The 144,179-nt window shown below is 35.2% G+C and overlaps 1 long non-coding RNA gene across 2 annotated transcripts; it reads right to left on the bottom strand.

Annotated features, from left to right (window-relative positions):
* Positions 1 to 44,266: 44,266 nt before the first annotated feature.
* LOC125933834 (uncharacterized) lies at positions 44,267 to 90,003 on the bottom strand. 2 transcript variants are annotated; one of them, XR_007461111.1, is made up of 4 exons: positions 89,629 to 90,003; positions 86,529 to 86,725; positions 80,372 to 80,538; positions 44,267 to 45,903 (listed from the first exon to the last, which is right to left on the bottom strand). It is a non-coding gene; the product is annotated as an uncharacterized LOC125933834 (long non-coding RNA). The 2 variants fall into 2 exon arrangements; XR_007461110.1 differs by having other exon boundaries at positions 89,657 to 90,003.
* Positions 90,004 to 144,179: the final 54,176 nt, after the last annotated feature.

Below are 144,179 nucleotides of genomic sequence, written 5' to 3'. Positions count from 1 at the left end.
TGACAGAAAGCTTATATAGTTATTTCAGGCTGATACTTGGTCCCTTTTGGGTAAGACAAGTCAATTTCTTTTTCAATAGGCTAGCATCTAACTTCCCTTGGCCTTCCAAACTATTGGTCTGGTGAGAACTAGCGAGGGTGTCCATATTCTCTCTGGAAAACTATTAAGATATAACCCATTCCGTGTTAGGTCTTGTTTCACCAGGGGAGAGAGATTCTATGAATTTTATAATATAGTACATCATACCCATTCCATTTTAAACTGAATAGGAAAAACAACTCATTGCTTCTCGATCCCAGTTCAAGAGACTTTCCGTAAGATGGCCCCAGATACATACAAAGTGGTACTCTAGTAAGCCTTGTCCACTGTATTCTTCCTTGTTGGAAGGTAAGACGGTAATATGGAGGTAATATGGAGACATTGCTAGTAATTGATGCCCTCTTTTAACTTCAGATGGTGCATGCTACATACAGACAATAGCCTCAGGTATACTGCCCCTGAGAGTTTCAGCCTGAATAGCTAGCTACCTTCTACTTTCTGATTACAAAACTTAAAATTTTGGCCACTTCATTGGGGATACATATCTTCTTTATGGAATAATTCTGGTGTTTCTAGCTATCTATCTTCTTGGCCCAGTTTCATGTCTTTACTTCTTTCTACCACTTTAAGGCTCCTTCTTCTCCAGCCCAGAAGTTGATCAAGTCTGAAATGAGGAATTTGAGTTTTTCCATTATTTACTATTAATTGCACAAAATCTACATTTGGCTTCCTTCAGGGTTTAGCTACTTTCATTTTTAAAATACTCATGGTATCAATTCAAAAATCACAGCTTTCAAAAAAATGTGACCCTGCTATATCTGTAGACTATTTTATGTTATCTTTTGAGATATTGCATGCTTTTAATTCAATGAGAGAATAAGCTCAAGAAATGGTTTTGATAGTGAAGGTACAATGAGGTCATTTGGGTAGAAACAAAAATAGCAGTTAGTATTTTCAATATATATTAAGCATATGTAAGATTTCACATCTGCTTTTCCTCGCTTGACATTATAAGATGAAAAATCCCTCATATTATTATCATGTCTCTTTAAATACATTTGTAAGATATTTTTGAAATAATAACTGAATCAGGCACCCCTTTTGCACCACTTCATATTCTTTCTGCCTCAACTGCACTTGTTTCCCAAATGTAAGGGTTCTAATAAACTTTATAAAAGCACAAACTCACAGTGCCTCACATGATGCTCTCACCCTGTGCCTGCCATTCTCAGGCTTCTCTATTTATGATAATGACAGACTCTCCTTGGCACTCATGATAGGAGTGGACATAGTACAATATCGAAGCTGGATTGCCCACCAATGCAGTGGCAATGAGGACTTAATTGCTGGTGGTCAGTGAGGTTGTGATAAGCTTTGACATGCAGTGACATCATAATTACTGTGCTTTTGCCTGAGGTTAATTACGATGGCTTGCAGGTGACAGAGGAAGCATCATGAAAGGTAACCGTGGTGATTAAATGATATGGAGACAGTGGCATTTATAAATTGTGCTCTATGCTTATGACTGCATTAGAATATGATGGTCAGGAAAGCCAACTACTAAGGTAAGATATTCTGTGAAAAAGGGCAATTTGGAAGGAGACACTTCCAAATTGCCTCATTTCTTGCAGGCACAGGCCAAACTGCTTAAAACTGAACCCATTATTTACAAAGCTACAAAGAGCCTCAAAAGAAACTTAATATATAGCCTTGAAAAACCTCCAATGTCTAAGTCAGGGCTCTAATGGAGGGGGAAAAAAGTAGATCCAGGAGATTTCGATCCTTCATATAGGACTATTTGACTGGCTGAGCCCAAAACTCATGTGCTCTTCAAATGATCTGAACCTCTCAAGCCAGGAAGAACACTTCACCTTGAGTGACCTCTCTTCTCCCAAAGGCATGACCTCACTGGAGATTTTTGTTCTGCTCAGATTCTACATTTCTACCCCTAGTGTTTCTGGTTTCATGACAAGGGTAAGGTCTTTGCAGAATCAGAGCTCTGAGAGAAAGAGCCCACATGTTGAAGGAATTTCAGGACCTAACCAAAATTATCATCAGTAACCCTGTAAATATATTTGGGATTGGATCACGAAGCCGTTGCACCACGAGACAAAGAATTTAAGGCCTGACAGAAGTTTTATGAATGTGGGAGCATGTAAACAGGATTCAGAATCTAGAGGTCTGGCATGGAGACCTAAATTGGTCTTAATGTATTTTTGAATGGCTCTCTGAAACCTTGGAGGGGCAATGAACCATGGTGAATTAGGAGAGAGATCCAGATATTTTTGGCAAATTATAAGGTGTACAGGAAGTCTAAAAAATATAAGAATATTAGAATTGAGGGTGCTTGGCTGGCTCAGTTGGTAGAGCATGCAACTCTTGATCTCGGGGTCATGAGTTCAAGCTCCACGTTGGGCATAGAGCTTATGTTAAAAAATAAAGCATATCAGAATTGATTTTTCATGAAAGATCCCATTTGAATAGGCACCATATGAATATGTTCTCTTGTGAGGATTCAGAATATATCCCTGGAGAAATCCAGTATCGAGTATACTAATGGAGGGAATGGAGGAGCTGGCATTTTTGAGAAGCACAGTGGTAACTGACCTTGGTAACCTGGAGTTACCTATAGTAGAGGGTAGAAAGCAAAAACAAAAACACCTTAGCATCCCTATCACTTAACTATCAGAGACAAAGGATCCATGATTGCTATAATAGGCATTAAAGCCACAATGACAATCAGTGTCTACATCCACACAGATCTGCAGCAGTGGCTAATAGATCATGGTATTACTGGGGTCAAGACAGATGAAAGACCAAATAGTTGGTGCTCAACTTGTCTAATAAAATACAACTGATAGCTGGTGAGTAGAAGTTGATGTCAGTTTCTATAATGGACAATTGAAGCCCCTCACTAGTTCATTGTCACAGAGTCCTTGAGGCAAAAAGCAGTAAATTCAGAAAGTGACGTGAGGCTTAGGGTAAGATCAGAGTAAGGTTTCGCTGGGTAAAGGAAAATGTCTGGATTATTTAATAACAGGAACAGATTCTGAGCTGACACTGAGAAATAATATAGGTTATGATTAATGCTTCTTGTATGGCTACTAAATAATAATGTGTTAGCAGAAATCTTCTTTAACAACAAAAACACTATTGAATTTAGTTATTTAGTCAACGGTGACAATTTGATTGGTACTATCAATATATGTCACGTCCTTTCAAATGAACAAAATACCAAGAAGCACTGGTATAAAGATTACAGAGTTTTGTCCAATATGGGATCTACTGAAAACGTTTTAGGCTCAAATACAGATAATTTTTTGAATTGAACATACTCAGCACTTTAAATTCATCTAGCTGGAACTTTAAGTATGATTTTATTTATGTTGAAATGAAATACTTGCTTCATTTCAGTACAGAGATTAATGTGTTTTCAGTTCAATTATTTTTCTATGTAGAAAGGATTTATACATATTATTTACCTACATAACACTGTTTAATATGTGATAGACTACCACCTAAATGCAATGCATATATGGTATTATACATACAGTGTTATAAATACAGATTAGACATTCTCATCACATTACCCATCTTTTAAAAGTCTCAGTATAACAAGATTTTCTCTAGAGCTACATCGAAAATTTCATGCAGATAGACTATGATAAGTGAGACAGCTACATTTCAAAAGAGATTCATAATGAAGTTATTAGAAAGATGGACAAGAGGATTTTAGGCACAAAAAGTCAACAACATATTTTATCTAGTATATAATATGTTTGTTAGATAGATGCTAGATATGAGCAGTGGAAGAAATGTTCTGAGGAAACTTCATCCCTTGACCTGAAAAATTACAGAGTCCCATGTCCTGGAAGGGGGAAGGGTAGAGTAGGCACTAAATTAGACATAAGCTGGAGGCAAGGATGGTGATAAATGGGTATTACCTTAGAATCCTGAGAGCACAACATCCTTGTGGCTTCCAAGACATGAGGGCTGACAGACCAAGAGCACAGTGGCAGAGTACACCGTCTCCTCTTTCACCTCTTGCCCCAGGGTAACCCCTAGACTCATTGTAATGGATTTGCATGGGGGTTATTACCCACCCTCCATGGAGGAAGGTGGCTATGATGGTTCTGGTATAAACTTTGTAGAGCCAAAAACTCTCCCTCCCCACCTGTAGGAGGAGTGCCCCCAAATGATTGGAAGTAGCCTCCATTAGAGACCACTCTGTCTGTGACACAAGACCCTGCTCATATAAAAGGAAAGAACCCTCTGGGGCTGTCTGCTCTCCCACCTTGTGGGAAAAAAAATTTTTTTAAATATTTTTATTTATTTTTGAGCGCGAGAGAGAGACAGAGCATGAGCAGGGGAGGGGCATAGAGAGAGGGAGACACAGAATCTGAAGCAGGCTCCAAGCTCTGAGTGGTCAGCACAGAGCCTGACATGGGGCTCAAACTTGTGGAACATGAGATCATGACCTGAACTGAAGTCACACTTAGCTCACTGAGCCACGCAGGTGGCCCTGTACTGTCTTTAATAAAACTCTTTTAACTTTGGGAAGCAATCTCTAACTCCTTACTGCGTGAGTGCCAAGAGCAAAGGCACACCCTTGTTTACGTAATAATTTTATTTTTCCTTTGAAAATATCTCCTTCAGTAGCAATATTTTTACTTATTAAAAACAAACAAGTTTTAAATAGGTGTTTATGCAGCTTTAACTTAAGATTGTATAATTAATCATGTTGTTGAGAATATCAGAAATTTAAAAATAATAGTTTCTAGAAGTTACAAGTATCAATATATTCTTTAGCTCAGATGGAAGACATAAAGGCGTTTTTCCTCTTTGCTTAATTTAACTTATTTCTTAAAACACTTATTTTCCATTGAACAAGATATTTTACTTTGTTTATTATTTTAAAAACTCAAGTTCATCACTGCAAGCAGTAATAACATTTTGAGAAAGGAATTAACAATTTAACACTTTTAGCTCCTCTTACTACAAAGTAGTTTTTCCATAGAGATGTACATGCAACTTTGCCAACATAGTACATTCCTCAATTCCATAGGCTTTCCCTTGAATCTACTAGTTTCCTAAAATGGAACATGGGCAATGCTTTCGAAGACAAATTGTTCTTTTCCCAAATGGCCCCAAGATGAATTTTGTGAATTAATCATTCAGTAAACAAATATTTACTCACCATCTTCTAAGTATTAGAAAAGCAACTTAGAGTGTAACAGACCAAACTGCTGATTTCAAGAAGTTCATATGTCTTTTAAATAATCTATTAAGACACAGTACTGGGGCTCCTGGGTGGATCAGTCTGTGGAGCGTATGACTTCGGGCTCAGATCATGATCTCACGGTTCAGTTCGTGAGTTTGAGCCCCATCTTGGACTCTGTGCTGACAGCTCAGAGCCTGGAGCCTGCTTTGGATTCTGTGTCTCCCTGCTCTCTCTGACCCTTCCCTGCTTGCACTCTCTCTCTCTCTCTCTCAAAAATAAATAAACACTAAAAAAATTTTTAAAGACATAGTGCTAAGTACAGATATATGCTAATAAAAGATAAAATGTAATGTGAAAGAGGGTGACTTGAGTAGCTGCTCTAAAAAGAACAATTACAAATGTCCTGAAAGGTGAGACCACTCCATGTGTTTAAGCACAGAAAAGCCAGGGTGGAGTACAGTGAATGAGAGGCCGGGAGAGAGGTGAGAGAGATACTCTTCACCAATAACACTTTGGGTTTTATTTTAAGTATGATGAAGATCGGCTGGAGAGTTTTAAATTGAAGGGTGGCATGATAAATTCAATCTACAGAAAGAGCAGAGGGACTAGAAGAGGGGAAATAAGAGTCATTAGCTCTCTTTGCATTTCATTAAGCCTTAAATGCTAGTTAGTTATCCAACTGTCTTAGTCTGTTCAGGCTGCTACACCAAAATAACAACAGGGTAGCTTATCAATAGCATAAATTTATGTCCCACAGTTTTGGAAGTTGAAAGTCTAAGCTCAGAGCACCAGTATTGCCTGGTGAGGGGTCCCTTCCAGGTTACAGACTTTTCCTTGTGTTCTCACGTAGTAGAAGGGGCAAGGGACTTTCCTTGGGCCTTTTTAATAAGGATACTAATCCCATTTCCTTAAGATCTAATCACCTCCCAAAGGCTCCAGCTCCTGATATCCTCACTGTGGGCATCAGTTGTTGTTTTGTTTTTTAAATTCATTTATTTATTTTGAGAGAGAGAGAGCAGGGAGGGGTGTAGGGAGGGAGACAGAGAATCCCAAGCAGGCTCCACATTGTTAGCACAGAGCCTGACTGCTGGGCTTGATCTCATGAACCGTGAGATCATGACCTGAGCTGAAACCAAGAGTCGGACTTTTAACCCACCAAGCCACTGTGGCGCCCCTTGGACATTAGGTTTTAACATATAAATTTTGGGAGGACACAAACATTCAGACCATTGCATACTAGAAATGTTCAAATGGTAGGACTAACCTATGGAGAATAATATAACTGATTAGTAAAAATGGAGCAAAAGGTCATGATTAATTAGGAGTAGTGGTAAGTGCTCCTGAACCAATTGCATTTTGCTCAGAAAATATTATCAGTGAAGCTTTGACCTGAAAGTCCCATAAGACTCTCTGAACACTTTACTTAGTTCTAACTGTGGAGAACAAAGAGCCTCAAGGCATTTCATATTTGTGCTTTGCTTGTGAATGAAAATTATACTCACCTCTAAGTGTATTGAATGCCCAACAGAACTTCCCCAAAGATGTGGAACATAATGTAAGTGGTGAAGCCAGATAATAAGGTTGTGAACCAGATTCTTTACAAACCAAGGCTCCAAGAAATTGAATAACTCTCTTTGGTCCTAGGGAAATGCTGATACATTATGAGAGGAGTCTGAAGGATATTTAATGTACTTACTCTTGTTATAGAAATCCTTGACAAATTTTGAAAGCCAGTATTTTTTGAAAATTGTATAGACGAATAAAAGATTGGTAAAAATATTATACAGATTTATATTTGAAATGAAAAATCAGAAGCCATAGTTGCATATTTCTAAAATATGGATAATGACAGCAGTATTTTAAATCAAGTAACAGAAAACAACAAATATACCCTGGTCCCCCCACCCCATCAAATATTTATAGAAATTAATCATAGAAATGTAGATTTGATATGTTTTGATCATCCCTAGAATTTATCATGTAATTAAATTGATTTCAACATATTTAATTCATGCAATATCATATATATGAAGGAAATTTAAAAAAAGATATGCTTTCTTAATTGATGGCATTAAGCTGAAGGATATTTTGAACTCTAAAATGGTAAGCAGTTCCAAATCAGAGCACTCTATAGTAAAAATGTGCTGTTGATGCCCATTTGTATGCCTGTTTTGTTGGCTTCATAAGGTGTTTCTCTTGAATTTACAATTGCCAACTTACTTATTTATAACTTTTCCATGCCTTTTAAAGCAATGTGCTACCCCACGAGGTTTGCTGTTTTTAAGCGCAGGTAGATTAAATGTTAAATTAGTCCATCACTAACTATAAAAGAGAATCATACTCACAGTACACGATGTCTTAAGGTCAAAAGCCAGGCACTATGAGACATTTTCAGAAAGATGAGAAACTTTTTCTGTTTATGTTAAAGCTCTTGGGTATCATTTCATGTATTCTACAGGTTTCAATAAAGATGGTGTGTGAGTTACCTGTATGGGTTACCTGTGTGAGTTACTGAAGTAAACATTTTTTTTTTTTTTATGATTTGATACAAAGATCTTTCTTACGGTTTATCTGTAGTTCTATGTTTACCATTCTTATGCCATTGTGAGTCTATATATCCTTTATTTCATCGCTCCCTTGGTGCTGCAGCTTATTTTTCAAGTTAAATAAAAACACTAGCAAAGAAACAAAGAAAGTGCTGTAATCTTCTGACCCTCATGCTGACAGTTCCATATATTTTGAAGTAAATAAAGATATGGAATCAGGATTATGAAACAAGCATGCACTTCAGAGAGATGTTTCATAAATTTATTGCTTGACTGTGTAGCACAACTGTCATAGTTTTTGATGGACAAGGACATATATCTGGAAAATGAAACAAAGATAGTGGCTCACTGTAATTCAAAGATAATAACTACCAGAAGACACAATTGTTCAGCAAATGTGAGATTATTGGTTTCCTAGGGATTTATTAATTTGATGTATTTTAATCCGTGCCTGCTGTAAAAGAAGAATATTGTCACTCAGATGATGGGGTCTCACTCATTTTGTAAATCGTTCTGATCATCTTTTTCATTTATATCTAGAATTCATCTGCAGTCGGAAAAGGCCTCTGCCACACAGCAGTCAGTCACCTACAATGAATGTAAGAGCCCACGTCCAGGCTTCAAATGTCACCACATTGCCATCTTACTGTGAATGACTGAAATTTACTTCCCGTTGTTAGTGGTGCTGAAAATTGCCATGGGTTTCTACAGTGTATAATGTATTGTCTAAACCGAAAACATTTCCCAGATTGAATTGACCTTTTAGAAAACAGCACTTTCATCCTCAAAATGCAGGACTGTTGCAATATTTTATTTAAAAAGGTTATTTAGTTATAAAACTTGGAGAAAGGGTAAGGAATTAGAACTGAGTCTATCTCTCCATATAATGTATTGCTGTGAAAAACCACAAAACAAAGACCACTGATTGCTGACCCACCCAAATGCTACTGAGAATAGTGCACTGGGAAAACCACATATTTCCTGTACCAACAGAAAAAAGCAATATAAGGAGTGAATGCCTTTTTTATTCTGTACTTTTAATTAGTTCATCATTTTGTTATCAAAGGGGGAGTGGAACACTGTCAAGCCTGTTGGACTACTCTAAACAGAACACAAGTCTTAGAAAACTTATCCACAAAGCAGGGTACTTCCTCATGGTCCTAACGTGAGAGAGAGGGAGAGACAGAGAGACAGAGAGGCAGAGAGAGACAGAGAGAGAGAGAGAGAGAAGGCATAATAAAAAACACATAGGAAGAACTATTAAGAATGTGTCAAAAACAATTATTTCACTAGATGGACAAATAAGTAAAGAAGTTTGGCTAACCCAAGTAATTTAAATGAATCCAATTGTATGTGGTTTCCAAAAGAATTTTTAAAACATTTTAAATGCACTGAATATTTTAATATTGTTTAACTTGTTTTAACAAGTTAAACTGTTATTAAATGCCTTTGAATATTCAGAGGATACTTGAGAACTTCTTAGTACTTTAGTACATTTTAATAAACTTTTGATATTTTATAAACATTTTATAAACATAATGTACTTAGTACATTTTTATAAACATAACTGATATTGATCATCATAGTGCTAAAATTCCATTGTATTTCATTAGAGTTTCGATTTCAATCTTTTCAAAAGAATGAAAACACTCCCCTGCCTCATTCTTTGGATTGCATTTTGTTTGATCCTGTGCCCTACAGTGTCATGAATGCATTTGCATGACTATTAGGACTCTGGCTGTTATCCCTTTAGAGGCAAGAGTACACAATACCAATGCAAAATTGGTTATAATGCATATTGTTGATGTTTTTTGGAGGTCATATTACAATATCTTTTTTTTTAAGTTTACTTGTTTATTTTTGGGGGAGGGGGAGGGGCAAAGAGAAGGAGAAAATCCCAACCAGGCCCTGCACTGTCATCATGGAGCCTGATCCGGGCCTCAAACTCAGAACCGTGAGATCATGACCTGAACCAAAATCAAGAGTGGGAGGCTTAACCGACTGAGCCACCCAGGGGGGCCCCTGGAAGTCATATTACAATATCTATCTAAATTCAATTGGATATATCATTTGAGATAGGCCTTCCACTTATCGAGATTTATTCTACGGAAGTATTCACATGCAAAAAAGATTTGTGTACTAATAAGTTTATTGTAGCACCATATGATTTTAATGGTACCTTCGTGCTATTTAATACTATGGAGCCATTACAAAATAATCAGGTAGATTTATGGATGTTTACATAAAATACTTCTAAGATATAGCCTAAAAATATGTATTAAGATCTATTTTACATCCATTCCATGGAATACCACTCAGCAATAAGGAGGAATGAACTATTGATGTACACCACAACGTGGAGGAATCTTAAAATAAGTAGCTGAGTGAAAGAAGCCAGGCACAAAAAGAGCGTATACAGCATGATTCATTTGTAGAAATGTACAGAAATGTTAATCATTAACATTTATAATGAAAGAAAGTAGAGCAGCAGTTCTGTAGGGTAGTGGGTTGAGGGATTGTAAAGGTTACAAGAAAACTTTTGAGGCTGCTAGAGATGTTCATTTTCCTGATTGTGGTGTGCATATAGGTTAAGACTGATCAAATCGTACTCTCTAAATGTGTGTGATCTATTGTATTTCAATTAAACCTCAGTAAGACTGAAAGCACAATCACATTAAGAAACCTAACACTTTAGGATGTTTAGCTGTAGATGCTTTCCCAGCTCCATTCCAGGAGAGGAGTCTTTGTCACTAAGGAAGCATATACGAAGGAATCTATTGGGTTTGGAAAATCGTATCATGAACCTTATGCATCCTTTAGTTAACTAGAAACTATAAATGATGGTTCAAAGCTTGATCTTGCCTGATAAAGTGCATATAGTCAGATCTTGGTGGTAGGAGAGTTACTTATTTAGATCTATGGCTTACTCAGCCGCACAAGATAGGTTATCCTACATTGCTGTAGGAGAGCATGAACATGAATGGGATCTTACTTGGGAAAGCAAGCCCTTAGCTGGAATAGATGGTGTCAATAGTCCTTTTATCAAATGGGGCGGATGTGGTTAGATTATAAAATAGCTTCATAAGTCCCATCAAAGAAATATTTGAATTTGATTATTGTTTGATGAGGCCCCTGAGTTCCCTAGATGTATTTACTAACTATAGGTCCTGTCTTTCTAATACTATCAAACTATTCTGTGGCTTTCAAACTTTTTTTTTAAAGCAATAGACCCTTTAATCAAGTGAAATCTCATTCAAAAGATTCACCTCAACCACTGCCTCTGCAATAGATAAATGCAGAATCTTATGACCATATGTTTATTTTTAAGGTTATATTTTTAATCCTTATAATGAATAATACAACTAGAGAATAATGGCCACATAGGGCCACACAGGGTTCACGGACTATTGTTGCTGATATGTCAGTCATTTCTATATCTTGTTTGAATTGCAGTTTTGAGAAAGCTGATTCATAGAGATAAGTGGTATTTTTTTTATCAGCACTCATTGAAAACTGAATATATTTTTCAGTTAAACTGGTCTAGATGCTTGAGAAAATAGTAACACATGCTTGCTTCTAAGTAATTAAATCATTAATACCGAACAACTGATTTCATTATTTACCAGAAAAGTCAGACAAAAAGCACCAAAAATTTACAATCATTGTTAAAATTATCCAATATGAGTGACACAATTCAATGGGCTGTAATTTTATGTGTTATTGCACAACTTTTACTCCATGGTAAGCACACGTAAAGCAGACACAGCTGAGCCTTGCTTAACATTTAACAGTGGTGCATGCATGTTGTAACTGTATTTTTACTTATATAATATTATGAGTTTATTCAAAAAAACCTATTGAAATTGAGAAAGAAAAAAAAGTTGGATCAGAACAGAGTGACAAACTCAATAACCAGCGAAGCAACAAGAAGTTCAAATACACTAATCCAGATGGTAGAAAAGCTGTGGTAGACAGAATTCTAAAATAACCTCCAATAATCCATGCCCTTGTATAATCTACTTTCCTGAGTATAGATAGAAACTTTCAATTACTTTTAACCAATAGAATATAGCAAAGATAATGGATTATCAGTGTCACACTTATGATACATCAAATTGAAAAGGTTACAGGATATGAGTGGATATCTTTGTGGATATGGGTAATGTCTGACTAATTGACTTTAAGGCAATCAAAAAATTATCCTTGGTGGGCCTGACCCAATCAGGTGAAGAGATCAGAATGCAGACTCTCCTGACAGTTTTGAAGAAAAAAAGCCATCATAAGATATCCATCAGCAAGGACTAAGTTCTGCTAACAGCACATGAGCTTGGAAGATGATCTTGAGTGTCACATGAAACCCTAGCCCCATCAGCACCTTGAATTCTAACAAGACCAGAGGGCCATTTGAGCCTTGCTCAGACTCCTGATCTACAGATGTTGTGTGATGATACGATAGGTTTAAACTACGAAACATGTAGTAATTTGTTATCCATCCAGCAATAGAAAAAATATGTATGTAGACACTGAAATATAGATATTCATATAGATATCAAATATGGGCTTATGCCAAAAAAAATTTCCTTTTTGCAAAAAGAATAATAGTACATGTTTATGTATATATCCATATAAATCTAATATAATGGTCCTCCAACATATTGCTAGAAGAATAAAAATTCTTATAAATTTATAGGATGAGAGATTACATTATTAGATTACTAAAATGACCAGAATAACCTCCTTTGGAGGATGATTGACAAAGCCAGTTGTGTGATATTTAATTTGCATTATAATCAGTGCTTTTTTACAGAGTTTCAATGAAACTTATAGATCATTCTGTGTATGTATTCTCATAAATTCTCTTTTTCCCATTCTCACCCTCCCTGAAACATATACACACACATATGCATGCACACACACATACACGTGCACACACACACACATTAATTAAATCTTCAGAGGAAAGTGTGAGATAGATGATGATGATGATGATGATGATGATTCGCTCCAATTTTTTTTTTTTCAGTCACAGAGTTGAATCACTGACATTTAGGCAACTGCCTGAGATCACAGAACATGGAATAGCTGGTATTTAAAGCCAATCAAATACCATATGATCTCACTATATGTGGAATTCAAGAAACAAAACAAACCAGCAAAGGGGAAAAAGAAAAAGAGAGAGAGAGAGAGAGAGAGAGAGAGAGAGAGAGGCAAACCAAGAAGCTGACTCTAAACTAGAGAGAAGGGGGTGGGGGGGGGGAGGGGGGGGGGCCCGGGGGGGGGGGGGGGGGGGGGGGATAGGTGACGGGGATTAGGGAGTGCACTTGCTGAGGGAGCACCAAATGTCTTATGGAAGTGTTGAATCACTATATTGTACAGGTGAAACTAACATCACACTGTTAACTAACTGGAGTTTAAATAAACAGTAAAATAATAATAATAATAATAATAATAATAATAATAAAGCCAAACATTCTGCCTTCAAAGTAAAATAAATCTTTATGATTCATACTATTTTTACCTTCTGAATAAACATTTAAAATGTTGAAGAATTTGAAAGTTAATTGTGTTCTAACACATTTAATAAAGTGGATGATGGTGAGTACAATTGTTTTAGTCTAAACTTACATTGTAAACTCTAAAGAGTCTGATTTTCTTGACTCCCTTTTAAATTCATACTAACTACAAATGATAATTGATATTCTGGCCCAGTGTTGTCTCTCTAGGTTTACACTTGGCAAACACAGAATTGAAGACTTGACTGCAAGAAAAAAGAGCAGAGAATAGATCCCTTGTTGGCCTAACACTTGATCTATACTTAATTTTATACTTAAATTTGCTATGCCTCTCAAAAAAAACATACTGCCCAAAGCACCCCTCATCGTAAAAGCTTTTCAATAGAATTTAGTGGTCCCTAAAAGTCAGCAAATGAAAGCATTAAGACCAACCATGCTTCTCCAATAACATGCTCTTCTTTTAGCCTTTTCCCTATATTGAGGTTGTTTGAAACTGAACCACATAAAACACCAAATGTCATCGTGGTGGATACAGAAAGAGAGAGAGAGAAATTAAAATGATCTATTATAAGATCATTTAAAAGCTCTTGTATGGCAAGGGACAGAATACCACTGTCCCTTGACATACAAGATGTGAGAGAGAGGAGTAAGAGAGTTACATTTCCAATTATCTCATTCTATTCTATTCCAGTACTCAAATCCTAACCCTGTCCTTATTTCTGGATACAAGTGAAGGAATTTCTGCATACAATTTTCACAGAGGACATGATAGGTTTTTGAAAAGATTCCATGATATGATAGGTTTGGAAGTCTTTTTTCCTAAATAATTATTTCCTAAATAAATGAAATCACATGGTGGGAAATAATCATATCCAAAACACTTTAGAAATCAAAAGGCACATCAGAGAACACGATTAATTAACTCTTTCAAGCCACTGGCTACCCTGTCACTGTTGAAGTGTTCCAAACAGCATAATCATCTACTCATGTTTCCTTTAGGGACTTGAAAATCAGAGAAGCATTAGTAAATTGAAAGGAAAACAAATTGATAATGATGAAGTACAGCACAAAAAAAAATGATGAAATGTTAAAAACTAGAGGGCAGTTTCTGTTTTATTCCATACACACAAAAAGGAATTTAAAGTGAAAATTCTAAGTGTTTGGAATCACACTTGACATCCCGTTTACTTCACAAGATGTTATTGTATGTTATATTGTTCAAGACTGCTTATATGCAAAAATCTTTTAAGTACATCTTTGTTAGGCACACTGTTTTGGGTGTTGATGCTTTTATGAGTGTAGGTGTTATCTCTCAACAATTTTAAAGCTTTCTAAGGGCAGGGAAAATGGTCTCTGTATCTGTGGTTATCCCAGTACCCTGCACAGGGCTTTGCATACAGAGAAGCTTAATCATTAAGTATGTACCTGTTATTGGCTGGCTTACGTTTATCTTCTATATCCACTTGATCTTCCATAGGCACAACATCTGATAACTGGCCTAGCACCTTTATGTTTCAGGAAATTTCAATGCTTAGTATACAGTTCCATCAACTCATAAAAAAGCATTCACATTAAACCAGAACGAGGTATGAACACTTGAATCCTTCCAGTCTGCACTCTCGTGCTTCTGGAGAAATGCTTCTAATCTAAGCTTCTCCAGCAGAGCCCAGGACTCATGTCCAACACCAGCAATATACCCTCTTCCAGACTGTCATGCTCTGCAGTTACCATTAATTTATTTCAAGGCCACACAATCGTTACTGCTGCAGACAACAAGGTGCCCATCTTACCGGATAAAAAAAACCTTCTAACTTAGTGTAAAGAGTGTGTTTATATTACTGACAAAAAATAATTTCCATTAATGCATCATTTTAACTTGTTTTAATATTTTTATTTCAAAATTACAGAAATTATTTAAAAAGGAATACACACTATCGAATAATTGCAAAGTTAGAAAAATTTTCATAAAGACCACTACCTTTTTCTACTTTATTTCAGTCTCCTTTTAAATTAGGAGTACGCTAAATCTTAAAGAGAGAAGTGCAGGATGAATATCATTCTGCCTTTCTAGAATCAGATGTAAATCTCTAAACCATAATATTAAGAAGAAAGCTATTTTATAAAAAGTTTCAGTGGGGCATACCAAAGTAACATTTAGTTTTCTAAAATTACAAGGATAAATGGGACAAATTTGCATTTCATACAAGAGACACGAAAAAGCAGGGCATTCTGTTGTCTTTTATTCTTCCCACTTTACCCTGAGATATGCTGGCACTTTATTTATGTATTTATTTAATATTTTTTAAAGCTGAAAGACAGCAGTATGAATAAATTTTAAAAAATACAGCAGCCAATGAATTTTATTATAAGGAAGAATTATTTCTGTTTTCTAGAGCTTTTTAAAAAGGTTAGTTAATATTTACAAAGCAAGAGTTTAATGAATTATAGATAACAGGAGAACAGCAATTTAAGTGAAAAAGACCACCAGTTTAGGAGGAACAAGTTCAAGATGAAGCCTCATTCTAGATCAGATAAATAAGCCCAAAGGTTAAGTATTCAAAAAGATTGTTGCCTTCATTCCCTTAGAAAATATTTTAATACTCCTATTATTTTCTAAGTCCCAGCCAATCTCTTTTCTAGTATAACATGAATAAAATTTTTCCTTGCTAATTTTACTTCCATTAAATTAAATGCATTCTATCCTTCCTTTCTGCTTCAAAGAATCATTGACACCTCTATTAGATGATAAAAGAACTAAGTTGTGCTACTCAAATTTTCACCAACTCTTATTTCTCTCTTATTGGAATTGTAAAAACTCAAATGTTTCTAAAGGAGAAAAAAATACAGTACTTATAATATTTTGGCAGATCAACATTACTAGGATCTATTATTATAATTTTACCACTTGGACCATACCTTGTATCATCCTCACTGCTCTATACAGCTCTGAATAAATGTTCTTATCTCATCTGTGCTCTTCTACCTGTGACCTAGATGGAACTCTCAAATCCCTTATTCTTTCCTAAATTTACATCTGCCTCCTATCCCAATTTTTGACTCTCTCTAGGATGTGGGAAACCTGACAGTGAATCATTTAGTGTACCTTCAGGGGAATCTCAGACAAGTCTTAAGGAGTCAGGTGGAGATGTACTGCAATAGAGGAGCAAATAATAATATTTAATAATGTACGACTGGGATAGTAAGATAATATTTGAACATAAAGTGACTGGGGGGGCAGTCTATCTAAACCATGAATTAACATTTTCCATATCCTCTTCCTGTGTTTATTTTCAGGTTGGCAGAAGCTTCATTATGGAATTGTAGGGTTTTTTTTCTTATTGTTTGATGTAATGTTTTATGAAAACATTACTTTGTAATCAGACTCACAGCTGCATACTATTAATTTATGTAACAAGTAAACATAAGACTATCAAAGCCAAAAATAAATTTATGTATCATATTTAATTGATTTCTTCTGAAACTTACCTATAGCCCTTTAAATTAATAATCCAGATATTAGACCTTCATATCATATTCTAAGACTGAATCAAATGAAGATTTCATTTCACCTCTTTCTCTTACTTCAACATACTCTCTACAAGCCTGTTTCCCAACCTGTGGAATAAGCAAGATAAGATGACAGTTCCCTCTGGAGTGTATCAACACACGCCAGAGCAATAAAAACTCTGATAGCAAAGATTAAGGTTTCTGACCCCAATTGTGGCATCTTAGCTTTTTAGAGAGCCACTGGAGAATGGCTTTGAACCTGCCCTCACTATCTCGCTCTCTCTCCTCGGTGCACACGGCGTTCCACAAACATTTTGAAACTACAAAATCTCTCTTTCAGAATGGAGCTCTAGGGATGATTTAAATCTTTTGACCCACTGGCAAATTTCTCCATCCTGGAGGATTAATTGACCGTTCAATCGATAAAGTTTTGAAGACTTGAGGGAAAGTAACAGATGTCCATATGGAGCACATAGAGAGCATATTAAAGGGAAAAATGTAGGTTCTTATTTAAAAGAGGTTACAATTGAATCATGGAAATAAATGATACATACAATCAGAATAGATATGATCATATTAAGAATTAACCGACTGTTAACATATTCATCAATTTCCTGTTGAATTTAAGATACTACGTTAGGTACAAAGGTGGATTAGGCAGAGAGCCTTCTTCCATGGATCTTTGCATTAGAAATAGGATATGGATAATCATGTACAGCATAGAATATAGTCAATGCTAAGTGGCATAAAAAAGGTATGAGAGGCACATAGCCAGCTCAGTCAGTAGAGCATGCAACTCTTGATCTCAGGGTCATGAGTTCAATGCCCATGTAGGGTACTTAGTTAAAAAAAAAAGTAAGAATTGGTATCATGGAAGATCACAAGAAAAAACAATTATTTTCACAAAGAAAAATCAAGCAAGGCTTCCTAGAGAGAGTAGAATTTGAACAAGATTTGAAGAACTGAAAGAACTTAACTATGGGATATGGATAAAGAAAAGTCCACTCACAAAGAGAAAACCCCAAAACGTGGTAGGAATAAAAAGGGCTTGAATGGCAAGAGTTTTATCTTAATTCTGCAGAACAGGATTTCCAAAACCGTTGTGTAGAAGAACAATCAATGTCCGTTGACATGAAAATGGATATTCCCTCACAAATAAATAGAGGATTCTCTAGAAGAATTACATTGTGAAAGATCAAATACTCTGTAGATCAAGAGATCAACAGGGCTAGGGAACATGGAGCAAAAAGTATTATGATGACCACTACGACCACTGCCACCACCACCATGGTTGTCCCTCCTAAGCAGAAGCTGAATCCAGTGGGCTGTGAGGGTGAGACACTGCTGGGTTACAAGTAAGAAAGAAGCCTGAGTGATGCTGTATCTTGGAAAGGTAACCAGCAGCATTTCATATAAAAACCAGAGTAGATTGGGTGATTTTTTTTTTCTAAAATAGAGGCTGCATCGTGTCATTTTTCTGATTACTACTTTGCAGTGGCTTCTCAACTCAGAGTAGACCAAAATCCTTATTCTGACCTTTAAGGGTCTAGGTCTAATCTATACTATCTACTGATCTTTGTCACCTGTTCTCTTTTTCACTGTCTCTCTTTCTCTCAAAAATTCTGCTCCACCCACACTACTCTTTTAACACAGAGAGCACACTTATACTCTGCCCTGCTATTCCTGTTCCAAGCAACACCATCTCTCAGATTTATGCATGTCTCACTCCCTCATTTCCCTCAAGTGTCTGCTCTAATTCCCTTTAACTTTATTATAAATAACCACTCCATGGTAACTTTCATTCAACTTTCAATCCTCCTACCCTGCTCAATTTGTATTTACCACTTTTACCACCCTAGACTATATACTATACATCCATGTACTCTACATTTGTTTATGTATTTGCTGTGTTTCCTCCACTAGACTGGCTGTCCCAAGAAAAAAGAGACAGAGCAGCTTATGCATTCCCAGTACCTAGACTAGTGCCAGGCATGTAGTAGTTACTCAATAAATAGGTATAGAAAGAAGCAAATGGAGAGAAAACTAGAGGTGTGGAGACTGGTTAGAAAGTGTTTTGTAATAGTGAATGTGAAAGACAGTAAGGGCTAAAACTTGGGAACAGAGTAGACAGGAGAAATTAACACTTAACTCCAGTTATTTCAGGCATGGATCATAGTGGAAAGGGATGGGCTGTGAAGGCAGGTGGTTTTTGGTTCACATCCTAGACTCCCAACTTAGTAGTTGTGTGGCCATATGCAAAATGCTTCATCTCTCTGCACCTCAATGTTCTCCCCAATGGAAAAGGGAAAATGCCCCCTTTTCAAATTGCTATAAGTTATACAGATATTGAATGTTTAAAGTATGGCCTTGGTGATAGCAGTGAGATCTTCCAGTGCCAAATATTTCAACTTATTTTAAAAATAGGATTAGACGGTTTATCTGTATGGAGTCTCCACATGGAGATTTTTTTAATACTATTTTTAAATTAAAAAAAAATTTTAAGTTTATTTAATTTTGAGAGAGAGACAGAGAGAGAGAAAGAGAAAGAGAGAGAAAGAGAGAGAGGAGGGCAGAGAGAGAGGGAAAGAGAGAATCCCAAGCAGGCTCCACACTATCAGCACAGAGCCTGATGTGGGGCTTGAACTCACAAACCGTGAGACCATGACCTGAGTGGAAATCAAGAATTGGATGCTTAACCGACTGAGCCACCCAGATGCCCCTCCACAGGGAGATTTTAAGTTGTGCAAAATAATGCATACCCTTTATAACTTTTCTACTGTACAATATTCTTAGTATGGCCCTGTTGCCATTTTTCACAGGATACTGAAAATAATGTAATAATAAAAACTCCCATTTCTTGGGGCGCTTGGGTGGCTCAGTTAGTTAAGCATCCAACTTCAGCTCAGATCATGATCTCACAGTTCTTGAGTTTAAGCCCCACATCAGGCTCTCTGCTGTCAGCAAAGAGCCCACTTTGGATCCTCTGTCCCCCTCTCTCTCTGCCCCTCCCCTGTTTGTATTCTCTCTCTCTCTCCAAAATAAACATTAAAAAAACTCCTCTTATTTCTTGAATATGCATGATCTGATTTTAATACTGACCAAACATTATGAAGTATATTTATATCTAATATGTTTACTATATTAAAAAGCAGGCTCAGAGTGACAAAGTAATTTGTCCATGGTCACACAGCATATAAACGAAAGAAGTGAAATTCCAATTAAAAACTTTTTGGAAAACAAATTCATCTCATGCTGTTCATGCTATTTTTATATACCTACTATGCCACTTTATAGTTCCCAAATTGATAGCATTTCCCCCGAGTGAGGTCTATCTCTGTCTTATAATAAGTTCTCAAAACTACAGCTTTCCCTTTGCTTACCACATTTTATACCACATACCTAAAATGGTTATTCATGTTGCCTCTTTCTTTGCAGACTTCTAATGACTGCCTACTACACTTTGATCCAAAAATAAATGTTAGATTATGACCTTTGAGTGTTTACTCCAAATTGTCATTTCTCCTTCTTATTTACCATCTAAGTTTATGACCCTTGACGCACAGCTCTCCAAACGTTTCTGCAGCTCAGAATCAGTGGCTCTCAAAATGCAGAAGGGCTTAAGTAAAGAAGCATAAATTAACATAACTGGAAGATTTTTTAACTCAAATTTCCAACCTATTTCTTCACAGACATTCCCAGGCCTCGGGCTTCAAGCATGAGTATTTTGGAAACCTCTCCAGCGACTTGGATATACTCCTCACTGCACACCTCATGGCTAGAAGGGACCATCTGGGAGAGGAAGGTTTTTTAGTTTTCTCCTCGGTATCATCTGTGCCTAGCATGATACCCATGTGGTGGTAGCATGAAAGCAAATGATGTCCTCTTCCGCTTGGCAAGAGAGAAACAGAAGAGAGAGAAAGGAAACAAAGCTCTCACCTGTAAGACAGGAAGACTCATTAATGGATGAATTAGAACTAGACTTGAGTCTAAAAGAAAATTTTATGTGCATATACAACTTCAGAAGGGGGGATAGTTTTCTAGGAAATAGCACGCGCAAAATACATACAGATTGAGATAACTATTCCATAAAGAATAGGGAAGAAATTCGTGTGATGGAAAAGTTAACAACACATGTACATTTTATTAATTTAAATAGGCATGTTGGTACCAAGTATAGCTTTTCTGCCATTCCTTTTTCTAGTTCAGATGTAGCATCATGAGATTTGAAGCTGGATGATTCTACATTCTAAATGTTTACAAGCTAAAACACTTTAAAGAAATTCACACTTTTCATGCTACAGTGTATTGATTTCTATCTCAATGAAAGGTAAAACTAACTATTTACTAACTACCTTCTTGCACAAAGCTGATCTTTCTTGTCTTTAGATGATTCTGTATGTTTTGTCTGTCTGAATTGGCTCCCACTCACCTGGTCTCTTACTACAGAATTCAGCAAAGGCTTTACCTCCTCAGTAATTTGCCCCTGATCACTGTACCTTGGGTTAAAAGTCTCTTATACTCTAATAGCATCACATTATTTACCCCCATTACACTAAATTATATATTGTATTGCAATTATATATTGTAAAGCAATTGCCAGTTCACTTATGTGCCTCAGCCATTAAGCAATACTCTACTTGAGCTTAAGACATTGGTTTTATTAAATTTGAATCACTCATTTTACTACTCAATGCATAGTACTTTCAATTGCAGGCACCAATTTTGAGGAGAGCTCAGTATCCGTAGTTTAAAAATCAAACCTAAAATCTTGTTGCCATGGGTTAAAGATAATGGGAATCTTGCTGAAGGAAAATTGTGGGAAATTAGTCCCACTCTGTTAAATAGAGATGTGAGAGAGACATCTCTCTGATGTAGCCATCTGCTTTGATAAAGGAGTTGAGAACATTCTTGAATATATTTTTTAGAGATATAAGAAATAGAATATACAAACAAAATTTTAACGTTCATTCTCAATTTCTATTTAGATATATTTTAATGTTAGCTTTTTTTTCAAGGAGCTAAATGTTTTTTTTTCTTTTCTTATCATAAAACATACATATTCATCTAAATTTATTCAATGTTTATTAAGAAGATATTATGCAGATCGATTGTGAGAGCGCTCATCTTCAGATGAACAATTCTTCCATGTTACAAGAGGATCCAGAAACTCATGAAACAAATTTATACAAATTATTTGAGATAAAATTTGTCTCAAAAAGAAAATACATTTTTTTCACTTAGTTTAAGAAACAAAACAAGATCAATGAGCCACACGGATACATCATCCTGAGTGTCTCTGAAGGGTGATATGCAAGTTACACACAATGCATTGCTGTCTTTAGGCTTAGTGTTTATTTCTTGACATTTTTCTTTCTGAACAGTTTTAGTTCCCTATTTAATAATACTATTGGAGCCTGTTACAGCATATGGATGTTGAATTAAGTTTGTCTTATTATGGCATCTAATTTGATACAGAGACTTTAAATAAACTTTTATTTATTTTATCAGAGAAAAAGAGGTATAATACAGAGCCTCCTCAGCCACCAAGCCCACCTCCAAGGAAATACTGCGGATTAGTACTCACTTGGTTAAAGTCAATTACAGGGGCAGCAGTTTATATGCAGGAAAGTGCCAAGCTCTAATAAAGGCACTTCCTAGGTATGATAATTATAAAATTAGATGAAAACATTTATTAGGTTCACAGCAAATCCTTTATGAAACAGAAGATACTGGTGCTGAAACACAGCCAGATTTGGTAACAGCATGCAAACAACCTTCAGAGTCAAAAATCATTCAAAAATGTCTAATCCCATAACTGTATCAAAGCTGGCAGGTGCTCACTACACAGAACATTAATTTGGGAGATTTAGAGGGGATTTTAAAGATAACCTTCTGTGCCAAATATGTTAAGAGCAATGTGTCTCAGGATAAAAATACTGAATATTTCATAATCTGTAAGAAGGATGAAGATACAAAATGTGAGCGAGAGGATATTTTCAACCCCTGAGTAAATTATACAGTGTTCATTAGGTTTCTCTGTTTATACTGGTGGCGGGGATCTGTGCAAGAGCATGCAAATAAAATCACAATTGTTTCGGTTTGTATATAATAAAATCACAATAATCAGAAGGGTGGATCACAACCTGAAGGTGTTTTGTGTACGACAGTAAAAGCACAGTCCTAAGAAGTAGTAAGGAACATCTTTGATAAGGACTTTGAAGGGCAATGTTGGTAAAATCCTCTGTTCTTGCATCCTGAGTTTCTCGGCAGTGCATTAAGCTGAGTCCTGTCCTAGCAAGCTTCCCAGTGCTGTGCAAGCCAATTTAAGGATCTTATGTGAAGCCTCCAACACTTACCTGTGTCTTCCAGTGAGTTCTGAATCACTACCTTAATCAACTAAAATTCAGCAAGGGACGAGGTTTATAGAAGAGCGAGAATATATACTGAACCAGAATAAATGACCAAAATACATTTGATCTCACAAAGAAATGTCAAAAGTGACATTAATCTGATTTAAAGTTATAAGGCTTTGTGGATCAAAGGGGTAATGATTTTCTAAAATTATATTATCCTTTAATATGTATTCTTGGTTACATGAGCTTGAAACACCAGATTAAAAATGTCACACAGGAAGCCTGCTCAAGAAGGAAGACCTAGGGACAATATAACATTGATTAGTGTTCCATGAAAAAGGAGCTAATAGTTTAGAAAATATGTCATGTTGCTTTTTTTAAATGTGGACAAAATACTGTCTCATCAGAAGGACATTAGAAAGAACATGATTACATAAATCAAAGACATTGATAGAAAAGGTGTATATGTAACTTTAGTGCTTATTAATCTTCTAATGTTCCCAAAGTAGACCAAGGTGAGTGAGTGCGTCCAAAAAAAGTAATCTTTTTATTTAATCAGGCTAATTTGGACTCACTTCTGTGATGTACAATCAATCATATATAAGGTCTTATTTCTATGTCAGCTTTACTTTCTTCCTTTTAAGCCTACGAAGTTTGATCAATTTCTTCAGCCACGTCTTTGTTAATATTTTCAATTCCATTTTCAATTTCCATTTTTGAACCCACCTAACAAACCAAAGCTGAAGCAATCCAACAGACTGATTTCTTTGTTCCTATACCTGGGCAGTTGAATTCAACTGGAGAAAATCACAAAATCCTCAGAAAATTGCCTCTATAAATTAATGTTCTCTGAGCTCAATAGGACCATTTACCCTGCTCACCAATTCTGTGTTCTGATAAGGTTTTTCTCCATTTTCCATAATATCTAATCAAACCATTTCTTACCTCCTCAAACCTAATACCTTCCCACTCATTCTCAGCAGAAAATCTTGTCTCCCACTTCGTAGAAATATGAAAACACTCAGATAAGAACTCCTTCAAATTCCTGACACCCCATCTGCAAAAGTGATGATGAATTATAACTTCTTTCTCTCGTGATGATAGTAAATGTCTCATTTGACTGAAGCTAACTCCTCCACTTGTTCTCTGGATCTCATAAATGCTACCTCAAGAATTTCATTGGTTATTAGACATTATCCTATTTGTCCCCATAAGTTCTCTCTTTATCTACTTGTGTTTTTTGAGAAATCCTCATGTCTTTTCTATTTGTTCTTATACTTCAAGCCTTCTCTAGTTTTATTTCCCTCTCTATTCCCTGGCATTGCCAAGATTCTTGAAAAAGACATCCAAATCCCTATATCTGCTCCCTCTTTTTCCATTATTGTTCAGATCATGGCAATATCTATCTCATGTCTTAGTCTTCCACTGAACAAGCTTTCAGAAAGATGATTACTGAATTTTTGTTGCAATGAATTCTGAATTTTCATTTGTTATCCAGGGAGTGTTTAATATTGTAAACCATAACCTCCTCATTGAAACCCCAAATATCCTTAGCTTTCTGAATGTGAAGCTCTTCTGGTTCTTCTCCTATCCCCTTCCTTGATTGCTCCTTCTCAGCCTCCCTACAGATTTGTCTTGGATGAACTCCTCTATTCACATGCCATGCTAACCTGTGTGCTGATGGCTACCTTGACAGAGTCTCTGCACCTGTTACTCATTCAGACCACCTGACTCACTGAACACACTTGTAGCATGGAGTTCTGTATGCTCCCCTATGAAAAGACAAAAGTGGAATGTCTAGATTCATTTCCAATCAGGGATCTTCATTTCATTATCTCCCACAAAATAAATTTGTATGCAAGCCTGAAGCCTAAGATTCCTCTGGCAGTATGATTAGAGAGATATTTTGTAGTATTTATCTTGTCTTTGTAAGGTTTGAGTGATAAGCAAAAACTTAAATACTGAAGGCAAAAGTTTAAAATACAAGAAAATACAGGAGAATGACTTCATGATCTCCTGTCAGGGAAGATAATTGAAAGATCTGTTTTAAACTAGGAACATACATTTAAACACTTGTAACTGGAAAAGGTAAGTATCTAGAATTTATAAACTTGTTGAATATATAAGCAAAATAGACCTATCAGGCAAAACATAAAAACATCTTTGAGAGAAAAGACAAGGTAAGATTCAATTGAAGTTTTGAAAGATGGGAGAGGTTTTGGAACAGGCAGAATAATCACTCAAAAACACCCATTCATAATCCCTGAAACCTATGAAAATATTACCTCACATGGCAAAGGGCCTTTGCGGATGTGATTAAGTAAAAGATCCGGAAATCAGACATTATTCCGGATTATTCATGTGTACTCAATGTAATCAGAACCCTTAAGAGTGGAAGAGGAAAGCAAAAGAGAGAATCAGAGGAAAGTATGAATCTGGAAAAAAGGCACAGAGGCACACAGGTACACAGGTGCGTTGGCCTAAAAATAGAGCATAGGGAAATGAGCAAAGCAATGCATGTGACCTTTAAGGTCTGGAAAAGGCAAAGGGACAGATTCTCCCCTTGAGCCTCCAGAAGGAACATGATCCTGACAACACCTTGATTTTAGTCCAGTTAAGACCCAGTTTGGGTTTCTAATATTCAGAGCTTAAAGATAATAAAATCGAATGGTTTTAAGCCAGTAAGTTTGTGGTCATTTATTATAGCAGCAAAAGAAACATCCATCTCTTTAGATCTAAATTACCTTGGGGAACTTCTGGAAAGACAAAGAGAAAAAATTACAACAAATGCTGCTGCCATCACCGTCATCACCACCATCACCACCACCACCACCACTTAATTTTGCGGTTAGCTGTGCAGACATTTTGCAAAAATTGGCCACATAAATTTTGTATTTAAATTCAGAAAATAAATTCACAGGGCCAGACACATTGTTCCTTGTTGACAAATAAGGAAACTCTGATAAGTTAAGAGAATTGTCAATTGTTAGAAGCCACACTGCTGGTTAACTTGTATGTGGCTAAAATTATTTAATAATAAAAATGAATTTTCATTGTGAGATCACTAGAGATATGATGATGTGCTTAATCCATAATTCATTTATAATAGATACATACATTATTATGCATATGTTATGTGCTATAATTAACATTGGTTTGAATATAATTATATATGTAAACATATAATTTTATTGAAGGGCTCCTATATGTTGAGCCAACATTTACATAAAAAATTAATCACAGGTAAAAATTCCTCAAAAAGATGGGTCCTAAGTAAAATTCGCAATTAACTCTATAGGACTAGTCTTCAAACTAGAACCACTGCAGTAAGAGGAAAAGAGGAATTTGCAAATAGTTTTTATTCAACTTATTTTATTTTATTTTATTTTATTTTATTTTATTTTTAATGTTTATTTATTTTTGAGACAGAGAGAGACAGAGCATGAATGGGGGAGGGGCAGAGAGAGAGGGAGACACAGAATCGGAAGCAGGCTCCAGGCTCTGAGCCATCAGCCCAGAGCCTGACGCGGGGCTCAAACTCACGAACCGTGAGATCATGACCTGAGCTGAAGTCGGACGCTCAACCGACTGAGCCACCCAGGCGCCCCTATTTTTTTAATTTTATTTATTTATTTTTTAAAGACAGCAAGAAAGCATGTAAGTGTGAGCAGGGGAGGGGCAGAGCAAAAGGGAGGGAGAATCCCAAGCAGGCTGCAGGCTCCATGCTCATCACGGAACCCAATGTGGGGCTTGATCCCACAAACCATAACATCATGACCTGAGTCGAAATCAAGACTCAGAGGCTTACCTGACTGAGCCACACAGGTGCCCCTTACTCAACCTATTTTAGACATGTATTGAATTATACATGAATATCAGTTTAGTAATTTGAACTGGAACACTATGGAGCAGGGAGTGTAATCCAGGTATCTGAAATACATGTCTCATTTTTGCATCAGACTCAATCACTATTTTTATTTTGTTCCCCATACAAGTGAAATTTTACTGAAGTAACAGAAGGAGTAAGAATAAGATTGAGTGAGAGCGGGGCAGGAAGGAGGAAGGGAGGGAAGGAGGAAGGGAGGGAAGGAGAAAGAGAGAGACAGAGAAAGAGAGAGACAGAGAGAGCCCATATGTGCACTTGTGTGAGCCTAAGAGGGTCAGTTTGGATTGAGGGAAGAAAAACATGGCAACTTCAAGGAGAAAAAAGTTAAGCTATTGGCAATTATTTCTCTATTGCAACATTTATTTTTTAGGTTTATAAATATGTCAAATCAAGCAACTGAGGAAAATGGTTTACAAATGCGTAACTCTAAAAAAAAAATTAAGATCAAAAGGAGATCAAAGACAGCATTAAAAAGATTAGGTTTAAAATGGTGGATGGAGATCAGCTCTCCATTTCACTGTTATTTAGAATCAATTGAAGTCCAATTTCAACCGAACACAGAAACATGAATTGAGTTTAATGGGATGTATGGAAAAAAAAATTTGCCTCAAATACTCTAACAAAAAGATTCCAAGAAAGCAGAAATGCCTATAATGGTGTTAGTGCTGTATGCTTCAAAACTGGAATTGTATGGTAAAAGAGAAAGTATATAAAGAAACAAAAGTCAGGTTGGTACTCAGAGCTTTGGTGCAAGATCTTCTGTATCATCAAGCCCTAACTTTCAGCCCACCAGTTGTCAGTTTAAAAAGCACACAATCAAATCATGTCTCTACAGATAACACCCGTCAGAAACAAAAATGATAAATTCACCTGAAAGGTACAGGTGAAGTTTAATAATAAATATGGAAAATGCATGTTTTCTTGTATTTGCTTTTAAAGAAGCTGGCAAATAGTTATAAACTTTTACAAAAATAGACTTGATCTAAATTCAACACATCTTCAGCTTTCTAAAAGTTCACATGCTCTGTGTTTATTCACCTATTCTAAACTTGTTTTTTTTTCTTGCATATGCTTGACTGAGTGCTTATGAATTTTTAAGCAGTCAGGATCAAATAAACATTGAAAAGTAAATAAAGGCATTTCTAATACCATCAAGGTGTTATGGTGGATTTGCATGCCAACAAAAGTCCATGAAGAAAATGTATTCTCATCAAATAAGACCCTTTCACAATCCTACTCTCCTCTAGAAGCTTACATTTCATAATTAAAGGCTAGAACTTTCCTCTTGTTGATTTTATAGTATGTGTAATAGAAGTCAGTCCACCTATTCATGTTCCTGGATATTAATAGACTAAACACTTCTAAGTATAGCACATGACATTTGGACGTTACTGTTTTGGCACAGCGACAATTTTGCCTTGCAATTATTCTGTTCAGACCTTGAAAAATTAAGAATTTTATACTTTTTTTTAATTGCCTTGTCATATACATAATAGACATCTTCACTCCATTCCTGAGTCTCCCCTAACTACAAGTTAATATGTCTCTAACTCAGAACTACTGGGACCAAGGATGCAATGAGAATCTTTGATTACATATGGTGTGGAGAGATGCTGGCAAAGAGTTTGAGAAGAAGCAGGGTGTAAGAAGTAGGGCAAGGCTTGGAGATACTGTGAAGTTTAGGGATGTGCAGTTTCTATCTGATGTAATTCATAAGAACAGTTCCTTTACATTTTTTTTTTTTACCAACCATTTTGTTACAGCTGCATCAAAACAGCTGCTTCTGTTAGAGACCATCAAAAAACAGATGGTACCCTCAAAAGGTAATTAAGGAGAGTTTAAGGAAGGAGCTTTCACATGTATGCAGGCAGGGTTAAGGGAAAGACTTGGCCTGCTGGAACATTCCAGAAGGAGCAGCCATGCAAATCTGTGACCACCACAGCTCTGAACTCAGAGAGTGCAGCTATAGCTGAGTTCTGAATCCATCTGGTTAAAAGGTAAGGGAACTCATTTGGATCTATAGATAGAAGGACACTTCCAGGAGCAAAGAGAGTAGTGGAGAGCAATGGAGAGTGGATCTGGAATGGAAAATAAGAATACCTAAGCATAGTTCTTACTTTTGCCCCTCAGGATACACATTCCTTTGTCTTATATTAGTTACATTATATCTGGTTGGTGTCAGTGTAATCACAATCCTACCCAAAACCTAAACTGAAATACTGGCTGACATCGGTATACTCTTTTACATGATAGAAACAGGGGGGAAACAGGCAGAATGAGGGTATATACAAATAATCAGTGGAAAACACTGATTATCTTTTTAGCAAAAATAAATTAATAAATAAAAGGTTGGTGCTCTCATTCTTGTTTTTTGTGTTTTGTGTTTCTTTTTTATTTATTATTGACAGAGAGAGAGAGACAGAGCATGAGTGGGGGAGGGGCAGAGAAAGAGGGTGACACAGAATCCGAAAGAGGCTCCAGGCTCTGAGCTGTCAGAACAGAGCCAGACACGGGGCTCGAACCCACGGACAGCGAGATTGTGACCCAAGCAGAAGTTGGATGCTCAACCGGCTGAGCCACCCAGGCGCCCCTGTTTTCAATGTGCGAAATCAGATAGTACCAGGATCACGATGGGCTGTTTGGATGCCATCATCACATAGTTGCCCATGGTCTGGCGTTCATGCTCTGTCAAGGCCCCATAGTAAGCACAGAGCTGCTTTTCAAGCATGGAATATCATCTCCTGAGAAGGACGTGGCCCTATTCCAACGACTGAGACATCTGCACTGTGATTACCATATTGAGACTTGTCAGAGGTTCTGTAATATCCATATATTCCAGAAACTTCCAGTACATAAAACTCAAGTGACAGGCCAGTTTGCCTGTAGCTTGGATTTGCTAAAGAAAGACCTTATACAGATACTTTCTGGACCCTTTCAAAAACAATGTTAAGTGTGTTCTCTTAGTAACTGCAACAGCTTCTATATTCAAGGAAATATATTATTTTCACCAGATAAAGGTATCAGATTGTTTTAAGATGTTTTTGAACAATGTGTTTTTTTTTCTTTACGTCCACCTCTCTTCCTCTCTACCCTCTCAGTTGTTTGTTTATTATTTTCCCAACTCTTTCCTGCAAGAAAGGACCCAGCTCATTTCCATCCAAACGTGGGCAAACCGAGGTCGCCAATACAGTTTGAGAAATAAGAGAAATCTGCTCATTCATGCAAGATAATTATTTCTTTTGCTTTCTTCTCTCAACTATAACTTCAATGAGGCTGAAAGCTGTGCTTCTTCAGGAAGTGACTCTATTTTAGAATTTCATTTTACATCGTGAAGTTCTACACCACAGAATCTTGATAAAGTACTTTGAGAAACTCTTTGTGGAGGAGCAATTTTAGCAGAGGTAAATTCACATTAAGTTTTCTGCAACAATTAGAGCAATATGATTGGCAGGCCTAGGATGATACGATGTCTATTTTATGCACTGCGGCTTGGATAAAAATGGTCGGGTATGCAATAAGGAGAAGTAGGGGTTATGCTGTGGAAATTTACTTCACCAATTTGAATATTTATCTTATTGTAGGCGTCCTAGGAGATTTCAAGTTTAACTCAACATATGGTCTGTAAATTTTAAATTAAATTTATTTTATAAATTTGACACAATAGGAGTTAAGCTCAAATGAAGGATATAAGCATATGGTGGATTTTCCACTAATTGAGAGCCTTACACCATGAGAAGTAAGTAGAAGAGGGGTTTGGTAGCTTTAGTTTCATTTTTGTGACTATATATAACTGAACAGATTACTTTTATTCTTTGTCGGTTGTTATTCTAAGGCATAGGTGAAAAAAACATTTTTTTTTTACTAAAGCACATTTAAGGAAATACTGGTCCATTAAAACAATTTCAATTTTTATATATGCATTTATTTTCATACATAATTATATGCATATATGCACTCGAGTATTCATAAATACACATATTTCTGCTCACCCAACAGTTATTCCTCTTTTTCTACTGCTTTATTGAGGCATAATTGATAAACAAAATTTTAAGATATTTAAAGTGTACGACATGATGATATGTACACATTGTGAGCTATTCTCTTTTAACGAAACAGTACATTTCCAAATGGTAGGAATCTCTAAACTCAGGACATCATTGGAGGGAGGCATTTTTCAACCTTCCACACACCTTCTACTATCCCTGCAATCCTCTCTACCCTAGCTCTTGCTCCCATCACACCTTAAAATCACCCTGAATAAATGCACCGAGGATCTGAATCCCCTAAATGCACAAATGTTTTTAGTCCTAAATCCTTCCCAGCATCTGAATCAGTTGCCAACTCTTTGCAAGAATTTTCTTCTTCAACGATTTTCCTTAGCTTCATTGACACTATTCTCTCATGATTCACTGGTTCCACTTTCCCTTTACCCAGTCTTTTTTTTTTTTAATTTTTTTTTTTTAACGTTTATTTTTGAGACAGGGAAAGACAGAGCATGAACGGGGGAGGGGCAGAGAGAGAGGGAGACACAGAACCGGAAGCAGGCTCCAGACTCTGAGCCATCAGCCCAGAGCCCGACGCGGGGCTCGAACTCACGGTCCATGATATCGTGACCTGAGCTGAAGTCGGACACTCAACTGACTGAGCCACCCAGGTGCCCCCCCCCACCCAGTCTTTTTACTTACTCATATTTAAACAAAGAACACATTTCTCAGACCTGATTCTCACTCATTGACACAATGAATGCGTATTTCTCCTGTCCTGCCACTTTCTACCTAATTGTTCTGAGAAATGTAGACATAAGCATTAAGCTGAATGGTTTATTTGTTGTAAATTAAACATTGAGTAGAATGGTTTAGGGCCATGAGCTTTCCAAATGGCACAAAAATCTTTATTTCTGCTTGGTGAAGTGACAAAGACAGGAAATGTTAAATATCCTGCTGTCCTCTGTCCTAGCCTCTTCACTTTTGGCTACGTCCAGGCTCCTTCCTGATTTTGTTAATACAAGTAAGGCCACTGCATCAAGAAGGAGCTCCAGACAAAAATCTACCAGGTTCCTGAATGTCATCGCCACCACACAGAATGTAAACCTCCAAAAGAACTGTTTCTGAAGTTGCCCATAAATCTCTTCTTTTCTCCCCTAATTTCCTATGATTTCTCACTGGGACCTGTGAGAGGAGAGTGAGTTCCTCTCTCAGTGTTTTTTTTGTTGTTGTTGTTTTGTTTTTTTGGTTTCAATATAGTATCATTTTCATTTCTAGTCTAAAGGTGTTGGGTGTGAGACAAACTTTTCTTCTGTTTCTATGGCTGAAATGGGATTTTTCTTCTTTACTGGGAAAAATACTTTTGGTATTTTAACATATATCTTGGAATAAGAAAGCTGGATACCTCTGTTCAAGCAGACACTATTTTGGAAATAATACCACACACTAGGATTTTTTTATTTTTTGATATGTGACTTTTGCCTTTTTTTTCAATCTGCATGCAGAAGGAAATTAAGGGTATCTCTACGATCAAGTGTATGACTTTTTATCATCAGTTCTTAAATGTGATTTACAGGTTCTCTCTTCTACATGAGTATAGTCTAGGATGAAACATCTCCCCTCAAATATTTCAGAAAATGTTTTGAGATCCACAGGGGAAGTAGGCTCTATGATTCCTACATGAAAAAAAATTGTAATATTCATTTGGGAATCAATAAAATATGCATTTTGTAAACAAAGAGAAACAGAAAATATACATTTTAAAATATATATTTTAAAAATAATGAGTTACCAGAAAAAAGATAAAATGTAATACACACACACACACACATATATATATATATATATATATATATATATATGTACATTTGAAAAGAGAGTCGCAGTATTTTTATAGAGATATTTTTTATGTTAGAGTAAGTGAAATAAAATTATTTTTACGGGGGTACTGATTTCCCTCATTACTGCCTGATATGGAAGTTATAGAAAAATATTATTTGATAAGCTGAATCATCTATTCCTATTTCTGCAGATACATTGTAGTTCTCAAGTTTATTATACAGAAGTAAAAAAATGGCTCTCAGAGAAAGAGAAATAGCACCTTTTTGCAACCGAAAAAAAAAATCACTTTGTGTTGGAAACTGGTATTTCCATTCTAGGAAACTTAATCCAACTGGCTGTATGTGTGAAATAATGAGCCCAAGAGTCAACAGACATCTTTTTTTTTTTTTCTTCCCAATAGCAAAGGTCACAAGCCTTTGGTTGTACACACTGGAACTGTTCAAACTTGAGGGTACATGAGCCTCATTTAAGAAGTCTGTCTGTGTGACAGCTACTGTGTCTCCATTAGTCAGAGTATAGCTCATTTCAAGGGTGAGGGTAGCACATTCAAATGCTGAATTTAAACAAGAATCTTAAGAAATATAATTTTATGGGCAATTGCAAAATGACACTTGGCCATTTCAAGTAACGTCCCAGTATAGTTCGACCTCAAGGGTGTATAGTCACTTTAGACATGTTAAATATATTTTCCCCTCAAATTCTGGGGAAACTAATTAAATTATGCATTTATATAGCCATGGAAATATTGTGATAGTTATTTTTGTGTGTGGGTGTGACTGGGTCACAGGTGCACAGATTAAAAGATTATTTCTGACTGTGTCCGTGAGGGTGTTTCTGGATGAGATTAACATTCAAACAGGTGAACTCAGTAGTTTCCCTAGTGTGGGTGGGCATGATTCCTTCCTCCCTGCCTGGGACATTAATCTTCTGCTCCTGGACTTGGATTAATAGCCTTGGTTGCCATAGTCCTCAGGCCTTTGTTCGAGAATTACACTATTGGCTTTCTTGGACCTCCAGTTTTCAGACAGCAGATTATAGGAATTCTCAGCCTCCACAAAAGTAATACGATAGTCTTGGGGCCATTGCTGAGAATACTGCCACCATCAAGGAGTTGAAAGATGCATGTGTGGTGATTCCCACCATCTCCTCATTCAACTCTCCTAACTGGCTTGTGTAGAAGACAGATGGATTTTGGAGACTGGCATTGGATTATTGTAAACTAAACCAGGTGGAGACTCAAATTGCAGCTTCTATACAGATGTGGTTTAATTGCTTAAGCAAATTACCACATCCCCTGGTACATACTATGCAGTTATTGATCTGAAAAGTGCCTTTTTCTCCACGCTGTCTATAAGGTCTGCCAGAAGCAGTTTGTTTTTAGCTGGCAAGGCCAGCAATATACCTTCACTGTCTTACCTTGGGGTTAGATCAAATCACTAGCCCTTTGTCATACTTTAGTTGGCAAGGATTCTCATCACCTTGCTCTTCCACAGGATGTCACCCTGGTCCATTACCTTGCTGACTGGGCTTAGTGAGAGAGAAGTAGTAACTATGCTAGACTTAGTAGTGATATATTTGCATATCAAAGGGTGAGAAGTAAATCCAACAAAAGTTCAGAGAACTTTCACCTCAGGAGCCCTGTGGTATGGGTCATATTGACATATATCTTCTAAAATGAAGGATAAGTTGTTGGACCTGGTCCCTCCTACAACCAAAAAGGATCTCTACATTTTGGAGGCAACATATTCCTCATTTGGGTGTGTTACCCTGGCCCATTTACTAAGGACCTGAACATCTGCTAGTTTTGAAGGGGGCCCACAAAGAGAAGGCACTGCAACAAAACAAGATTTTCTGTAGCTTAGCCCATAAGATCCAACACACTCATGGTGCTTTAAAAGAGCCTAAATGTCCATCAACTTTTGAATGGATAAAGAAATTGTGGTTTATGTACACAATGGAGTACTACATGGCAATGAGAAAGAACGAACTATTGCCCTTTGTAGCAACGTGGATGGAACTGTAGAGTGTGATGCTAAGTGAAATAAGCCATACAGAGAAAGACAGATACCATAGGGTTTCACTCTTATGTGGATCCTGAGAAACTTAACAGAAACCCATGGGGGGGGGGAAGGAAAAAAAAAAAAAAAGAGGTTAGAGTGGGAGAGAGCCAAAGCATAAGAGACTCTTAAAAACTGAGAACAAACTGAGGGTTGATGGGGGGTGGGAGGAAGAGGAGGGTGGGTGATGGGTATTGAGGAGGGCACCTTTTGGGATGAGCACTGGGTGTTGTATGGAAACCAATTTGACAGTAAATTTCATATATTGAAAAAAAAAAAGAGTCAGTTGCAGATAGTCATGTTTTTGAAACTTTTGGCAAACTGTTTTAAGTGCACTGCAGCATAGGACTTTAGGATTTTGAAACAAAGCCCTGTCATCCTCAGCAAAAAACTATTCTCCCTTTGAGGAACAGCCTTTGCCTTCTACTGGCCTTAGTAGAGACTGAATGCTTAAGCATGGGCCACCACATTACCATGAGAAGTCCCTTCACCACACAGTATGTGCTGCCACAGAGCTCATGGAATTCGTTGGTCTATGTTCCACTCCCCCATCCTGAAGCAGCAACATTGCTTTCCCTATGAATTTATATTCTGCTGGCCCCAAATCCTTAGTCCCAGAGGGAGGAATTCTTCTACTAGGAGACACAATGATTCTGTTCAACTAAAAGTTAAGACTGCCACACAGCCAGTTTGAGTTTCTCACGCCTCTGAATCAACAGGCAAAGAAGGAAGTTGCAGTGCTCACTGGGGTGACTGATTCTGACTACCAAGGAAAATTGTACTACTACTCCCCAGCGGAGGTAGGGAAGAGAATATTTGGAATACAAGAGATTCCTTAGGGCATCTCTTAGTATTACCACGCCCTGCAATTAAGCTCATTGGAAAGTTATAGCAACTCAATCCAAGGCAATACTTCTAAATGGCTCAGATTCTTCAGGAATGAAAGTTTGGGTCACCATACCGGGTGAAGAACCAAGACTTGCTGAGGTGCTTGTTGAAGTCAAAGGGAATACAAAGTGTGTAGTGGAAGAAGGTAGTTGTCAACACCAGCTCTGAGCACGTGACCACTAAAGATTAGTGTTTTCCTTCTCTCTTAGTTTTTTATTATGTGACATGGGATACATGAGATGTACTGACTTTTTAAAAAAATTTTTTAATGTTTTTTATTTATTTTTGAGACAGAGAGAGAGAGCATGAGCAGGGGAGGGGCAGAGAGAGAGGGAGACACAGAATCTGATGCAGGCTCCAGGCTCTGAGCTGTCAGCACAGAGCCTGACACGGGGCTGGAACTCATGACTGTGAGATCGTGACCTGAGCTGAAGTCGGACGCCCAACCGACTGAGCCACCCAGGTACCCCTTAACTTTCTATCATTGCAATTAATTGCTGTTAATTTTACATTGCATTATTTAACTTAAGGAATATCAAATTCAGTAAACATCACTCAAGGATTTACCTCCTCTTCTAGGGAAGGGGTTATTTCACTGTTGGTTAACACTGGATAGTTGGAATGTGGTAGGCAGAATTATAACCTTGTTATTTTATTTATTTGGAAAAAAGTATGGTTTAAGGGGATTCATATGAGTTCCAGGTTGACAAGGGGTGGACTTATGAGAGTTAATTTTATTTGTCTATGTGACTAGGCCACAGTGTGTCCAAATTAAACATTATTTCTGGATGTGTCTGTGAGGGTATTTCTATTATGATTGGTGATGATTTATGATTATGATTGGTAGACTCAGTAAATTATCCTCCCCCAAATAGTGGGCATCATCTAATCCAATGATGGCCTGAAGAGGACAAAAAGTGGATGAAGGATTTACCCCCTCCTTGCCCTCCTGCCTGATTGAACTGGGACATCAGCCTTCTCCTATCCTTGGACTAGACTATTAGATTTGTTTCTCTGAAGAACCCGGATTCATAAAATATGCAAGAACATTATACTTTTAAGGCTAGCCTAATAATATAAATAGGTAAAAAAATTAAATAGTACTATGGTGCATTTCATGGGAAATTAATAAGATCTCCTGCTTACGGTCATGTACCTGCCCAGCCCCTGACTCCATTATCACTATTGACTTGCCTGTTATTTCAAATTTAACAATTTCAGATCTATTTCTTTGAATCCATTGGTACACCTCTAGCATGATTATTAAAATACAAATGTAGCAATCTGTGATACTTCTCTTAGTAATTATTACCCTGGGAGTAATTACAAAGGGCAGCAACCTCAGAGCAACTTAGAGTTATGGGAGCAGAGGAGTTTGATAGAAATGCTGAGTGTGTGGAGTGCAAACTTTGTCTCTATCAACATTTTCCTGGAGACCTGACTCTAATTGTTAAAAATCTGCAAAAGCCATGTCACAAAATGATGAAAAGTGTTCATTCTAGGACCAAATTACCAAATTACCAAGGTTTGAATCTGGGCTAAAACCGTTTCTACTTGTGTGAATTTGGATTTGTTACTTAAATTCTTTCTCACCGTTTCCTCATTTGTAAAATGTGGATGATACTTTACAGGGTTATTTTAAATATTGACTATATTAATAAGCAAAAAAAAAATATAACAGTACACAGCCATTTTAATGAAGAAGTGTTAGCAAGTTTCAAAAAGTAGTGAATATGGTGGATGTTTAGTAATATGTACATGGCTTTAGCTACATATGGCTTAGACCGAAATTTGCCAAGAACATAAAACCTTTATATGTATATTTATTTATTTGTAGTAGTACTTTCTGCAAATGCATTCCTAGTAATAATTTTTCTGGCTAGTTTTACCTATGTTTATAAATTTGAAACTTCTATATACATAAAAAAAATCTATGAATACTTACCAAATTATGTTTAAGTGTGCCATTTTAAGATCTCACTATGATTTGAACTCCACAGACTTGTATAAATGTGGGCATATGTTCCCGTCCCTTTATGACATATTAAACATTTTTAATTTAAATTTAACAGTTTTCAATTAATTTAGCTCTTATATTTTCATGAAGCTTTCATCTACTTAGAGATAAAACATGTACTCTACATATGTTTAATTATTTCAAATTCCAAGAAATGCATAAATTTTATGGCACCATAAAATGTACTTTTAATAGTTTTTATTATTTAATTATACTGCTCTGTATAACTGAGAAGAAATAAAGCCAACAAGAATAAAAAATTTTCTATCACTTCTCAACCATGTAGGTTTTAATTTTTACTCTTCATCCAAGTGCCATATCATAATTTTATTTTTAAAAAAATTCAATAATACACTTACAATTGTTATCTACAATTACTCCAAGGCATTTCTGAAATTGGTGGTGGTTACATGTAGAGTATATTATTAATAATTTTTGATAAAGTTGCCATATTCTATGTTGGTTAATGAGGTTTACGGCTACTTTTTGTGTTTATAACAAATCTTTTTCTTCTATGAAATACCATAAGTAATTGTAATGGATAATTTATCATGTACATTTATTTCATATTACTTTGCTTAGATTACTATGTTTATACTGTGTTTTATACTTTGACTACTTTTACTATATCTATTTTACCATATTGTATTTATATATGCATTCCATATTTACCCCAGTTTTTTCTTGTATTTCATGACTGAATTGTCATATAAATTATCCTCAGATTTAAAGATTTTTCTTTCTGTAATCAGTATTTCTATATCTAATATGTAAGCCTATGTTTTTCAAGATCCTAAGCTAAGGTTAGGTGAGGAAGTGGAGCCATGTTGGGGTGCAGACAAATGGCTTGGGGCCAGTTAACCACTTAACTGTCACAACCAAGAAGCTGTGAGGAAGACTAGTTAGGCACTAATTTTCCTATTAGGGATATGAGTAAACAGACACAAAACAATTTAATAATTTATAAATTTCATTCATGGCCTGCTTGGATAATCCAGGATAAGCACCTCTTTTTAATAGCCTTAACTTAATCACATCTTTGCCATGTACAATAATATTCACAAGTCCTAGGTATGAATCTAAAAAATCTCTTTTTGTGGGCCATCAATCAGCCCACTACATGGAATGACCCCATCAATCAGAAGAGATATTACATAGGGGAAGAAAATCTAGCAATATGTTGTCTGTAAACAATTCACTGAACCAAAAAGGATACAAAATTCTGAAACTAAATCGTTATAGACACAACAGGTAAATATAAGCCCCCAAATAACTCAATATAGAAATTTTAATATCAAATGATACATTATTTAAATTAAAAGTATCACAAGTAGTAATACTTTAAATACATGTAAATAGAAAATGGATTCAGAAATTACAACTTTATGGGGCGCCTGGGTGGCTCAGTTGGTTGAGCGACCGACTTCAGCTCAGGTCATGATCTCATGACTCGGTTCGTGAGTTTGAGCCCTGCATCGGGCTCTGTGCTGACAGCTCAGAGCCTGGAGCCTGCTTCAGATTCTGTTTCCCTCTCCGTCTCTGCCTCTCCTGCACTCTTGCTCTCTCTCTGTCTCTCACAAATGAATAAATGTTAAAACAAATTTAAAAAAAAGAAGTTACAACAACTTTAAATTGTTAATATATAGCCCCCAATTTTATAAATACACAACTAAAAAGTTGGAGAGGGAAAAAGAACAAACCATTATAGTTTTAAATTCACCTCTCACAAAGAAATATGCCAATCACATAATAAAAAGAAAATCTATATACAAATATAATAATGTTATTAATATGCTTGAAACCAAAAAAAAAAAAAAAGGAACAGAGAAACTTTTTTAACTTGAACTAGTGTGTAAATTAAAAATTAATAACAAACGTGATTTTTTTCTTTTCCTTTTGTGGGAAGAGCATTTAACATAAGATCTACTTCTTTTACAAATTTTTAAGTATGTGTAATATAGTATTATTAACTGTAGGCCCTATTTTGTACAGATCTCCAGAATTTATTTATCTTGTAAAACTGAAACATTGTATCTTTTGATCTACATTTCATTTTCCCCTCTGTCCAGCCCTTACTAACTACCATCATACTCTCTGCTTCTATGTGTTTGTCTACATGATTTAAAAAAAAATTTGTTTATGTTTATTTATTTTTGAGAGCGAGAGAGACAGAGCATGAGGTGGGGAGGGACAGAGAGACAGGGAGACACAGAATCTGAAGCAGGCTCCAGGCTCTGAGCTGTCAGCACAGAGCAGGATGTAGGACTCAAACTCACGGACTGTGAGACCATGACCTGAGCCGAGGTCAGATGTTTAACTGACTAAGCCACCCAGGAGCCCCTTTTCTAACATGATTCTTAATGGAAACCTGCTAGAAATATTTCCCATGACATCTGAAACAAGGTAAGAATTCTTACTATTGCCATTACTAATAAACATAGGATTAAAACTTATAGTCAGCAAAATTATCTTTTTAATAAGATATAATAGTTATAAGGATTGGTATAAAAAGTCAAAGTGCTGTTATTTGCAGATGATATGATTATCTACATGGAAAATTCAACTAGATCAAGAGACATTTATAGAACTATGAGAAAATTTAGCAAATAGTCTATATGCAAGACTAACTTACAAAGCCATCTGTGTTTTTCTATACCATCAACAGTCAATTAAGAATATAACAGAAAATGAGATATTATTCATGAGAAGAAAAGACAATACAGATGGATAACATTTCTTACCAAATACTAAGGCAAAACGACAATGCCATGCTTTAAGCAAAATGGTGAAACTGACTGGCATAGGAGCTTACAAGTGAGAGAGAGGCAGAGGGAGATATTTTACACAGATGCATAGAAGAGAAAGTGATATAAACATGGATTGAAGAGAGATGTGGCCATGAGCCAAGGAAAGCTATAAGAGGAAGGAATGGATGATCCCCTAAAGCCACCAGAAGGAGTGTGGCCCTACTGACACCTTGATGTCTTTCATGTTACTTTGAGAAATAATTTGTGAAGTGAGCCCCAGCACCTTTGAAGAGCTTTTTGCTATCTCTTTTCTGTAGGCCAGAAATTACAGTGGGATCTGACTTCCAGTGAACAGTGATCCTTATATGAAATGGGGATAACTGACACCAGGGTGGCAGGGGACCAGGGGCAGAACTCAATCACCAGAGACAAGGTGGGTCTGGTTACCAGAATGGACAGTGAAGTCAAAGCAGTAACCAGAATAATTGAGAGATAAGGAGTCTATAAAATTCTTGCTTAACAAAATGTAATGGAAAAGGTCTAAACTGAGTAACCTGAATCACTGAAATAGAGAACGATGTTCCCTCAAACAATACCCAGATGTGAACCAGTTTATAGACCCAGAACTACTTAAATGAAGAGAAGGCCAGCTTCCTTTGAGAAAGAATCCAGCTACCCTGCTCAAAATGGATACCCTTCATCTTTCTCCCAGCCTTCTCGTAGGTTTACTACAAACTGGGGAAAAGGATATCCAGATTTTTCTGAGAATTACTGGACATGGGTTCTGAAGTGATACTAATTCCAGGAGATCCATGTCATTGTGGTTGATTATTCAGAGTAAAGTTTATGGAGATCAAGTGATGAATGGAGTTTTAACTCAGTTTCCTCTTACGCTGGGTCCACTGGATCCTCAAGCCCATCCTATGGTTATTTCTCAAGTTCCAGAATGTATAATTGGAATGAACTTACTTAACAACTGCCAGAATCCACACATTGGCCCCTTTACCTGCAAAGTGAGGACTGCTGTGGTAGCGCCATGTGGGAACCACTAGAACTGCTTTTTTGGGGGGATAAATAGTAAACCAAAGCTATATCACATTTATGGAAGTGTTTCAGAAGTTAATGCCACCATTGAGGACTTGAAAGATGAAGAGGTACTGATACCCACCATATCCCTATTCCAATTACTTTATTTGTCCTGTGCAGAAAACAGATGGATCCTGTAGAATGACAGTGGAGTTTTATAAAATTAACCAAATGGTGACTCCAATTGCAGCTGCTATTCCAGATGTGACTTCATTGCTTCAGCAAATTAACACATCCCCTGGTACCTGGTATGAAGCCATTGATCTGGCGAATGTGTTTTCCTTGATGTATGGTGCTGAAGAGCACAAGAAGCAGTTTGCTCTTTGGTAGCAAGGCCAGCAGTATACCACCATTGTCCTCCCTCAAGGGTATCTCCAGGCCTGTGTAATAATTTAGTCTGTAGGGAGTCTGATTGTTTTTCCCGTTCCCAAGATATTATACCAGTCTGTTGTATTGATGATACTATGCTGATTAGGCATAATGAGCAAGAAGCAGCAACTACTCTAGACTTATGCTTATAACATTTGCATGTTAAAAGGTGAGAAATAAATTCCACAAAAATTCAGGGGACTCTCACCTTCGTAAAATTTCCCGGAGGACTGCGGTGTGGGGCATTGTGAGATCTCTTCTAAGGTGAAGCATAAGTTGCTGCATCTGTTCCCCTTCTATAAGAAAAAAAAGAGGCAGTGGCTAGTAGGCCTCTTTGAATATTGGAGGAAACATATTCCTCATTTGGGTGTTATATTCTGAGCCAGTTAGCAAGTGGCCTGAAAGTCTGCTCGTTTTGATTGGGACCCAGTACAAGACAAGGCTGTGTAACAGGACCAGGCTGCCATGCAAGACGCTCTGCCGTCAGGCTGTAAGAGTCAGCAGACACTGAAGATCAGATTACTAACACATTTATAAAGAAGTGCTCATCCCCACTAATAATTAAAGTAATGCAAATAAGAAGGCAATAGGATACCACTTTATGGACACAGACTTGGCAAGGAAGGGAAGGTCAGATAACAAGTTTTGATAAGGATGGGGGAAAAAGAACTATGACTATCTTGCAGTGAGGAGTGAAGCATAGTGGGGCGCCTGGGTGGCTCAGTCAGTTAAGCATCTCACTCCTGATTTTAGCTCACTCTTGATCCCAGGGTCATAGGATAGAACCATGTTGGGCTCTGTGTTGACTGTGGAGCCTGCTTAAGATTCTTTCTTTTGCTCTTTTTCCCCCTTTCCCCAACTTGTGCACTCTCTCTCTAAAATAAAAAAATAAAATAAAATAAATGAGTGAGGCATACTTAGACAATCATCTATCTAGAAGGAACTGTGTAATTATTCAAGTTAACTATACCTATGACTATACCTGTTCAAGTTAACTAAAACCTATGACTACCCTATTATGGGTATCTGTCCTAAAAACATATTTGTACTGGTCTGTAAAAAGTGTATTTGCACAGTTATTGCATCACTCTTTCCGGTCAAAGGGGTTGGAGACAACCTAGCCTCCTATCATTAAGGGAACTAGAGAATCAAACGTAAAGGATGCAGTGTTAAAAGCATGAATTTAAAGGTACTCTCAGACGTACCAGTAGATCTCATAGAACATATTGTTGAGAGTACTGGATTAAAAAAATAATGAGCTTCATAGCAAGACCTCATTTCTGTAAATCAAAAATACATACAAAGACAAAGGAACATGATATATTTTAGAGGTGCGTATATCTAAGGACATACATCAAACACATTCAAAACCATATCTGTGTAAGGGAGGGATATATGACAGGGGAGTCTGGATAGAGGGGAAAGAAGAATAATTAAAACAAAGCAAATTATAATTGATGACTGATCATAGTGGGCAATAATCTGAAGAATCGGTCAATTTAAATGTACATATCTCAGCACAAGTAGATGAGGGAAAGACAGAAAGCAAGATATAAAAACTACTGTTACAGATTTTAAAATTGATAGCATATTTATATATTTAGTAATATGTGTTAAGGTTTTTTTAAATGCCTATCATTTACCCACCAATACATTTAGAGCTATTTATCATAAGAGAATAAGGCTCTGGACAAAGCTTGTGTTATGCGGCATTCATCAATGCACTATTCACAAAAGTGGAAGGATTAAGAAATCTAAAAATACATGAATATGGGATTAGTTAATTATTGGTGAAATAAAATATAGAATACTTGAAAGCAAAGGTTACAAATTACATTGTGGAAATACTAACACAGGGAAAAACATAGATTTTATTTTTATGTTAAAAATCAGATTACAAATTAGAATATGCAGAATATATATACATGTATATAACATGCAAAGAGAATGACTGAATATATAGAAATAAAATTCTGATAGTTTTTTCCTCTGAGTTATGAAACGAAACAAACATGTATTAATGATTTAATAAAAAGAAAAAACAACTATTCTCTGAAAGAAAAAGGACAACTCTTTGATACATGTATTTCCCTTCAAAAACCAGTAATTACTCGAAGATATAATAGGTCTAGTTACCTAAATACTTTTATAACAAAGAGTTAATTTTATTTCTTCCAAGTTATTTTCATTACTGTGCAACTTCAGACATTCATCTTTTTAATAGTTTATTAAATACTCACTGCATTGTCTCTTACATCATGTGGATACTAAGGGATAAAGATATCTCTACCCTAGAGAAGCCCATGGTAGAGACATAACATATTTGTAAACAGACAAATTAGACAATACTACAAGACAAAGACTCAATATGCAAACGTGGCCCAAGTGTTTTTGAATCCTAGACACATATTATTGTGTCCTGTGTGTCCTTGCCTGTGAGGCAAAATAGTATGGAAATAGAATAATCTGAGGAAGATTAAGGCTGAATCTGAGATAAATCAACCTAGTTGTGGGATTGACTGGTTTCTTTTGGGAATGGTCTTCCAGATCAGAGCATCCAAAGGTATCACTTGGTGAAAGATATATAAAAGTATACAAGTCTTAAATATAGCAAAGGTAGTCACCTGTTGAAAAGTTTTAGAAAATGTGCTTTGGTAGAAGTAATACCCAACCAGTTCTTGAAGCTCTTTGGAAAATTTTGTGCTCTCAAGTGAGAGAGCTTGAAAAGGCAAACACAGGTGTAAAGACCCCATACATGTTGGCTGTAGGGTATAAATTAGAGGTCAAGAGAACCCCCTTGCTTTAGGGAATGAGCAGATACAGTGTGCTGAGTACAAAGGTTGGAGGCATTTGGGTCCACTCAGGGACATCAGACACCAGGTCTGTAGCAAAGGTTTGTGTTGATGTTTGTTTCATGATGAATAATGTTTCAATTTGGATGCTATTAATACAAATCAAAGGACATCAATAAACATGTCTGAGAAAGGTGATTACTTAAATGATGCCCTACTATCTTCCACATCTTGAAAAAATCCCAAACCAATGAATGATGCAATCGGAGAACAGAAAATACACTATTTCATTTTTTCAACAGGTTGACAGTAAGAATCACATAACAAAGAGACTCTTCTAAAGGGAACATGTGTTAGAGTGACTTTTTTTTCTAACAAAAGGAAAGTGGTTTTTGCATTTTCTAAGTATAAGATCTTGGCAGTTGATTTGGGCTGTTTTTTGTGTGTGTGATTTCTTTTTTGACTATTTAAGAGGAAGCAATATTTTCTTTTTGTGGAGTATCTTGTTTTTAGCTAAAAGTCATGTTGATGTAGTACTGCAGAATAAGGTGTATGCATGTGTCTATCTCCAAATACAGTTCTAGCCATAATCTTTCAAGTCCCCCTAAAACTCAACCTCCTTCATTGAAACTCAACTCATTGAATTTAACCCTAAATGGTGTTATCAAATTAAAATATATGCTATTATATAGCATATAAATGCTATGTTAGTTAATTTTAGTATATGGTCTTCTGTGGGATTTCTAAAATTTTCACTTGATTAGCTTTTTTTAAAATAAAACCTTTCAGGGTTTCAAGATTATTTTTATGACTTATAATATGCATAACACATCTTCAAAATATATTAACTCTTGAAATAATTTAAGATCCATGCATTACATTTATGTCAGTTTACAGATCACACTCAAGTATGCTGATTTCAGAGTTTTCTTTGGCACTTAATTTAAAGTTACAACATTGGTCTTCCAAATCTGACATTTGTATGATTGGTGGATTGCACTGCAATTTTATTGACCTTTATCTTGTTTTTGTGCTCACTGGCTCATCAGATGCCATTCTGTCAAAAAAAAAAAAAAAAATTAACCATTTCTCTCCTTATCTGTCAATTAGTGAATCTTTTGCAAGAGGCTTGCTAATCATTCATCAATAGTTCTTAGCTTGGCTGTAGCCTTCAACTCTCTATAACCTTATAGCCTTCAGGGAGCTATTTGTCTTTGCATTTCCTAATCTTGTGGATTTATATACCAGTAGACCCAAGGGCGACTTCTCAGCCCCAAGGTGGGAACACATACTTTCTTATTTCTTTGCCAAAGCTGCCTTTTACTCCCTTTTAAAGCAACCATTACTTTCTATATTCTTTGAGGATCCTTTTCTCAAGAGTGGCTTAATTTTTCTTGCTGCCTCTAAAGAAAACCTATTGCTAACCCGCTACTAAGTCCTGCTAGTATAAATTCTGATCACCATGAAGCAGTATTCAGGGAATGACACATTTATTTTTAAATGGAATGTTACAAATATTCTGGATTACTGAGAATCTCAGCCCTAGTGTCTACTTTCTGATTTCTACTTCACTTAAGAAGATTTTCATTTAAGAGAATTTAGCTTAGAAATATGACTTTTGCTTTCTGTATTTAAATGTGAATATAGTGTTTACATTTTTCTCAAGTCTTTTATTTACCCTCACCTTGAACTAAGATTTGTTTATCAACTTTTTCTATTTATCTCCTTTTTCTATGAAGGTTCTTTTACTCAGCAATTGCATGCTCCCCCCAAACAAACAAATCATCCCAGGACATTGAAGGTTTTCTAGGTTCTAACAGGTAACTTAGACTCCCAAGGATATTAAGACGGAGTTATCTCACGTTTTCGGCCCTTTGTCTTGCTTATGGCAGTCTTTCATGTCTCTTTCATGAAACTGTAAGCTATGTGACCGCAGACATTATGTCTCAATTAGTGCTAAATAACCCAGTCTATGACATGTCACAGACTATATCTATATATAAATATATAGATATAAAGAGATGTATTTTATATACATTTATTGAACAATTGGAAGACTGAACGAATGTACCATCCATTTTGTTGGCCAACAAAAATCCTATTAATCCTTTACTAAATTTGTTCCATCTTTCTAATTTTGCAGGTTTTAAATCTAAAGGGAAATCACCTTATATAATGAATTTGAGTAACATTTATTTTTAACACATTACTTAATCATAATAATGAAAAATGAAGTCATAGACAGGTTGAATTCTTATTTCATTAGCATCTACCAAACTGAGTATTATTCAAATATAACATTCTTACTAATTTTATGAAACCAAAATGGATAATGAAAAGATATCTTCAGCTGTTATTAATGTTCCAGTTACCGAAGTGTAAAATTTTAATGAAAGTCTTCTTAGGAAACTTTATGTAAAAAAAAAAAAATAGGTATACTCAATGGAAAATGTGTGAAACATATTTAATGTGTTAAGTAGTTAAAACCAGTCTACTGTCAATAACATGTTTTAAAAAAAAAAAAAACTTTGAAGTACATTATGTATAATTGAAAAGTTTCAATTTCGTACCTGTGTGAGGAATTCTCAATTATTTTTCATATTTTTAACATAAAATTACTTTGTAAACTCCATTAAATTGAAACCTTTACATATTTATGTTCTTTATACTCTAAAGTTTTACATAAATATCCATCCTCTAAATAATGCCATTATTACCAGAAAACTTCTAATAAAACCTTCCACACAATTAATTATCCATCTACATTGCTCATGCCAACAATAGTTGGTAGGCATTGTAGACTCTTCCTTCCCTCTTTCCTCCATTCTTTGATCCTTTCCTTCCTTCGATCCTTCCTTCCTTCTTTTCATATTTATTGAGGCCCAAACTACTTGGGTTAAGGAACTGGGTAGAATTAGGGATACAGTATTGTACAAAACTGACACGGTCACTAACCCTTATGAATGTTCCAGTTTATAAAGGAATGTATTATGTTAATCAAAAAGCCATACAAAATTTTGAAATTTCCTTAACTGTGCTAAATATTATGAGCAGGGAGTTTCATGGATCAATCAGAGGACATAACAGAGAAATCTGACCTAAATAGAAGATGGGAGAATATTCTCCTGGGGAACTGAAAGTAGAGCTGAGATGGAAAGATTACAAGTAAACTAGGTGAAGGGAGAGGGAAGAGCACTCCATGAGCAGAAAGCAAAGGGGAAAAAGTTAAGGTGACCGCAGAGCAGGTAATGTTTCATGGAGTTGGAAAAGGCCAAGATGACTGAGCTGAAGAGAATGAAGAGAGTGTGGTACAAATTAAAGTAGGAGAGAAAGGTAGGGTCATGTGTGAAACTTTCCACTGCATGCATGTTTAGTATGTTACACCTAATCCTCAATAAATGAAGAGAAATTGAACGGCTTTAAACAAGAGAGTGAGGGACACACATGCGGCTACTAGCCCAAAGGGTGATTTTGTATAAATTAGGAAAAGGGGCCCTTTCTCAAGAACATTTTGCTGACATCTGCTGGAAAGTTGTCAAACAGTTATGTAAACCAGAATAATGAGTGAAGGATTCCCTGTAAAGTTGTTCAAAACACAACCTGCACAACTATCATTACCAGGTCTGACTGGAGAAGACATTGTGAAAACAGCATTATATCTAAGAGAGAAGAGTACAGTAGCTGAGGCTAGAATAGAAGCAACCAAATAACTGAAGGCTATTGCAATAGGGCATGAGCAAGAGTAACAGGTTTGGACATAATATTAGGGATGGGAAAAATGAATTCCACATACAATCAGAAGAAAACCTTAGCAGGACAGCGTTGCTTACAGACATGTGGAAAAGAAGGAAAAGTTGTCCTCACGGACAACCCTTTGCTTTCTGGCTCACATGAGAGCATCTGCCATCATTTATTATGACAGGATACACTGGAAGAGAAATGGCTCTGGGGGAGAAATGAGGACGATCATTATTTCAATTCTTGGCTTGTTAGTTTGGGGAGATTTTGAAGCATTAAAGTGGTGAGATCAAGAGAACAGTGGAAATACAAATGTTGAGCTCCCGGAAGAAATCTCAGCTGAAGATAAAATTGCAAATCTTTGACCTCTAGGTGAAAACCAAAGTTGTGTGTTTTGAAGACACTCCCTTGTGAGAGAATCCAGGTTGATAAGGATCAACCTTAGAGGTTGTGGAGAAGACAATTATCCTTTGAATGTGGCAACAAATAACCATAATAAAAGAAGTATCACCAAGTCCAAAGAAAGAATGAGTTTAAAGAAGGAAGGAGTAGCCAACTGTATTCAGTTCTACTGACACATCATAAAATGGAAAGTTTAGAAAAGCTGTCTCCTCTTAACTTTTTCCAGGACTGTAATTAGAGTGAGGGAAATAAATTGATCTAGTTTGGAGTAACCCATTGAGTGTGCATATAAGAAGTATATGGCAGCAGGTAAAGACCATTCCTGAGAAATGTGATTGAAAAGACATAAACAGAAATCAAGGAGGCGTAAGAGTATAACAGTAATTAGTGCCTATATATTTCATTTGCCTGTTTTTGCTATTATGTGCATTGAATGTGAGATTTGCCAGCATATTTAAAAGAATATTTTCACAAGTTTCACTTGTTTCACAAGTTTTCACAATATTTCCACAATATTTTCAACCTTCCTGAGTCTTGTATTAAATATTTTATATATTGGATTACATTATACTCATTTTAGAATGGCAAATAAATGAAGGTTATCGAAATCAGAAGGAAATAACGAACAAATAGGATTACACTTTGAAAAACTGTTAGAATGTCAGGAGCAAGAGGAGAAAAGGCAAAGTTTTTATAGAACATTTGGGGCATCATAGATTATTTTTCTCATAGCAGTTTCTTTTTCTGCAGTCATAAGATATAAGGTTGGAAAAATAAAATAAGCTTTACCAGTTCAAAGTTTCAAATGCCAAGCTTAAAGATGTATAGAAGAGTCAAGAGAAGAATGAGGCTAAAACATGAAAGGTGGGGTGATGAAGAGATTCCTGCAGTTCACACAGCTGTCAAAATCATCATAATGAACCCTCACAATCTTGGTGTAATTCTCAGGGATGCAAATGCTTAGAAGCTGCCAGATCTCCACTCACCTGATGGTGTCTCTGCTCTTGTAAAGGTCAATAAATACTTTTGTGAAGCTCTTGCTGCTACTCCTCGCCCTTCTCTTGTGCCTGTGGTGCAGCCAAAATTATTTAAATAGCTCCTGAAAATTTAAACCTGTACAGGAGTTATCTTAGGCTGTGGCACGTGATACTCATAAATTTAGTGACTCCTACATTCTTCTACAAATGCAAATTTAAATATAAAATTTCAAATGTATCAGTTTTCTTTAAATATGTCTTAAAGTATTATATGCTCATTATGGAAAAATGTTTAAATAATAACATTGTAAAGGATCAAAAATTAAAAACCTGTATTTCTACCATTAAAGATACTCATAGTAGAGACCATACATGGGAAGATCTACTTTTTATTCTCAAGGCAATTATATTTATAATGTTTAGATAATAATAAATACAAAAATTGCATCCTAAAATTTTTATAGACATAATGAAATACATGCCCATCTTTCAACAATTATTATTTCTTCTCTCTTGATATAAGCGTGTTTAATATTTTGGTGTATTATAATAGAGTTCTCAGGGAAAAATTATAAACATTATAAAATTATAAAACATAGTGCTTAAGAACTTGGTTGTGTTATTAAAAGAACTTTGTTTCTACTTATTAATGTTTCTCCTTACTAAGTAGCCTAAGAAATGTTTCTTTAACACTCAGTGACTCATTTTCTTTTTTTCTTTTTTTTTTTTAATTTTTTTTTTTAACGTTTATTTATTTTTGAGACAGAGAGAGAGACAGAGCATGAACGGGGGAGGGGCAGAGAGAGAGGGAGACACAGAATCGGAAGCAGGCTCCAGGCTCTGGGCCATCAGCCCAGAGCCCGATGCGGGGCTCGAACTCACAGACCACGAGATGGTGACCTGAGCCGAAGTTGACGCTTAGCCGACTGAGCCACCCAGGCGCCCCAGTGACTCATTTTCAATACAGTCGTAGTTCAGATATGAAGACAGCTTGGTTATATGTCAGTAATTACAAAGAATAATTTGATATCTTCTCATTAATGGTATAATTTCATTATCTTTGATTTTATCCTTTTGTATGAAAGAAATATCTCCCTTTAATTTATTACTTATTAGTTAAGTATTGTGCTTTCAGTGTAGACATTTGACAATTAAATCTAATTTTCTGAATCATTTATACATATTACCTATCCATCTTTATTTTGAGGAGTTTGTCTTCTTCAAATTAAAAGAAATTCATATCCTTTAAAAATTAATCCTTTGTCAGGGCGCCTGGGTGGCTCAGTTGGTTGGGTGTCCGACTTCAGCTCAGGTCATGATCCCATAGTTTGTGAGTTCAAGCCCTGGTTGGGCTCTGTGCTGACAGCTCAGAGCCTGGAGCCTGCTTCTGATTCTGTGTCTCCCTCTCTCTCTGCCCCTCCCCAGCTGATACTCTGTGTATGTCTCTCTCTCTCTCTCAAAAACTAAACATTTTTTTAAATTAATCCTTTGTCATATGTATTTATATTGCTTACTGAGTGTCTTGTTTGCATATTATACTTAACACTGACTCACAAATGTTCCAATAGTGAAATTAAAATATATTTGACTACAAATATATATTTATGTATATATAGTATGTGTGTACATAATTTTTTTTTAATGTTTTTATTTATTTTTGAGACAGAGAGAGGCAGAGCATGAGCAGGGGAGGGGCAGAGAGAGAGGGAGACACAGAATCCGAAGCAGGCTCCAGGCTCTGACCTGTCAGCACAGAGCCCGACTCGGGGCTTGAACTCAGGGACCACGAGATCATGACCTGAGCCGAAGCCGGACGCTTAACTGGCTGAGCCACCCGGGCACCCCATAATTTCCTTTCTTGAGCACAGAAGGTTCTTCCCACCGACAAATCATATTAATAATCTCATTTGATTTACTGAATGATTGAGTCATTTCATATTTCACTCTCAGATCCATTCAGAATTTCCTTTAGTATTTGGTATAAGTAGGTATCCAACTACATTCATTTTCACTTAGGTGAACCATTAATCCAGGAACTTTTCACTAAAAATTTGCTAGAAATTTTAGTTTCCTTTGTCTATTATATACATGCATCTAATATGGTCTATTTATTTTTATTGTTTTTTCCAGTAGGTCACACTTTAATTATTATGTTTTTGTACTATATTTTATTCTCTGGCAAGCCTCTTGATGATACTCTTTTTTCTGATTATCTGATATAAATTCTTGTTCATTTATTTTTCACATTAACCTCAGAATCATTTGTCAAGTTTGGGGTGAAAATATCCCATGGTGAGCTTGAATTGATTTTGTCTTGATTTATTAAATAACTGGGAAAGAATTGAACTCTTTATAAAAAAAGTGTTTTCTCAATTAGTGGCATGCTGATTCTTTCCATTTATTCATATTTTTAAAAACTTTCCCTAGCTAAAGGTTCTCTATCACTTACAGTAATGTAGTACTCTATTACTAATTAACTTTTTTTTTATTAATTAAGAATAGATGTTCAGTTTGTCCAATTTTGTTTGGGTTTATTCATTTATTTACATGTTTTCTGAGGGCCAATATAGGCCAAGCCCTTAGCAGGTACCCAATATGCACTAGAATTTAATTCACAATTAGTTCCTGCCTTCATGGAACTTACTGAAATTCGGTGAGACAGCCAAAATAAGGTAAGAAATCAAATCTAGAAATAAATGACCCCAAAATTTAAAGCATTGTGAAGGAATAAAAAAATATGCTGCAATAATGATTTTGGTAAAAGTTGAAGAAGAGTAAGTGGGGAGTGTACTCTAATATGATGCTCTGGGAAGTCATTATTTGATAGCACATCTAAGCTGAGACCTACAGTGATTTAACAACAATCACAACAACAAAAACAGCCAGAACGAGAAATGAAGACAAACATATGAGAAATACGCTAAAAACCCTCATTGGGGGAATAATGTAAGAGTACACCCTTGGAAGTGAAAAGTGAGTGAAGTTGGGTTGTTATATGCCCAGCCAGGAGAAGAGGAGCTGAGTTGGGCCAGGCAAGTGAGGTCTTAGATATTATTTTATAAAACAAGGAAAGCCATTTGCTGCTTATGTTTCTGACTCTCCATAGCCAATCATTCAAAGAAGAAAATTAGTTTTGTCTTCAAAATATATCAAGTACCCAACCACAATTTATGACTTCTACTGACACCATCTTGTTCCCAGACACTATGACTTCAATAGCTTCCTCATGCTCCACACACAACAACCTTGTACTCCTATTATCCTCCACATAGCAGCCAGGGGCATTTCCCTAATGGGAGGAGTATTCAAGCTGCAGTGGCCCCCCACTGCCCTGGCCTCAAAATCTGCAGACAAAAAAGACCGATGTATAGTTTCCGTCTTTTTTTTTGCTCTCCACTAATATTAGAATTTTAAACCTATCATAAAATTAACTTGCTTTTACAATATTTTCAAGCTATATATGGATGGAAATTATTTGTTCTTTAAGAGTTAGATCTAACTAAAAAGAAAGTCAGGAAGTTTTGAAGTTTATTTGATGAAAATATATTAAAATATTTTGAATTTTCCATGGCTACTAATCTACTCAGCTACACATACTGCTCAGTAACTTTTGGTGATTTATAATTAATTGTTCACTATAGGGGCGTCTGGGTGCCTTGGTTGATTACGTGTCTGACTTTGGCTCAGGTCATGGTCTCACGGTTCATGAGTTCGAGCCCAGCATAGGGCTTGGTGCTGACAGCTGGAGCCTGGAGCCTGCTTCGGATTCTGTGTCTCCCTCTCTCTCTCTGTCCCCTCCCGTTTGTGCTCTTGTCTCTCTCTCTCTCAAAAATGAATAAACATTAAAAAATTTATAATTAAGTGTTCACTATTGAATACTAGTTTATTGCAATGCAACTCAAGAAATGTGGTATTTAAATACTGTTTCCATATTAATTTGGAATGTAATGGCAGTCTAATTTATTGATTTGTGGAAAAACTGTATCCTCTATTTATATCCAAAACTTTTTATAAAACATTTTATCTAGCTATGTAAGTCATTTTATATGTCTCTATGTTACTTTACATATCTATTAATGTCAAAAGTTTAATGAATTATATAATTCTACGAGGTATATATATATATTTAGATTATTTTTTCTTTAAAGACAGAATAATTTATTCAAGTCTTCTTATTTTAATTTTTTTCTTGTACTCATTACATACTTTGTCCTATTTAATTCCATGCTTTGTTACTTGAGGAAAGATCATCATAACTCATGTATAATCACTGGGGCTACAAACTAAACATTTTGTGTCATGTGATTTTTTTTTTTTAAGGCATGTTGTCTTAAGTTTCTTGAAACTTCACAATAGGATTTTGTGTTCTGAACTTCTCTCTGAGGGAGTTTTACTTTTTATCATCGAGTATAAATCCAATTGTATAAACATTAATTTTGTTGTGGATATCATCCTTTCCTGGTTTCCATCCTTACAGTAGGCTTCATCTAGTTATTATATTGAAGTTCACATTTAATGAGAGTTTTTGACTATGATGTAGAAAAGGAATTTGCTGATGTTCTATTGTCACATTCCCTATTCTCCTTCCCATCCATGCAATCTGGTTTGGACAGTCATAATTTTGATTCAATAACATAACACCAAGTGTTTTTAAATGAGCCTAAATTATGAATAAGAAAATCAGAGAAGATAAAGAGAGACCTATCAGTGGTAATCAGCCTTCCAGAGAGCACCATTCATCGTTTGCCATTGTTCTTTCTTTCTTTCTGTTGTCTCTTAATACAAAGCATATTTTATCATGCAAAATTTTAAAAAGTGATTTAGTAGCCAGTCAAACCGATTTATTATTCATCTTTAATTTAATAAGACACTCTAAATTCTGAAAAGTCTAATATTCTGAAAATGTGGTTTCGGCTTTTTTCCCCCTCTTTCACCATGGCAATTACATCAACATAAACAACAATTAGATGTTTCAACATGCAATAGATGAATTACTGATTCCCATTAAAGTCAGTTTATGACCCTCTTGAGCGAGGCTTCTTTGTTGCAAACTATTGTGAGGCACTATTTGAGACTTTGCATTTTCTGTTTCAATCGTACTTCAGATCCCCTAAGGTAATACTATCAGATCCCCTAAGGTAATACTATCTGCACTACTCACACAAATCAAGATAATTCTCTGATATGGGTTTTACATTATAGTTTCTTATGTGCTTATTACTTGGAGGCTGATGCTTCTGAAACTTTTTTTTTCCACTGCAGTGTAAACTGACAGTTTGCCCTGAGGGGTTCTTTCTTTGAGGAGCAATGACTAGAGGCTGTATTTTATTTTTGTAGCCTCAGAACTGCATTTGTAAATTGATTAAACTGAAATGCATATATCTTATAACTAGAAAAGGAAAACAGATTCCTAATGGACTTGCTAGAATAGTTTTAGGCTTTTATTTGTAGAGTTTCATCTAATATATAAATAATAATTGGCGTATCAATTAGGATATCTTAAAAATAATGCCAAATAAATTATGGTCTCATCTCAGGCAACAGCTTCTAGGGAGATCAACCACAGTACATATATATATTTTAGGACTCTTCACTTTTTCATTTTAAACCTGAAAACGGATATTAACATTTTTGTTAACTAAGGGCTTCCCCTTTATTTGAACTGTCATTCTAGAATGGAGTCAATTAATTGAACACAAATATATATTTAAGTATTTTCTTGTGCTCTGCACTTGGTTTATACTCACCAACTATAAAATTAGTTATTACGTAAGCATATTTCACAAAATACAAGTATGCAAATACAAATAAAGAAGAGTATATAAGTTATATATTCTCCAGGAAAAGTAGGGAACATACGAATAATCAAAGAAACTGGAATGCAATCAAAACTCATTATGCAACTGACAGAATAGAAAAATAGGGTAAAATGGTGGAAGTAAATAAAAATTATTTATATTAATGAAAATCGTAGGGTAAAATCTTTATCTCTGGCACAAGAGCATATTAGAATGAACATGGTCAGCCAATGATAGAGGTTCACGCTAGCTGTGCTGCAAATGTTAATGAAGAGAGCTAGAGGTATAAGAGAAATAATAGGTAAAGGAATAGGAAGGAATCAGAAGCCCTGAGAGAAATGTTATACGAAGAGCTGCTATAACCTAGCAAAACATACATTTAACAAGTTACATTACAGGAGTTAATTAGTAATAAGAGAAGTGTGGTGTAAAAAGTCAGCCTATGCACAGGGACTTTGGGAAGCAAGCACTTTCTAAAGTCAATATTCAAATTGGATGAGGATCCAAAAGTCTTTCAAGATATCATTACCACCATGTATTTACATTCAAGCTTTTGAACACACAGATAGGTTTGATAACACCTTTTTTCAAAGTATTTGTTATTTTTGTCCTATGGGATTTATTTTAATTTAATGAAGATTGTACATATTTCCTCTCAGTACTGAACAATTTGGAATGTTATTAAGCAGTGACAATATAGATACTATTAACACCTAATCAGGATGGTCAGTTTTATGCAATTAGTATATTTTAAATATTCTGATTTATATCTTTTTTTGAAACAATAAAATCATGTTTTAATGCATATACCTCACACTACATTAAATTATAAGACCGCAAATACTTACGGAATATACAGTAAATGCATACAACTCAAGTTAAAGGTTTTATACTTTTACAAAATCTCAAGTTCTACATTGTCAAAGGCAGCAGTTGTTGGGAAAAAGCACTTCTGAAACCAACAAAACCACCTTTTTTATCAAGTGATATGGTGCTAATAAACATTAGAAAATATTTTGTGTCAGTATGTCAAGTACTGAGAAATGACACTGTGCCCTCGAATATGTTCTTAATATTAGTTGACTGATAAAGTCACTGCAGGTGGCATTTATTGCCATGAACTATAGTGCTTCACTTTATCACTCAGACTAGATCACAATGTTCCAACAGCTACAATCTGTTAACTCTCATCCAAATAGCTAAAATGCCCTTAAAGGAAGGATTATTTGCCTCTGAAGGTTCCCTAGCAATTTTGAAGATTTCATAAAACTTGGTAGCTCAATATCAGCTATTGGATTGATAATTAATTGCGAAACGTAAGAGAAAAATTTTCTTTCTTTTCCACAAGAAACTAAGCCTGTAGACTATAATATTTGTAAGCTGTGTGCATATTTCAGTCAAAATCCAGAATTATGCTCTACTGGATTGTCCTTTCAAGCTACAAAAGCATAAGATGCTCATTGGAATAGATGACACAAAGAAGTACATAATAAAATTCAGCACTCACTCTCATCTCTCCATTCCCCTTGCTCACTCCACAAGGAAAAATTATTACCTGTATAAAGCACATCTTTCCAAGTAATTTTGTTTGTCCATGTAAGCAGAGGGAAACCTACATACACAAACATAACTTTGCTTCTTGCTTCTTTAGTAGAACATTATATTTATACAGAGATTTATTTTTTCTTAATGACTGTATAATATCAAATATTTATAAATATGCCATAAGTTTTTTAGTCATTTCCCTATTGGTGGGTATTTAAGATGCTTTTATTTTTTTTTATCACTTCAAGGAATTCTGCAGGAAATCTTTGTATGATGGCGTTTTTCTTTCGTATTTTTATTTCAAAGTGAGAATGTTGAGTTTAATGGAATGTATATTTCAATTTTAAATTCTGCCAGGTTAGTTTCCCAAAAGGTTGCTGTTATTCCAATCAGCAATGTATGGGAGTGCCTGTTTTGATTACCCTCACCAGCTTGGATGTTATTAATCTTTAATTTATTTGCCAATATGACCAATGAAATTGTTATCACTGATTCGCTTTTCTCTGAGTAATAAAGAGGTTGAACATATTTTTAAATAATTATTGAAATTTTGAATTGAAAATCTTTTCTGCTCTGCTCTTGTCATAGCCTTTACCATCTTTTCCATTGTAGATTCTATGCTACATATTTAGAGATTTTCAAAGAAAAATTATGAGTAAAGCCATTACACTTCTGTTAAAATCCATGTAAATAAGCGTAACAAAGGAAACTATCTTACAATTTTATGGATTATATTCAAGCCTTATGTTTTAGATAATGTGTGGGTAGCAATGATGTTTTGTATTGGTTTTGCTGTCCTAGCATACACTGCTGCATTTAGGATTTGGTCAAAGCTTATTCTGAGAGCACATTTCATGGATAACAATAATTCATAAAATCTTGCTTCCATAATATAACTAAATTGCATATTTATAATTTATCTGAATCTAATTACCATAATATTCACATAAAGAAAAAAAACAAAACCAATTTCATCCTTTTTGGAAGCATTCAGGAAAAGGACCTAAGCTGCTAATACATAATATTCAAGTTTAAATCCAAATATTGAGTACTCAACCTATGTCATAACAAGTGTTTGAATAAAAGTAGATTCCACATTATATAGAATATTTTGTACATTATTATCTACAAATATGTTCACATTTTGTTCATGTTTATTTACCAATGTATTTATGCATATGATCATCAAGAAAGCTCTACTGAAAGAATTCAAGGTTTTAAAATATTAAAACAGTCATTAATTTAGTGAATTGAAAGATATAAGGGAATAGTTTATAATTATACCACTATATTCAGAAAAAAAAAACCTATTAAAATCCATTTGTAATCAAATAAAAACTTCTTATCTACATAATAGGCTAAAAATGTTTTTTAACTAATTAAGGGAATGGCCCATACACACAAATCTAAACCCAGCATCACATTTATACTTACTTTAGATATATTTTCAATAAAATCATGAATAGAATTATCCTCGCTATAATTTCTATTTAATTTCACAGACTGTGTATGTGGTTAGGAAGGATAACAGAACCTGGCCAATTTCAATAAATACAGGAATTGAAATAACTGATATAAAATTAGAAAAATAAAACAAAATTGTCATTAATTAAATAGGACAGATAAACCTTAGAGAATCTAGAAATCATTAGAAATAAAATAGTGAACAGCAAGGTTGTTTGGTATAAAATCAATATTCAAAAGTCAGAACAATTTACAATCATAATTTAAAAAATTAAAATATTTTAAATATCTCCTAAAAACCTAAAACGACAAGGTACAAACAAACCAAGCTACTAAATGATGTATAAGGCTTTTATAAATAAAATTATGCTAAAGCAAATAAAAGATTTTAAAAACTGGAAAAACATACCATGTTCATGAATGATATTATTTAAAATTATGAAGATTACAGTTATCCAAAATTATAAATTTATAGATTCTCACTCAGAATATCAAACAAATTTCATAGTACTAGACTAGATAATTTGAAACTATGCAGGCATCAGTACAAACTGTACAAATGCCAAGGACAGCCAACGAAATATGGAAGAAGTAAAGGTGATAACACTTATAAATGAGTGGATGTTGAAGAGACAGAGAAGATTTCTTCAGAGAAAGAGAAAGAGAAAGATGCCGATACAAGTTCTCATGGGGAAAGAGAGAGAGGAAGTGAAAGGGATGCTTTCTCTTATCTCAAGCTAGGTGAGGAGATTTCAAGCCAATCACTTAGAGAGCTAAACAAGTACTCTCTCAGGTTTGGGAGCAATAGATTCTTACGTCTGGTTACCATTTAGGAAAGGGTAAAGAAGAAAGATGTGGTTGGAATAGTCTTCCTAACTGGCTGCATTCAAAACACTCTGTACTTTACAAATGGTTGTGTAATGATGCATTTTGGGTCACTCGAATTTTCAAAGGCAGTGGGATTCCAAGAAAAGAGTTGTATATGAAGAAAGGAGTGAAAAACAGCCTTCCAGATGACAGACATCATTTGCCAAGTAGCATCAGTCAGAGCATGCCACAAGAGAATCTCTAAAAATACAAAAAAAAAAAAAAAAAGCACACACCTAAAAAAGAGCAACTAGCAACTACGCATCTGCAACACCCAGAGGGAAGCAGAAGCCAGATTATATACTGCGCCACAAACAAAGCAGGGTCCTTTTGTCTGTTAAAGTTTGATTTTCAAAAAGTTTAAACATATAACTCAAATAAACACAAAAGGAACATGTATTAGGGAAAATGTAATTGAAGAGGAAACCATTATGATGATTCAAAGAGCATTTGAGAAGTTGAGGTTTATAGACAATGAATACTAAAATAAGATTGCTTGGTTACTTACAAAACTTGCTGATTTCTTATCAAACAACAAATCATAATTTCTAGGGTTATCTTTTTTAATAGAAAGAGTATCTGCATCTTTCTTGGACAAAAATACACAAGTAAACATGTAATGTCACTAAGTCTGGGACTTTGTTTAAAGTGAGTTAAAGTATATATTTCTCTGGATAATCTTTAGATAGGTCCATTAAACAATGTCCACATATGACCTTAAATGACATACAGCCCACCTTTTAGCCCTATTTCCAAGTTTAGAACAATTTTTCTTAACATATCTTTATCCTGAACTCCCATCACCATGCCAATCTCCAAGAATAAAAATCCACTTGTAATGACATCTCCTCACCATGCCCACGCTTCACAGCACACTTCCAAGTCTGAAGCTCACCCCAGATGGAGGAAAAGCTGTCTATTTAATTTGAATAATATTCAAGGATTTTATGATCATATTGTATCATACATTTTAGTTATTAAAGGGAGACTGGTAAGACTGTATGTATATTGGAAATTTTCTAAGAAAGTAGAACTTAAATGTTCATTAAAAAAAAAAGGAACATGTGAGGTGAGGTATATGTTAACTAACTCAGTGGGGGACTCCTTTCACAAGGTATATGTATATCAAATCATCTTGTACACTTTAAATATCTTATATTTGTATTGGTCAATTATACCTGAATAAAGATGGAAAAAAAGAAAAGGAAACTGGTGTTAAGACTAGGAATTAGACAAAATGCTATGGAGCAAGTCAGATTCTTTTTTTTCTATAGGACAGATTGAGAGACAATGGGAGAAAGAGTAGGGTTGCTTTATGAATACACATAATGGATTTTATCTTATTTCATAAAAAATAGTTATATTTGTAAGAGTGAAACTTGGAAATAATTGTCGTTTGTATAAGAATAAACAAATTGTAGCATAATCATACAATTAAATACACTACAAAATTAAAATGAATTAACTCTAAATGAAATGCAGCATCCTAGATTGGATCCTAGAATAATAAAAAAAGCATCCGTGGAAAAAATGGCAAGATTCAAATAAAGTGTGAAATTTAGTTAATAATAATATACCTATGTTAGTATGTTGGTTTTGAAAAATATGTAATAGTAATACATACACACACACACACACACACACACACACACACACCTCTTACTGCTTTTGTTTCTTTGGAGAACCCTAACATAGGAACTGTCTGTATTATCTTTGTAGCTTTCCTATAATACTAAAACTATTTAAAAATAGAAAGTTATTAAAAATATTAAGTAAAGCTACATGCATAAACAAAGATAAATCACAAAATATATCTTTGAAGAAAGTTATAAACATATTGCTTTCTCATCTGTAATCTACCCAACACATCCCGATTGTAGATTCACTAATATTTTAGACTTAAGAAATACAATGTCATATACACACGTATATCAATAAGATGTATTTTTTTTCCTTAAATACTCATTGGTATACCCTTGTTTGTAAAGGAGGAACAGGTTAAAATGTTAACAAAAATACTTATAACATTTTAGGAAAATTAATCATTACTATGTAACATTTTTATATTTTTCAAAGTTAATTGCATAATTTTATTTAATTCCTACAGTAGTCAAAGTAGGCAGAAAATTATACTAATCTAATGAAGATATTCAGAAATGTTAAATGGCATGACTAGTTACAGTATAATAATAGTATAGTAACAGTTAAACCTGAATCCAGTTGTTTCAAAATTTTATGAACATAGGATGACTATGGAGTCTACTGGGAAGCTAATAAATTAACAACTTCAAAATATTTTAAGGGTCTTCAGGTAATCCTCTGCTATTTGAAAGGATCCCATGTGCTAACCAACTTGCTCAAAATCTGTCCTATAGATCTTACATTACCATATGCTGGAATATGTCAGTTTATATATACACTTTCACTAAAAAAAAAAAAAAATCTGCATTAATGGTTGCACCTTCACACCTCGTTACATTCCACAATCATGACAGATCTACCAAACATGCAAAGTAGAGATGAGGAGATGAAGCAGGCCCACATCTCTTTCTCCAAAATAGCCAAATGACTGTCCCAGATAGGTTTTTTGCTCCTGAAAAACCTATTTCCAGGTCAGAGTCCCCTGAATTTTCATTAACTCTATTTGACTAAGTCAGGGAGTGTTAAAGAATCTATCAAATATTTTACGCTTAATACTTTCCTCTACAGGTAGAGAACCATGGATCGCTTCCTGCTAACTAACTGCCTTATTCAGTAGAACCCCACATTCAGTAAGAGATGGAGGAAGTTGCAAATCCAGTCGCTATCCATGCAAATCAATTTCACTCAGACATCTCTGCTTGCTATCCAAAAGGTTATCTATGTTTATAGTCTCACTTTTGTCTTAATTCTCTAGGATTCCCTTTCTTTTCAAGCACATTCCTACTTAGCCAAAACTCCCAAACTTCCTATTTGCAAACATTTGAAATTGCAATTACTTTTTAGTATTTTATTCCAGTGTCTTTAAAAGTCCCACACATACATAATAACATCTTTTATTTCATTTATGGGACTTTATCCTGTAATAGTTGCAGCTACTATTGCCAATCTTAACTTCAATGTGTCAGATGGTACCACTAATTACAAATGTTTGTTTTAGTTACTACATAGACAAATACAAGAAAATAAAGTATGCATTTAGGTAATAAGGCAATCAAGCTTATGTAAAATATTATCTCCTCTTCTGAACATATATCTATGAAAGACCAATGCTACTATCTTCTCCCAAGAAAAACCTTTTTTGGGGGCACCTGAGTGGCTCAGTTGGGCAGGCAATTGACTCTGGGTTTCAGCTCAGGTCATGATGTCACAGTTTCATGAGTTCAAACCCTGATTCTGCAGCACAGAGCCTGACTGAGATTCTCTTTCCCTCTGTCGCTCTGCCCCTCCCCTGCTCTTGCTATCTTGGTCTCTCTCAAAGTAGGTAAATAAACCTAAAAAAAATTTTAAGGGGCACCTGGGTGGTTTAGTAGGTTAAACATCTGATTTTGGCTTAGGTCATGTCTCACAGTTCATGGGTTTGAGCCCAGCGTTAGGCTCTGTGCTGACAGCTCAGAGCCTGAAGCCTGATTCAGATTCTGTGCCTCTCTCTCTCTGCCCCTCCCCGTTCATTTTCTCTCTCTCTCTCTCAAATAAATATTAAAAATTAAAAAAATAAACCTTTGCATGTTTTTATTTCCACATTTATTTCAATGTCTGCCACATTGTAATAATTAAATACTACACCTGTGTAACTAGATGCATTAATAATCTGTATAAATTCTGATTTGTGTCAATTCACACATACTGTCTAATAAAAACAAGATGACGTTTTGCTAGTCTGTATTTCATGTCTTACTTCTAGCCACGACCTACTAAGAAAAAAATACAATATCATCTTCTGGTCTGCTTCATAGTATATGCAGGTAAGTCTTCCCAAAGAGACCATCCTTCAGGCAAAATTCAAACTCCCTTGTATTGCCTTGGAGAATTTTTCTCTACTGCTCCCTCAACATGATTAATAGATTCTTTTTAAAAAACATCATATCAATTGTTGCAGAACCTACTTTTTGCTTCAAGAAGTGATATTGTTCCCCACTTCAGACTACTTTTGGCTAGAATTTTTTTCTTTTATTTTCCAATTATACTGAATGTTATTTATCTAAACACAGCAATTATGAATTCTTCCTTTCGTTTCTTTTTTTATCTCATTAATGCAAGTAGATGGAAAGAAAACAATTTACTCTTTTGATTGATTTTACTAAAGTGTAACTTATAATAAGAAAGGAAATAATTTAAAATAATGCTGACTACTTGAAGAACAATGCCAGAGGAAGCACAGGATAAAGATTAAACTTCAGGATGGAACGCTATACTACAAAATGAAAATTCAACTAATTGAAAACCTTGGGCATCTGGTGACTTTAAGTGAAAATTCAATATAACATTTTTGCCTTCAGTTCTTCCTATCCGTTTAAGAGACTAAACAAAATGTACAGTGCAATCTTGCATAAAGGAAAAAACATAAAAATCTTTGACTGAGTTACCCTGTGGATTTGATAAATTATACATCAGGATTCGATACTGGGAGCATTTTCTCCCTGTGCCCTTTCCTGGAAACAACTTACAGGGAAAGAAAAAGAGCATAAGGGAAGCCTTGATTGTTCCTTCTACTTGATTGCTGTCTTTAACCTCTCCATCTCAGCCCAATCCTAGGGTCCGTTAAACTTTTTTACTTTCAGGATTTGATAGATAATGTACCATTTCTTAAAAACATTTTAAAACTAGCTTATCTCTGATATGCTATTCCATCTAAAACTTTCTGGCATTTTCTGGCTATAGGAATAACAGTTCATGCAAAGTTCAGAACTAATCGTTTTTCTTTTTTCTTTTTTTAAATAGCCGTATACTTAACTCATGGCAACTACACTGTGTATAAACCTTCCGTCCTTCTTTCTTTCTTTCTTTCATTCCTTCCTTTCTTTTTTTCTTTCTTTCTTTCTTTCTTTCTTTCTTTCTTTCTTTCTTTCTTCCTCCTTCCCTCTTTCTTTCTTTCTTAAATATAAATTCCAGTTAGTTAACATACAGTGTAATGTTAGTTTCAGGTGTACAAAGTAGTGATTCAAATCTTCCATACAACACTTGGTGCTCATCACAAGTGCACTCCTTAATCCCCATTACCCATTTCACCCAATCCTCGCCACCACCAATTTCAGAACTTATCTTTAGGTATTCTTTACAATGAAAGAAATATCTTATTATTCCTTATTTTTTATGAATTCATCTTGGGGTGTTTTTCTTGATTAGCACCTCTACAGCTCAGGTAACAAATGTGTCACAAGTACAAGATTAATAGAAAATGGAAGGACATTAAGGTAGTCTCAGTATGGGAACTGGGGAGTTCCCAGCTTTGTTGATGTTCCCAGCTGAATCAATTCCACTCCAACTCCAACCTAATCCAACAAGAATCTAGACAATTGTCTTTTGTTTCAGGATTTCTCTGCAAAAATAGGTACTATTTGAATTGACGACAATTTTCACTACATTTTAAAAACACAAAATCATGTAAAAAATACTTAGCTTGATAAATGTGCTCTGCGGCACCTGGGTGGCTTTGTCTGATTAAGCCTCAGACTTTTGATTTTGGCTCAGATCATGATTTCACAGGTCCTGAGGTTGAGTCCTGTGTTGGGCTCTGTGCTGACAGCATGGAGCCTGCTTGGGATTCCCTCTCTCCTTCTCTCTCTCTCTCTTTCTCTCTCTCTGCTCCACCCTCAACTCACACTTTCTCTCTCTCAAAATAAATAAAGTTTAAGAAGAAAAGAAAATAAATGTGCTCTCAATGGTGATTTTAGTCAAAATCTCCTTCAGAAAAACAAAAACAGGTTACTTGATGGATTTACACATTCTAATTTTTTTAATCATTGACTTATGACTTCCAGTCAACATCTTATCCATGTAGAGTCTTCCCTGTTTAGATAGAGCATAGGACTTTAGTATCAATGCGGTACGTTTTTACTGTGGTTTGTGGTATCCCCTCCTGGGCTAAACAGGCATGCCTTCATTTTCACTGGAGTAAGCAAAATGCTCCCCAAGAGAAAGGTTTCTGCTCAGCATATCTCTAAAAAGGGAGACAGAAAACAAAAACCAAAAGCAACAACTAGGAGCTGTCTTCTCTGAAATATTCTTTTTATCCAATGGCATACTTAGCAAATAGACCTAATTCTGTAGTTATATTTTCCTGTAGTGTTTTTTTTATACTGTAAAATGAATCCATCTTTTTCTTGTATCATGACCCATGCTTAGTAAATTCACTAAAATTAACATCCTGTGGCATATTTATTTCCCCACAACCAAATCATTAACACTAAAGATAAATTGATGTCCTTCGTCTATGACTTGATGAAAAATTTGGACATTTAAGGATTTCTGGAACTACTCTCCTTTCCCCCCCAATTTAAAATGCTTTATATAATATTATGCTGCATGGATCTGTGAATCTGGCATATCCTTCATTATTCCAAGGCTGAGTTAAATTCTAAAATCGCTACAACAATAAAATATTTCATAAAATCCACAAATGTAATAAAATGTGAGAACTGACATAAAATGTTTGAAACAATCTTAGCTGGTTTTGTCCCTGTAATTTCCCCAGTATTTCCCACATCCATTTCATTTTCCTACTCCCACAAAAGAATCATGAGCTTGCAGGTGTTTCTTCCCATGTTCAGTTTCACAATTTAAGATTTCATATTTTCTCAATATCCTTATATCACTGTCAAAACTTCAGGGAATGATGTTGTCATTTTAATCCACAGATGACAGAATATCATTTTTTCTGTCACTTATGAGAATGCCCCTCCCACTTGTTTATTCACTAATTAGAATTTCTCTGTATATCCATGTGTATAATTCATGGATTTTTCTTTTGTTCAGAATCTGGAACACACCACACTTAAATGCAGCGGATTTCTTATATTCTAGTTTAAATAATAGGGTATATCAGTCCACTTAACATCAAGTTAACAAGTTTGGTAAATACCCCTTCTATTTGGTCCTAGAGGAAAAGTATGGCACAAAGAACATTCCATATTTGGCTCTTTGCCTCCAATAGGTACCTCCTATTCTTTAAAAAAAAAAAAAAAAACCACCGCTACTGATATAACAATTTTCTCACTTTGCTGTTTTCCTCTAAAAGCAGCTTCAATAAAAAATAAGTGTGTGTATCCCTGTAACGCACACATCCATGAGGCCTTAAGTATCCCAGAGAAAGTCTGAATGAATGACAATTGTTTATATTCCCCACATTGTTATTTAAGAAGGGTGTTAAATTAAATACCTACTACTTGCATCATGAATCTTTCATGATTTTTCTTTGTTATTAATTATAATAAAACTTGACTCTGAGAATCTATGCAATGTTCAAGGCTGTTATTTCAAAATGGTGTTGTGATCAGAAAAGTAATATTAATCAAAATGTTTATATATTGAAATAAAGTATTTTGATGGCTACTGTTAAAATTCCATATAGTTTTGAATCTCAAAGCTATAGGTCTTCTACACTTCATGCTTTGATACTGGTTCTCAAATGTCAAATTCTATATTTGTCTTTGGTTATCTCTTTAGCAATAAATTCCACACAGCAAATATGATTTGAGTAAATGACCTTCGATTAAGCTCTTTCTTTGCTTCTCTTACTGCAGTGCCAGTACACTGGCAGCAATATAAAGATTTTAGTAGCAATGCTTCCCCTGCATGTGATAAAACAGATAATAAAGATCAGCTTTCCCTAGGTACAGACTGGCCAATACTATCTTTAAAAGACACAAAATGTGCTCTTCACATAAGCTATCTACTAAATAATATACTCAAAAGATAAAATAGGACTCTTTACAACTGTTTCACCCATGTTCTAATGCTGAAATGCATGAACATTTAGAAAATCCAGCAGTGCAATAAATTTATTAAAAAAAAATCTAATGATGTTGATATTAATAGTAATTTTAGTAATACTATTGTGGTCAAAATTTATTGAAGGATTTCTATGACCATTGTAGTGTGTTAAATATATTATACATATTATCTAACTTAAATTATTCCATAATACCTCTGAGGTAGATATTATTATTCCTCTCATTTTTTTTTTAGATAAAAAACGTGTTATCTGAATTATCTAGTGAGAAATTGTCACAGCTGTGCTTCATGCCCTGGTGTACCCATCACATCCAGTTTTCTAGTCACTCTTATACATTACTTTAAGAACGATAAATTCAGGGGTGCCTGGGTGGCTCAGTCAATTAAGCATCCAACGTTGGTTCATGTCATGATCTCACAGTTTACAAGTTTGAGCCCCTCATTGGGCTCTCTGCTGTCAGCATGGAGCCCACTTCAGATACGCTTCTTCTTCTCTCTCTGCCCCTCCCCTGCTAGTGCTCTCTCTCAAAAATAAATAAACATTAAAAAAAAGAAGAATGATAAGTTCATCTTTAGCCTCTATTACTAGGCTTTATTTTATTTGTGCTCTTCTCTTGAACATCCGATTTCAAACAAACATTAAGAGTCATCCCAATATTTATTAGAACTATACCTTCTTTATAATATGTATTAATATTTTTATTATAATTCTGTGCTAGATTTGAATATAATGCATATAAAATCCAATGGTATTTTCTACGGGATTTTTTTTTTCTTTAGTCAGTGTTGTCAAGGCCACTCAACACATATTGAGTTTTACCAACAAACTTGAATGCAATGCTCTGACTTACTGATAATGAGGAATGTTGTTATGAAAACACTGTCAGGAAATTTTGTTAATAGTCGCAACATTCATAAGAAGTCTGTGCTAGATACCTTCCATTTATGCCTCCAGATTTATTTATTCTCCTTCCTTCTCCTCCTACCCTCTGAACTGATTGGCTGGACTGCATAGACTGTATTAACAAGGTGCATGTACCCTAATTGCTTATGGTTGTTTTACCCCTAGGCAAGAAGTCAGAGTGATCAAGCAGAGTAAGATTAGTGTACATTTTAATGTTTTTTTAACATTTATTTTTGAGAGACAGAGCAAGACAGAACATGAGTAGGGAAGGGAGAGAAAGAGAGAGGGGACACAGAATCCAAAGCAGGCTCCAGGCTCTGAGCTGTCAACACAGAGCCCAATGTGGAGCTTGAACTCATGGACTGAGAGACCATGACCTGAGCCGAAGTCAGACACCTAACCAACCTAGCCACCCAGGTGCCCCAGATTAGTGTACTTTTTAAAAGCAGATTGTATTTTTAGAGCAATTTTAGGTTCACAACAAAACTAAGTAGAAAGTACAAGGGAGTTCCCATAAACCTCCTGCCCGCAAACGAGTAGCCTCCCCCACTATCAACACCCTGCACCACAGTAGTGCATTTGTTACAATCTATAAACTTACATTGACAGATTATTATCACCTAAAATTCACAGTTCATCTTAGGGGGTTGTACACTCTATGGCTTTAGACAGGTGTATAATGACATAGATCTACTATTATAGTATCATACACAATAGTTTCACTGCCCTAAAAATTCTCCAAGTGCTGCTTATTCATCGCTTCCTTTTCCCTGACCCTTGACAACCATGGATCTTTTTATTGTCACCCCAGTTTTGCCTTTTCCAGAACATCTTATAGTTGAAATCATAGGATTTAGCTTGTGCAGGTTGGCTTCTTTCACTTAGTAATTCGCATGTAAGTTTTCTTCATGTATTCTCATGGCTTAATAGCTAATCTTTTTAGCACTGAATAATACTCCATTTGTGGATGGGCTACGGTTTATTTATCCATCCACCTATTGAAAAACATCCTGATGGCTTCCAAGTTTCGTAATTATGAATTAAAGCTGCTATAAAATTCCACGAACAGATTTTTGTGTGGACATAAATTTTCAACTCATTTGGGTAAATACCAACGAGAACCATAGCTGGATTGTATTGTAGACATTAGCGTACTTTAATTTTTCCTCCCTTCTACAAGCCAGGAATCTCTACAAGATGATGTCTCCAGTTAGGGTCCCTTCCCTCATTTCTTCGGGACTCTAGGTGCTAATAGCCACACTGCTTTTAGCCTCAGATTATGGCACTATCCTATGTGGTTTCTTTGTATGTAACATTCCTCTTTCTGGTGTGCCATCTATTTCTTATTTTGACACTAACTGATAGAAAATCCAAAGTAGACAAAGACCCAATGCCTATTTGTCTGCATTTTGCTATTATTCCCACATGTGGAATATTCAGAAGAAAAGTAAAGTAAAAAGTAACATCTTACCAGCCTCTTTAGTAAATAGTCTACCATATGAGACTCTTCTTAGTACAATAGCCTACAGGAAAGAAAAAAAATAAAAAACAAGGTACATCCCTAACGCGGTAGTATCCAAGGTTATCCTCTCCACATCAAAACAATAATGGAGTCCCTGTCATAAGAGCCTTCTCTGTGCTTTATTAATGCCAAGCAGTTAATTATTATCACTTCATTTATTACCAACAGCCATGTGGAAAAATGTTATTATACACATTTTACAAATTAGTAAACTGAGGGTCTTTTGCCAATGAGGAATTTAAATGGAATTGAAAACTACATTCAAATGTTGTGCTTTTATATATTTCAGTCTGCCTTCCTTCTGTAAAATCAAAACATTTAGGGTTCTGTACAATATATAATGACCTGGTTTTAAATTCCAGATCCCATAACTGCAGTGAAAACTATTAGTTCCCACACGCGTGAATCACCTCTCTGCATTCCTGTCGCCCAGACCCCTGATCTACAGTCAGCAGATTAGCAATGGGGGCGGGGGCAAGATGTTGCTCCCCCCGCCCCCGCTCCTGCCCCCTAGTGCAGTCATCCTGAGACAGTCACAAATCTCAGGCCCCTGCCTAACCCCCCAGCAGATGTTCTACCACTGCACATTCCTCTTGCAGGAAGCCATCTCTCTCTTGCACTGGATTAATAAACTAATTCTGAAAACTGTAGATGGAAGACAGATCGCTTTAGAAAAGCAATATATCTGATGTTTTAGCAGCCTTGACCAAAATGAAGTGAAGAGTGTTGGGAATATTGTAAAGGCACACAAAGCTGCTATGGTTATAAAACAGCGATATTGATAAATTCCTGAAAACAAATTTACCAAAGAGTATTGAAGCCTTAAACAAATATAAGGATATCATAAAAATGATAATATCAGAACTATTAAATCAATAAAAATATAAGAAAAGCTACTTGTCTTCTGGACTCTTTCAAATATTAGAGTTTCATCTTTCCTGCTGAATATTTGGACTTCTTTAGCAATTGATTTCTCACTTAGTCTCCAACCACAGGCGTGTCCTAGACAGACAGATATAGATTCTGATACTTAAAACACATTTGTAGAAGAAACAGAGGTAAGAGAAACAATTACTTTGCCCAATTGTTACAATACAAAAGCAACATATTTGCTGTATTTCCTTCAGTATACGCTCTCTAGAATGACTCTAGATTATGCTTTTAAGTACATCCATGAAAAACATGAGAAGCATAATTATGTAGGTTTTCTAGTGATGCTTATAAGCAAAACTCACAAAAAATCATAAGGGGTAAAAGAAAATTAATAAAGACAAAAAATAAATCACAAGAAAATAATACTAATAAAGAATTTAAAAGACTAGAAGTCAACAGGTTACATATAATTAGTAATCACTGCATGCATCCAAAAAAAAAGAAAGTCCTAATGAGCAAACAGAATAAGATAAAGTAACATGCCATTAAATCAAATAGTAGACTTGCAAATTAGAGAAAGCTAAGACTTCACCCAGATGTTTGGATCAAATTGTTGAACCATGGATTTATTTTACCTTATGTAATGAAGGGTTTTAGTTATTAGCCTTGGACAAAGAAGAAACATATTCTGCATTCTGAGATCATAGGATGGGTTCTTTTAAGATGTCTTGTTTCATAAGCAAACATTGCCAAATATTAGCTCATAAAAAAATGGTCACTCTTCTTTGACTTATGGCATCTCTCAAAAATTTTAGTTTAACCATGATAGTTGCCTATAATGTTTTTTATGTACAAAGAGCTAAAAATATGTTCCCTCCAACTAATGACACATGTAGATCTGAGTTAAAAAATGATTTATATTGCAAAGATTTCTTAGCTCTATTTCCAAAATAGATTTTTAAAAAAATTGTTAACGTTTATTTGTTATCTTTGAGAGAGACAGAGAGACAGAGCATGAATGGGGAGGGGCTGAGAGGGAGGGAGACACAGAATCTGAAGCAGGCTCCAGGCTCCGAGCTGTCCACATAGAGCCCAAGGCGGGGCTTGAACCTATGGACCGTGAGATCATGACCTGAGCCGAAGTTGAATGCTTAACCAACTGAGCCACCAAGGCACCCCAAAACAGATTTTCATGTATAGAAGAAAGTGTTGTAACTAGATCTGGGTTATGAAGCACCACACTATTTCATAAATTAAATCCACCCAATCTCTGTATTTGAAGGTTTTAGGATTGCCTCGCTTTTTAGAAGACAATATAAGCATGTTTACATCACAGAAAAAATTCCAGGAAAAACAATTCTAATAATGCCTATGTTTAAAAAAATAAAAATGTTTAAGTTAACCTCAAATTAGGATCCTTACCACTTTCAAGGTTTGTGTTATACTGGATTGCAGTAAATGAAGGAAGCAACTGAGGAGTTACTTATTGATGGCTATGTATTCTGGATTCATTTCTAATTCCAGTCCCTTAAAAAGATACAATCCACACAAACATAACACTGCTCTATAGATACTCAATGGCACTTGAAATTAACATGGTTTTAACCCCAGGAATCTTGCAGGAGCAGGTTTTTTTTTGGTTTAGATTCTCTAATAACTATAAATTATGTTTTTATACATACTCATAAAAAAACTCAAGAAGTTTTATACATACTCATAAAAAATGTAAGAAATAATTATTCATGTTTTCTTTTGATACTTCTAAATAAAACCAAGAATATTAAAGCTTAAGTGTCTCAAATGTGCCCTATGCCTAACCCAAAGTCAACATAACACGTTAACAGGTTAATAGTTAACTATTATAAGCTAGACTTTTAAAATACAAATGTTTTCATATATATACCAGAAACTCCTCTTCAGCAAGTGTTGAACAATATAGCATTCTGATATGGGATAAAAGGATATAACATTTGTCAGACACAATTTCTATACCCATAGTAATGTATTATGAGAATTCCTTACGAAAAGATCCCTTTCCTCAAGTGCTATGAGATTTCACAGAGAAATAAATTATATCCCATTTGTTGAAAGATTTCCTTTAATAAACAATTGGTTAATTGGCGCTTTAGGGAAAGGACAGTGGCATTTCAAGAAAGCCCCATTAGTTTGGTGCTTTGAAAGCATAATGGGACTTCAAAGGAAACAGGAAGAGTAAAACCAATAAACTAGAAGTAAAATATGTTTAGATATGATGAAAAATATCAAGTAGACAAGGGAGATGATACATAGAGTTTTTCATCTATTTATTCAGGTGTTTCTGAATATGTACCATGTTGTGCCATGTACCATATTAGCTTCCAGGCCTAGACTTCCAGGCTGACCAACTATATGTTCTCAGGGAGCTTACATGGAGTAGGGAAATAGAAAAGCAAATAAATACATAAATATATTAAATAATTACAAACTGTGATAAAGGGTGCCAAGGGAACCAACTGGCATCTAAAATAGATACTAAGAAAAGGTTGACTATCTTATTTACCTTTTCAGGAAAGATTTCTCTGATAATGAGATATTTATGATAAGAGCTGAACGAAGAGAAGGACTTATTTTAGAATGGGTAAAATGGAGCACTATGCACAGGCAAATATATGCAAATGTTTCGCCAGATCTGGGATCTGGTGAAAGAGTGGATTAGGGCAGTAGGTGAGAACAGCATGAGATGAGGCCAAAGAGGTAAGAAGGACCGAGATCACGCAGGGCTAAAAATTATGTTGAGAAATTTGATTTTTACTCCATGCACAATAGAAGCTATTAATGGATTATAAATAGAGGTTGACACTATCCAAATATGATTCCTCTGGATGCCTTGTGAAGAATGTGGAAGGTGACAAGAATGAAAACATAGAGTTAGAAGGATGTCATATTTCAAGCAAGAACAGGTGATGATCTAAAGTGAATTGATGACAGAAGATACGAATATAAATCTGCTGATGAGTTGCATTTGGGGATGAAATCGAAGAATAAAACAAATAATAAATATGGATTTCTGATGTCAGCAAGTGGGAAAGTGGTGTTATTTATTATGATAAGAAATACCTGGGGAGGAACACAGATTTCAGAGGTAAAAAAAAATGCTCTCTTTGGAGAAGTTAGTTCTGAAATGTTGGTAAGACATTGAAATAAAAATAACAAGTAGGCAGTTAAATGTGTGCTTTCTAGAGGAATCAGGCTAGAGATATACATTTGGAACTCTTAGCATATGGATAACTTAAATGTCATGAGAATAATGGGGATAATCTGGAGAGAGTGTGTGAAGAAAATAAAAAGAGAATGTGTACACATTCAGTAGAAAAAAACAAGAATATGTGGCATCACAGGACTCAAAAAAAGAAAAGTGTTTCAATATGCATCATGAAAAAGATGTTTAAACACAACACTTATAGGAATAAATTTAATTTAATTTTACAGTCTATGAGGAGTCTTTAAATTCTTTTAAATATGAGAGTCATGCAATCTGCATTGTGGTGTGGTAAGACCAGTCTAACAATACCATCTGGGAGGATCTGGAGGATAAGTGATCATGGACAAATTAATAGGCTAAGACCAGAGTGCACACAAGAGGAAAGGAGTACATTAGAGGCAGGGCAATGTTGGATTATACAATGCTGGTGTTAGGGAGAAAGGAAGACAGAGGAATATGCAATATACTGTAGTGAGGGGAAACAAATTTGGTTGTTATCAAAGATTTATTAAAGAAACCCTTTATGAAACATATAGAAGCAAGGAGAAATTGGATTTCTTTTTTAACAGGTTGGTAGGGACATGCCTTATGAATATCCTATTGGAGACATACGTAAAATGTTTAAAAGTAAGGGCTGGGGGGCGGTGCCTGGGTGGTTCAGTAGATTAAGACATCTGACTCTTGATTTTGGCTCAGGTCATGATTTCACAGTGGTGGGATGGAGCCCCATGCACCCCACGTTGGGCTCCATGCTGGGTGTGGAGCCTGCTTCAGATTCTCTCTCCCTCTCCCTCTACCCCTCACTTGCTCATGTGCATGTGTGTATGGTATATGCATGCACACATGCTCATGTATGAGCACACTCTCTTTCCTCTCTTAAAAAAAAAAAAAAAAAAAAAAAAGTAAGGGGTTGGTCTATTTCCCAGGTAGGAGGTAGGAAGCAACTGGTAGATTCCATAGTCATAAAGATAGTATTTAAAAGGATGGGTATAGATACTATCATCAGACTATGATACTATATTTAATGACAGGCATGGAAAAGTAGTCTCAGCAAGAGCCAACAAAGAAAGTGAATGATAGAACAGGCATTTCAAGAAGAGTTATCTAGGAAAAGGCAACATTTTTACAGTTTGGAGGAAAGGCTTCACAAAGTCAAAGGTTGGAAAAGACTGCAGAATTTGAGGACACCTTTTTGTTTGGTGATAAGAGATGAGACATCTTGGGGTGCCTGGTGTTTCAGTTGGTTAAGCATCCAACACTTGATTTCAGCTCAGGTCATGATCTCATGGTTCATTACTTCAAGCCCCACATCAGGCTCTTTGCTGACAGTTCAGGGTCTGCTTGGGATTCTCTCTCTCTCCCTCTTTATGCCCCTCCCCCACTTGTGCTCTTTCTCTCTCTCTCTCTCTCTCTCTCTCTCTCTCTCTCTCTCTCTCTCTCAAAATAAGTAAGTTAAAAAAAAACTTTAAAAAAGAGATGAGATGTCTCTTAAACTTTTGAATACTTTTCTTCTACATTTTTAGCTTAATTCTTCCCTTGCCTTTTAAAACTACTTTCTATTTCAGTATTAAAAATTTATATGGATTGTATCAAAGATTTTTTTGGGTTCAACCTTGCCAAATGAAGTAATTTAAGAAACTGCCTTTGAGTCTTAGCTTTTCTTGAGCTAGAATTGTTACAGAGCAGGTCATGGAATTCTCCATTGGGTCCCCTATACTTACTCCTTTAAAAAAATTTTTTTGAGGGGGGGGCAAAGATATGGAGAAAGAGAATCTTAAACAAGATCCACACTCAGTGTGAAACTGCAATGCTGAGATCATGACCTGAAGCAAAATAAAGAGTCAGACACTCAACTCACTGAGCCATCCAGATGCCCTGTTCTCTATACTTATTCCTAAAATGGATCTTCTTTAGGTATGTATATTTCTACTAAGGCTTCTGTTACATGTTGTGATCCTTATATATTTACATACATGTAGACTGTAAATTCACTGATTTAAGAGCCATTGCTAATTCTTATTGTATTCCTAGAAACAGATAAAGTGCATAGGACATCTTGGGGTGCCATAAATGTCTGTCTGCTAAATTAACAAATGAGGAAGGAATTCAACTGAAAAAAAACTTAAAAAATGAGCATTTACAAAAGCAAAGTGGACAGTGCTGATACTTTGGGCAATATCACATTTTGCAAAGAATTTCTCATGAACAAAGTCAATTGGCTACAGGCACTGGATATGGATGTTCAATTTCGTTTTTCTTAAAGTAAAGGGCACATTTCTATCTTTCAAACAAATTGGTGCAATTACTGGAACCAGACAGAATTACACTGCTTGCTATTGTATGTGCTCAGTTTCCCAGAATATGGAATATACCTTCAGGGATTTATTAACAACTTTCTATAGTCAGACTATTTTAATGTTATGAATGCCCTGGACACTGAATCCTCAAGGTATAAAAAGAGTTTTATTTCCAGAAGTTTTGCATAGCACTCTTATAATTGTGAGAGGAATAAATGCAAAATTTAACTCCTAAATGTTCACTGGCCTTTTTTTCCTTTCTGCAAATCCTCTGAAGTATATGCTAACACTGTCAGATCTGCTTTCCGATGCTTACCCTGGCATTTGGTATAGTAAATTATAGGCCGGGGGAGGGGTAGCACCAAGGGGGAAATGGTTGAATTAGAGAAGTGGAGATATAGAAAGATTTTATATTTGTATGGGCAGAGCATAACTGGCAGGAGAGAGAAAAATAGAAAAGTAGACAGAGGGAGAAGTAGAAGGTGAATACAGATAAATTACAGATGGAGGGGGCGCCTGGGTGGCTCAGTCAGTTGGGCGTCCGACTTCAGCTCAAGTCACGATCTCGCGGTCCGTGAGTTCGAGCCCCACATCAGGCTCTGGGCTGATGGCTCAGAGCCTGGAGCCTGCTTCCGATTCTGTGTCTCCCTCTCTCTCTGACCCTCCCCCGTTCATGCTCTGTCTCTCTCTGTCTCAAAAATAAATAAACTTAAAAAAAATTTAAAAAAAAATTACAGATGGAGCTGTAGAGTTCGGGAGGGGGATTATAAAGAGACCGAGACCAGATCATCTGCAAACTGTAGGAGGAACTTAAGAGGAAGCAGTCAGCAATGGGAAAGGTGATTAAAAAATGTTACTGAACACAATAAATATGTTCCTCTCTTAGCAGCATTTCAGAATGTACATTTCAGCAATGTCAATTGTGTAATTGCTTATAGAATACAAAGAATAACAGTCATCCTCAACTTTTACAAAATTGAAAAAAAAAACACTTAGTGTTATGAAATACACTTTTACTGATCTCCCTCCCTCCATTCCTCCCTCCTTCCTTTCCTCCCTTTCCTCCTTCCTTCCTACTTTCCTTCCTTCTATGTTTCTCCATTAAGTGAGCGAATACACATGAAGTCATTTAAACAGGACCTGCAACATAATAAGCATTCAGTAAATGGTATACATTATCACGTGTTTAAAATACAATGTAATTAAGATTTCAAGATCCTGATTAAATTAGAATAAAGGAAACATAACAGTTTTGCCTTTAGAAATCTTTGATGATAGTAAATATCATGCTAAATCTTAAACCTAAACCCATCACATCTATTAAATAATTTACTTTTTAACCTATACACTTGATAAAATATGGAAATCTGGATACTTAGAGATGGAATGTGTGTATGTATTAATTAGAATAACAGTATTTTCTTTAACTTTATCAAACTATTCAAAACAAAAGCTGATGGATTAAAAAATGGGAAATTATCTATGACAAATTAAATATAAATTTTCAAATTGGAACTTTTGGAATAGCTAATATTAACCACTAATAACACAGCTAGCCTCTCTTTTCCATCTATTCTCTTTTCTATATTAATATGATTCATCATTTTAGGAATAGCTTAAGTTGAACATTCTTTATGAATTCTCCTCCTATAATGAGTTTCTCTGCTGAAAGCTTATAACCTTTCTAGACTATCTTTGACTCTTGTAATTAAACAAATACTGCCTTAATTTTTTTCATGTGTATATGTGTTTGTTCTTATCTTGTAAACAAAATTATGAATGTCTTCAATGAAGCTTTTTACATTTATTTTTATTTTTTTATTATTTATTTATTTATTTATTTATTTTTGCACACAGAAAATAACCAAGTGTCTGGCATATGGTAGGCATTTACTGAAAATTTTTGAACTCATCTAAAACTTACTCTAATCTCTCAACTTCCATCTTTAATTAGTTAAAAATGTCTGGTCACTTTTACTTCTCCAATATCTGTCAAAGCACTCTCTTCATCTTCATTGCTGTTGTCATTGTGTTATATTTTTATACCATCATTTCTCACAAGGGCTATTTCTAGACATCTAATTGGATTCTCTATCTCTTTCCAGTCTGTCATCCAGTCCACAGCCAGCGGTAGCATCTTAAACTGTAAATCTCATATTTATCATCTCTGGGATTAGTAAAAGAGGCTACTGTTAAGAAGATCTGAAATCACAGCAATTTGGATAAGATAAAAATTCACTGTTCTCTCAAGAAACAGGGTAGTACAGAGTAATCTAGCCAGTCAGGACCTTTCTATGTGATGTTCACCATCCATTAGAAGGTCATTTCATTCACACCACTGTGTATATTTCTGATTTCAGGAAGGGAGAAAAAGAGAATAAGAGTAAGCAGCTTCCTTTTCAGACATGACCTATAGTGGGTACACATACCTTCCCTTCACCTGCCATTGACCAGAATGTACGCACATGGCCACACCTGAATGCAATCTCTAGTTGACGAGTATTTTATTTCAAAAGGAAAATTCTCCCTCAGCCAATTCCTATAAACATAAAAGCACCTTTCTTCTCATATATTAAGCATATCCTCAACAAACACACACACATACACATACACACACATTCCAGGAAGACATCCCAACATCCTATCCATGTTTGCCATTCAGCTCAAGGTCCATCCACGATCTCTAGATGAGGAATAGTCCACTCCATCAGGCCTAGATGTGGCTCCTTAAAATTATGGCATCCTTTACTTCAACAAATGGGTTTATCTACTTCCTATTATGCCTAATTTACAATGGTGGAGTATGAGCAGAGTAATTGCATTAAATCCTTTACTCAGAAAACTGAAAGAATGAGGAACACATAACAGTCACTGTTCTCTAGTAGTTATCAAATTCTGCTTGGCAGACATTGTGAGGAATCATTCTCTGGCAGCTCCTAAGACCATCTGCAACCTGAGTTGTCGCTGCTTGGACAGTGAGTTGTCACTCCATCTCTATAGTTGCCATTGGAGAATATGCCCTGCCCAGGCCTGCCCAACTTTGTCCTGGTACAGATTTGGTGTCCCCAACTTTTTTTGGGTGGGAGGGGTTGAAAAGACATAGACTTTTTCAGGCCAGAATTATAGTTTCTTTGGCAACATACTTCCATCTTTTAGGCTTCTAGATGTATGCTTCCAGTTAGTTCTATATGCAAGTGCCCTTAGCCAAATACTTCATCTACACATATTTCCTAAGCCTTATACCTCTGTGTTCAGAACATCCCACTCTCTTTCAGGCTATTTAGGATTCCCTTGATGCCCCTTGAAACAAGATGCTCTGTAAAACTGGAACTTCCTGAATCTTATATTTACTACAGAGTTAATTCCTATTGCGTAGCAAGGGACATTTAAATAGAAGATGTGAGACAAGCTTGAGGTCACATTGATAAACCCCGGTGTTTGCAGTTGAAAAGTAGTTGATCATCCCAACACCGCAAAACCTCTAATGATTAAACTCCCAGTCACTTTACAGTGCAGGCCATGGCAGAATCTTCCATTGAAGAACTATATCCATTGCCATTTCTGCTTTAGTCTGATTATTTTATGATGATATCTTGCTAATCATTATAAGACTAAAACAAAACAAAACAAACAAAAAACCCAAGAATATTTTAACATTTTCTAACCACTTCCAGAGCTGTAGATTATATAGAAATATGATCTGCTTTCCAAATTGTTATAGAATGCTTTAGTGTTTTTCACTACTAACCAGAATTAAAACCTTCTAGACTGTGGCATCTATATCCTTGCTGTTCAGCTTAAGATTATTAAACTGATGCCATATACTTTAGGATTTTATTATAAAATCACCTAATTACCAGGTACCATTTTTCTTCCTATTGCACAGGATGGAAACTAAATTTCTACAACTAATAGACTACCAAATACAGTAATTTAAAGAAAAAATATATTAAGATCTTTCTCACCATAACAGTTCAGGGGTTGGTGAATGGTCCAGAAAGAATTAGGCTGCTTCTCCAAAAATTTTCCACAGATGCAGAGTCCCTCTGTCTTCTTGCTCTACTTTTCTCTCATGTGTAGCCCTCATACACGATTATAGCTGGCTGATCATGACCAGAGTAACATTCAGGTCCTCAGGAAGGAAGAAAGGGAGTAGAGGTTAACAACTGGTTTTTTTAGGCCATGATTTAGAACTTGCACACGTCACTTTTTTGCTCATATTCCATTGTCAAGAATTTAATTTTACAGGTATATCTGTGTGAAGGAAGAAGGAAATATTGTCCTCTATAGTCTTTTCAGCTGTTAGCCCAGATAAAAGGACAGGGAAATTCTATTAATAAAGGAAATAAGGGGAAAACAGATAGTTGAGAGACAATTAGAGCATAAACTCAAATCCTAACCCTTTCCATTGCACTTGCTCCTGACAAGACGAAAGGATAAGATACAAACTCCTTAGCATGGTATACCAACATCTTCATGGACATTCTTTTCAAATAATGAAGCTGGGAGGGTGAGTTTGTCATATATTTGATATAATAAAATCATTATTACCATTACCATACATTATGAATTGTCATTAATTTGTCTGTTTCTTCTGCTATAATAACAACTCAGTAACAACAACAACTTGCAGTTCTCTAAAGTCCACATACAATCCTAAAATATAAGTGTCTTAACTGGTAATAATTGCTAATTAAATGGAAATTACTCTAGCTGAGTTTATGGAAGTATTATGCTGGAGAAAAAAAAATAGCAAAAACCATTGTCCTAGGTAGGGTGGCTTCTATGAAATCTATTTATCTGAGTTATTTATTAAAGCAATTGCCATTCAGAACTATCTTTTGTCTCTGTCACACACTTGAATAAACCAGCCATCATTCTAAAGTAATGTTGAGATACAAGAAGCCACTTATTATAGTATTAAATACTTTACTCAGTGAGCAAAGAGTAATGGGTTGGAGGGTTCAATCAGGACAGAGTACATAGGTTCAACTTGTTCTTTGATAATACAAATTAATGCAATGGAGGAAGTCCAAAATACCTTTGGTTTGAGTGAATTTGCCTTAACCTATTAGACTTTGTTACATTCCAATTTCAAACACGGAATCATCCTGAAATGTATGTGGTATAATTCTATCATAGGATGGTTATTTTCTGTGAAAGAAGGGATCCTTGTGCCTTACTACAAATGCACAAATGCCCTTCAAGGAGCTGAAGAGGACAAAGAGGTAAATTTTATATAATTTGCCTTGGTTTAGAACACATAACTGGTTTTCCTAGTTTAAAGTGTTGTTTACATCTTTAAATTCTCTCCATTGTACTCTGCTCTGGATTAACAGAAATATCCCAGAATTTTAACCAAGATAAGTTATGTAAAAATGAGACTTCTGAATATAAGCCTGTCTTAAGTCATTAGAATTAGTGTGAAAGCTTCAGATTTTTATGTATCATTAACAGATGAAAATTCAAGATTTAGTTTGGCTATGCTTAAAATCCATTCAATACGTGTTTTCAAATTTGAATCAGATTTAAATCTTCCAGAATTCAAGGGAATCTCTGTATCAAAAGTACATTATTCGATTCAAAGGAGATTTTATTAGTAAGTTAAAGAAGGCTTATAAACTTTACCAGCCAATAACTACATCACAGTTAAAAGCATTCTGGCAAATTTAATTTTTATTATTTGTTAATATGCTGTTTTTTCAAGGCATGGAGTACTTGGGACTCCAATTACATGCATAGATTTGTGGTTTTCTTAGAAGACATTCTATCATTCAATCACTTCTGCCTCCTTTGAAAACACAATGGAAAATAACAAGGATATTTTGTTTATAATTAATTTTTATATTTTACTTTATATTTATTAATACTTGCACATATTATAAGCACAAATTTATAACACAACACAGCATTAGCCCAGCTATCCATTTCTCTTGTTCCATATACACACAAAAATTAGTTTTGTCCTGTGAGCCTACTGTTTTCAACTCTTATAAAAACTATTTGGAGAGGGGCTGGCTTTTATTTCCCTATTTATTAATATTTTCAATGTGCTGATAAACATTCATAATATTTTATATTATCTGTTGATTTATTATTATAGTTTTACACTCTTTTGTGTTATTTTGGAACTCCCTTGCATTTCTATTTACTGGTTTGTCTCCATGCTTTGGTCAAGCACATCTTCTAATAGCTTCCCAAGAAAGGGAGAGTGAGGAATAAAATTTTGATGTTTTGTTGTCTGAAATTACTTTTATTTTACTCTTTTCCTTGGCTTATGATTTTTGTAATTTGAATGTTTTAAGATAGAAATGATTTCATCTTAGACTTTTGAAGCCAGTGCTCCAAACTTGATTCCCAATGTTTTTGAGTAATTTAATGCTATGCTTGAATATTTACCATGACCTTATTTTTACCCTGCAAAATTCTAGAATTGACTATCGAATGTTGGTGATCTAAAATTTCAAAATTATGTTAATGATGCATCTACTTTTCAGTCCATTGTATTTGGACTTGGTAGGCCATTTCCATCCAGAATTTTATACTCTTGAGTTCTAATAAAGGTCCTCATACTATTTCACTAGAAATCTCCTCCCTTCTGGGCTCTTTGGAACTCATTAATCAGATGTAGCAATTTTTTCTTCAATCTTCTAACTTTCCCTCCTTATTTCTCAACTTTTTCTTTTCTTTTATCCTTTGAAAGATCAACTTTAACTTCTAATCTCTCTAATGAATTTTTGTAAAATTGCAGCTTCCATAATTATAATTACCAATTGAAATTTCTTATTTTATTTCTTTTAATAGCATATCCTTGTTTCACACTGCAGTGTCTTATCTCTCTGATAGGTGATCAAATTTTCTTTGAAATTTATCTCTGCTGAATGCCTCTCATGGCTTCTTTTGCTTTATTCCCCCTTTATTTTAGAAGGTTGTTTAAAGAAAGTCATATGTAAGATTAAATACCTGAAAAACTGCCTGCAAATATTCCCCATGGGTGGACCAAGTTTGTCAAGTGGTGAAATCATTTGTACTGTCTGTTTTTACCTTGGGGCTCACTCCCCACACTGTAGTTTCTGCAAGACAATCTTTTAAAGCCATTCTCTTTCCCCAGAGAGGGATCCTCTACTCTGTTGTGACAAGGTTGAGGGAGTGTGGAGAAAAGCAAGAAAATAAGGAGAGCAGGAAAGAACCCTACATGCATTTTGGGTACTTGTGAGAGTTGCGGCCACATAATTCATTGTGATTTCAGTTCTTCTATCTTGTCCTATTATTTACCTCTGCTCTGAAACTTTTCGGGTTCAGGTTCTTAAACCCATTGCCTAAGACTGGTGGCAGATGAAGGGCGAGTATCCAGGTCACATTAAGGGTCATTGGGGACCTGGCCCCCAATCCACTCCATTAAAAAGCATTCAAACAATCCTCCTCTTTTCAGCATCTCCCTCCACCTCCCCCTTGTCTTTCACCAAAGTTGTCCCTTCCAATTTCTAAGATTTTAATTTCTACAATGTGAAACAATTTGTTTCTCATCTGTGTTATCCTCTGCAGGCCTCACTAATCTGCTTTTGCACTTCACATAGGTCTAAATTACCAATATCTCCTAGCTTCATCAGATTTGAGCATTATGCTGTAATTATGTCTCTGCTTATTTTATTACTTGTGAATGATTTTTGAGCCTAGGAATGATGTTCAATATAAACAAGGACAGTTGAGTCATTTGTAAGAAGTGTAATCAATAAAGTGATACTTATTTGCTCTTAGATTGTCTTGTAGAACTAAAAATTAAAAATCACATTCCCATTCAAGGGTTTTCCTCTCCCTGTAAAATAAGCAAACCAAAATTATGTGAGTTTACTCATCCATTCTATGACAATTTTTTTTTTTTTTTTTTTTTTTTTTTTTACTATTGTGCTAGGCATTGTGCTGTTAACTGGGGATTCAAGGGTGAACAAGGTGTTCTACCATCTGGTGCGGGGTACAGACAATTAAACAGGCAATGACACACTAGTGTGGACATAGAACAGTGTTTTATGGGAGCTCATAAGAACAACATCTGTCTCAGAATTATGGGGTCAAGCAAGGGTTAGCACCTAGTGTAGAAAATTATGTCTAAGCTGACATTTGAGTGATGAGTACAAGTTAGCCAGGTTAATTTTGGAGGGAAAGAATGTCATAGCAGAAGTATGGAAAAACCTGAAGGAGAGAGATAACAGAGCACATGTAAAGAAATGAAGGAATTTTTTAAGGCTTGTGGGAACTGGCACTCAGAGATGAGGTCAGGAGAGAAGCTTGAAGAGGTGAGCTGAGGTCAGACTCTCAGTACCTTAAAAGTAAAGTGAATTTGTTTGAACAGTTACTAAGGGAAATGGGGCATTCCTCTGAGGTGAAGTAAATGATGCTGAATAGAAGAAAGTGTTAATGAAGGTAAAAGATGTTGGGATGCCCAGGTGGCTCAGTCAGTTAAGCATCTGACTCTTGATTTCAGTTCAGGTCATGATCTCATGGTTTGTGAGTTCAAGCCCTACGTTGGGTTCTATGCTGAAAGTGCAGAGCCTGCTTGGGATTCTCTCTCTCTCTCCCTCTCTCTGCCCCTCCCACACCTGTGCTGTCTCTCTCTCTCTCTCTCTCTCTCTCTCTCAAGATAAATAAATAAACTTTAATAATGGTAAAAGATGTTTGCACATAACTGATGTAATCCAACTTAGACACATTGGATACCTCAAATAGAATTATAACAAAGATGACAGAATTATACAGAGCAACACCATCATTTTCATAATGCACAATTAGATAACTAATTAAAATAATAATTATTTCCTCAATTTTACTCATCTTCGTGTTTAAAATTCAATTATTTTTTTTTCAAACTGTCAGCAGCAATTTAAAAATAAGTTTGCTTAGCTAATGGAATTTTCAAGGATCCATGGCTTAATCTATTAATTCTCTTGATCTGACTATTAGAAGACCAATCCTGAATGGATGATACTGATGGGACCTCTGGAACTCACTTCCTGGTGGGTACAATTTTCTAAGTATGTGTGTAGGAGATTATGCTTCATTGACTATAGATCTTCTATGGAACAAGCAGTTAATGAACTATACTGTCAATGAGTTGTGAAACTCAAAATCAGTAGACTTTAATGATTCTAGTTAATCAAAAATTACCTAATTCCATAACCTGTACCACTTAAAACACCAAACATCATCTTGATAAGTAAAATGTGAGTTAGGTTGAATAAATAGATTTAGTTAATATCTCATTATTATGGAAATGAACAAATTAATCCAGAAATTCTTATTTTTACTAGGTTCCAAATCTGTTTAAGCATCATTTCTTCCCATTAAGTCATCCCCATGATGAGGACTTACAGAGCAGTAAGTAAACATGTAGAAAAAAATACTTGCTTTTATTTACCATCTACTATATGCTCACACACAGTCAATGGGTTTTGAGAGAGAAATTTAATTCATATTTTTGTTACCAAGTTCCCAGTGGGGGGAAAAATGAGACTATGCTAGTAGTCTATATATCATACCAGTAAGAGAATTAATAATTACCCAAAAGAGTAATTACCCTATTATTACACAATCAGCAAGCAACAAAACCAGGGTTTGTGGAGTCATATCTGCCTCCATTATCATGCTCTTTCTACCTTCCCCTTTGCTCAAATTCTTTAACATGATACCTTCATAGAGCATAAGTTGAAAGAACAGTATTAATGGCTTGTTTTGATTTTTGATTAACTTCCTTATTTTTGTGTGCTTTTACTTCAGTATCATTTGAATATTCCCTAGTTATTCCTTTATCAAGATTATTTATTGAATAAATTAATATAATACATTGCCCCTGCCTTAAGAAAATTTTAAATCTAACTTGAAAAGTTAATTAACATTGTGAGAGGAGAGTAAAGTGCCAGCACAGGAGAGCATATGATCAACAGCTAATGACACTGTACACATAGGAATGCTTTTGGAGTTTAGGAAAGGACAAGATAATTGTGCCTAATCAGGCATAAGAAAATAACTTTTAAAAAGTAGAAACTTTATAAAAATAAATATTCCCCAACCCCTTCTAGGAACACTCTTGTAGAATTGGTCTGCTTAATGATTCCAAAATGCTTTTACCTTTCATCATTGATCTCCCTCTGGAATTTAACTCGTATTGTATGTGTTACAGGTTGGATTCTGACACTGTGTGTTGAAATAAGTAGTTAATCTCATGTAATCTGCAATATGCTTCCACAAATTCACTGCCATCTTCAGTACAAGTATGCAGAATCACATGCTCCAATAAAACACAAACCTCTTCACTTTATCAGACACTGTGGAAGAGAGGAGTACAACAAAACAGAACACAGTAAGATGGTACACACCTTAAAGAGAAACATGATAAAGCAAATATTGTACATGGAAGTCTAACTTTGTCAACATTTGCATTTATTTCATACAGATTTTATAATGCCATCACAAACTTCTTATCTTTCCCATTTCCTTTGGTTATCTGTAACTTGCATAGTTAATTTGATATAAAGAATTATATGTGTCAAATCATATTTATCACACACACAAAAACAAATTTTATAGCAATTCAGATTTTCATGAAATGAACCAAAATGAGGATAAGAGATAAAACTACTTTTAGTCAGATAATGGAAGAAGGGTAACTGATATGGGTGCTGGGTGAGAATCCTTCTAACCTTTCCTTTTTACTTGACAGAGTTTATGGCTTACTTTCCTCCTATAAAACAACAGTATCTCAGAAAAGAGAAGTGCTAAATGGAAAGCAAAGATTAAGGGATGCAGCTGACAACATTGGGTAGGTTTCTGAAACCTTGAAGTTGCAAGAATTGGCCAAATAAATGAATATCACCAATACAAAGTGTGACTAAGTTTTTGGAGATGAACTTCATGGGTTCCTCAGGCAATGGCAGACATCAAGAGACTTTGGTGGAGCCTGGGTGCAAGTGGGGGACCTGAGGATCACTAAGAAAATGTTTCCTCCTTGTTGGGATATTTAAAAGAGGGGCTAAGAAGGTTGTGAGATTACATTGGAATGCGGCTGGCGTTACTCATTCATGAAATCATAATGATCATACTTTTCATTTTAATGTTTATTCCATGCATAGTGGGATACTAGATTGTTACATTCACTACCTAATTTAATACAATCTTCAAAACACTCTTATGATTAGGCATTTGACAACATTTTAGAAACAGGGAACCCTATCTCGGAGGAAGGAAATAATTTTTCAAACTTAACCTAGAAAGTAACTAATAGAATTGGCATTCGAACCCAGCTCTGTCTTATTCCAAACCATGTATTTGCCTTTCTACATAATGATGCTAAATCATCACTGAAATGTTGGCCTAGGCATTCTTTCCTAATCAATAGAAAGTCTTCATATAATATTAAGATATATAGGGTGCCTGGCTCGCTCAGTCGATGAAGCCTATGACTCTTGACCTCGAGGTCATGAGGTCGAGCCCTACATTGGGTGTAGAGATTACTTAAAAAATAAAATCTTTGAAAAAGTGACATTAAGACATAAAAACATATTTGATACATATATAATACTGATTTCCTATTTGATTCAACTAATGATTTTTATTAGTTATAATTTTGGATTTTCCTTCTTGAAAATACATACTAGTGCTTATTTTTATTCCTGATATAAACACCAAATGGAACACAGTAGAAATGCTACAAACCTGAGAAATTTTCATTATCCTATTAAGCTTATATTTCTAATAATTTAATAGTGCATATTTTTAGGGAGACAGATTTCACTTAGTAAAACTCTCATTTTAGTGACAAAATTGATATCATGGGTTCAAAGTTCTATATTACAGTGAACTCACAAACTCTTTTTGATCAAAAATTAAGTGAATGTCTAATGTCAAAATTTTGTTATCTATTTATTTACATTCCCATTTTGTTTTTTGCAGACATATGCTGACAGTTTAGCATAAGCTCAGCTACCTCAGGCATGAGTATTATTTGTTTCCTTTAATTTGAATTTGTGCCAGAGCCTTGGGTGAAGTCACCCATTACTTTGTTAAACGTCTTCAGTTCTTGGTCTCCTCAAACACCTTCAGTCAGCAAAAGGATTACTTATAATTCAGTGTAAATTGTTAATTATCCTCATTTAACATACCCTGCAATTTTGCTAAGAACTCCATCTGATATCAGAGACTTTACTGGATTGTTAAACATTTACCTGCCAGAATTTAGAAATTACTGCCTGGGATTAAGGAACAACTAGTGAAAATTATTCTCAAAACTACCATAAGAAACAAGGTGGAAATTTATTTTAATGTGTTCAAGAGTTTAGCACCTTTATTTGCCCACTTTCTGGCCCTTCATTGAAATAATGGGGGTTTATTTTTTCACTCTTCTGTTTCAGTGGATTCTCTTTTAAACTCTATGTCAATTTATTGCTTCCCCTATCTATATTTGCATGTCTCACCTGACATCTTCTTTACTTTTTTGTTATATCTTTACCCTTTATTTCCCCTTCTTTCGCAAAATCTCTTTTCTCTTTCCTATTACCTATGACAAATTCATTTTTAACTTGCTACAGAATCTTCCCTACAATCTCACAAAACACTCACTTTAATATTAATTCCCTTCTCTTTTCACAAAATATGTAGATTATTTAGAGGTCTAAACTGCTCTTGTCATTATTTTTCTGGCAAGGACAGATTCTGATACTTCAGACTCTGCTGACAACTTTCAGTGCCTAATCCTAATGAAACTCCTCCACCTCTTATTGTTTGGCTTTTTTCCATATTTATTTTGAGGACTCCAACAAAGCAGAAAAAATACTTAAATAGCCTGCTTCCCTCCAGAGTCTTCAGGACTATTCCATTTTTCATAGATACATTAATCTTAATTCTTTCAAATCCATCAGAAAGCTCCTGATTTCAAATCATGATTTTAAAGTCCAAATCTAATTTAATCAGGGAAATTTGATGAAGTCTTTCCCAAATGTATTCTTAAAGAAATTATTCCAAAGCTCTCCCATCCAATAAGGTCTTATTAATTTTGAAAGAAACAAACTTGATTTCACCCCTCAATATATTTCAGGACTTCATCACAGATCAATTTAGATTAATTATATTCTACAAGATATTACAATTAATAATGAATTCTGTATTGCACGCTTTCTTTAGGCTGTTCACAATCATGATTATGAAGATAAGAATTTAAAATCTGACAGCATACCCTACAGGGCCTATATCCAGAGAATTACCGTCTATTTTCTCTTCTTTAGAGCGAAGATTCTAGATTTTTTTTTTCCTTTTCTATCAAGCTGTTTATTTTCCGTCGACCTTATGTCCACTTTGCGTTTAGAGTCTGTGGAAGAAGAGCTTCAGACCGGTCAGTAGTTCGCCCCCAACTCCGGCCTGGTAGTGGAAGCTACAGACCAGGCCTCAGCATGGAACTGCCGGCTGGCTGCGGGCACCACGTGCACCTTCAGACCCCACCGCCACCTCCCGCTGAGTCATAACGATCGCTGCAGCTGGGGTTGTGCATTCAGCCTGAAATTCCCGCTTGCTCACACCCTCTCCAGCAACGACCTGCTCTTCCTCGTCAGGCTCTTCAGGATTTCTTTGGATGTAGAGATCACGCGAGACTTCCCGTAAGCTTTCACGGGAGCCAGGACCGCACATGCGCAGAACTTCCTGGCCGCCACGGCCTCCTCAGGCTCGCCCGGTGAGCTCCCTGTGTTTGCTCTGGATGGCTGGGTCCACACGGGTGGGGGAGAGTATGTTATACGGAGCGATGGTAGGCCCAAGATGCCTCTGGAGAGGCTGATTGGTCACTGTTGGGAGCAGTAAACACCAGAAGCCTCGGCCCTTTTGTAGATGTACTGATGTGTTTGGAAGTCAGGGTTGGTGCCATCTAAGAGGGTTCCAGCTGCAAGAAATTTCAGGACTTCCTCCTCCTTCATCTGTAGGACATCAAGGGCTCTGGACATTGTCAAAGTTTCCCTGAAAGCTATGAGGGAAACTCAGAACAAGAGGGTGTGGACCCCTCTCTCGGTAGTAGGAAAAAAGCCAGTATCTCTTCATTAAATTTCAAAAAGAACATATTAGGTATCATAAAAAATATATAATTCTTGCTTATTTTAAAATAACATGTAGAACTGGAAGTTTGGCAGTGGAAAGGGCATTAAATATGATTTTATATGATTCTTTATACATAATGAAACTAAGGCACAGAGACTAAGTGATGAAAGCATAGATCTTTTTGTTTGCTCCAAAAATCTAGGTTACAGTTTACATACAAAATTTAATACAATGATATTTCTTTTTGTACTTTAGTCTATTTAAAACTAAAATTAAGTGTTTTCATAATTGTAAAGTATGAAGTGACTCATTAGATATCACCATATATGGGGAGCATTGCAGTAATTTCTTAACAAAGAATGGTAAAGTATTAGCATGATTATAGATTAATGCCTTTCAGATATTGGTTTTTTAAATGATTGCCCCATGTGCTTTAAGTTATAAATAACATTGTATTCCCTAGATAATTCCTTACTTCTAAAGCATACCCTTGAATGATAGTTACCTTCTCTTCCATATTCTTTTTTCCTATTTTCCTCTTTTAAATTATTTAACGGATGATATTCATTTATTGACATATAAATACAGCCAGTAAATACTTGTCATTTACCCTTTGAAGATACTCTGAGAGTCTCTTGAGTATGCTAGCCCATATAAATGCTAGCACAAATAAACTAATGGGTGTGCTGTAATAGATACTCTTTTTGAAGGATACTGAAAAAGACAGCGGAGGAAAAATAAACTAAAATACAGTGCAGACTGAGAAATATCTGTACTTACATTTGTGTTGATATGCACATTTATGTGTATTTATTTGCTTTTGTTAGTGGGAGAAAAAGTGAGTTATAAATGCCTCTTGTTTCATTATGGGATACACAGGCCTGGACCTTTAAGTTCTCTACAAGTATTTATATGTGTAAGGAAAAATGGGAAATTCTGATACTTACTGATTTTTTTTAATGTTTATTTTTGAGAGAGACCACAAGCAGAGGAGGGGCAGAGAGAGAGGGAGACACAGAATGGGAAACAGTCTTCAGACTCTGAGCTGTCACCAACTGAGCAACCCAGGTGCCCCAATACTTACTGACTTTTGCTTTAACTTAGATGTATATCTGTAGATATTTAATTACTACCATATTTATCAATAAGCCTAAATAATGTAGTGTATTTTTTTCACTTCCATGTGAAAAAAATTAAAATGACATCATAAAATTATCACAAAACGTTATGCAATTAAAAAGTAATTTGATTTTAATAATAATGGTATTAGTAACACTCGCTGGGTTTTATGGTATGTCAGGGAGTGCAGTACTCATTCTCAAAATAACATTGTTATTTATGCACTGTTACCAACTCCATTTTATTGATGAGCAAACTGAGGCTAGGGGTGGAGTTGAGATTATAATCCAGGCAGTCTGGCTCTGGGTCCATGATCTGGCCTCTGTGAAATGGGAATTAATATAAATATTATTTTGCTCTTTTTACTGTTACAAAAGTCATGGTTTCTTCAGTTAAGATGTATTATTTTGAAATTGAATGGAAAAGATCAACATTGATACGAACAAAATTTTTTCCAAAGAATAAAAAGAAACTTTGTTCAATTGTTTACAGAAAGCCACATATTTAGATTCAAACTGAACATGTGTATTAAACAGATGGCACTGTAAAACTATTCTTATTTCTCTTTGCTGAACTGCCCTGGGTTTGAAGAAATAATAGATTTTTAAAAATTACACAGCTCTTGCCAGAAAATGAATTCTCAATTTCAAAAGTGGTTAGTGATTATAAAATGTGCTTTATTTTGTGTGGCTATGTTTTGAAGTGCAAATCTCAAGAAGTATCTCAATTATAAAGTATCTGCATCTTCAGTGTTAGTTTCTTAAGCAGCTGAAAATAAACCGTGTCCCCTAAAAACTCCCTATAAAACAGGAATTTCAGGAACAAGTGAATGTGTTCCTGAGACCATAAGAAATATATAAAATCTGTAATTCATGTTTGAGTTATAGTCATGGTTCTGCAAAGTTCTCCATGAAATTGGCTTTCTTTTATATAATTTCTGAAAATGAAGCTGAATACTCCTAGCAACAAGGTAAAACTGGAAATAAAAGTGAGATTTAGATCTGAATTCACTGCTCAGCTCTTGAGACTATTTCAGAAGATGAGGATACTTGTTGACTTGATCAGAAATGATCAGTGACCCAGTGCTCTGCAAATACTCTGAACTCAAAGAACAAAGCCGGTGAAACGTTCATAAAAACACAATGACGTAAAAATAATAAATGGCACACAAATATTAGACATGTTTACAATATTAACTTTGCAATTAAGTGAAAGTTATAAATGAAATATCCAGTAATGGTGATCTGATTGTTTTTAATCTTACCACACACCCATACACATATGCTTCATATAATAAATAACTAAAAATAAAATGACAAATATATTTTGATGAAATATTTGTGCTTAAAGTATAATTCAGATTGATAGAGACACTGAATTTTTAAGTGTTAAGGAACTATAGTATATGATGATCATTTTAAATGTGTTGAATTAATAATAATAATAAAAAAGATACTAGTGTTGTTAGGATAGACAGAAATGTACAGTGTTGGATAGTGTTGAAGTATACACTAAAAGGCTTTGGGAAAAAGGAATACAAATGGAGGCTAGAAGGGAAATAGAGAACTAAAGAGGAAAGAGAGAAAATGAAGGGCTCAGGCATGAAGGTGTCCATGCATGTTTGAAAAAGGAAGGGCAGTAGGTAAAACCACATTCCTGCGTTTCTCCATACCAGTCTGTTGTTCATTCACAAAGCTTTCTCCTGCCCAATTTATATTCTCTATGAAAATAAATCTTGTTAGCATGTTATGAATGTTAACAAGTGCTCCAGGCACCTTCCAGAAAATACCACCAAATTAAACTTTCAGGAAGGAAACCCATTTCCTACCCTCACATAACTTTACCAACTCTTGTCAACATTCCAAACTGGCAGTTCACATTTTAGTTTTAATATGTATAAAACTTTGCTTTTTCCAACATCCCCAGAGATTATTAAAGAGAAGCAAAGTTTAAATTACATGCATTTTATAAGAACTCAGGCCCAGCATGTTTGGAGGCAGAATGGCAAGATTAAAGAGGGCAGAACAGAAAAGGCAAGAAAGCAGAGAAGATATTTAGATAACATTTAATGACCTAGTGAGAGGTCTTTATTAAATTAGCATACTTACTTGAAAGTAAAGAAATTCCTAACGAGTAGGTGCTTATGTTTCACTCATGTTGCTATTGTGGTTTTTAAGTAGACCTTACACTCAGTGCAGAGCCCAACATGGTGATTGAAGTCATGACACTGAGATCAAGACCTGAGCTGAGATCAAGACTCAGGCACTAAACTGACCAAGCCACCGAGGTGCCCCACTCATGTTAGTTTAACAGAAAATTGTATATAGTAGCTCACGTTTCTCAACAACAAAATGTTTGGTTTTCTCAACTTTCTTCATGGGAGATGCTGAGGCATCATAAGTGTGCCAGATTAAAAATACAAATAAGATATATATGTTATTAAAATATAATAATAAAAATATAAAATGGTAGCCATAAAGAAGCAAACTGGTATTTCATGAGTCCTTGCTTTTGAAAAAGAATCATTCCTAATTGTAGGAAAACACATCCTATTCCAATCTTTTTAAACAATAAACCAAATAGTAAGTGTGGAGCGAGAATTCTTTAAATTAATTAAAACTGCACGTTCTGGTTTTGTTCTATGACCTAAAAAAAAAAAAAATGTACTTCAGCTTTGTGTACTTTGTAGGAGGAAGTCCTTGTAAAAGCAGAATACAGTCTCCTCTTATGGTTTCGGATGTACAGTGATTGTTGTGTTTGGGTTATAGCATTAAGGAGACCTGAACAAATCTATAAGCACTGCTAGTTATCCTAGAATTTGAAGATTGAATCTAATGTTGGTGGAGGAAGGTTAAATGCATTTAACTCTGTATTTAAGGATGCAGTATTCTGTCAGTTTTAGGAGGATCATCTACCAGAGCAATCAGACATACCTCCCTGAGGTCTCTGGGACACTTTCCCACAGTTCAGGGATAATGGATAGTTGTGTCTACTTAGGAAATCGGCCTATTGGCTCCAAGAGAAACTGTTCAGACTACTTTGAAAATTTTTGTTAACATTTATTCATTTTTGAGAGTGAGAATGACAGAGTATGAGCAAGGAAGGGTCAGAGAGAGAGGGAGATACAGAATCTGAAGCAGTCTCCAGGCTCTGAGCCGTCAGCACAGAGCCTGACGTGGGGCTTGAACTCACGGACTGCAAGATCATGACCTGAGCTGAAGTTGGGTGCTTAACTAACTGAACCACCCAGGAACTCCATATTCAGACTACTTTAAAGAGGTCATTAAATCAGGAACCCCATATAGGAGGTGACACAGAGTTAAACTTCAGCCCTTTTTTGGTTCTTGTACCATACATGCCTTCATGGATTTCTATTTCAGACTCACAATCTTCTTGCTTAAATGAGAGCATTGACTTCTCAGAGTACAACCTTTAAATTCTAGACTCCTACAACCAAGACACATTTTAGAAAAAATAAGTATTAAAAATGCATGCAGTATTTCCACTCAGTCCTAAAGAAATTAGGGTAAACCCCTGTGTTAGTTTTCTGTTGCTGCATAACAAATGACCGTGAATGTGTTTTGTATATCACAGTCTTCATAGGTCAGGACTATAGGCATAGCATAGCTGGGTGTTCTGCTCAGGGTGTCACAGCCTGCCTTCTCCTTAAGAAGCTATACTGGAGTAGATTCTCCTTCCAAGCTCATTCAAGTTGTTGATAGAATTCATTTCCTCATAGCTATATTTCTAGGACACTGTTTTGTTTTGTTTTATTTTTCTTTTTTTTTCCCCTGTTCTTAGAGGCTGTCCATGGTTCTCTGCCACATGTGATTCTCCAACATGGCCACTTAGTTTACTGAGCCACAAGAAGAGTCTCTTGTTTCAGTCTGTTAAAACCAAGTCTTATACAGTGTAAATCCATCCCATCACCTTTGGCAAATACTGTTAGTTAGAAGCAAGTCACAGATTCCCCCCTTCCCCCCCCCCCCCGCCTGGCCCCAAAGGCAGAGGATTACCCAAAGACATAAACGCAAGAGCTGAAAATCCTTAGTTATTGCATTGGGTTGGTCCTCCATAACTATTTAGGGTCATAGAGCAAGTTAAAGGGAAAACTTGAATAGGAGCACAGTTCTCTTGTAAACCACACCACCTTCTCCAATTTACTGCCTGTCTTCACAATCTCTCTTGTTCCCATGGCTCCGTTAGTCATTACAATGAATTTTAATTAAAAACTCTCTCAGATGTTCTTTGTAATCAAAAACATCCCATTACAATACATCTTACTCTTTATGACTGAGGTAACTTTTTGCAATTTTTTTTCCCTATCTCTGCACTAAGGTAAGAGTATGAGATGAGGTAGGGATAAGAGGAAAATTCAAACAAAATACATTATTTTCTTTTCTTTTATGATATATATAAATATATATCATTTATTTCTATTATATTTTTTAATCTACTGCAATAAACATCCCCCTGTACAGGCTCTGAAAATTACTGAAAATGTATCAGGAGAGTTTAACCTTGCACCCACTACATTTTCTCATATTGCTGTGGTATTGAGAATGAAATGATCCATTATAATGTTTGAATTTGAAATGCATTGACATCTGGCTGAGAGACCCATGGAAAATTTTTTAAACACTTTGAACATTATATTTTTGACAATAGGGTAATAATATAAATTCCATAATGTTCCTTTAAAGGTTAAATAAGTTCCACTATTGAAATGTTTCTTTTTCTTCCGAGTATTAGTTTTCTTATATTGTAAACTGAAATGGCTGAACTGCATTCGTACTAAAATTTCTTTCATCTTCACATTTCTACAGGAATAATTCTATAATAGGAATAATTCAGTAATTCTATAGGAAGAAGGGTTGATACCTCCACTGGGATTGATAGAGGTCTGCTAGAAAGTCCTTTGACCATAGCAAGTGGTCTAAATCTGTGTTCTTGCAGAATCTAGACAATGTCAAAATAGAGATTAGGACTTTCAAGAGAAGTATGTGATAGCCTTTTATTTTTTTCTCTGCAGAAAATTATTTGGCCAGTTACATCTCTGGAAGGATACAAATCACATGATCTCTTGTGTCCAGAAATACACTAAACTTTTGTTACATAACAGAAATTCCTACATTTTTATTTGTAAAACCCAAAACCTTACTTTGTTTTATCCAAACTTAATGTCTTTTTCTTTAATGTGTATCAAGCATTTCTATATATTCATGACTTTTTTTCTGCTCTGCTCACTTTCTTTTTATTTATTTATTTATTTATTTATAAATTTTTTTTTAACGTTTATTTATTTTTGAGACAGAGAGAGACAGAGCATGAACGGGGGAGGGTCAGAGAGAGAGAGGGAGACACAGAATCTGAAACAGGCTCCAGGCTCTGAGCTGTCAGCACAGAGCCCGACGCGGGGCTTGAACTCACGAACCGTGAGATCATGACCTGAGCTGAAGTTGGACGCCTAACCGACTGAGCCACCCAGGCGCCCCTCTGCTCACTTTCATTTTTTTTTTTGCTCACTTTCAAATTCTTTGAGTCTCTGTAGACTATTCACAGAACCCCAATCTCAAGAATTTGAGAGATTTGTCTTCCTTCTAACTTAACCTTTTATAGCCCAATCATATCTTAAGTATTTGAAAAGGTTCCAGAAAATAAAATGTCAAAAGGTTATGATTTAAAGTAGTGAAAATTTTCTTTGCATATGATACTTCATTCCTGTTAAATCCCCTAAAAATAGTTTGCTGTTTTCTGTCAACTGTATTTTGCCTGAAAGGGAGGAAGTAATTACTAAGAACAGGATTAGGCTGGTTTGGGAAATACTTTCATGGCACCCTGTAAGCATTTTAGTCGACTTTGAAACTATGGCTAAAACAAAGTAATTTTATTTCCCTTCCTGATTTTGTAGCTTTCTTGCTCCCTGAGAATTATAACATAGTGCCTTGGTGTTGCTTGCAAGAATATTGGATTTCACTGGGTGCCAGATCATACTGTCTTTTTAAATCATGTTCCTTTCATAGATAATTTGCCCCACTGTAAAATCATTAAGGATATTCATTAAGTATGCCACTCTTTTGTAGAGGATCAATATATCTAAAATAAAAGGCACAGTTGTTTGCATTTAGTTTCAGTCATGTTTTCTTTTAGGCTTTCAGTATTTTGTTTTTAATACGCCAGAGTAGCTCCTCATGTAATGAGATGGCACCTTGTGTAATGAGCTACTGTTTATTGTTATTCCTGGCAACAGACCGTAAGAGGGCAAGGCCTGTTAAATACAAGTGCGCACAGGAGATGCTCCTTCAACCTTCAGTGAGGGCCTATATGAGCAGAGGAAGGACAATATTTTTACTTCTGTTTAGTCTCCAGGCAGATTACAGATGTCTCCAGCCTCTCTGTCTAGAGGCCTGGATCTGCTATGCTTGGTGAGTCTTTCCCCTACAAGTTCACTGATATTTTCCAATCCTTACAAAGTTAAAAGCACAAAGCAGAAAACATTTACTTCTTATTATGTTAAGTCAAATTTAAAAAGTAGGACCAGACTTAAGGCAGCTTAACCCAATCCACCATGAACTCAACTTACAGTATGCTAAAGCAACCCAGGTTTCAGCTGAACAATTTATGCTTAGGCCACAAACCAATTCTTTGCTTTCACTTCAGTTACTTTTCCCAAGAATTAGAAATAGTCTGTCATTAATTTGGACTATCTAGGGTATGAGTACTTTGTAGAAAATGTTCATTTTTATTGAATACAGTTTCAGTTAAAACCTCAAATATATTGAAAATACTCAAATTATTTTAAGTAAAATATTAGTAATTGGCCAGCCACCAATTACCTAAGCTGAATGAGATGCGATTATTTGGCCAATTAAAATGAACAGATCAGAGGAGACGAGGGCCTATGAAGAAACAACTCAAAATGAATTTGGACAGAAAATAAAGTTGCATATACAAAATTAAATCATTTGAATTGAGAAGGAAGAAAATCCATCGAAAAACCACTGTTGATGGCATTTATAAGTTTTAAAAATGCTATTCTGTATTTAGAATATTTGACAAAAGTATAAAAAGTAAAATCTGATTACATTTGTTTTTGGCTCAGTGAAAAATAGGAACAGGGAGGAAAATGGATTACTTTTTTGTTCCAATAAATTTGATATTACACAGATTCCATGCATTTTAAATATACATACTATTTAGTGAAAAGCCTGCTCTACTGATATTCTGTTGTGGAGCATGAAATGTGAGTATACAGTAGGGTCTTACATAACATTTAACACCCCCAACTCTATGTCTCTCTCAAGTGAAGACTTGGAATAGTTTGTATGATTCATTACAGATATGTAATTCTATGACCATAATTATACTATTATCTGTAAACAAATACCCAAACAAAAATAACAAAATTGGATTCTTAATTCAATGCCATCAGGACTGCTTTCTGCATTGTAGAATGATTACAAAGCCTAAAAATTCCAGTGAAAGCTTGAATGAATACAACTTTACTTTGTTTAGTTCTTTAACAAGCAAAACACATGCAATGGTTGCAACTGTGATAACTTTTTTCCTAGACTTTTCTAAACTAAGGCAAAAATAGCTTATTGACTAATTTTAAACTATTGACTTTCATTCTGTACATTTTAATGTTGTTACTAACAAATGAGTCAACATAAAATTTAAGATCTCTTTACACATGCTTAAATCAGAACTTTCTATTAGCTTCATCCAGCATCTTCCTGGGTTTAAAAATGTGTCAGAAATACTGCATGGTATAATATCTATCCTCTAGAAATGTAACAGATATATATGTAACAAATATACATATATATGTAACAAATATATATATTACTATATATTTGAATTATAAGCTATGCACAGAGATAAAACTCAGGATCTTAGAAGCTCCTATCCAATATGTGTTGAGCTTGTTACTGAAAGGTATGATATAGACAGTGGCAAACATAAAGTATGTGGGATTTGGCAAAGAGGATAGGAGTCTCAGTGCCAATAGTTGAAAATGAGCAATACAATTTTCCCCTGTTCTTTGAAATATAACATTTCACAATATGAAATTATTCATTTTCATTATATAGATTGAATCATATATAAAGTTTATCATTCCACTTGAAAGAGTTTTTTTGTTTGTTTTAATGTTTATTTTACTTTTGAGAGAAAGACTACAAATGGGGAGGGACAGAGAGAGAGAGAGGGAGACAGAGGACCCCAAACTGGCTCTACACTGATAGCTGAAAGCCTGATGTGGGGCTTGAACTCATGAACAGTGAAATCATGCCCTCAGCCAAAGTCAGATGCTTAACTGACTGAGCTACCCAGGTGCCCCTATCATTCCACTTTAAAATCATATTTCTTTACATTTTGAAAAATGTTACCAGGATTAGTTTTCATATGCAAGAATTTCAAATATTTATAAGAAGATATTTCTTTGAAGATAACAAGGGTTTGTAGAGATTGAATAAGTAAAGTGAAGGTAGCTGATATCTTTTTTTTTTTTTTTTTAAGTTTACTTACTTATTTGTGGTAGGGAGAGCAGAGAGACAGGGAGAGAGAGAATCCCAAGCAGTCCCTGCTCTGTCAGTGCAGAGCCCGATGGGGGCTCAATCCCACAAACTGTGAGAACATGACCTGAACCAAAATCAAGAGTTGGATGCTTAACCAACTGAGCCATGCTATCTCCAAGGTAGATGATATCCTGATGTTAATAATGGGGAAACTGCAGGGCACCCGGGTGGTTCAGTCAATTGAGCATCTGACTTCAGCTCACGTCATGATCTCGCATGTGGTTCATGAGTTGAAGCCCTGTATTGCGCTCCAGCAGTCAAGTCTGTCAATGAAGATCCCACTTTGGATCTTTTGTCCCCATCACTCTGCCCCTCCTCCACTTGCACTCTTCGCCCAAAATAAATAAATAAATATTTTTTAAAAAGTTAAAAAATTTGGGAAACTGGAAATTGTGTACTATTTTTGCAACTTTTCTATAAATCTAAAATTAATTCCAAAATGGAAATTTATATTTTTATTTATTTATATTATTATTATTATTTTTTTTTTTTTTTTTTCATTTTAGAGTGTAAGAGTGCAAGTGGGGGAGTGGTAGAGGGAGAGGGACAGAGAATCTCAAGCAGGCTCTATGCCCAGTGCAGAGTCTGACAAGGGGCTGGATCCCACAACTCTGAGATCATGACCTGAGCTAAAATCAAGAGCTGGACACTCAACTGACTGAGCCACCCAGGCACCCCAAAAATTTCTTTTCAAATAACCAAATAAATAAAATGAAAGTAGATGGAAGAGAAATTTACCTACTACTACAGTGCATCAAGAATTGTGCTCGCCATCTTAAAATTTTTTTTTTTTAACGTTTTATTTATTTTTGAGACAGGGAGAGACAGAGCATGAACGGGGGAGGGTCAGAGAGAGAGGGAGACACAGAATCTGAAACAGGCTCCAGGCTCTGAGCAGTCAGCACAGAGCCCGATGCGGGGCTGGAACTCACGAACAGTGAGATCATGACCTGAGCCAAAGTCGGACGCTCAACCGACTGAGCCACCCAGGCACCCCCGTTGCTCGCCATCTTAAATGTATTATTTCATTTATAATGTACTAACAATACCCTTATTGAAATATAAAAAAGGCATACCAAAACTAGAGATTAAAAAGAAATTGACAGCACTGCAATAGCCTTGCATAATAGCAGCCAACAAAAAGAAGCCCTTCATGTTAACAAATTAAACCATCATGCCTTAACATTTTGCATGCAAAACTTCTTCCCCCAAATTCACTAATATATATTACTTTAATGTTTCTGTTAAATTTGGAATAAGCATAATGCATCCTTATGGCAGGTATTTTGGAGTATGCAGAAAAGAAAGAAGAACCTAGAAATCATCATAATTCTGCCGCTCATAAATAGTGTATGTGTTCTTTTTTAGCTTTCATTCTTTGTGATATGCCTATGTGTACATAAAAAGAAAACCAAAATTTTATACTATGTATTATGTGCTACTTTTGTGCATTTATTTCTTAATTACACAAATTTTACATAAATGCATTTCATAATAGTTTTGTGCATTTTTTTCATTTCATTTTGTGTAGATTTATAATATGCACACAGCACATTTTAACACAAATTTGACCACATAATTGTGTTTTTGGGATTGTAATTTTTCATTCATTAGTACAGTGGTTTATATTAATGTCTCTCTCACCCATAAATTCTAAACTCTATAAGTTTACATACCAAGTCCCTTGTTATCTTTGCATACCCAGGCCTGACTGTCAATCCCAACATGGCTGTAATATCTACCTCTCCATAGGTCTTGAAGTTAATTTCAATTCTTCCCAGACATGTCAATAGATTTTATATTTATACATATATATAAATATATTTATATATTTATATCAACATATTTTGTATGTTTCGTATTTGTTTTTGTGATTACTTTTAGCTTTTCTAATCCTTTTTAAAACTGTATTTTAGTATTATAATTTAGAAGTTACACTGTGAGCTACTAGATGCCATGTAAGCTCATATAGATAATTTCTTAACCTGAAATGAATATTCTTTTGAGACTATTCTGTGTTCTGTGTTCTCAGCATTTTGTTACAAGTAGAATTACTGGAAGAATAAATTTTAGCAGTTATGACGACTATAGCAAAATATTGCTTTTCTATTTAATGTCCTAAAAGAGTAATCAAGAGATATTGCTCCTGAAAATGAAACCAGTTATCTCTATAAAAATTTTCTTCCCATTGTCCTCTTGTTGTCAAGTTTCCTGTAGGAAAGCATTTGAGGCTGATCGGATTCTCCCACTGCACATTGTAATTCTTCCTTCATAACACTCATCACACTAGTAGTTACTTATTTATCATCCGTGTTCCCCACTAGACTTTAATCACAAAAGAACAGAGACAATGTTACATTCTCTCACCTCTATAAGCATTGCACCTAAAAAAATCTGCTTGACACATAGTTATTTGTCAAGCTGAATTGAAAGGAACAGTGCCATCCTTGGGTACAATGCTTAATCTTGATCAGTACTTCCTAGCCAAGAAAAGTAATCATGTAAAGTTGTAGAATCAGGGGGTGCAGATTGATCAGCTTAAAGAATTACCAAAATATATTTCATAACCTAACATGACAGTGCCTACTGGCACACAATTGATGCTTAATAAGCATTTATTGAATGGTATATGATTTATTGAATGAGGATCAAACAAATAAACAAATACTTGCATGTGTTAGTGAATGAGACAAGATGTCAATTATGAGACATCATCCCTGATTGAACCTTTTGGTCACTTGCTGGTTATGTCCTACCTCAAATATTTAAACGGGGCTTTCTCACACAGAAAATATAAATACTTGTCACTGGGTTGTTATGAAGCTTTAATAAGACTATACTTGTGAAATCCCCCAGCACCATGTCTAGTGTGAAATGAATATACAGTACATATTCTAAAGATTCTGGACATCATTAGAAACTCCATCCTGGTGTGAATTATAAAATCCAAGGTTTTTTTTTTTTTTTTCACTTGTCTTTGAGAGGGAGCACATTGGACTTTTTTGAAGAGTATGTAACACTTGAATAATCTCCATAAATATTATAAAATAATATCATTCTTATTAAAACATTTAGAAAATGCTTTGTTATATCTTACAGAATTATTTTTAAAACACTTTCTGAAATTTGCCTTGAAAACTCCTCTAATTATATAATTTTATAATAGAACATATGTCAAAGTTAAGATATATTCTTGATAGCCTTTTTACTTGTAACTACATTTTCTACTAGCTTCTTTTTTCAATCAATAATTCCTGAAGCCTACTCATTGATTTAGTTATAATGGTTTGTCTAATTGAAATATTGAACATCAAGGTAGGAGGCAGTATGCAGAGGTAGTATTTGACTTTAAAAATATTGTTTTATAATTAAAACATTTATTTTTTTCAATTTCTTTTAAGGATATTTCATGTTATCAATCAAAGAAAAATAGGAATTATTGCTATTTCACAATTAAACAGGATATTTTAAAAAAAGCCTTGGAATTATCTGCCTTCCTTTATCATTAAATGTCTACAAAGAGGTGTGTGTTTATTTTTTTCTACTCCTCATTCACCCTTTTTTTATTGAAATATTCTGATTCTCTTCCTAAATTTCCAATTGCTCCCTTTTTCTTCTTCATTTGGAGTTCAAATTCTGTCATCACATCCATCAATCAAAATCCTTAGTCTCTCCTGAACACAGTGTCTTCATGTGGGAAGGGGACTTCAAGATACTAGATCCAGGAGTTTATGTATCTATTTTTTTAAGGACCTTATTTCTTCTATCACCTAAATATACATATTTACCAGAGTTTATTCCTTGACTTTTCTCTCCTCTGCCCTACGCAAGTAGGCAGTATTAACAATCTCTGTTTCAAACTTTACCTCTATGGTAACTCCTAAATTGATATCTCTAGGCCTAATGTTTAAACTTAACCAAAGCTCTTCAACTTGGCTGTGTCTCTGAAACTCTTCAGGAAACAGAGTTGAATAAGCCACACGAGACTTCTCCATGTTCTGAACATATCTGGTGTATTTTCTCTGCTCATTTACATCATTCCATCCACTAGATGGAATAAACCTGTGTGAATAAAACTTAATCTGGCTTTCAGTACCAGAATAAATCCACCTTTCCCACGAAGCTCTTGTTCTTTCACTATTCAGCTAGAATTTTACCCAACCCTTTGTAAAGAACTTGGAATAGAGTGCAAATAAAATCGAGAACACATGTTTGTTCTTACAGAGCACATTGTTCAGCTCTCACTCTCAAACCCAGTTGGGAGAAATTTCTTCTGTCTGTTCTCAAATTAGTATGGGCATCTCTCTTCTGACACTTATCCATCCCTATATTCCTTACAGGCATTGTATCTACTATACATTCATGTGGCATACGGTCAATGAAAGAAATGTCTAATGTTAGATAGTGTGTAAAAGAGACTACAAATTGTTTAACCTGTCTAATCGTGTACACTGCATAAAGCAAATTAGAAAAAAAAAAAAAAAACAGTCACAGGTACAGACCTAGATAAGCATAAAAGGATGAAAAAGTGAGATAGGAGAAAGATGGACAACTAAGTTCATGTGTGGCTTTGTAGGAAGGTAGAGAAAAGAACCAGAAAGGGGAGTCTCCGTTACTCTTAGCTTGTTTTAAAAAAATAAAAATGGGGCCCCTGTGTGGCTCAGTCGGTTGAGCGTCTGATCTCAGCTCAGGTCATGATCTCATGGTTCATGAGTTTGAGCCCTGCATTGGGCTTGCTGCTATCAGTGCATACATAGCCCACTTCAGATCTTCTGTCCCCTCTCTGTTTATCCTTCCCCCGCTCATGCTCTCTCTCTCAAAAATAAATAAAACATTAAACAAATTTAAGAGAATATGAAGAAGGTTTAGAATCATATTTGTCAGGGTCTCACATCAGCAAGTATGTTCCCAAGAGCTGACAAGTAGTCCCAGGGTACGAAAAGACAAATCAATTTAGCTTCCAAGTAGCAAGTAACATTGAGGGAGATGTGTCAGGAGTAAGTCCTCAGGCTCATGACCGATAATCAGTAACAGATTTTAGTTCTTAGGAGATTCCTGAGAACCAAGTAGAGCACCAAGTTTTAAGACCAGGATGCCACTGAGTAGCCAGAGAGCTAGACATTGTGAACTAACGCAAAAAATAACTTACCAAATGCTAGTTCAAAGGTAAACATGTTTTCAGAATAAACAAAGTCTAGTTATGGGGACATTGGGTGGTGTATGGGCTCTAATGTTAGCAGGAAAGGTTTGATGTTGAGTTTATGAAAGCCGGGTTATAGTTATGTAAGTCCTTCCTGTCAGATGTCAGGGTTAGCCTATCAATCTGAGACTGCTGGTTGAGGTCAAGGTTTGTTTTTAGAGCAGAATGAAGTAAAAGGAATGCACAGGTTGCAAACGTGGGGGGTGGGGAGGGAAGTCATTGATGTGTATTTAATCAAAACAGGCAAATGTTCAAGCTAATAATTTTCAGAAAGTGAAGCATTTTGTAAGTTCAAAATAAAAGTTATTATCGAGTGTAACATAGAACTATTTATATATACTAATTAAAATTAAATAAATTAACAAGAAAAATAATTGTTTTGTACAAAATATAAAGTTTCAGTTTGGAGTATACACATTTAAGGTAGAATAAGATATTTTTATTTGAGAAAATGGAGCAAAATGGTCTTCTACCTTAACATGTTTTCGTATGTTTTCAGTGATATATATTATATTAGAAAATGAATAATTTGGGTTTTTATTCATATCTACCACTGCACTAAAAGAATTTTTAAATAATATTGTCATTTTCACACATTATGTGTTAGCATCTATGCTAAGAATTTTACCTGCACTATTTGACTTAATCCCTCTTATAGTCATATATATTCACATATGCCAAATATTATTTTCCTTTTAAAAAGAGAACTTTGAAGCTCAAAGAGATTAAATAATTTGTTCAGAGTCTCACCGTTGGTGAGCAAAGTTAGGTTTTTACTAAGTATCTGGTGGATTTCCAAAGTCCTGGGATTTAAAGAACACATTGCTAAAACCAGGTCAATGTGCATACTCACAGCACCTTAGAATGGGGATGCTTTAAAATTCATCAGACAGAATGAGAGATTTTGAAAATATACCTATAAGAACAGCTTTCAAGATAACACAGGTTCACTCATTAATGAAATGGTGAGGTAAAATTGTAAAATATCCTCAGGATCGAACTATTTCAGCTCATTTATCCAGAAGCTTGAAGGATTCTCCTCTATTTGCGTGGATCAACAGATAGTGGTGAGAGAATGTGTGGATAGAGGGTAACACTATTTTATTAACCTCCGTCGCAGGCCCCAGTAACATTCCTTATACCTCTATAACTTTTCTTCATTACCATTGCTTAATGGAGGTTTACCTTACCTACTGTCATAAAATAATTTGATCTTGTTAACTAGTATAAAATATATATATTTTGAGCAACATGTTGAAATAAGAAAGCACAAAATATTACCTGCAAAGTAACAAACAGTGAAGACCTTGCAAAAAATATAGGGATTATATAATTTGGTGAGAGACGTTTTATAATTCATTTAATAATCTATCCTATGGTTTGTAAAGCAGTTTTGCACAATGAGGTTCAAAAATTTGGAGGCAACAATATATCCTTAAGTAGTAGAAAAACAAAATGCAAAAATGAACTTGCTTGAGTTTTAATTAACTTGTGAATACAGAATATGGATAATTTTCTAATAAAATGTTAGGTTCTATCCATCAAAGGAAAAAGTGTTTATCCTAGTTGCAATGCTGGGAATTATAGGAAGAAAGGCATTTCATAAATACAAATAATGCTTATTCTAAAACATTATGCAATTTTATGAAATGTAAGTTCTTCTTCCATGTGCATCTCTGATTTCACAAAAATAGGCCATATATTGGCTTACATAAATTTCTAATTCCTCTATTGTTTTTAAACTTCCAAGTCAAAAGATTACTTAGAATGGAAGACATATAAGAAGTATGTATATATTTAAAATTACAAATGCAGATAATTGTCCTTTTCCTCAGTACTCTGAACAAGAACCAAAAATTGCTAAACAAATAAACAAAAATCCCCTCTTGCTGTTGAACTTAATTAGATTTGAGCAGCAGGTCTTCTTAGCACTGATAACACTCCTAATCATTCCTGACTCAAAATAAAAAGAATTGTTAGAGGTTTATTAATTGAATAAACTATCATTGTTTTTATTTCTTTTGTCCTCATTTAACTTTATGCTCATATTGTCCAAAAAACACAAAACTTTAGTTACAAATACCAGAATATAACAAAGTTTCCCAGTTAGCAGCCAAGTGGTTTGTTTCTGTGTTGGTTATCACACAAGCCCAAGGAAAGTGAAAGTATTAAATTATGAATATGCATTTATTGGAAAAAGCAATTATGATGAAGTATGCATAACACTGTCTTCGGAGTCAGAAAGAACAGGTTTGGAGGCCAGAATCTGCATTTCCTAACAGTATGGCCTCTGATAAGTGCCTTCATTTTTCTAAACCTCAGTTTCCTTAAATGAAACGTGACATAATCACACCTCAGGGTTGTCTTGAGTATTAAAAGATACAACACATGTAAATCACTCTGCACCTCTGCACAATGTCTGGCTTAGAGTAGGCACTCAAATTGTTAGCTCTCTTTTCCTATGATAAATTAAAAGGGTTGGGGATTATACCCTAAAGATAAAACTTGATCTCATTTTGGTTTTGCAAATTGGTGGTTCGTATTATGAGTAACTGATGGGAAAACCTCACCAACTTTAAAGATGCTTCCAGCGAATAACATCAACCCAGCACTATTCTTCTATATACCCACATGCTTTGCTTTCACTCCTAGATAGATTAACCCTCAGAATAATTATCTAAAGCCAGATGTCAAACCCTTTTACCTACTGAAAGTCACTCTCTAAATCTTCCTTATCGTTCTTAGACCATCAGTTTTTCTCTTACATACTGGATCGTTTCCATTGGCAAACATCCTAAAGTACATTTTAAAAGTCTCTTGGTGTACCAAGGGCTGTAATGGCAGCAGTTTCTCAGCGGGTAGGCAATATTAAGAGATGATCATATAATGTTATATATAATATGTTATATAATACGTGTGTGTGGTTAAAATTAGCACATTTATTGCTTATCCTTTCTCAAACATTATTTTTACATTGACGTTAATTTCTAAAACTCCAGGTGTACCATCGTCTTCATCAGACTCATGAGGACAGAGGTACACACATTCATTTTGGGGATTAATCAGTAAGAGGATGGAATTATTTGAGCTTGCTTCAGATGAAATTTGTATCTCTAACCCCAGTACATTAAGATAAAAAAAAGAAAAAGTAATAGATTAATGCATTTAAATTACAATGAAATGTCTAAGAAAAGGCAAGAAGTAAGTGAAGAAAAGCCTCTGTAAAGTTTAGAAAATGATTTGCACATCGATGACAGAATTAAAGTAACTCAGTTCTGTTTTTCATGTTTATAAGATCTGTTCTACCAGTGCTCACTTTGAATCTTCTGTCTAAACACAGGAATATGTCAGAGCACTGGGGTGCTCCAGTCATACTGAGAACAGCCACCAAAATTGACAGGTACTTATTTACCTAAGGAAGCAATTAAATAGAAACATGATCTCATATATGAGATTTAAAAATATGGTTAAGCAAGAAGAAACTATTCACTAGTTCTTTACAACTCTATGGATGATCTTTCTGTTCTCTTTTTAGCTAAGAAAGTGTTTCAAACTTCACAAAGAAAGAGAAGAGCTTATCTTGTTAAACCGTCTTTGAGAACTGTACTTGTCAGTGATGTGAGTGGATGAGTGTGAATCTTCTGAAATTGTTTTGTGAGATCTGCATACAGAAAATCTCTCTTGGGAGCCTACTGATGATATCAAACTACACACTTAAGCCCTTTCAGCTCTAGAAGAGTTCATTTACTTTTAGGTTTGTTAATTGATGCATTTTTGCAAGATTGTCAGACTGTCCCAACTATTCCAAAGAAAATCTCTTTTTTACTCATGAGAGTCTTAAGAATGAATTCAATATCTCATCCATAAAATGACTATTTTATTCTTATCCATATTTATTATCTGCCCTTTGTACATTTTATCACTCTAAAACATTTTGCTAGCATGATCTCATTTATCATTTATTGCCTCTCTTATCTTTTGCTACTGGCAGGACACTCAGTGAATTGTGTACCTTTTCAAAGTAACACATGCTCCATGAGGCAAAGTGCCAAATATCACTCCCCAGGTTACCTTCTCTTTCTCAAAATATTGATTTTCTTCTCTGAGGTTGATCCAAGAGTCCCATGATATTGGTGGCTGTCTACTGATCTCCCCAATGAGGGGTAGGCCCCCTAGGGTTCTAGTCATGGCAAGCTGTCATGGCTTTAAAAACTGGCAAGCACTCTGTCAGGAAAGAGAGATTAAAGTGTAACCTTGCTGTTTCATACTTCACTGCTAATACCATGACCATCTATTAAAAGTGCTTTCTTTGGAGGCATAGATTGCTGTTTCTTCTATAATATCACCTGTGTGTTGTTTAAAAATCTTGTGGTGTGGAAAATTGCAGACAGAATAGTAGAACTTATGGGAAAAAATATGATGAGAAGATCTATGCAACTTTGTAGTGAGAACACTAACAAGTAACTTTTTAACAATATCACAACAAACAAGACACTGCTACACTTAAAAACATATTAAGTTACTAATAACTTTCCTGTTAAAGCAATAACCATTTAACGATAGTTTTGATGGAAAGTGTGGAAGGAGAAGATTGCAATAACTGAGTTATTTAGACAAAAAAAAAAAACAAGAAACACTTCTGGAATAGAATATATGGCAGAAGAAAAAATGGCAGGTGACTGGCATCTTAGATAGCAGGTATACCTCCATTAGTTACAATAAGCAGTATACTCATTATAGTTACAGTTACTATCAGCAGTACAGTAGTCTAATATGGGTTCAGCTGCCCTTTCAACAGGGAAAAATATGAATGAGTTAAGTAAAATAACAAAGAACCAACACAGTTTTCATTCCTTAAGTGTTGAAACTTACAGTTTTCCCTAATGAACCAGAGAATGGTAAATGGCCCTACCTTTTCATCCACGAGTCCCCCAAAACAGAGTTGTATTGTCAGGAGTTACCATTATTAGGGTAAGGAGACTATAATATGTACAAGTACCAATTCTCAAAAAGTTAACAAGAAACAAACATTTGTAAGAACTGAAATTTTAAGTTTTTAAATTCATATATATATTAATTTTTTTAACGTTTTATATTATCTCATATTCAGCTCATTGTATTTTCAATTTAAAGAACGGTGACTATGAGATATTTCTAAATTTTAGCAGGAGTGCCAATGATCAGGATTATTAAAAATGATTTTATAACAAAATTAAATATGTATGATGTTTGAAATTACGTATTATTACACTGTTGATGTTTTTATTTTACTTTCCTCTTTTTTTGGTCTTTTGAAATATTTGCTATGTTCTTTTATAATAGAAAATAAATATTTGGAAGGTCAGATTTCAGTAATTGGTATTCGTAATTGAGAAATTTTGTGGGCCAATAACAATGTAGTGTGCTGATTTTTTAAAATTTTTTTTAATGTTTATTTATTTTTGAGAGAGAGAGAAAGAGCACGAGTGGGGAAGGGGCAGAGAGAGGGAGAGACAGAATATGAAACAGGCTCCAGGCTCTGAGCTGTCAGCACAGAGCCCAACGTGGGGCTCAAACCAACGAACTATGAGATCATGAATGGAGCCAAAGTCAGACCCTAAACAGATTGAGCCACCCAGGTGTCCCTAATGTGCTGCTTTTATTTCACTTTAAAGATCCCAGCTACTGGGGTGCCTGGGTGGCTCAGTCAGTTGAGTATTCTACTTCGGCTCAGGACCTCAGGCCATGATCTATGGGTCTAGAGTTTGAGCCCCACATCAGGCTTGCTGCTATCAGTGCGGAACCCACTTCAGACCCTCTCTGCCTCTCTTCTCTCTCTGCCCCTCCCCTGCTTGTACTTTCTCTCTCAAAAATAAATAAACATAAAAAATACATGTATCACAACTACTCCATGGAGTATATACTATTATGAGCTATACTTTACAAATGAGAAAACTGAGGCTAAGAAATGTCATGTAAAGCGCCTATATTACAGCTAATCTAGTAGGTAGTAGATCTGTGATTGCAACACAAGCAGTTTTATTCACATCCTATGCTCTTTGGCCATATAATGTATTAAAACATAGAAGTAAATATTGATTCTGAGTGTATATAAGATACAGAAATACAAGAACAGGTAAATGAGCTAGAAAGATCTACAAGGGAGAAGATGACTCCAGAAAATGGCTCCAGAAGAAGCAGAAGGAACAATACCCTAAGAAAGAAAGAACTTAGGGGGAAAAGGGGGCATGGAGAACACAAGGAAAATAAATATGTTCTTCTTCCTGTGACACAAACAGCAAGAAATTTGGCACCATATGACCTTAGGATTCAGAATTAGATGGACTCATTCACAATCTGGAATGTGAATAGAATAGGATCCAAGAACATCAAGAAACTTAAGAATCTCAACAATCATATCATAAAAGTTGTGACCCACCATGAACTTCAGAAATTCAGATTGGAAGCTAATCCCATAGTAGACAATCACTAGTTAGGGTGTTTACATTATTTGAAAAGAAAGTCAGATTAGGCAATTATACCGCCTATAAGATACATATGTCGATACTAAGTTAATGTTGTTTTATATTATTTAATGATATTATTTAGTAAATAATTCCTAGAAGAGGTAATGAAGAAAGAAAATATTTCAGTATGCTGTTCGTTCATGAATATATTTAGCTAGAGAAATTCATAGAAAGATAATCTTGCTTGGGGCACCTGGCTGGCTCAGTCAGAAGAGCATGTGACTCTTGATATCAGGGTAGTGAGTTTGAGCCCCACATTGGGTGTAGAGGTTATGTAAATAAATAAAACTTTAGACAAAATGATATCCTTACTAAATGTTCTTAATATAAATAGTATTTTTTTCTTTCTCCAAATGGACTATTAGTTTAATCACACACACACACACACACACAAACGTGTTAATGGGAACAAAAACATACTGTAAGAAACAATTTATTTGCGATGATAATACAGTGAATTGTGTAGAAAGTACTTTTCTCTTGGGGCACCTGGGTGGCTCAGTTGGTTGAGCGTCCAACTCTGGACTTCAGTTCAGGTCATGATTCCAGGGTTGTTGGATCAAGCCCTGTGATGGGCTCCTTGCTGGGCGTGGACCCTGTTTAAGACTCTCTCTCTCTCTCTCTCTCTCTCTTTTCCCCACTCTCACTCTCTCTTCCTCATATTAAAAAAAATAGAAAATACATCTCTTTTTATAAGCAGTACTATTAATAACATTTTTCCATAAAAAATTAACTTGGGCTTTTGAATTAACTGATTTTTTTTTAATTTTAGAGAGATTGTATGAGTGGGGGAGACAGGAAGAGAGAGGGAGAAAGAAAATCTTAAGCAGAGTCCACACTCATTGTGGAGCTCAATCCTAGGACTCTGGAATCATGACCTGAGCTGAGATCAAGAGTCAGATGGTCAACTGACTGAGTCACCCAGGTGCCCCTGAATTCTTTGACTTTTAAAGGAATCTCAGTTTCAGAAATACTGAAGAAATGAAAAAGAAAAAAAGACAATCTTTGGAAGAGGAAATGTATTAATTTCTAAACTCTTATTACTGCAAAAAAGTCCATTCAGCAATTTTATTAACATGAACATTTATATAAATTAACTGAAATTAATCAGTATATATTTAAATCACTGTAAATTCCATTATAAAGAGTTGATATTTTGTTGAGTGGTCTTCAATACGCGTTAGATAGATAGATGGTAGGTAATGATAGATAGATAGATAGATAGATAGATAGATAGAGAAAGAAAGAAAGAAAGAAAGAAAGAAAGAAAGAAAGAAAGAAAAAAAGAAAGAAAGATTATTAATATTGATCTCTTATGTGTTAAAGTCTCCCTTCTTTTGTCTCTTCTGTATCATAGAAGACAGCACTTTTCAGATTCTTTTGTTATTTGGGTTCTAGTTAGTTTTGCCCAAAAGAAAACTCTGGCATATAAGAAGACAAGAAGAGAAAAGCTATTCTGTTTCTTGCTCTAGTAGTGGTAGAAGCAACTGTAGAGGCCAGTGGCTAAAAGTGATGGTGGCCTCCAGTAGAATTGGTGTCCCAGGGACAGTGGTTGACAGACCTGTCCAGTGGTAGCAGTTGTGCCTCCATCAACTCGAACATAAGCATGGATCCCTGGGCAGCCCAGGGACAGTGACAACTCTCTGATCTCTGAGCAAGAACTTTTTAGTTTTGTTGCTCTTTTATTCTTTCTAATAATCTTGTAATTTGTTTTATATAAATCTCTCTTTGGTTGAAATATCAAGAGTAGATTTTGCTTTTCTGATTAGACATTGACTGATAGAGATAATGGGAGAGGAGAGGAGAGGAGAGGAGAGGAGAGGAGAGGAGAGGAAGTAAACGAAATTCTTAATGTACATCATTAGCAACCTTCCCTCCTTCAGGTTCTTATGTTTTTCTCTTTACATTCCTGGAACTTTATGATACAAACCAGAATTTGGTTGATGATATAAACAGAAAATTCCAAGTTACATTAAATTGATCCATGTATTAAAATGCTGAATGCAGAATATACAAAAAAAGAAAAATTAAAGGGCCACTGAGACAGGAAAACATGATTAAGAGGGAAAGTAAGAAAGAGAGGTAAGAAAGTAATGAGGAAAAAGCAAGACAAACCAGGTAGAATTTGGGTACGAAAATGTGGAAGAAATACCAGGTACATCTTTTGTCAAGTTTGATTCTTTTAAGCTTGAGTTCTGCGTTGTGTGATGCCAGAATCACAAAGCTACTTTCTTATTGCTTCAATTTGCTTGGTTTTAAAAATAAATCCCTTTTTAAAATGTTTACCTTATGTCACATTAATTTTGTTTTCTGTTTTGTTTGTTCATAGCATTTTAGTTGCCTCTTGATTTTGAGACAAAATAAAATTTTATTTTCCTTTAATAGGTAAATTTGTTAATCTCATTTAGTTGCTAATACTGATGTATTTGGTCTCTTCCAGAATCTTCTGTTACAATAATTGTGTATAATATTTTATATATCCTGAGTTTTCTAGGTTTCTTTGCTTTACAAAATGTTTTGATATTTAGTAAAGTTGATATTTTTGATTTTTGTTCAAGTGAGTAGCTTTGTACCTTTTTACTTGTTTATTGACTTTTAGTACCTTCATAACTTTTTTTTTTTTTTTTTACTAACTGGTTTGGCAGTTTTTAAGCAAATCCTTGAACCTTTACATGTTGTTTAATTAACGTATTAATTCTTCTTTTCTCCTTCCTTATCCCTACATTTTTATTTTGTCTCTTGATGTTTAAGCAATGTATCTGGTTTTCTAGGGATGACAAGATGAATCTTTAATTTATCTCAGCCTAAATACACATAATAATAAGCTACTTCAAATGACATAAAAACCATTTGTATATATAAAATGTTTATCCCCCACCAACCAATTTTCTCTACTCAACAGTGTATTTTTATTATTTTATTTAAATGGGAAATCGTATTTTAACCAAAGATAAAAAGGATTTTTTTTTAATATTTAACCAGATATTTCTCCTCTTTGATATTCTTCATTACTCTCCTAACAATGGGAAATCTCTTCAATTTACAGAATATCTGCCTCCTCTTTGTGTCATGGGGAATCTCTGCTCTGAGTCCCAGCCCCAGTTTTCTGCCCTCAGGAATTCTTGGTTCCCAGACTTCCCCCTTCCTAGGACAGCTACAGTCCATTCAGTGAAATTAGTTGGGAGTGGGGGGAGCACTTTAGAGAGATTTTTCTCAGCTCCCTGCTTCAGTTTCCACTTGGTGAGGAACAAGAATGCCCTGTAAAATTTTCTCTTCAGTTCTGTTTCCCAGTCTCCAACTTCAATATGATGACAAATTTACAGGATTTTTGTTTGTAAACATCCTCAAAAACAGACTAAAAGAACTAGTAGAAGAAAAGGTTTGTTACATATCAACTGGGAAAATTAAGTCATCAGACTTGCTGAGGTGAAAAAAAATAAGCAGTACAAATTTAGTCCATTTACTAAAAACAATGCATTCTTGGTGAATGTGCTTCAAGCTCAAGTTCTTTATAGAACAGTATCCAATTCAGGGTAAGGTACTGAAAATTGCATTTTCAGAAAATGATGCAAAAGTCAAGAATGAGGCTTTGTGGGAGGCATGGTTGGTCTGACTTATGAAACGCTGTTCAGTGAACAGTGGAAGAAACATTTGTGCAAACGTTTGCGCCCCACCCCAATGTATTGAATCAGAAACTCTGGGAGAGGGGGCTCAGCAATTTGTGTTTGAAAAGGTCCTACAGGTGATCAGGATGCACAATCAACTACATGGACCATTGAATTGGTACAACCATCTAAATTTTTTATGTTTTTAGTGTCATTGAAAATATAACAGAAAATTTGTCACTACAAAGTGTTTAGAGTTTAACTTAGAGCATTTATTTATACAAAGGAAGTACTGTTCTGTAATATTTTGCATCAATCCCTATAAGTAAAAAAAGAAATTCTTATTGAACCTGCATATTTTCATCCATGTATCACATAAAACTGACATAGAATAATTTTTCATTTGGGGAAAATCTTTTCCTTGAAACTCTCAGAGTGGAATTATGAAAAGCCTATGTGATTTTTTCAAAGAACAATGGGAATGTAAAAAAATCAAGTAACAGCTTTATGTGTGTATATAAAGACCTCCTTGTTTCATGCAACAAGACTATATATAGGTCACACACACACACACACACACACACACGCACACACACTATTCTTTCCTAGTCCATTGCACTTTTACGTGATATAATAGATGACTTTGGAAATAGGAGTAATCATAGTCTTTTGTTGCTGCTTGTGGATAATTTTACAATTTGACCAAAATCCTGGGAGTCAGTCCTATACCTAGTAATCAATATATTGGGGGGGGGGGGAGTGCATTATAAGCATTCAGTGTTTACTAGATTTTAAAAATTAATAAAACAGCCTGAAACACAAAGTTGCATAGTAGTATTTTTAGACACTTATTTCTAAATCTATTTAATAGTAGTTATTAACTTATACAAAAAAGGTAATAGAGGGAAAACCTTTGATATATAATATAACCTGAATAAAATCAGAGTGTTGGAGATGAACAAATAGTTTTATAAGGAGATTTTGAATTTGGAATTGATTTGATAGAAATTTCAGCATATTGCAGAAGGCATTAAAAGATCATCTATAGAGAGATTTCCTTAGTACAAAATGAGAAGTGGAAATAAATCTTAAAACAGACATCAAATTCTCATTCTTCTCTACCCTAGTTCTAATTTACTGCCTATTTTTAAAACAGTATTTTTTCTGTCCCATCTAGGTTCTTTTACCATTCTGCTCTTTTTCACTACCTCCTCTGTTCTACCCTCATCCAAGCTACCATTACTGATTGTCAGAATTGTTGCAGAATGACACCCCCCCATCCCCATCAGCCCTCGCTCCACCCACACTGGCATACCTGATGTTCCCAGGACACATCAGGCGTGCTCCTGCCTCAGTGCATTTTTCTTTTCTCTTTTCTTTGCTTGGCATGTTTCTTTTTTCAGATATTTGCAGGGCCCATCATTCTTTTTCTTCAGAAGATCTTTAATCAACTATTGATTTCCCCAGAAAGAAAGCCATCTTTGGCCACTATTCAAATTTGCAAGTCCCTCTTTATTTTCCCTCTTATCACTTACCACTATCTAACTTGCTCTATATTTAACCAGTTATTTATCTTGCTGATTGCCAGTCTCCCCACCCCACTCTTGTGCACATAAGCTCCAGAGGCGGTAATTCTGTTCTATATGGTATCCTCAGTGCCAAGAGAATGATCTAGCATAGAGTACAGGCTCAATTAAGCATCTATTGATTAAATGAATGAAAATAAAAACAATAGTGATACAAAAACTAAGTATGGAACATCAACATAAGTTTATAGACTAAGAAACCCCAAAGGAGACAAGCATATAAAAATAATCAAACTCATACATAAGCAAATAAATGAATATTTAAAATCTTCCAGTTATAAAATAAATAAGACAGGGCTGTAATGTACAACACAGGGAATACAGCCTATCTTATCATAAAAATTTTGTATGGTGACAGATGGTAACAAGAATTATTGTGGTGACCATTTTGTAATGTATATACATACCAAATCACTATGCTGTACATCTGAAACTAATATAATATTGTGTATCAATTAGTCACCAATAAAAAAAAATAGTGATGATACTTTGTACTTAGGGGGTATAGACTGAAAAGATACTAAGATTTGCCAAACAATGACAAACCATTATTTGCAAAAGCAAATAAAATCTCAAATTCTTTGCCATGTGCACTTTCTTATAAAAATGTTTCAAGAGATAAAAAGTAATTCTTTTATTTTTATTTTTTAATGTTTATTTATTTTTGAGAGAGAGGGACAGAGCGTGAGCATAGGTTGGGCAGAGAGAGACAGAGACAGAGTCTGAAGCAGGCTCCAGGCTCTGAGCTGTCAGCACAGAGCCCAATTGGGGGGTCAAACTCCACAAGCCATGAGATCATGACCTGAGCTGAAGTCAGACACTCAACTGACTGATCCACCCAGGCGCCCCAAAAATAATTCTTTTAATCTGACATGGTCATCAAAAAGAAGAAAAAAACCCATAAAAACAAAATGTAAAATAGGAGATTGTTGAATCACATTCTTCATTGATTTTGGAAAATCCTCAGCATTGCAGAAAACTGCAAAGCATTTACAAGGCAAAAAAAAAAAAAAAAAAAAAAAAAGGAAATCACTGTGACTTAAAAGTTTAGCAAAGCAGCCAACACTGTGAAACAGTAACAGAGCATTTTGCATGCTGGTGAAAACTGGGCTCATTAGCAAAGCGAAGGCTTAGAGCTGACTCTGGGGGATGGGCACAACTCAACTTCATACAGTCCTTCCTGCAGAGCTGATTGTGAGACATCCTTGGTCGCACTTTGTTGGAAGCGGCTCAGCATGCTTCCTGGCCTAAGGTAAGATAGGAGTCAGTACAAAGGCAAGTGGAGAGGGACCAGCATTTTGAAATAAACAGAAAGTCCACCATAAAAGTTAGCATTGTATAAAGTAAGATCTCCAATTCCTCTGTGAATCCTTTGAACACAGAATATGCCAGTGCACATTGGCACACTGTTGAAGCACACTGTTGAAGCACACTGAAAGTCTGAGCACAGCATCCTAAATATATGTGCATGTATGAATATACACACACAAACTGATACACATATACATGATGTGTGTGTGTGTGTGTGTGTGTGTGTGTGGCTATCTACATACACACATACCTATCGACTAATGCTGCTGATTCTAGAAGAAATTTCCTTGAAAATGTGTGTTTATGTATTTTATGACTGGGTAAGGATGTAAAAAGCATCTAGTCTTAATCATCTTAGGTTAATTAAAAACAGGACAATATATGGTCTCCTATTTCAAAGATAATTCTTTAATGATTAAACAAAAGTTATGACTACAGTTGTTATTTTACATATTCAGACCCAAAGGGAAAACTGCTAACAATAATAGAAATCACATGTAAAGTTTTTAAAAATAAAATGAACAGAAATTACTATATTGTCCTTGAGACTTCTGGGGTTTTTTGTGTAATTATTTGATAGTTACAAATTTCCCAAGATTATCAACTCTTAAACTTCAGAAAAAATTGTTATAGTTATATAATATTTATGGGATAATAACATTAAATTTTAAAACCTGAAAATCAATCAGCTACTGTATTAAACGATGTGAGAAAGGAGAGGAACAATGGAAATAGTGACCAGCCAGAATTCCAGCAGAGCCTGGGGCCCACTAGAACGGGGTGGTTGGAATGCCTACAAGATGCTGAACAAAGAAGCATCAGGAGAAAGAACGTATGTGTGCAAATCATTTTCTAATTAGCTTGTGAAATTAGTTCAAAAGGAATGGGGTCATTTTCAAAACTGGATCCAAAGAAAAGAAACAGACTTGACAGCAGCCTAGGCTTAACAGGAACAGGAAGCTGGAAAGGGAGCTGTATTCTGGAGCCCTGAGGCAGGAAGAGAGGTGAATATGTAAGTTTGGGTAGGAGTTGGGGGTCAAGCCCTGAGCAGCAGGAATGAGAACTGATCTGGGAAGTCTACCCAAGCAGAAAAGAAGCAGATCGTCAGCGAGCAAGGCAGATGGCAGGAATCGGAATTCAAAGGGCAAAATTAGCTCAATCAGTATTTATAGTAGAGTGGTCCCCCTCTTATCTGTGGGAGATATGGTCCAAGACCCCCAGTGGATGCCTGAAACCACTCAGAACCCTATATATACCATTTTTTTCCTATGCATATGTGCCTATGATCAAGTTTAATATATAAATTAGGCACAGTAAGAGACCAACAATACCTAATAAAATAGTACACTCATAACAATATACTGTAATAAAAGTTACGTGAATGTAGTCCCCCTGTCTCTCTTCATGTGGAAATGTTGGAGGCCGACAGCCAAGAAAGATTTCTTGAGATGTCTTTGATGCAAAAAAATGGTTTTATTAAAGCACTGGGACAGGACCTGTTGGCAGAAAGAGCTGCACTGGGGTTGTGACAGGTAACTGATTATATACCTTCAGGTTGGGACGGGGTTAGGGGCAGTGTAAGTCTCTAAGGTATTTGGGAAGCAAGGTTTCCAGGGCTCTGACGGGGCCAGCTATTGTTAGGAAAAGGTCATTTATTAGTGTCTAGTAAAACCTTAGCCATGAGCCCCTTCAGATATACATCTGAATTTATACATCAGTGGGCCATATGCTTCAAGTATGTTTGCCCACATACACTTTGGGGGGAGGGTAGAGATAAAGGAAGTTTCCAAAGGAATTTCTAGATGTTTAAAGCAGATTCACAGGTTGGGGGGGGCGGGGAGGGTAGTGGGCTAAGATTTTCTTTTGCTCTTAGCAATGTGTCATCATTCAGGCAGCTGAGCCCCCAGAGGAAGGTCACTCTGCATGTCTAAAGGACTTAAAATGGGCTGTAAGTTGTAAGGAAATTTAATTTTTTTTTCTTTTGCCTTTGTTTCCCACATCCTCCCTGTCTCTCAAAATCTCTCCTTGTACTGTACTCAAACTTCTTGTGATGATGTGAGATCATAAAATGCCTACATGATGGGATGAAGTGAGGTGAATGACACAGGTACCATGACATAGTGTTGGTAATGTTAGGCTACTTTTGACCTCTGACCATATGTCAGAAGGAGGATCATCTGCTCTAGACCATGGGTCACCACGGGGCAGGTTACTGAAATCACGGAATGTGAAATTGTGGAGGGGGGTGGCGGGGACTATTGTAGGGTAGAATCCTCCTTCTCAAACTCAGGGAACTTTTTAATTCAGATAGAAACAGAACATCACTTTTGGATCTCCATTTTTCTCCCCATCTCTCAGAATATCTCCCCAAAGTTGTGCATGTAGGGACACAGAGAATTAAATGCATTGGTTCTAATGCACTACTGCTTTTTGTTTGAACCACTCTCTAACAGTTAATTCACAGAGGAACAGTGGCAGGTACTAGGAAGTGCTTAAAGCATATATATTAAATTGCACTCATAGCCCATGAGAACTGATCCTTCACCTGACCATTATTAGTTCCACCAGTGATTTTGATATTAAAATTTAGCACCTTCTCATTAAATCCTCTAAGAACATCAATATTGTGACATAGCAGCTACCTTAGAGAATAGTTTTAAAACTCAGTTTGACCATGACAAATTGGGGAAGCAAGCACAAACAAATCAGATAAAGCCTGAAAAAGCGGGAGCATGCTGCCATTTTCCTATTGAAACCCACTTAGAAATATTTTATCATTATGCACATTCTTCCTTTGATTTATTCATTAACATAGCATGGGGATTAAATAGCAGTCTCTATCATTGGTTTCTAGTTAAAGGGGGGGGTCACAGAACTTTATTTTTTTCTTTCAAAATGGCTCATCTAGAATCGCTGTTAATTTCAAGGAAAAACATTCTTTCAAGCACAATTTTCAGTTTGGCAAGACGAGAAACACCTTACCCCATGTGTCCTTTCAGATTGCTTTGAATGTGTGTGGGTCACTTTTTTGTGTGTGTTTGTTTCTTTTTTATTCAGAGAAATTACATGAAGTATTAAAATGAGTGATTTAAAAAAACATACACATGGGTGCATCACCCCCTGTAAATCTAAGTCATAGAAAATGACCTTTTTTCTATTCTTTATGGATGTTTGTTAAAAGTTAAAAATATACTGCATCATAGGTGAAGCCTTTATGATTTCTTCATAAAGAAGGACAAAACAGTCACAGAAAAGGTGTTACTACTGGAATAATAGAGAGATGAAAATGATCAAAATTTCAGGGCAATCTTGGCTAACAGTTTTTCCAGTCACTGTACAAAGCTATTCAAAGCAGTTCATATCCATTGCATTTTATTGTCCAGTGAAAAACAAATTCAGACTTAGTAGGAGACACTTTATTGAATAGTATTGTCACAAGGTCACAGGGCGGGGAGAGGGAAATTGAACAACTTGATGGAGGCATTACTGCAGGTGGGAGAAGGACTCTGAGCAGATCTGCAAGCATCTCAAGGGCTACGCTAAAAAGGTTTCTTTTATAGGGAGGCATGTATAAAGCCAGAAAGAATGGGGTGTGGGGAAATGAGATGATAGATGATAGACCCATCTGCTGGAATGTTTTACCCTGAGGGCAGCCTTCTCCAGGGGCAGTGTGGGGGGTGGCGATACTGTTTAAGAAGGGTTGTCAGGTGCTCAGGTTATGAGTAGGTAAAACATCAGGAATCTGGAAGAAGGAGAATATTTTAACCAAAGTTTAGTTAACAAGTATTTTGTTTCAAGTGATCACTGACAACAAGTAGTTCAGCCAATCATGAACTATGAGGCAGAGAATGGGAACGTGAGGAGTCTATGTTTACCCTGGTTATAGGTAAGCAAGTGGGTCATTGTTTAGTCTTGTCTAAGTCTTATGGGGAGGATGTTTCTTTTCAGTGACATGTTTCCTAAAACATAAAAGGGTGGGGAGAATTTTTAACCTTTGATGTGTTCCAGGAGCACAGGGCTCAGTGAAAATTCAATAGGGTTGGGGTGCCTGGGTGACTCAGTTGGTGAAGTGTCTGACTTCAACTCAGGTCATGATCTCATGGTTTGTAAGTTTGAGCCCTGAGTCCGGCTCTGTGCTGGCAGCTCAAAGCTGGAGCCTGCTTCAGATTGTGTATCTGTCTCTCTCTCTGCCTCTTCCCTGCTCATGCTCTGTCTCTCTCTCTCAAATAAAATTAATTTTTTTTATTTAAAATTCAATAGTGTCCATATGTCCAAGATTACATTTTTGTCACATCACTATTCTTGCTATCTAGTGACTATTTTAAATATGAAATGAATTCTTAACACACATAAATCTTTATTATTTTGTACCTCTATAAACCTGAGATTTTTCTATCTTTTTGAGTGAAGGTATTATTTATTAAAAGATTTATATAAAGCTTCTACACTGTCAATATGCTGAGGTAAAAATATTTTCTTCTCTGACTTTTCTCAAATTTAGCACGCATGAAATGGAGAGGTCCTCATGATTTACTGCTCAGTATTTCCCCCATCTTTATCAGGACATCGGCAAGAGATACAATTTAAAGTGAATGCATAAACTGATCAGTTTTTGTTGTTGTTGTTGTTGTTTCCTCCAGGTGCAGCCTCATACCACTTTCCTACAAATATACAGTTTGGTAGAAAATAACCCAAAAGCCACATTGCTCGATAAACTTGCAGGCAAAGTTATTATAATGTAATTTCAATGGCTTTTTTTTAGTAGAATAATTGACAGCTTCTTTCAAGTAGCAACTTATAATTTAGAAATACTTATAATTTATTCCTTGACACTTAGCTAGTTCACTGAGAAAGTTTACCAGTGACCATGGATATCTGTTGGCACATATAACAAAACCAAGGGCTGGATTTGGAGAATCAGTTTGACTGTAGCAAAATGTTCTTGGGGAGCTTTCGCTCTCTTCTGGAAGAGTTCACTAACAGATGGCAACTTGTCATTGTTAATGGAGTGTTATCCTGAAAAACTTCAAGGATCCATGCAGAGTGTGACACTCTTCCCCTCCTCCTTTCAAGCCACCTCACAGAAATAGCCAATAATGACCTCTTTCTCTTCACAGATGATTCCACCTTATGTCGGCTGATTCCTTCCAAGCCACATTGTGGTGGCTGCAATCCTAATATGACAAAAGACGTTTTGTTGTTTGACAGCTACTCTATGTACTAAATGACAGAGGCATCGTGATACAGTAGGAAAGATATTGCCACCCTAAAATGGGAGTCCTGTGTTCTAACCCTCGCTCAGTGAGTCCTTAGCCAAATAACTTCTCCACTCTAAATGTAATTGCTCTCATTGAAACAGGAGCAGATTGCCTTAAACAGACAAGAGGCTCATTTCAGGTGAATTTGTGATACTCTAAATTCCTTTGATATAAACAAAGAAAGCATCGGTTTGTTAGCTGAGTACGTGTGACCATTTTACATTTTGCTTAGTTTATTCTACTAAAATTATATTTTCATAGGAAAATTGGCAGTTTGGTTTCTAAAGTATATAATAGCCATTAAACAGCAACAAAAACATTTTCTCTTTCTGTATTTGTTTAACAGCACATGGATTTAAGAGCTCATTCAAGGCATAATTTTGTTTCTGTAAATCCATTAGTAATATAGCACTTCAGAGATGACAATATAACATGGTAAAAACTTGCCCAAGATCATACAACTTGAAGAGACTAGTGCGGACTATAACCTAGAAGATAGGAGTCCTGGCACTAAGATTTGTTCACTTATTAAATCAGAAATCACCATTTCATTTTATTAATGATAATTAATATTCACATTATACCTGCTAGTTGCATGTACTTTTAAATGTTTTTTTCAGATATACTTTTACTTACATCTTGACACAGCATCCAGAAGAAAAGAAAGAAAAGTGTCCAGACCACAGAGTTAATCAGTGATCCATAAGGAAGGATAATCAATACTAGGCAAGTAGAGGGAGGTATCCATTTTTCTCCTCCTCAGTATTCTAAATCCTGCTTCGCTATTTAAATCAGCCACTATTCTAGAAGAGAACTAGGCTGGACACCGAATGCCTGTGTAATAATTAGAAATCAATTCTTTTAACTGGACATCTTTTTACTTAAATTTCCTTAAATTTACTTACATCAACCAGCCTTTTCCTTCCCTTCCTTCCTCCTTTCCTTCCTTCCTTGGCATCACCTTTTATTCTTCTCTCTTTATTCTGCACCTCTCTTTCCACATTGTTATTTCATGCAGGTCCCATAGGCAGTTAAATATGTTGTCCCTTTAAGAATTGTTGTTTAGTAGATGTAACAAACGCATATAGTTTTCAGCTTCCTTTGGAAATAAGTGCCGGTACTTTTGCAGGCTTTCGTTTTGTGATTAGAAAAATACCAATACCATTTTCCTGCAAATATATATTAGCATCCCTATGAGAAAATTAACATTCTTATTGCATTGAATTTGTTACTTCTCTGAATGAATAGAATAGCTAATGCTAATGCAGTTTAAAACTGAAATGAAATGTAAATAGAATTGGAGTGTGATTTTCTGAAAGTATTTTTCTTGAATAAAAGGAATCCTTTAAGACAATGCTTTCAGTTTTAGACAAGACACTCATCTCAAATATTAAGTCAGTTTTCAATAGCTTACATCTTAATAAACCGTGATAAGTATGACAATTGTATTTTACATTTGCATCATATTTTATGGTTTCCAAGACATGACAAGAGAGTTAGGTTATAAGATCAGTTTTCCTCTGCTAGTGCAGGGGATGTACCTAAGGACTCCACAGTGACTCCACCTGTTCAAAGGAATCAAAATGCTCATGCATACTGTTTTTAGGCTGATGATTTCAAACAAATAAACATTTTTTTTCTACACATAGACAACTTTATTTTACAGACGGGACGTACATTAATCTTTAACAAATCATAGAGTGATGTAATGGTAAGCCAGGAAGGTACCTCGAAAGTTCATTTTAACCATTCCAGGCAGGCAAACTTCTATGATGTGTTATTAAAAGAGAGATAAAAGACCAGATAAAATGACACACACACACACACACACACACACACATATATATATACCTATATATATATATATATATATATATATATATATACCTTATATATATATATATAAACCTTGATGTATCAGTACATATTTCTTTTTATATTGGGACATTTATACAAGAAAAAAATCCAATATAAAAGGTAATACCAAAAATTTTTAAATTTATATAAACTTCATTAAAATTCATGACTTTTCAAGATCTCTAATGTGTTATATCATGTTATGTACAATTTTGAAAAGTGACTCCGTTCCCTGATGGCACTTATCACAATATATAACATATGTTACCTATTTTAATGAAAAGTGTTGACCAATTAAGAATTCACACACAAAAAATAAGCAAACAGGCATTTATTGGAATTCAGGAGAATTCGAACTTATGAGACACAGATTCAGGTAAAAACCTGACTCCTGTTCTGAGGAAGACAAAGAGGGGGCAGAATTATACAGGGGAAGTGTCATATATATGCAGCTCTCATTCAGGTCCTCTATGCAAAACAGGGATTGAAACTAGTTCATTAGGATTAGTTGCTATTTTAAAAGAGACTCTTACCTAGGCATGCTTGCTTCTTTTGAAATCTCCTTTTACAAAAAAAAAATATTTTTTAAAACATGGTTGAACTGTAGAGATTAATTTATCGTAGAGTGATCCATGAACGCTAGCATCCCAAAAGGAATTCTGTTCATGCAAATCTCCTTAGTTACTGAGTAGTGTTTAATGCAGTTGAACCTGGTCAAATGCAAAGGGAAGTAGCTGTTCTTCCCTCCCATGGTGAATGCTGAACTCCTAAAGCACAATGGGATCCAAGGCTTTGTCAGATTATGTTGTAGTATCAGCGCCCCAATCATGCAAGAGAAGAGACAGTGTTATCCCAAAATCATGTAGTTTGAAGTTTTCAGAGCTCCAAGATTGAAACCCATTCTTCCAAACTGACTTCTGGCAAGTGGTATGCTTATAAATGTTTAACAGCCAGCTCTGAGGCAGGGTATGGTGGTGTGTGATATATAATGTGCGCTGGCCATTGTCCATGGTGTAAATATCCCAAACACCGGTGACTTCAAGCTACCCACATGATGTCACTAAATAAAGAATGAGGGAGAAGTACTCGGCCACACACAATCATACACTATTTTCACCAGACAGATATAAGACATATAAATAACCTCAAAAATACAGATATTAGCAAAATGTAGAAGATGAGTAGGAAATTGAGGGACTTTGTGTATTCATTACCTTTGTGTTTTAAGACATTTATTTAATTCTGTGTATATAAATTAATTCCTAAGTCCATGTTTAACCACCAGGTAGAAAAACTCCTGAAAATCTATCATTCACCACTGTATCTGGCCCACCTATCCCTTTGAGGACTAGCAAAGAGTGCTGTAGGTATTGCACACACACTACACACGCTATGCCTCTTTCAAGCAAGTTTTCCCAGAGAACTCTGTTGCTGCCAATGCTGCCATTGAGTGCAACATGTGAATGACCTTTTGTTTTTATTTTCACAAACAATTGTGAGAAAAGTCGCAACATGGGAGTACATCCTTGTTTCCTTTTTTTTCTCATTGCCCAGAAATCCCAAAATTCCAAAAGCTTTTTTCATTGAACTAAAATGTATATACAAGTTACAAGCACATCAGTCTTCAAAATATAGATGACATTTGGTCCTATGACAATTCTACTTGATTGAAATTAAATTTCAGTGAAATTGCAAATATAGACCCGAAGTCTGTCACAAGAAAACGTTATTAAATGTTTTAGGTATGATTCACACTAGTCCACCTCTATTAATAGGGATCTTGAGAAAAGATCAGGTCATTTTCCCCCTCTCCAGAATACAGGCAGTGTTCTACGAAATATCAGAAGTTGTAAATCATCTGCTATGTGACTATCAACAATTACTAATATGTTAGCCCTGGGTATGGTTGGAAAGATTAAAATACACTTAGATGAACTGGTTCTAATATAAAAGATAACCTTGGAAAACCATTTCTTGTGACTCTCAGAGTATTATTAGCAGGGCTATTGTGGGCAAATTTCTTCCACCCTTCCTTCTCTACTTTGTCTACATCACAGTGAAGATATGGCTACATTGGTTCTAATGCCAATTGCAATAACTGTGAGAGCATGTGTTTGGATTCTTTGACCCTTTATACTCAGAATGTGGTCAAGGACCCGCAACAGCTACTTGTTAGGATTACAAAATCTCAGGCTTTACCTCAGACCTTAATCAGTATCTGCAGTTCATCATGGTCCCCATGTGATTCTAATGCAAATTAAAGGTTAATAGGCACTAGTCCAGACAATATCCATGACCTCGGGGCCAGTTCTGATCATTGTTATACTTTCAGCACCCATCAGAGTGCTGGCACTGGCTTCCATTCATAAATATTTATGAATGAATATATATTTGTATTGGCATTTGTATTAAATGGAGATGGATTGTTTTCAGGTTTTCAATCTTTTCATGAGCATTGTCAGAGATAGCTTAAAGGTGAAATCTAGAAAAAGCAATGAAGAATCTGTAACATAAAAATAACCATATTTCAAACTAATCCAGGATTATTAATAAAGAATTGTTAATTATAATCACATATTTTTCTAAATATTCAAATTCTATTTCATTTGAATTTCATTCTTTTGTTTCTGAAGTATACTAAAATATTCTTTTAAATTTTGTGACATTATTCTCCCTTAAAACAATAATTTTAAACATAATTTTATTATCTAATTTTAGTTTTTCAAAATGCTTAACTTCTGCATTATCAAAATGCAGGTTCTTGGACCTTACTCTATACCTTAATAAAATCTCAGAAATATTATTAGTAAACAGTATAGGTAATTTCCCCTATGTTTGGGAATCGTTTATTCTGATGATTTATTCTGATGTGAAAATATGATTTCTTAGCATTTTTGTGATGATGAAACTTTTTCTTTCTTTCTTTAGATGCTTAAAAGATGTAAATAAGCAAATATTAATCTAATTGACCATCCTCTGAGGGTGATCTAACCATGAGACATAGAAATGATAGGACTCATAAAAGCTCTCCTCTTGGGGTACCTAGGTGGCTCAGTTGGTTGAGTCTCTGACTCTTGATTTCTGCTCAGGCCATGATCTCATGGTTGGTGAGACTGAGCCCCACATTGGCTCTGCATTGACAGTGAGGAGCCTGCTTGGGATTCTCTCTCTCCTTCTCTTTCTGCCCCTCCCCATCTCATGCTATATGTCTCCTAAAATAAATAAACTTAATTTTAAAAAGCTCCCTTCTTAAATCCACATTAAGAAAGAATACCCCTCAGTTTAAAAAATAAATGCACAAATACCTAAGAGTGACATATTGATTAGAGTTTGACATTATAGTTTGCCTAAAATTTAGATCATGTTGAGAATCATTCCAGCCCAGTCAGACTTCTGAACTGTTTTGCTGACATCTAAAGAGCTAACAGAACAAAAAATATTTCTTACCACTCATAGACCCTCATGACCCTGTTTTGCCTGTCTTTATTTTTTTCACCAAAACTGCCACTAGTGCTTCATAAGATCAAAGTAGCCATGTTTCCCTAGTGTAAATGCATATTGATAGACTAAAGATACAATAATTTATCAACGGTGGCAATTCTGCAAATTGTTTTATGACTCTTTGGCTTTTTTAAGATCATTTTTGTGTTGATCTCAGATGAGAATGAGGGGAGACGTCTGATCACTTTCAAGTCCTACAAAAGCTGAGGGAGACTAGACGTTTCTAATGATTCTAAGGAATGACTAAAGTACACACATCACCATACATATGTATAGTACTATATACATTTATGTTAACAGGCCCTTTGGGCCTGTAATATATATTACATTGCAGAGTTATTACAGTGAGATTATAAAAAATGTTTGAAGCTGGACAAGAGCACTGGAAGGTACACCTCAACGTAGAGTCCCAAGTCCTTGAAGAGGAATGATAGAGACATGAGCTGGAGGTGAGGATGGTGAGAAATAAACTATACATTAAAAGCCAGGGGGACACAACATCCTCGACTTAGCGACTTCTAAGACCTTGGGGCTGACCGATCAAAAGCCACAGGTGTGGAAGATGTGCTTTCCTCTTCCACCTTTGCCCTGGGGTAACTCCTAGACTCATTATAATACATTTGTTTTCCAGATACAGCCCTGCCCCCACACAAGGAGAAAGGCTGCCAAGATGGTTCTGGTATAACTTTGTAAGGTCAAAAATTCCCCCTCCCAACCTGTGGGAGGAGTCCCCCAAATGATTGGAAGCAGCCTCCACTAGACGCCACCCCCCCATACTTGCAGCTCCTCACAGTTCAGAGCCGTGCAACAAATATCCAATCCCAAAACAACCCGGGGCTGATTCCTGCTGCTCTCCTACCTACTTTTCGCTTTAATAAACTGCTTTGTGCTTGCTACTTTCCTTGGGCTGTCTTTATGCCATCATGGATCCCCACTAAGTCTTCTCCTGGGGAATCCGAGGACCAAGACCTCCATTCACACAAGGCAGATTCTGCCACTGGTACATGAATGACTTACCATATTTGAAAAATAATAATTTGTTAGGAATATTTGATTGATTGATCATTATATCAATTTATTTATTTATTTATTTTAGAACTGCAAGAAAAAGTGTTTGTTATGGAGAGGTTTATTTATTTATTTGGTAATAATTTGAACTTGCTAGTTAAGAACTCCATGGATTTCTCTAAATTTTTTTTGATTATCATCCTCTGCTGTAGTATCATATTATATTATGTTCTATATCAACACTCCTACAAAGAGAACCTTTTACTTGCTATCTATATATCAACATAATACATATATTTTGGACAACTGCTTAGAAGACTCAAAGGCAAAACATGATTTTTAATACATTTCGCATCAATAGTGCAATAAGCTGCAGATTAAGTGTGCTTGTGGTAACAGAAGCTTTGCTAATAAATTTTAGATCTTCCATAAAAGATGAAATCACATTTTTATCCTTGTAAAAGTAAAATCTACTTATTCATATGAATGTATTTAAATATACTTAATTTAGGATATAATCTATACAACTTATTTTTTATTATACTCCTAAGGTCTAGGTTTGTATAAACTTGAATTATTAACAATTACATCACATGTAACAGTAAAGTGCTTTCTTTGATCCTTGACAGCATCTCAACGTTGGAAACAACTATGCTGCCATGTCCATTTCAGTAAGGAGTAAACTAATTCTTGAACAACTTAAGTGAATTCCTCAAGGGAAGCCAGAGAATGACTGAAAGAAGAGGGGCTCATTTGAGATTTAGGTTTTCTGATAGGAAACTTGGTACTCTCATACTGCATTGCAATCTCAGCCATTCCACCAGAAATATAAAGCACACTAGTCTTCATTATTGATTTTCAGCAAATATAGCCTTTTGTAGTCATACTCTTCTTTGTTTCACTTCTCAGATCAGCAGAAAGGCAGTTGAGACCGTATTACTATGTCTGTTAAGGAGTCTTCCAAAGCAAGTGGAGAGATGATTCAGAATAGGGTCTTTAGAAGCCTGTTGGAATAAACACATTTTAGGATCAGAGAGGATTGGAAAGTGGAGTTTCTGGCTTCATATCCCTGCTCTTCATTTAAAAGCAGTTTAAATTTAAGGCAATCACTCCACCCATCTGTGTGGTGATTTCCTATCTGTAAATATCTGTAAAGCATGTCTGAGAACATCCCCAGGGCTACTTCACTTACCTACTAGTAGTATGACATAAGAACAGGAACAGTGCAATGATTGAGAATCATAAAATGTTATAATAATATGTAAGCATTTTATTACATTTATATTATTTATAAGAAATTATATTATAACATTATTTATGGCATTTTATAACAAAGGAATAACAATGTTGACCTATCTAATACCCAGTTCTCAGACTTCTTTTCTCTGTGTTCATTCACTCCTACAGTGATCTCCTGTCTAAACAGTTATCCATAAAAAAATAAAATAAAATAAATAAACAGTTATCCATATGCTGCTAATTTCCAAAATTGCATTTCCAGTGTCCAGTATCACATGTAGTGAAATCCTAATTTGTCACCCCGTTCCATTCACACACACACCTTACCTCTTATTATTGTCCACTCTCTTTCATTCTTTCTGTATCCTGTTGTTTCTGGAACAACCCAAGTTCTCTCCTGCCTGAGGGCCTTTGCTGTCCTCTGTGCTTTAAATGTTCTCACTCAGCAACAGGACTGTCCCCTTGCTTCTTTTGAATCTCCTCTCACATATCACTTTATCAAAGAAGTGTCCTTGAAAAGCCTACATAAAATATCACTTTCTTCTCCGTCCCTTTCTATCTCTATTACCATGCTTTATTTTTCTTTAGAGCACAAATCTCCATCTAGTTGGCATATTAAATATTGATTAGTTTGTTTACTTATAGTTTATTTCCCTATAGTTTATCGTCTTCCATTAGAATAGGGAGCATAGGAGCAGAGATATTGTTATTGTCCCAACCCCAAGATTTAGGCCATTATAGGTATTTAAGAATTACTCACTAAATGAATTATTGAGCAGAACAACATTGTTGGCAGTAGGGTTAGCTGCTTAAATATTAAAAGTTGCTTCACCTAGTTTTATGGCAATAACCTGGACATCTCGCTATCTGTAGACTCTCTCTCAACTCCCAGTATTTATGGATCTGTCAGTTATATCTAACAATGGCAGTGCGTGAAATTGTTTTCAGGTATCTTCTTCACTTAGGTCTATTTACTCATATACTAAATATTGATTGAATTTTTGTGGGCATAAAGGGTGACTATATTCACTGTCAAATAAATATGATAATAACATCACTAAAAATTTATTTTATATTATCTTTCTATTATATTCTGGAAATAGAGTGGAGCTTTACATATATTATTTCTACTCCTGCCAAGCAATCCTGCAAGGTTCACATATTTTTGTCTGTCTTACAGTCTTACAGATGACAAAACTGAGTTTCAAAAATTTTAAGTAACTTGACTAAGTAAACGAAGCTTTTAATGGTTATAATTTGAGCCTTGGTCTGTCTCATACCACACACTGTATCCTCTGCCACAGCACTTTTTATCCTACCTCCAAGCAGGAAATATTATGAGGAATATTATGCTAGAGTTTTCTCATTTAACAAAATCTATTACATGAGACTGTATTGATTCATAAGCTCATTTGTTCGAGTAATCTCTAATATGTTCCTGGAATCTGTTAGTCAGAAAGAATCTCAGAGTTATTTAGTCTGACTCTCCTTTTATAGATCTGGCAAGTCTGCCAGGGAATGTTTCCCCCAAATCACACAGCTGCCCTGTTGCAAACTCTGATCAGCGCTCACTAGGTTGGGCCTTCCCCAACCAATCCTGATTTACACCATACAAGATTTGAAACAAAATAAACTGTTGGCATGCACCCTGCTCATGGGTTGGTTTGGCAGAAAGTAAGACTTTCGCTTCAGGGCAGGAAAATGGACCATACACACTGTAGGAATTGCTTTTAGTCAATCAATACTGCATTAGTTAATGATGGGAGAAGAGTGCAGGTGGGAAATCTAGGTGGAAGAAAATGGATTATACATGATAGTAATTGGAAGCTATTGTACAGCTCAAGTGACAAGTAGTGTCAGTGGCCTAAAAAGCTGTTTATGGCTAAGGTAGCAGATACAGAGTCCTAAGTTGTAACAGATCATGATCACCAATCCCTTCATAGATATGATGGCATATATATTACTTAAAAATACCAACAATCTCAATATAACAAAGCAATAAGTGCTATAAGCTGTAACTATATGCATGTGACACATACACACACATCACTTAATATAGATACAACATAAAAAACACAAAATATGACAAATATATACTTATAGACATAGTACATAGTTGTTGTTTTTTTACAACTTAAACATCGAACTTTAAATTCTAGTGGTATCTTGGAGAAGTCTCAAAGAACGTAATATAAATTAAGTATATATTTCCTATATTTACTTGCAGATTGATTGTAACCACCTCTCACTTGATCAGAGCTCAGAGTTCTATAGTGTAAGTACCATGGAGCTCATTATTTTTACACATTCAGTCAGTATTTCAACAAGGTGTTCTATTGAAACAAGCCTTAAGTGACTGTAAAAATCTATATTATGGTCAATTTATGTCTTGGCTTTATTCACTTGCATTTCTGAAGCAAATATTTAAGAAACTTCCCAACTGTTTTGATTCTACAATTTCTTATTCTAAACATTTTTGAAAAATGAAGAAAAATGAGAGTGAAGAATTTTGCAAATTATAAAGCCAAAAGAGTTATGAGCAGGTATTTTTGAAAATATATTACCCCTTACCTATTATAAAATTGGGTTGTTGAAATTATCTTAATATATATAAAGTTTACAGTATCTACATAAATGTTTATATTCTTTCATTGACACAGTTGGAGTCTGAGATTCTGGATACAAAGTTTAGTAGATAACAAGAAATCACAATATATATAATTTAATTATCTTGGCGTTTTATTGTTTTAATAAGATTGTGAACTAGTTGAGGAATCCAATGTTCATTTCTAACATTGTATCTATGGTAGGGAAAAGAATTTTGAATTTAAAAAATGAATATAGGGGCACCTGAGTGGCTCAGTCGGATAGCCGACTTCAGCTCAGGTCATGATCTCGCGGTTTGTGAGTTCGAGCCCAGTGTCAGGCTCTGTGCTGACAGCTAAGAGACTGGAGCCTACTTCAGATTCTGCATCTCCCTCTCTCTCTGCCCCTCCCCTTCTCATGTTCTGTCTCTCTCTGTCTCTCAATAACAAATAAACGTTAAAAAATATAAATAAATAAATAAATAAATAAATAAATAATCATCTTTAGTACTTTTCTCACTCCAGGCCATTCTCAATATAATATACATTCTGCCTAAAGCATGATTTCCCTCAAAAGAATTTTTACCTTACTACAAAATAAAAATCTAAAACTTTTACCATCCATAAAAAAATCTGCCTCTTTTTCCAGCTGTGTCATATCTATTCCCATTGTCTCCTTTGTTTATCCTCTATTTACATATGAAATTTAAGTTTCTGAATTGGACCTAAAATTCTGATAAAATCTATCCATTAAAATTGGCATCAATACTCTAAAATGTCTCCTTATTCTTTTTATCCTTAGCTACTGCCAAGGTTTAAAATTACTAGTTGTCATCAATAGACAATAAAATTAAATGTCTCAAGATTAAATATTTTACCCTGAGAGGCAGTGAGAGAATAAAAAATTTAAAAAAAATTTAAAAAAGATTCAGGATTCACTGTAGCAGTCAAATTGACAGCTTTGTGTTGATTCTATATGAAGCATTTTTAGAGAAGAGATCAATGATCACTATAAGATCTAAAGGACAGACAGCTGAGGGAGGAGTGCTGGCAGCATACACATAAAGGAAAAGATTAGAAGATGTGGTTTATTCAGAATTGGGAAAAGAATAAGGTTGGACTTTGACATGCTGAGTTTGTCTTATCAGTGAGCCAAATGGCAAGTGGTTGAAAATGTAGTTTATAATCTTATGGAAGAGGTCAGAAATCAAAATACATACATTGAATTCAATTCAAGTTCTATAGAGTATTTTTTCTGTGCCAGAGAATTTTCTGAGGAATAGAAAATTAAATTGAGCTTGTCTCTAGGGATTCTTTGGTCTTAGTAAGGAGAAATAGATATATACATAACTACTCATAAAGAGTTATATGGAAATATCTAGAATGTACTATAGAAATCCTTGTGAAGAAGCAGTTTAACTTGCCTGGTGGTTTGGGTAAAGCCATGGAAAGCCATGGAGTTGCAGACAATAAAATTGACAACCAAGTATCACTCTCTCCAGTCCTAGCTGTTGCCTCTCCCTATATTGTACCACTTGTGCAATGATAATTTAACAACAACATGGGACTCCTCTATATATGCTGTTTTTGTAACACTGTCTCTTCTTACTAATTCTATCTATCTTTTATAGACTTGGCTCCATTAGCACTTTCTCATTAAGGTCTTCCTTATTCTCTTGGTGTGTGTTTCTCCTTATGAGTTCTTCTTATGAGACCCTGTAATCACTGCTATTTTAATATTATTAAATAGTGTTAAAATTATTTGTTTGCTAAATCTCTCATTAGGCTCCAAACTAATTAAGGGAAAGGCCGATTTTATCTCTAAATCCCTCGAGTCTAGTATAATACTTGACAACCATGAGATGCATAATAAATCTTTGTGGAAAAAGGAAGGGGAAATAAACAGAAGAGGAAAGTATAGTAGGAGAAATAAAGGAAGGCAAGAAGATACAGATTAAGAAATTCTCATGACCAGAGCCTGAAATTGCTAAGGTGATAAAACAGATGCAATAGAGAAATAAATGAAAATGATGTAATGGTCTAGGAAAGGAGTGTAAAAGAAAATTAGAGAGCAATTTACAGTACAGTGATTTGATGAAAACGAAGAAAATGCTTTTATTTAAATGTATATATATGCACACATTTCAGTATTGTGGGAGCTAGGGGACTGATGGAGAAATATGGTCAATAAGTCAGATTTCTATAGAGCTGAGACTGTAGTTATTAAGAAGTCACAAGTGGGATGTCAGTAAAAATGACAGACTAGGGAATTCAAAGAGCCCAACTTCCATAAAATACCTCCCCTCTAAAAAAGCAAAAACTGATAGAATCAATTTTGTCAGAATTCTGGAAAATAATAGATGTTTTACAGCAACAACAACAAAATGTGCTGGATCAAGAAAAAGGTAGCTTTAACCTGGTAGGAGGACTTCATGATGTTTTAACATTTTCCCCCCATTCCTCCCTGTCCTCACTATGACTGTTCTTGAATATATTAGCCCATATTCCCAGGGTGGGCACCTAGTTCCAGAGGGACCAGAGCAGAACTTGTTTCAACAAACAAACAAACAAACAAACAAACAAACAAAAAACTGTTATCCGTTTAGAACTGTCAGAGAGTTCCTTAAAGGACTAATACAATGCATTGGACTTTGTTTCTCCTGACTCGGAGCTCTTTCCAGGCAAAATGACAGCTACATGGAAGACATTACTCGAAAACATTAAAAGACAAATGAACAAACCATAGTTACCTGAGGCACAAGATTATAGATGAGGACAAGAAATAACATGCTGAAAGCCTAGGAGGAAAAGCTGGGGAGAGAATTACTTTGGGTATAAGGGCTTTGAAATTCTCTTGTGTATAATAGGAAATGTAAATTCTAGGTGCATGAGCAGGGAAGGAGATATGCCCATACAAGACCTGAGAAGACACTGGATCAAGTCCAGCTGATCTTCATGCTGAGCACAAACAGGAAGTGAATGCGAAGGCAGAATTGTAAATGTCCTGACTACACCTTGAAGAAGTACCCCAGGAAGGAGCAAATCTGCAAAAGACAAAGAAAGTGTTGGTTTTTGTTTGTTGTTTGTTTCAAGCATTTAAGGAAATATTTAAGGAAATCTCTATCAAATGGCCAGCTGACTGCAACCTAAAGGTCTGGGACATCAAGGATCACACATGACAAAGAATACAGTTTTTAAAAAATAGTTCAGAAAAGTTGCTAAGAAAACAACTGCAAATGAGAGCAAACAAGAAAAACCAACCCTGAAGAATGAGAAGAATCTGGTTTCCAGACTTACCACATTAAAATATTAAAAATACCTTTGTATGAAACACACAAAGAAACAAGAAAAGTACAAACCATTCAGAGGAAAACGGAGGAAATAACAGTATTTTTCCCAAGTAAAAGTCAGATATTGCATTTACTCCATAAAGACCATAAATCATCTGTCTTAAATACACTCAAAGAACACAAGAAAATCATTGAACAAAAACTAAAGGAAACCAGGAGAATGATATCTCAACAAAATATTAATAAAAATACATACATTTTAAAAGGAAATAAATAGAAATTTGGGAGCTTAAAATATCCACAACTGAAGTGAAAAATTCATTACATGGGTTCATCAACAGACATGAGGAAGCTGAAGAAAGACTCAGCAAATGAGACAGGATGGAAAAGATACTCCATGCAACTACTAACCAAAAGTGAGCTGAGAGGCTTATTAATACCAGGAAAAAAATAGACTTTAAGTCAAAAAGCATTAAAAGAGACAAAGAAGGACATTATATAATGATAAAAGTATGAATTAATCAAGAAGATATAAAATTTAAAACATAAACCTAATTAATACAAAGCCTCAAATTATATGAAGCAAAAATTGATAGAATTGAGAGGTGCCTGGGTGGCTCAGTTGGTTATGCATCCAACTTTAGCTCAGGTCATGATCTCGTAGCCCATGGGTTTGAGCCCTTCATTGGGCTCTGTGCTAACAGCTCAGAGCCTGAAGCCTGCTTCGTATTCTGTGTCTCCCTCTCTCTCTGCCCCTCCCCTGCTCACACTCTGTCTCTCTCTCAAAAAAATAAATAAACATTTAAAAAGTTTAATAAAATGATAGAATTGAAAGGAGTAATAGACCATTATACAATAATAGTTGAAGACCTCAATATTCTGTTTTCAGTAACAGAACAACCAGATGGAATATTAATAGGGATAGAGAGGTCTTTAATAACAGTATAAACCAACTATATCTAACAGATACACATCAAACTCTCCACACAAAACAAAAAAATAGAAATTCTTTTCAAGTGCGAATGGAGTATTGTCCAGGATAAGCCATATGTTAAAGCACAAAACCAGTCTCAAAAGATTTCATAAAATACATATCAAACAAAGTGTATTTTGTGATTATAATGGGATAAAACTGTAAGTCAACAACATGAGAAAAAGTAGGAAATTCACATACATAAAGAAATTAAACATCATACTCTTAAACAAGTAATAGCTTACCAACAAATAATAAGAGAAATTAGAAAATACCTGCAGCTAAATGAAAACCAAAGCATGTACACCCCAAATTACAGGATGCAGCAAAAGCAGTGATAAGAGGGAAATTTATAGCTTTAAAAGTTGGCATTAATATGGAAGAATGACCACAATTCAAACACCTAATTTTGTATCTTAAAGAAGTAGAAAAAGAAGGGCAAATTAAACCCAAGCTGGCAAAAAATCAAAATGAGGATGTTCCCACAATTTTATAGAAAGAAAGAGGATTTTAAAAGAGTAATATAAATGATTGTATGCTAACAACTTGGATAACCTAGATAAAATGGACAAATTCATAGAAATACACACATTACCAAAAGTGAATGAAAAAGAATTAGAAATATATATAACCAGTAAAGAGATGGAATCAGTAATAAAAAAATCTCCCAACAAAGAAAAGCTCAAGACTAGATGGCTTTACTGATGAATTCTACCAAACATTTCAAGTTAAATCAACACCATTTCTTTCCAAACTCTTCTAAAAAATAGAAGATGAAAGAATCCTTCTTAAATCGCTCTATGCAGCCATATTATCCTGATACCAACAGCAAAGAGATCACAAGAAAAGAAAAACAAAAACAAAAAGCAAACACAGACAAAATCCTTTATGAATATAAATGCTAAAACTCTCAGTGTGATACTAATAAATTGAATTCAGTAACATATTATAAAGGTTTATACATAATGATCATGTGGATTTATCCCAGGAAACAAGAGTAGTTGAACACACTAGAATAAATAAATACACCATATTAATAGGATGAAGAAAAAAAAACCACATGATTATCTCAATTGATGAAGAAGCAGATTTACAAAATCCAGCATCTTCTCATGATTAAAAACACACAATAAACAAGGAGTAGAAGGAAGCTTTCTCTACCCGATCAAGGGCATCTAAGAAAAACTCATAGCTAATATCATTCCCAATGGTGAGCCACAGAACTTTCCAGGTTAGATCAGGAACAAGACAAAGATACGCTTTCACTACTTCTATTTAGCATTTTACAGGAAGTTCTAGCCAACCTAATTAGGAAAGATAAAGAAAAAACAAATAGATCCAAAATGGGAAAAAAAAAGAAGTAACACTGTCTTTATTCATGGATGATATATCTTTAATATAGAAAATCCTAAAGAATCCACAGACTACTAGTCCTAATAAACAAATTCAGGAGTGCTACAGAATACAAGATAAACAAGTAAAAAATCAGTTGTATTTCTATGCATTAGCAGTGAAAATCTTGAAAATAAAATTAGGGAAACAATTTTATTTATAATAGCATCAAAAAGAATAAAATACTCAGGGCATCAAGGTGGTTCAGTCAGTTAAGCATCCATCTCTTGGTTTTGGTTCAGGTCATGATCTCACGATTTGTGGGATCAAGCCCCCAGTCAGGCTCTGTGCTGGTGACAAGGAGCTTGCTTGGGTTTCTCTCTCTCCCTCTCTTTCTGTCCCTCCCCTGCTCTCTTTTTTGTCTCTCAATAAATAAGCTTAAACAAGTAAAATACTTAGGAATTAATTTAACCAAGGATGTGGAAGACTAGTGGTTTGAACATTGTTGCAAGAAATTGAAGAAGTCAGAAGTAAATGGAAAGACATTCAATGTTTATGGACTAGAAGACAGTATTGTGAAGAAGACAACACTTCTCCAATCAATCTACAGATTTCTCCAATCCCTGACCTTTTTGGTAGAAATGAAATGGCTATCCTAAAATTCAGATGGAATTATAGGGGACTCTGAGAAGCCAAAACCTTTTTTTTTTAAATATTTTTAAATGTTTATTTATTTTTGAGAGAGAGAGAGAGAGAGAGAGCGCGAGCATGAGCAGGGGAAGGGTAGAGAGAGAAGAGACAGAATCCAAAGTAGGCTCCAGGCTCTGAGCTGACAGCACAGAGCCCAATATGGAGCTCGAACCCATGAACTGTGAGATCATGACCTGACCTGAAGTCAGATGCTTAATTGACTGAGCTACTCAGGCACCTCCAAAACAGTCTTTAAAAGGAAAAACAAATTGGAAGATTCACACTTCCCCATTTCAAAATTTACTACAAAGCTACAGTATTCAATGATGTGTGGTACTGGTGTACGATAGTTACATATAACACTGGAATACAATTGAGAGTCCAGAAATAAACCTTACAGTTTTATTCAAATAATTTTTGACAAGAGCATCAAGATCATTTAATGGGAAAAGTATGGTCTCTTAAATAAATGATGTTGGGACAACTAAATTTCCATATGCAAAATAATAAAGATAGACCCTACCTTATGCCATATAAAAGATTAACTCAAATGAATTAAAGACCTAAATGTAAGAGCTAAACTATAAAACTCTTAGAAGAAAATATAAAAGTAAATCTTCCGGACCTTGTATCTGGCAATGTATTCTTAGGCCTAAAGCAAAAGTAACAACAAAAAATAGATAAACTGGACTTTATCAAAATTAAAAACTTTACACATAAAAGACACTATGATATGGTGAAAAGACAACCTATAGAATGGAAGGAAATATTTTTGAAACATATATCTGATAAATATCTAGTATCCAGAAAATATTAATAACTCTTACAACTCAACAAGAAAAAGACAAACAACCCAATTAAAAATAGGCCAATGAACTTGAAAAGATAATTCTCCAATGAAAATAATCAAATGGTCAACAAGCAAATAAAAAGATGTTCAACACCATTAATTATTAGTGAGTTGCAAATCAAAACTACAGTGAAATACCACTTTACACTTACTAGGATGGCTATTAAAAAAAAAAAAGGAAAATAAAGGTTGGCAAGGATGTGGAGAAACTGGAACACTTGGACATTGCTGTTGGAAATATACAATTGTGCTGTCACTGTGGAAAGCAATTTGAAAGTTCTTCAATAATTTAAACAAAATATTAACATATAATTCAGCAATTTCACTCCTAGATATATACTGAAAAGAATTGAAAGTAGTAATCAAGCATATACTTGCACACAAATGTTCATAGGAGGACAGAAAGGGAAGACAACTCAAACAGGGCTTGAATGGATAAACAAAATGTGTTACAGCCATACAATGGGATAGTTTTTAACCATAAAAATGAATAAAGTATTATTTATACAAGCTATAATGTAGATGAACATTGAAAACACTATGCTGAGTAAACCCAGACATGGAAAACTACATATTGGATGTTTCTATTTATTTGAAATGTCCAGACTAGCTAAATCCCTAGGTACAGAAAAAACATTATTGGTTACCAGGAGTTGGAGGAAGGGAGAAATAGAAAATTACAGCTTAATGAATACAGAGTCTCCTTTCGAAGTGATGAGAATATTTTGGAAGTAGAAAGCAGTGATGATTGTACAACGTTGAGATGATATGAAATGCTACTGAATTGAACTTTCAAACGTTTAATTTATGTTATGTAAATTTTACCTCAATAAAATAAATGTCACCAGTGACCTTTGAGAGAGAATCTTTACAGCTAATTGAAAGCAAAAGTCAAATAACTGTAAGTTCTCTGGCAAGTTACTTCAAATTTTTAAAGCTCAGGAAAGTGGAAGAAATGAGAGTAATTCATAGAGATATTTTGAAGATTTAAATAAGGTGATAAATATGGACATCACATTATACAAAATGGTGAGTTTTCAGTAATACTTACATATCTTAAGTACTATATTTAAAAGAATGTCTAGTGAGAAAGAACAGGTAGTCATGACAATTTTATAGACTTGACTTTCAGCAAACTTGGTATTAGAGAAAGGAAAAAAGTATATCCCCATTAATACAGGAAGAATGTTTTAAGTATAACTAAGATATAAGAATATGGATAACCATTGGGATGGAAAGAATAGAAAGAGAAACTGAAAATTCAAATGAGAGATGAGAAAGTTAATGGAGAGAGCTCTAAGAGGAGGTAGAAGTGATTGGGATTACAAGGAATTTTGAAAATACAAAATGACAGTTCTCAAAAAAAAAAGAAAAAAAAAAGAAAAGAATATTAAAGTTCCCATTAGGTTGAGTTACGAAGAATTTGTATTGGTTCCAACCAGTGTGGTCTTGTAAGCTTTTCCAGCTAACATGATTTGTGAGGGAAGGTGAAAAGCAAGGGGTATCACACAGTCGGACTCAGGAAAAGAGAAGAGGGACAGAGCACATTTCAGTGAATCCACTTTCTGGAGAATACAAATAATTGACTTCAACTGAATTAGAAAATTTAGTGGAGTCAGAAATAGAGTGATCAACTAGGAAGATAAAGAGGAGTTGGCTTCATGTTAAAATGAGGCAGATTTAGATGAAGCAGGAAGAGGAGTAGAAGAAGAGGCCATTGTAGTCAGAGTGGTGGAATTCAGAGTTTAAATCTTGCATTTAGAAAATTCTCAAGTAATAAGGAATGCCTAAGTTTTATGTTCTTGGTGGGTAATGGAACAAACATTTCAGTTTAACAAATAATTATTAACTGTGAACTTTGTGTCAGAAATTGTGGAAGTTGCTAAGAGAAGCATGTAGATGAAAACTACCCCCTAATTACTGATGTCTAATATGAAATTACAAATAGATGTAAATTACAAATAGATGTAAAATAGAATTACAAATAGATGTAAAGTTTCAATATACTGTGGAAAGTGTTATAATGGAGGGCATACAAAGAGTGTTATAGGAGCATTGAGGAGGGCTCCCTAGGACAAGTGAGGTCTAAATTGAGTCTTATGGAATAGTTAATATCTATTCAGAGTCTGAATGCTTGCTTTTCAGGCAGAATGAATGAATACATAGAGATATGATCAGTAATGGTAGGGAAGTGGCGCTAGATGTAGGAACCACTAGAACCTGAATATAAGAGAAGCACCTTAAATCACTTTCTACTCGGCTGGACTAATTCTCTCCATTCCCTTTGTAATATATACCAATCTGTGCCCACCTCACAGTAATACTTGTAACTGTTAACTTTCCTACTCAGTGGGCTTGTTCAGAACATTGTTGTTTCCACTAGCTGAGTTACATGCTTAGAGTCAGTTCTATTTTGTTTCAAAGTTCACCTGTAACAATTATTAATGCATTAAGATAATTATTTAATTACATTAAATATATCATGATATTCATTCATACAAAAATCATTAAAATGACAAGAATCAGTAAAGAACTTTGCTGTTGAATTAGATGTGGGTAAAACAAGTAGAAATTATCGGGAAAATATTAACTAATTGAAAATCCAAGTTGCTTCTCAAATGCCTTGAGATTATTATCTTAAAGAATCTGACTAGAAATCATAAATGTTTTATGTCTGGCTCCTGCAAAAATATTAATAAAAATTCAAACCAGCTGACATATTTAAAGAAAAGATTATAGCTCTACATTAGAAGTAAATGAATCTATATTTATAAGCCTTAAGATACCTAAAACATATATTTATTATCAATCTTAATGACTCAATCTTTAACAGATTTTTATAATTGAGTCACTATGTGTTCTCATTGTGTTGGATAAGAAGTGCTTCCATACTACTGGTAACCGTTAAGTATAAGGACAGGAAGTGAGATAGATTGGTCAATCTTATCCTGAATGAGCTTTGATGAAATACTGAGCAATGTAGCACAGTGCTTTGAACAAAAATATAATTAGTAAATACTTGCTGAATGAAAACAATATAAAGTTTAGAATTTAACTTGTAGGTAACGGCAAGACATTAATGGGTTTTAGCAAGTGAGGTTGTGTTTAGATGGATTACTCTTTCTTGTGGAGTGGATAACACATTTAAGGTGTGACAAAGTAGTTGTTACAAAATGGAGGAGACTATTATAAATATCCATGTGAGATCCAATTA

This window comes from Panthera uncia (assembly GCF_023721935.1).
Source record: "Panthera uncia isolate 11264 chromosome A1 unlocalized genomic scaffold, Puncia_PCG_1.0 HiC_scaffold_16, whole genome shotgun sequence".
Taxonomy (NCBI): domain Eukaryota; kingdom Metazoa; phylum Chordata; class Mammalia; order Carnivora; family Felidae; genus Panthera; species Panthera uncia.
This window is presented reverse-complemented; position numbering and strand designations above follow the sequence as displayed.